Consider the following 144,179-nt stretch of genomic DNA (forward strand, 5'->3'; position numbering starts at 1 on the left):
TGTTATCATATAATCCAGCAATTCTACTTCTGGGTATAAACCTAAAAGAAAGAAAAAAAGCAGGGACTAGAACAAATATTTGTGTATTAATGTTCATAGCAGCATTATTCACAATACCAAAATGGAGAACAAACAACCAAATATCCACTCCTGCATGAATGGGTTAAAAAAAAGACTATAACCTTAAAAAAAGGATGAAATTCTTTTTTTTTTAAATGTTTTTATTTATTTTTAGGAGAGAGAGAGACAGACAGCGTGAGCAGGGGAGGGTCAGAGAGAGAGGGAATCACAGAATGAAACAGGCTCCAGACTCTGAGCTGGCAGTCAGCACAGAGCCCGATGTGGGGCTCGAACCCACGAACCGCGAGATCATGACCTAAGCGAAAGTCGGACGCTTAACCGACTAAGCCACCCAGGTGCCCCAAAAAAGGATGAAATTCTGATAAATGTTACACCACGGATGAACCTTGAGGACACCATGCTGAGTTAAATAAGCCAGACACAAAAGGACACATATTGTATGATTCCATTTATAGGCGGTACACTGAGTGGTCAAATACATAAAAGACAAAAAAATAGAATAGTGGTTGGAAAAGCTGGGAAAGGGAGGAATAGAGAGTTATTGTTTAATGGTTATAAAGTTACAGTTCGCAAAAAAATGAAAAAGTTGTGGAAGTGGATGCTGGTGCTGCTTTCACAACAATGTGAATGTAATTTAATGCCACCGAATTGTATGCCTAAAAATGACTAAAATGGTAAGTTTTATGTTGTGTGTATTTTGCCACAATTTAAAAAAGTTATTTCCTCTGGGGCAGCTGGTTGGCTCAGGCAGGTAAGCATCCAACTTCGGCTCAGGTCATGATCTCACGGGTCCTGAGTTCAAGCCCCCCTGTCAGGTTCTGCGCTGACAGGGTGGGGCCTGCTTGGGTTTCTCTCTCGCTCTCCCTCTGCCTCTCCTCTGTTCTCTCTCTCTCAAGAATAAATGAATAAACATTAAAAAAATAATAAAGTTATTTCCTCAATATGACTTCAACACTAACGAAGGTTAAGAGATAGCTTGTGATCACAAACGTAGGTTGAAATACTTAACATGACATATAGCATATAGCATTGCAAGTAATTAATTCACCGCCTCTTCCTTTTAACTGTACTCCTGTCTCAGGCTGGAAAATAAAGCACTTTCTGTCACTTTTTGGACATAATGTTTATTAATGACTGCTCTGCTTCCAGCACCTTCCAGAGATACCATTAATGCCTCCTTCACTTTATAACCCAAGGTAATGCCAGGGAAGTGGGCTGGTATTTACTCAGCTCCTTCAGTTTAGAATTTTCCCAGAGCAAACAAAACCTTTCAAGAGTTGTTTTCTGTCTCCCATGAGGAAAAACTATCACTGCCAGTGGTGCAGGGAATGGTGAAATCAAAAATTAAAGAGAATTTTGCAATTTGAGTTTTGCATCAAGGTTGGCTTTCCTAATAAAAAAAATTCTGGTACCACCACTTCAAATTGGAGTATTTTAAGATCCTCATGGGATGGTTTTATAGTTCACCATTCATCTGTGACACATCATCATGACAACTCATTTAAAAATATGTTTTCATTCCAATAAAAGAAATGCTTAGTTCTGATTATTTTATTTCTTCCTTTCCCATGTTCTTTTTCTTTCTTTTTCCTTTCTCCTTTCATTTTTTCCTCCTGCAATTCTCTTTAAGTAAAAACACAGTTTGTATAACAAAAAATTACATTGAACTAAACAGAATAACTGTGTTTTGGGGGGCATTGAAATTTTGGATTTTGAAGTGGAGTGGATATCACTTTTGCAAGTCAGATATTTTTAATATAATTACTGTGTTGTACATTTCACTCATAAATGTGTATCAAAACCTTCAGTGTTCAGGGAGATTATACTGTTCCAAACGTGACACTTATGAAATCTAGCTGCTTTTAAAGAACATCTTTTAATGTCATTGTTAAAACTCTACATGACCCACAAAACTGTATGTTACCACAAATATAACAGAAAATTATAATTAACTCTAAAATATGTCAGCCTCTCTGTGGAAGTTTTATGCTGTTGTTGCCTTTTTTTAATGTTTTTGTTTTACTCCCAAGGTTATTTGTTTAGTTGACAGAATTGTGTTTACTAAGAGGATTTTGATTTTGAGAGGCGCCTGGGTGGCTCAGTTGGTTAAGCATCCGACTTTGGCTCAGGTCATGATCTCATGGTTTCTGAGTTTGAACCCCACGTCAGGCTTTGTGCTGACCACTCAGAGCCTGGAACCTGCTTTGAATTCTGTGACTCCCTCTCTCTCTGCCTCTCCCTCACTCCTGCTCTGTCTCTCTATCTCTCAAAAATAAATAAACATTAAAAACATTTTTTAAATTTTAATTTTGATGTGTACCACAAAGAAGTATCTTAGTGTTTCTCTTACTCTCAAAATAAATAAGTAAAACTTAAAAAAAAAGAAGTATCTTAGCTATTTATAATTCTGAATATTTAATGACCTTAATTTTACCCTTCAAAAATAAGTTTATCTTTGGAGATGCCTGGGTGGCTCAGTTGGTTGAGTATCTAACTCTATTTTTTTTTAATGTTTTATTTATTTCTCAGAGAGAGAGGCAGTGCGAGCAGGAGAGGGTCAGAGAGAGAGGGAGATACAGAATCTGAAACAGGCTTCAAGCTCTGAGCATCAACACAGAGCCCGACGCGGGGCTAGAACCCAAGAACCGTGAGATCATGACCTGAGCCAAAGTCAGATGCTTAACTGACTGAGCCACCCAGGCACCCCGAGCATCTAACTCTTGATTTCAGCTCCCATCATGATCCCAGGGTGGTGGAATGAAGACCCACATCAGGCTCCATACTGAATGTGGAGACTCCTTGGGTCTCTCTCTCTCTCTCTCTCTCTCTTTCTCTTTGTCTGTCCATCTGGCCCTCTCACCAACTCACATACTCTCTCTCCCAAATATAAATAAATAAATAATAAAAATAAATATTCTTTTAAATAATCTTCTTAGGAAAGAAAAAGAAATAGCAAAATAAATTCAGTATACAATTTAAAGGAAATAATTTTTATTCTTTTTTAAGAAAATAAAATTTTATATTCTTTCCTAAACTTCCATGTATTACCACTAGAATTATTTAAACCATAAATTTGATGAAAAATTTGACTCACATTATCCTTGATAAGATTCCAATATTAGCTCTTATCACTTATAGAAATCCTAGTCATGTTACCTTTATGTCAATATAAAATTCCTTCGGATCCTCTGGAAAGTTAGCAAAAACTGATCATTTTCCACTTCTGAAACTGTATATTTGCACAAGATATTCCTAATTTGATACCGTGTATAAAATAAAAACAGCATTACAGTGACACTGAGTTCTTTTTAATATACTAAGTTTTTTTTACAAGCTTCGAGAATCTTCTCTTCTCCTACTGTTTACAATGATAATGCTGTACAACAAAGGCTGTGGTTACATCTTGCCTTTTCCCTTTGTTCCTGTTTGGTGAGGGTGGATTTGCGGGGAGGGGCAGTGTCTGGAGGGGATGAGGGTTAATGGTTCTGGGTCCCTTGTGAGGTAATTAGAAAGGTATGGCTCTGCACATCCTGGGATTGAGGAAGAGTTGATCTTTTTCTGATCTCTCCCATCTCAGATGACTTTTGTACTTTTTATCTTTGGGTATAACCATGAGGGCAAATTGATTTGGCAATGTTTAGTATTACCAGGGACACTCTTTAGTAATATTCAAGTAAAGCCAACCATTCTATCCCTTGCTGGACCATCTTAAAAAAAAATGCTCAATTAAAATTCTTTTGCTCTACAAATACCAATTTTCTTTGCTAGAATCTGGGGATGGTGAGAAAATGTGCTTTGTTATGGGGCTACTTAGCTCTGAGTTTTATAATATAAAGATAAAGATAAATTCTACAAGTTCTGGTTCCCTCAACCTCAGCTATCTTATAAATGTGGGTCATTGCATTTATAGGGGGGATGCTGTTAGGAAAACTATTCTAAGTTTATGTCCTATATAAGATAGCTAAGTATGGCATTTTTGTACACATATGCACAAAGAATTAAACTCTGTGGGGAAAAGCAAATGTCTGTTCATTTGATTCCTGACGCTTTTTGTCATTCAGAGCAAGTAATTTCTCTAATTTGTGTCATTATTTTCCCTTATGACAAATCATGATAACTGTATAAAGAGGAGAGACCTCTGGAATTAAAACTCTTTTAAAATAACAACTTTTGAAAAACATGAGCAAGTTAGATAGTTTTCTGAGCTTCAGTTTATCATTAATAAGTTGATACTTACATTGCACAGATAAAATGAGTGGTCTATTACAGTGATTGGTGCAAAGTAGGTTGTCAGTAGGCATTAGTTTTCATTTCATCTGCTCTACATATTTCTAGTGGTCCTGGGAAAACACATAAGAGACTGCTTTGGAGACCTAGAATTAATATTGGATTGATATATCAATATATAATGGAAACTGGGATTCATCTTTATTAATTCATTCACATATGGATATAGTGACTATTTTGGTTGGAAACAAACAACGGAACCAAAATTGGTCAGTGTAGCATTTATGTTGAAACAAATCATGTGGAAGGGTGACTAAGGTGAACAATAATTTGGCTATCTATGGTTTATTCCTATCACTTCATTACATGGTATCTAAAAATACTAATCATTAGTTGTTTGCCACCATTTTGTGTGAGGATCTATCTATAGTATTAAAAATACTCACCAAACTATGTATAATCTGGTAGTCTGGTTGAGAAGATGCATAATAAAAAAGCTAGTGAGACTTCCACTTTTCTGTGCATTTGTATTTTAATTATCTTATCATAGGAGTCTATGCCTTGGGGGAGCATATCGGACATCTGCTGTCAATTCCAGTCACCTTCCAAACCTAGAAAGCAGTTCTTCTAATGGGCATCAGCATGTCCTACTTTAACACACCCTGCTGATTCCCATAGAGCCATGCTACATAAGGTCATCGCTTTAATTGGCCAGGTTTCCATTGCCCCTCTGTCCGACCATATGGCCATCCCACTGACCACTGCCCATGAGTCAGTAAAAATCCAAACATATTGTCTTTTCCCACTGTTCAATTCTTCCATCACTGCTAGAAAAACAGCACACCAAGCTGACCTTTCTTACCTTCTTCAATCAGAGTGGTGGACTTACAAACAAGATGTTGTTGTTCATTCACTTGGGAACTGCCATCCACAAACGAAGCCCATCAGCCCAGTGCTGTTATAGGCATTGCCTAAGGAACAATAGAATCCAGCAGCTCCTCTCACACAGTTCCAGAGTCTATCCTGGAGAAAAGTGGCTTCCTGCCCATGAGTACCTCTCTTGCATTCTCCTCATAGCAAGATTCTGTAAAAATAACTTCCATATTATAATGGAACTTTTCTGGATACTGCCATCACCATTAGAGCGTTTCTCCAACATATCCTACACATGGCTATTTCAGGTTTCAAGATCGCTTCTTATGTTCTTCAGTTATTGGGATAGATTCCATTAATGCCGATACCAAGGTAGTAACTGCCACTCAAATGGAAATTCTGTAATTCAAAGCCCCAGTGGCCATCGCTGGAAGGTGTCATGGATGTTTACTCTAAATTAATGTGGAGGCTCCCTATAAAGCTCTCACACAGAGAATTTGTCAACACCCTTCTTCCAGGTTTTATTCCACACTCTGGACTTGTGCAATCTTACTAATTTTCATTTGGCATGTCCAATAAACGTCATTTGAAGGGCTGGTTTACATGCCTTCTGTTTTATAGTACTAGATGGGGGAAATATTCTTCAATCAGATACAATGTTCATCTCCATATATAACAAGATAAAAGGTAATACAACCACTTTGCACAAAGCCATTTCAACATGTCAGTTCTTCTGCCAACTTTTAACTGAATTCCACCAACCCTTACATTCCTGACTGTGACTTCCTTTAGGACTTCAACAGGTTTTGGTTTTAGAATACGAGGTCAAGGAACTGTTCCCCAGTATGACAGAATATCCATTCCCCTAAGACATGCAAGTAAAGGAGACACAACTTCTTTATATAAAACTTGCTTAAACGTTCTAATTTTCATAACCCTATCAACCAGGCAGTCTAATTGTAGTCCTAGCCAGGGCTTCACCAATGGGCTTAGAGACCACAGTTCTTGGGACTTCTGTGGTCAAGGAGTCTTGGAAGCTTCTCTTCTCCACCTCCTGACCATTTTACCTATTCTTGTGCAAAAGACTTTGAGTCCCCAAGGAGAGGTTGAGCCTGGTGACTCTGGCCATTTTATCAGTCGTTACCTTAATTAGTCTGCCTAGTCACTGCCCTAAGCGATTACTGGTCAAATTTCTCATAGTAATTTCTACCTTCAAACTTTTAACATTTCTTCAAACAGGGATCTGTAAGAGCTGACTTATTTGAGGCCCTGTAATGAAGGGGACAAGAAGGGAGTCATTTTGGCAGCAAGTATTAAACCCTTTGTTTTAACCTCATCAGTGTCTGTTTTATTTATCCCTGATGGCAATGCTTCCTTAACTCCCTAGAACACAATATTTTTTTTTGCCTGGTAAACAATCCCTCTCATACCCGTCAGTATTAAATCTGGTGTTCTTTGTGAAACCTCTCCAGAATTCCTAGATAAAGTTAGTTACCTCCCTCTATGTTTCTAAACACACTGCCCCCCAACTCTGTTTTTCCTTCACATTTAATATCATTAACTGATAATAATCCTGTCCTTCTTATAGGATACAAGAAGTATTAGGGCCGAAACCATGTTTCTTTTATTCTTGTGTTCACAACACATATCATATTGTCTGTCTTATAACATCAGTTCAATTAATGTTTAGTGACATAAAGAGAGAAGAAGAGAAGGAAAAAATAAAATGCAAATAAATGTAAAATATAGAAGGAAGATAGTACCAAAAAATGTTAGTGTAAGTGAATATTGTTAGGTTGTATTGTAAAGAGGTTTCTTGTTTTATCCCTTGTAATACAAAACCCTTAATAGTTAGATATCAGAGGGACAGATTTATACACAGCTGAAGTGATACAACGACTACTTGTTTAAAAAAAAGAAAAAGAAACACTATATATAAATAGCTCCCTTTTTATAATTTTGTTGTTTTTAAGCTTGATCTGAGCAATGTTGCTTGGAGTCAGCTTTCATCTTAATAGATGATGAGAGCATCACATATGTAGGGGCCAAGGGCGAGCAGCCCCACAGGGCACCATTTGGCATATTGATTATTTTGAATTAAAAGATACTTAAGAAACAGCCACTGCAGGAAGAAAAAAGAACATTGACAACCTCTTTGTCCCCAGAAAGCAGAAGATAAATCTCTCCCATCAAAGGAACTATTCTCATACCCACAGATAAAGAGACATCCTTATCACTGAAGATAGGGAATTCAGAGTTGAGAAGCTTGTATTGATAAACCATGGACTTGTACTAATTTACTACTGCAGCTCAAATGATGTTACATTTTTTACTGATCCTAGGTTCCAAACATAAATTACCTTTGCTCTGTCAATTTCTCACAGATTTATTGTTTCTTTGTCTAAAATGTACAGAAACTGCATGCCTTGGACATTTCTTTAGGTCTCAATGTCATTATTGGGTCTCTGTGTACATATAATTAAATTTTGTTTTTTATTGTTTAATCTGTCTCATGTCAGTTCTTAGACTAGCTAGAAGAACCCTGAGAGAATAAGAATAATTTTCTTTCCTACCATGTGATTCTTTTATTAATTATGAGTCCAAACCCTATTTATTTAAGTATGAAAAAATTGAGGAGTTAAGTGACATACCTAAGTTCCTTATTCTTTTTAAAAAAATGTTTATTCATTTAAAAAAATTTCTTTAATGTTCATTTTTTTGAGAGAGAGGGACAGACAGCATGAGCAAGGGAGGGTCAGAGAGAGGGAGACACAGAGTCAGAAGCAGGCTCCAGGCTCTGAGCTAGCTGTCAGGACAGAGCCCGATGTGGGGCTCAAACCCTTGAACCGTGAGATCATGACCTGAGCCGAAGTCGGACGCTTAACCGACTAAGCCACCCAGGCGCCCCTATGTATTCATTTTGAGAGAGAGAGAGAGAGAGAGCAAGCAGGGGAGGTGCAGAGGGAGAGACTGAGAGAGAGAGAGAATCGCAGAGGGAGAGAGTGAGAGAGAGAGAGAGAATCCTAATCCCATGATTTGAGAGTCTCAATTCCATGACCTGAGATCATGACCTGAGCTGAAATCAAGAGTCAGATGCTTAACCTACTAAACCACCCAGGCATCCCACTATGCTCCTTATTCTTAAGATAATTTGATTCTATGCAAAGCTGGGAGACCCCTGACCTCCATCTTCTTTTGAGGTTCCGTCTAGGAAAGATTACAAATTCCTAACTCCCTAACATGAGCTACAAAGACATTTAAAACACGATTGCTTCCAAAGGTTGAATTTACCTCAGTCTGGATGTCAAATTGACATCTGGAGTTGAGGCTTGCAATCTTTAAACAATGTGTGTGTCCTATTTGTTTATTTTCACACTTGTGCAATGCTTTGACAAGAAAGTTTCAGGGAGAAGATTCATATTATAGGAAGAAAGGAGAAATTGAGTGCAAAAAGCCTAGGAGAGAGTGGAAAAAAAATTGTGACAGTAGAAATTTGCTCTACTATTTCTATAGTCTTTATCGTTTTTGTGAGGTTTTTTTTGTTTGTTTGTTTGTTTGTTTGTTTTGTAAATTGTCCTTTGGTTAATTGCCTGAAGTTAAAAAGAAATAAAATAAATATTAAACAAGAAGAAATCTAGACGAGTTGACAATAATTCCAAGCTTTACCTTGGGCTGACAGAAGAGAAAAATGAGAGAGATAGAATTGCATAGAGATCAAGATAAAGATAGAAAGATGGGGGAGTAAAGAAGAGATGGAAGACCAAGATGAGTTAGATCTGACACTCTTTTCCTCTTCTATTGACATTAACCCAACAATTGTATACCATTTGTTTTCCTATGTATATCCATGATGCCCCCTGACTCTAAGGCTATAAGCCTAATGGTGACCCATTCTCCATGATCATAAACTGCTACTCCTTACTTTCATCTGAAACTTCTAGTTCTCTAGATAAACTAAAAACCAATAAGAGATGATGCTTGGTAATAACAACAAGATTTATCAAGCTACTTACATGTAGACAGAAATCTCTTTAAAATAAAAAACTAATAATTACTAATGCAGCATTAGCAATTATTTTTTAAGCTTAAAGAGACTTCTATAATCAGCAGTTATTACTGATCAAATAATTCATGAATTAATTGATGAATATGGTGGGCTGTATGTGCCTTACATCATTCAAAAGCCTGCTTATAAACCACGTGGGCCCCATAGCATTCTCAGCTCCTAGGCAGTGAGAGTAAGGAAGCCATAAATACTGCTTGGCACAGAGGAAGGAAGCCATAAATATTGGTGGAGTGACTAAATTTGGACACAAAGGCTTGAGACTCTGTTGTCACAATCCTGTCATTAAGTAATAAAGAAAAGGAAAAATAGTTGAGGAAAAAGAACTAAGTAGAAAAAAGGGAAAGTCCAGAAAGAAGGCAAATATATATCAAGAAAGTGATATTTTGGAAGAATGCACTGTCTACTCTTGAGCACATATCACTTTCCTATCCCCAGCACTAACTGCCCTGATACATATTGTATCTTCTTAAAATTCAAATAATTATTGAAATTCTTTGAAATTATTGGAATAATTCCAAGTTAATAATTTGATTACTATAAAATGTGATTATTCAGAAATTTAATGGCTAACACTTTTAACAAACTTTTTCAAATTTGCCTCTTATTCTTGATCTCATGAAACTTTATCTTTTGGATATTTAGAATTCCATAAGAAAATACACTGCTATAATTTGCATGAAATGCCTAATTGGTTTAAGTTGCAATAAAATTGTTTTATTATGGGCTTTGGACATTATACTTAGACCTAAGTTAGAGGAGGAAAGCATGGTAGATGAAGGAGAGAAGAAGGGCTTGATTTGTTCTATGAAATAGTAGAGACTATTGAAAGTGGAATAACATGATATTAACTGATTTAAGGTATGACTGCTGATTAAGTTTTGGGGTGATGGGGGTGGGGGGGCAGTCCGGAGCCGATGGCCAAGAAAGAATTCTTGAAGATGTCTTTGGTGCAAAAAGGCGATTTAATGAAAGCACGGGATCAGGACCCATAAGCAGGAAGAGCTCCATTGGGGTCATGATGGGTAACTCATTTTATACCCTCAGGTGGGAGGGGTCATGGATAGAGCAAGTCTCTAAGGAATTTTGAAAGCAATTTTTCTAGGACCTTGAGGGGCTAGCTGTTGCTAGGGAAATGTCATTTATTACTGGTTTTTTTTTTCATTTATTACTGTTTAATCAAACCTCAGTCATGAGATCCTTCAGATGTATATCAGGAGGCCATAAACTTGGAGTAGGATTGTCAGCACATACTTTGAGGCAGTTGAGATAAAGAAAGTAGACTTACAAGATCCTCAAGGTTGGGATAATGTTAAGCTAAGATTCTCTTTTGCCCCTAGCAAAGTATCCTCATGGGGCAACTGGGCTTCTAGAGAGAGCTCACTCTGCTGGTTTCAAGGACTTGTCGATGGGCTATTGGCAGTAAGGGAATTTAATTTTTCATTTACCTTAGTTTTCTACATCACCTTGGCAAGCATGTAAACCCTTTTTTATTTTTTGTTCTTGGGTAGTCAGGAATATCTGAGGAATACCACACATATTCCACGGCAGGGTTGGGAAGCGGGTGTCAGACTGTATTTTGCCCTCAGCTTGCCCCATGCTCTTTCATCAACTGCCATACAAAGAATGAATCAGGAGGTGGAGAGCAAGGATAAAAGTAGAGACCAGGTTTATATCAGTGACAGGCGATGAGATGGTAATGGCTTCTTGTAGGTTTATAGCAGTGGAAATGGAAGAAAATTGATTAAATTGAGAATTATTTTGCAGGGAGGCCAATATGACTTACTGATAGACTGTATGTGGAATGTGAGTAAAAGAACAGAATTTTTGAAAAACATCAGTGGCTTCTTTCTGGAGGAGGAGGCCAGAGTCAGCTGTTGGCAGGGAGGCCAAGGCCCCTACCAGTGTAAACAGAGAGCTGGAGCTCAGGCTCTTCCACAGTGGTTGAGTCACAGCCAGTGAGTGCCCCTCTACCCCCTCCGAGGCAGTAGATCAAGGAGTGAAATATTTAGATAAAAATATTCAGGAAGGCCTAACTGTCAAGCCTATACCTACAATAAAAAAAAAAAATAGTTGAATGATGTTTGGCAACCAGTTCCAATGTGATGATCTTATCATCTGCCCTGCAGAAAGTTAGGGCTTTAAACAGCTTTGTCTTATACAGTTTGGTCACAAGAATGAACTGAGAAAACTCAGTATGTCTATCCTTATTAATTGCTTAGACCTCTTAGACTTGATTGATTGATTGATTGATTGATGTAATTTTTAAGTAGCATTCATGCCCAGCACAGAGCCCAACAGGAGGTTTGAAATCAGGAGAAATCCTGAAGTCAGGACCTGAGCTGAGATCAAGAGAAGGACACTTAACTAAGTCACCCAGGGGCCCTAGACCTCTTAGATATTTTGATAAGGAGCCCTGGGGATATAAAATGAGAAGAGAAAGCTAGAAGATCTTAAGCTGCTTTTTGTACTAATGAATAGGACTCCATCAAGAGAGACCTTGAGAATCAAAAGGAAGGTGCAGAAATGTTAATACCTTGAAATAGTGCTTTTAAAAGCATCTGCAATGAGTCATTGAAATGATTCACAATTGCTTGGCTTCTTTGCCTGATGATTTGCCCCATTCAGAAGCAGATATGAGAGTAAAACTGAAGCAATGGATGCTGATGATGGCAACATTCGAACTAGTCAGAATGAACTACAGAGAGAAAATGTAGCTGTGTCTGAAGAGACCAAATGATAAAGATGTTGCCTTGTGTACATAATTGATGCGATGAATGAAAGACAGTGAAGGATGTTTCTTTGTCTTTTTTCTTTTCTTTTTCCCTTTCAATAAATAGCATCATATATCAGTTAATTGCTTTCGGACAGTCTTAAATGAGTTATCACCAGAAGTCTTGTAAACGGCTTGAGGAATACTACATGGCAATGAGAAACAATGAAATCTGGGCATTTGTAGAAACATGGATGGACCTTGAGGGTGTTATGCTGAGCGAAATAAGTCAGGCAGAGAAGGACAAATATCACATGTTTGCATGTATAGGAGGATTAGGAGGAACTTAACTGAGGACCATGGGGGAGAAGAAGGGGGGAAATGGTGGGGGAAAGGGAGAGAGGCAAACCATGAGAGACTATTGAATGCTGAGAAACAAACTGAGGACTGATGGATGTGGGGGGAGGGGGGAGATGGGCATGGAGGAGGGCACTTGTGGGGATGAGCACTGGGTGTTATATGGAAACCAATTTGACAATAAACTATTTGTAAAATAAAAAAAAAGAAGTCATGTAAACGGCTTGAGTCTCCAACTTCATGAATTACAAGATGTAATTCATGGCAGTGATTTCACTTCACAGCAAGCATAGGCAAATGAGTATGCCTACATTAAGTGCAATCACCTTAAAAAGCACGGTATTTGTTGCTATTGTATGAAACATCTCTGTTTTTGGAGTTGTAGTATAACACTGAAGTTGTCCTCAATAACAGCAAGATTTCACCCTTGAAAAGTAGATTTGTCATTTGCTTTAAGAATGAGAGATAACAAAAGGATATCATGCTATATAAATGTGAAATTATAAAATCTTTAGATTTACTTCACTGAAGAATTTGCTTAATCTCTAAAAAAAAGCAGTGTGACATGTTAAAAGAGAGGAACTCCTTAAGCTTAAAACAGCACCTTTGCTTTCTCCCATGACTGCACCTGCAAACACATGACCTCTCTTGTCCCTATTCTGAATGGGCCCCCGAGCTTTTTTTCCTAGTCACTCAGATAATATGTCCTTTGGTTACTTTTAGTTACATACATTTTAGTAATTAGCTATACAAGTCCAAGCTGGACTCAGACTTGCATAAGGGTGGAAGCCTGCAACGGAAGGGGCTTTGGTGGGAAAGGCGGCTAGATGTCCACTGGAGATTCTTGCTCTCTGGACATACTGGGAGAAATTAGCCCACTGACCCAATAAAAGGAGGGGACATGGAAACTCAGAGCACAGTGAAATGAGTCTTTAATCAACATTCTTGCAAGAGCAGGTGTCTGATGGACAGGCACCCTCGGGAGGTGGGGGGAGTTACAGCAGACATTTTATCTGCAAGCGTGCCATCCCTCCCCTGATTCCTCATTGGCTGAGTACTACAGAGGTTAAAGCCTTACTGGGAAGCGGCCTATGCCCACGTAAGGGAAAAAGTAGTCTGACTGGAACAAATGTACATTTCTTGAGGTGACTGGCGACTTCGGTTCTTTGGCACATGCTCTTACAAAGCTTGCAAAAATTAAGCCCATGAAATGGAGAGGGAAGAAAGAACCAGGAAGTGAAGTATCCAAGGGTTGGGGACTCTATGGTGGGAGAGGGGGGTTCGTACATGTTTCCAATAGATTGTAAACCTATTGTTAACTAGACAGCACAGATTTTATTTGGTACTGCTGAAAACGAATCATCTCACTTCTCACACATGCATTCTTGAGGTGTGGCTGCCCTTCCGGGGACTACATGTCTCCACTCCCCTTACATCTACATAAGGTCACATGACTAAATTCTTAGCAATGGGTGTAGGAACCCAGGCCTACCCTTTAAAATTGTCCTGCATGATCTTCCAATCTCTTTTCTCTTTTGCTGTTTGGATGGTCACACCCAGAATAAGGTTGGAAGCCATTTGAAGGTGGCAAAGGGTCAGTCGGTTTGGGTCCTTGAATTTCTATGAAGATTAAATCCTCTTTTCATGAACTCTACCCATCTGACCCCATCTGGTTTGGCTTTATGTAAGCAAGAAATCAACATGTTTTGAGCACTGAGATTTTTATCTCTGTACTTTCTTCTCTTTCTCCACCAGGTCTTAGTGGAGAGCCTGCCTTGTATTTGAGGATCTCAGCTAGTCTATCTTTCTATCTTTCTTTTTTTCAAATATATTTGTTTTATTTTATTTTAGAGAGAGAAAGAGAGAGAGAGAATGTTAGTAAGGGAGAAGGGCAGAGAGAGAGAATCTCAAGCATGGGTCCCATGACTCTGGGATCATGACCTGAGCCAAAATCAAGAGTTGGATGCTCAACCGACAGAGCCGCCCAGGCTCCCTACTTGTCATTCTTTTAATGTAGCTCAGTGATTCTCCTAGAGTAGTCCTGGACCACCAGCATTAGCATCCCTTGGAGATTTGTTAGAAATGCAAATTCTTAGGCCTCACCTCAGAACTACTGAATCAAATTTTAGGGGTAGGGCCCATCAAGATCTGATATAACAAGCCTGATATACAGGTGATTCTGATGCATTTTCAAAATTAAGAATCACTGAAAAAGCTAATGCCTTTCCCCAGACGTCCAGTTTTGATTTCTCCCTCAGTCTCTGGTTTTTAGTATACCATCCTTTAGGGATTTGATCTATTAAGGTCTTCAGCCCTAGAGCTGATTAAATCAGTCTAAATTGGCTCACAGGACAGTTTCCCTAGAAACATTCATGTTCTTTTGCTTTATAAATCGTGAGAGTGCAGGCTGTTCCAAAGGAGACCCTTCTTATTAGACAGGCAGCCAGCTGGCCAGTCTCGTTTTTGTTTTCTTCTGTGTTTAGTATAGGCCTTTAAGCTCCAGAAATTCCAGAAGACACAGGCCAGGCTCTCTTAAGATTAAATTGAAGGGGAGGGAAGCCAAATCATCCCTTGGTCAGAGAGCAAGCTGAATGTTGTATAACACTTAAGCAACTATTCAAAGAAACCTCTTTCCTTCTTCGACTTCAATGCTTTTGTAATTGTTGTGCCCGATTCGTGAGTCCCCAGAGACCACCAAGGAACTAACATCGATGCAAGTACAAAAGGGTCTTTATTACAAGCTAGAGCAGGGGCTCACCCGCCTACTGGTGTAGTGGTAGCTGGGTGAAGCCCCGAACAATAGTGAGCAGGGATTTTATGGGGTAAGGGACGGGGGTGTTACAGTGCACATGTTGTATGTATAGCATCATCACATAAGCACCAATTACAATTGTACAGTAGCACCCATGGTAACAGCTTTGACCATTCAGTATCTGTAAGGTGTACATTAATTTTGGTAGGACCCAATCATGACTTTTGAGAATCCTTTGAAAATAACCAATTATGAGGTGAGTTCAAAGGGCCCACGTGGGGTTCAGGCAAGTGGTGAGAAATTGGCTAGTTTGTACAGAATAACTGTCTACAGTTGCCAGCCTTGACTCAGACCACAGGAATGGTTTTTTGATTAGCTGATCTGAGGGCAGTCCGAGGATAGCTTTAGCCTTGAACAATCTGAGGCTTTTCCTGGAACTGGGACTGGGGCTACGTGCAGCCCGAGGTTGCTCTTAATGGAGACCTTAATTTCAAAATGACGTTACTTAGGCTCTTCATAACTTTGAGGAAGGTGTTGAGCTAAGAGATAAAAAACAAATTTTTGGTTGCTTTGCAAATCCTTGTGCAAAGTGAGTCATATTATAACATTGTTACAAGAATCGCATATCATTTCTATACAAATTTATCAGTTTGTGTTGGGGGTGGATTCCATGAGGAATTTTATATTTTGAAAAAAAGACAAAGCTAAAAAATGGGAATAAAGAATGACTCAGCTTTCTGCGTGAGAAGTTGGGTAAATAATGAAATAACCAATATGGGGGAAAGTTGGGTATAAAAAATCGATAATTATATCCTCTTATGTTTAATGACATTTACTAGATGTCATTAAAGGATAGGATATAGTTTTCTTTTTTTAATGTTTATTTATTTTTTATTTTTTGAGAGAGAGTCAGCACATGAGTGGAGGAGAGGCAGAGAGAGGGGAACAGAATCTGAAGCAAGCTCCAGGCTCTGAGCTGTCAGCACAGAGCCCAACATGGGGCTCAAACCCACAAACAGTGAGATCATGACCTGAGGTGAAGTCAGATGCTTAACCAGCTGAGCCACCCAGGCCTCCTAGGATCTAGTTTTCTGGTCTTCAAAGATCTCATCAACCGTTACTGAGAAAGATGAGTACTGTGAGGTCTCTAGTCAGCTGAAGACTGAACTTGTAGGCAGTTGGAAAGATAGGTTATAATGAACATGCAGTTGAGAAATATATAGTCCTAGTCCATAAAAAGTAGAAGTCCATTTTGGTCCCATGTATAGTATTTTTTCTGCAGATTCTATTTTAGCATACTGCCTTAGCTCAGGTTCTTTGGCAAACAGAGCCTGAGGCAATAACTTACGTGTCAACTTTATTGTAGAGTGTAGTTCGAGGGAAGCTGGAATGAGGGAGAAAGGAGAATGAGATAGGAAGGAGGGAAAGCACATGTGAATGAGTGCCTCACTGAGCTGGCAGCAGCTTTTGGCAAGTGCAGTTCACTGATCTTGAGTGACATCTACAAAGAGATACTATATGAATCACTGCATCTCAGAATAGCATATCCAAAAGAAAGAAGATTTATCTGCCAACTTTCTTCTTCTTGTCATTTTCTCCCTTAGTTTAAATCTTCAAATATCTTCTGTGTTTTAGCTGTCAGGCTCTCTACATTTGAAGACAGTATTAAGTGCTGGGACACATTGAGCTGTGGCACATTAATATTTGAGCAGAAGTGACCTTTCCTTATCACCATTAAATTATAACTTGTAGAAGATTTCATTCCTCTTTCATACTTTTGCTTCAAGACAAATCCTTAAGCCCACAATTTGTGGACTATGATACTATACTCGATAGCATTAGCTCTCCTTAATTATGCTGTTGTTATTTTTACAGTAATCCCATAAGGATGGTGTTATTATTGTCACCTTTTTGCCTGAAGATGAAATTGAAGGTAATAGAAATTACAATTTTTTTTATTTTTTAAAGTTTATTTATTTATGTAGAGGGAAAGAGAGAGAGAATTCCAAGCAGACTCTGCACTGACAATGCAGAGTCTGATGCGGAGCTCGAACTCAGAAACTGTGAGATCATGACCTGAGCCAAAACCCAGAGCTGGATGCTTGACTGACTCAGCCACCCAGGTTTTCCAAGAATATTTTAAAATATATTTATCTCCCATTTCCTTCTTTAGTCACTATGCTTTACACTTGTCTCCTTACATAAATTAGTACAAAAGCTGGTGGTAGTGGTCACTTATAAAGTAATTCATGCACAATCATAATTAACATTAGAAAATATCAATAAACTGCCCAGTTTATTTGAGGATGTGGGAAATGCCATCATTACACAAGTGTCTGGCCAACTGAACATATTTCATTTGAAAGTTAAGGAAGACACTTCTAACCACCAGCAGTATTTGGATATTCTCTCTCCTCTGGAAATTTGCAGTAAAGTTGAATTTGTATGTATATGTACATATAGACTATACATATATATACTATATATGCATATGTATATATATATATATACATATATAGTGAGACTCTATATATAGTTTAATTACTCTGTGTGTGTGTGTGTGTGTGTGTGTGTATAGACTGTGTGTATATAGAGACATCAGTAAAACTCAGTTCCCAGGACAGATAAAGCAAGTAAGCATTAAAAACTAGTCCAGATTGCTAGCCCCTGTTATTTTGCTTTCTTTGAAACTAGAGAGAAGTAGAAATGGAATGGATCTTAATGCTTACCTATTTCAATTCCTTAATTTTGCAGAAATTAAAACTGAAGTTGTTTTACTTAATTTGGGTGAAACCCTTGTTTTCTTTTTCTTTTTTTGTTTATTTATTTATTTTTAAATTTACATCCAAATTAGTTAGCATAGAGCACAATAATGATATCAGGAGTAGATTCCTGTGATTCATCCCCTATGTATAACACCCAGTGCTTATTCCAAGTGTCCTCCTTAATGCCCCTCACCCATTTAGCCCCTCTGCCCCACCTCAACCCCTCCAGTAAACCTTAATTTGTTCTCTGTATTTAAGAGTCTCTTATGTTTTCTCCTCCTCTCTGTTTTTATATTATTTTTGCTTCCCTTCCCTTACGTTCATCTGTTTTGTATCTTAAATTCCACATACAAGTGAATTAGTTACTAATTTCGCTTAGCATAATACCCTCTAGTTCCATCCATGTAGTTGCAAATTGCAAGATTTCATTCTTTATGATTGCCCAGTGATGCTCCATGGTATATATAAACCACATTTTCTTTATCCATTCATCTGGACATTTGGGTTCGCCATACTTTGTCTATTGTTGATAGCGCTGATATAAACATTGGGGTGCCTGTGCCCCTTTGAAACAGCATACCTGTATCCCTTGGATAAATTCCTAGCAATGTTATTACTGGATCATAGGGTAGTTCTATTTTTAATTTTTTGAGGGATCTCCATACTGTTTTCCAGAGTGGCTGCACCAGTTTGCATTCCCATCAGCAGTGCAAATGAGATCCTCTTTCCCTGCACCCTCATCAAGAAAAATTGTTGTCTGAGTTGTTAATGTCAGCCATTCTGACTGGTGTGAGGTGGTATCTCATTGTGGTTTTAATTTGTATTTCCTTTATGATGAGTGATGTTGAGCATTTTTTCATATGTCTGTTAGCCATCAAAACTCTTATTGTCATAGACATCATTTCACTGCATCCTCACAGTAACTCTCTGAAGTGGTAGTAAATGTTCCACTTAGCTATGAGAGATAGGCTCAGATTGTTCAAGGCCTCCTAACTATTAGGTAGGAGAATCAGGATCCAAATCAAATGCTTTTTCCCTAAGTTCAATATTTTCTCACCAATCATCCTCGCATATTTTGGGGAAATTTTTCTTGTGGAATATAATTGATTTACAAGAATTTTCAATAGAATAGCAGATTTAATGGAAGCAATATCTATCTACTTTTCAGTCTGAGGCAGAGCACACAAGGAAGGAACAGACTGGAATGAGGCAGAGGAGCACAGTGGAGAGCAAACGATGATGGGTTTAGAGCTGAGAGGCAATAAATTGATAACAGGCACACACCTTATTAGAGAGGTCTACCCTGATTATACCATGTCATATAACAATCTTTCCTTCTTCAAACATCAATGTTTTCTGTTTCTTATTGTCACTTGGAATACTACGTAGATTTTTGTTGACCTGTTTAGTGGCAGTTTCACAACAATGGAAAATGGACATAATGCTGTTATTGCAGGTCTGGCATGTGCAAGTCTTCAACAAATATTGAATAAACCAATCATTATTGCAGTTGAACTTTTCATATTGTATTGTTTTAAAATACATCTTTTGTTAATTGTCTATATTTTTGAGTATTTGTTCAGCTTTAATTATTTGTTTGAACGACTTACATATTAAAGGTATCTAACCTTTTTAGTATTTGCAGAGAAAATTTTTTTTCTTACAGTTTTACATATATTTTGTGTTTTGTTTTTGCTCTTGTTTACTTGTTTGTTTTGGGTTTTTCTTAGAAATTATACCTTGAGCTTTCACATGGTCAAATATAATATTCCTCTCTTTTGTGATTTCTTCCATTACCTTTATGCTTATAAACATCTTCTTGATTAAAAATTTTTTAAAAAATTTATTCATTAACTTTGAGAAAGAGAGCAAATAAGGTAGAGGAAGAGAGAGAGGGAAAGAGAGAATCCCAAGCATTCTCTGCACAGAACCCGATACAGAGCTCAAAAGTGAAATCATGACCTGAGCTGAAATCAAGAGTTAGATGCTTAACTGACTGACACATGTTCATTATATGTACATTTATTGTTTCTTAATTTTGACATTTAAATTTTCTCTAGAATGTATTTTAGTGTTTAATATGAGAAGAATGTGACAAGCCTTATTAAAATTATATTTCTTTCTAATATGTTGAATCATAAATCAATTAACATTTTGTTAGGTATTTATTCACCAAGAAACGCTATTTATTTATTTATTTATATATTATTGTATAATTGACATAACATTGTTAGTTTCAGGTATACAACGTAGTGATTTGATAATTGTATGCTGCAAAATGATTACCACAATAAGTTTGTCACCATACATAGTAACACATACTTTTTTCTTGTTGTAAGAACTTTCAAGATCCACTGTCTTAGCTACTTTCAAATAAGCAGTACAATATTATTAACTATAGTAACTATGCATTATATCCTCATGACTTATTCATTTTACAACTAAATTTTGCATCAGTTTTGTCCATCTCTAGCCCTGCCTTAGGCAACCACCAATCTGTGGTTCATTTTTTAAAAACTTATTTTATATTCTACATGTAAGTAAGATACCATGGTATTTATCATTTTTGTCTGTGACTTATTCACTTGGTATAATACCATCAAAGTCCATTCATGTTGTTGCAAATGGTGAGATTTTCTTCTTTTTTATGGCTAAATACTATTGCATTGTTTATATTTACCTTATTTCTTTTAATCCATTCATTCATCAGTGGACATTTAGGTTGTTTCCATACCTTGGTTATTGTAAATAATGCTATAATAAACATAGGGATGCATATATCTTTTCATTAGTGTTTTTATTTTCTCTGGGTAAACACCCAGAAGCAGTATTTCTTTTTAACTTTTGAGGAACCTCCAAACTGTTTGCCATAATGGCTACACCGATCTACATTCTCATCAACAGTGCACGGGAGTTCCCTGTTTTTCACATCCTTGCAAACACTTGTTATTTCTTTTCTTCTTGATAATAGAGTCTAACAGATGTGAGGTTATATCTCATTGTGGTTTTGATTTATATTCCCCTTATGATTAATTATGTTGGGCATCTTTTCATGTACTTATTGGCCATCTCAGAAATATTAAGTGCCACCTGTCTACTAGATAACCACAGAGATATTGAAAAATGTATGCCTTTTTTAAGTTACAGATTAGTGGGTGAAATACTAGTGAAATATACAGGTAACAGTAAAATTATTTGCTGGTAAAGAATATTAAATCTTATCAAATATCTTTCAGAAATATACCTGTAGTTTTCTTTTGACCTATTATATGATGTTAATTGTTTTTTGAATAATAGACCATCTTTATTTTCCTTCTGGTATCAATGCCTCCTTTTCCACTGTTATTATTGTTTAACACCTTCTTTGCTTTGATTTGGTAGTATATTATTTAAGACTTAATATTCATAAGTGAGTTTACTTTTGTGGAGGGAGTTTTGTGTGAGTAAAAGAGACAGAAAATAAACATTATAAATGGCATAGAGGATAAAATAATGTTCATGGAAACTAAAATTGTCAAGTAGTTTAACAAGCTGCATGTGTATTTACATTTAATGTTGTATTTGCATGTGTGTGTATAACAGTGGATAATAGTGATTCAGCACAAACTGATGGGAGACATCATTCTAGGAAGATGGTCAGGGACCTGATCACAGATTTTTATATCATTTTGGGGGAGTTTTTTTTTTTAATGTTTTATTTATTTCTAGGAGAGAGAGAGAGACAGCGTGAGCAGGGGAGGGTCAGAGAGAGAGGGAGTCACAGACTGAAACAGGCTCCAGGCTCTGAGCTGGCAGTCAGCACAGAGCCCGACGCGGGGCTCGAACCCACGAACGGCGAGATCATGACCCAAGCGAAAGTCGGACGCTTAACCGACTAAGCCACCCAGGCGCCCCTGGGGGAGGTTTTTAAAAATAAATGTTTATTTGAGAGAGAGAGAGAGGCAGGAAGAGATGGAGACACAGAATCCGAAGCAGGCTGCAGGCTCTGAGCTGTCAGCACACAGCCCAAGGTGGGGCTCAAACTCACAAACAGGATCATGACCTGATCAAAGTCAGATGTTTTGCTGACTGAGCCACCCAGGCTCCCCTAAGGAGATTTTAATGGTTTTATCAGAGAAGTAATATAATAAGTTGTATGTCTTGGAAAAATCACTTTAGCAGAATTCTGGGGACAAATAAGAAAGGTTCTAGTTATTTAATATTTGAATAGTCTAGATTAGAAAGTATGAATGATGGAACTATTTGTCATTGGGGATGGAGTTAAGGAGATGGAAAAAAGACAATAAGGACATTCAACTGAACATGGGCATCACCGAATATGGAAAATGAATGGCAATGAGAGAGAGGTAACCAGGGTAAACAGAATGTTTTTATTTGCTTACTGCTAACCACTGAGATAAGCAATACAGATGAGTGTTGATAAAGGGAGACAAAGGGCTTGAATCAGAGATGCTTCTGCAACATATAGGTGGAACTGTCCAGTAGGCATTACAAACTTGCATTTCAGGGAGGGATACAAACTTGGAGTCATAAAGCAATTAGCTGAGGTTATGCACATGGTGAAGGCAGCCCTGGTACAATATATATTTTGAGAAGAGATGCAAAAATAGAATGATAGGGAATTGTATATCTAAGATAAAACAGAAATAGAGAATTGGGATAAATAAGGAAAAACAAGAGATTGGTAGCCTGAAAAGCAAAGGGGGTAACAGAGGTTTAAGAAGAAAGGAAGTGATCGGTAATCTTACAGATAGCAGAAATTTATGAATACGAAGGGAATAAATGTCTTGAATTAAAGAAATTGGAAGTCAATTATAAATTTAATTTATACTGTAGAAATCTGTTCATTTCACTTGTTTACCAACGTTTAATCAATAGAAAAATCACAATAAGCCTGATTCAAAGCTGTTATGTTGGTTTGGTAAAATGTAGCCTAATAACCTTTATGATAAAATGTCACATTTACTGTGGATTTTTTTTGATACTCATAAGTGTTCTATTATAAAGATTTCCCTTTGCTGGATATTAAATATAATATCAATCATATATTGGCTTTCTATGAACCAAAAGCTACTTTCACTGGCTATAAACAAACAAGTGGGAGTGTTGTGGTCAAATCTGAGATGGAAAGAAGATTGAGGTTGAAGTCCTTTAGTGATTTCCAAGAAACACACAGAAATCACCCCCAAAGGGGAAGGAAAGAGGTTACCTTTCTTGTGATTATGCCTGATGACCTGAAGCCAAATGCTACATACAGTCCTGCAATCCTAAATTTGATTTACTTAAGGCTGCCACAGATTTTTTTAAAAAAATCTGCATATTATCATGGAAGTAAAGAGACTTGGAAAATGGCACATTTTTTTCTTATTTGTACAGAGGTTTCTTACGGACCCTCAATTACTTTGGTTTTACTTCAGTCAGTGACTTAGAAACACAAGGATTAGTATGCATCTCATTCAAATTTAGACATCTCAAGAAGGAAGGTAAAAGCAGAAGAATGAAAGTAAGCTATGGTTTTCTTTGCCATTGCAGGCCCATTATTTGTAAGCTTGAACATCTTTCAGTTCTATGGCATCCAACCACGATCATTTTCACTATCGTAATGAAGAACAGCTGCAAAGCTGAGCCCGATTTTTCAGTATAATAAGAAAGAAGGTCATTAGATAAAGAAAAGATGTTTTGTTCTTTTTGGTTTCACCAAAACAATATTTCACATGAATTTTCTGTTTTCACACATGAATAATTTTTATTGACTGTAATATTCCATTCTCTAGAAGGAAGTTTATGCAAATGCTGTATTAAAGGAAAAAAAATATGTGACAGAGATTGAATGTGGTCCACAAGCCTAAAATACTTACTATCTTGACCTTTACAAAAAGTTTTTCAGCTTCTGGTGTAAATGGACCATAATGCCTTTAACTAGTTTAATCTTTTTTTTATTATTTAAATTTTTAAGTGTTTATTTCAAAGAGAGAGAGACAAAGACAGAGAGTGAGAGGGGAGGGGCAGAGAGAGAGGGAAACACAGAATCCAAAGCAGGCTCTGAGCTGTCCACACAGAACCCAGTGCAGGGCTCGAACCCGCGGGCTGTGAGATCATAACCTGAGCTGAAGTTGGAAGCTTAACCCACTGAGCCACCCAGGTGCTCCTATCCAGTTCATTCTACATAGATTTAAGCATGTAGGTTGTTTTCAAAAAAATTTTAAGCCATTTTACACAATACTCAATTATTGTACAAACATTTTCACATACATAAGTGATTATAACTATTGAAAAATTTCTCCAAAGTGAAGTTGTCAATCAGATGTGTGCATTTTAAAAATCATCAAATTGCCTTCCTCAGTTTTGCATTAATTTATGTTCCATTAAGAAAGAATAATTTTTTTTTTCATTGACTTTGGATGCTATTAAACTTTAAATACTCATGAATATGACACATTCCCAGAGAGCGAAACTGCACGGGTCATCTCTGATGGCAAGGCCCAGGGGAAAACCTGTGGGAAAGGACTGCAAGGCAGTCAGAACTCCCTGAAGAATTCTTCTTCTCTGCTTAGTCTGTGCCTTTTACTGTCACTTCCACTGTTAGTCTATTCTAGGGTTAATATGAAACCAGAATTGCCTAAAGTTCCCCCTCTTCCTCCAAAATGGAATGTACCTAAATATCATGCCCATCCCCTCAATAGGATGTTGTCTTATGCTTATTGTAGTAACTGGAAAAATTGGGGACAGTCTGGTATGCATGGGGTCTATAAGAGACCTGGAACTCATTTTCCTTGTAGAGGTCTAATTGCCAATAATACTACATATATGCTTTAAGCAGAGACAAAACAAAACATTAGTTTTAGAGGGCTTTCTTGGAAAAGTGTTAGAGAAACATTTGCCTGTGCCCCGGGCCTCAGGCAACTTATGGATTGTTCTGGCCAAAGAATGAGACCTGTAAATGCAGAGACCAAACTCTAGTTGATCTACGTAAAATAATTCCACATGTCCTCTATGATAATTATTGATATTATTCTTTCTTAGTAAGGGGTTGTGAAAGTTTATCATCTATAACTGCTGGTACAAATAAGTCCTGTTCTTGCTTGCCCACTAAACTTAAACAATTAAAGGGCACTTTGCTCTCATGTATTCTGGTTATATGCTTCACTTATTCTTAGATATCCTGCCATACGTAATAAAGAATATGTAGAACTTTATTATGACTACCTGGTTAAATTTTATTGGTTTAAGTGGAAATCATGTACCATGAAATCACTGTTGCCGAGAAAACTTAGAAATGTTAAGTCCCATGACTGCTTTCTAAAAATGTAGATTGTTTAAGCATGATTGATTGGATTTGCTATAAAAATCCTAAACCCTGAAAAATAAATTTGAGCAGTCCACCTGAAGAGGCTGGCTCCATGTCTTCTTCACTGACTCCAACCCTCACTGTCCAGGTCAACCCCGGCTTGCAGAATCTGAACCCCTGCTACACATGAAAAATGGTAACTTTTCATCTTCTACATCTGCAATTAAGTATAAAGCTGAACCTCTTTACATATTAGTGATTGTATTTATTTTGTTATTGCCTGATAAAGCAATCTCTGTTGGATTTTCTTGATTATATTGTTCTGCATTAAGTCTCGGCATATTGTAGAAATTATCCCTTTGATGGTCATATAATTTTATTAGGCATCCCTTGTCCTTTTCTTCCACATCATTTTTTCATTACTGAGTTATGTGATTAGTGTTTGTGATATTGAATGTATCATTCCATTCTTTTGTATTTCTGGGTTTTATTACATAATTGGAGGATTATCTCCATGTCAATATTATTAAAACATTCTTTCATGTTTTCTTTCGGTAAATTTATGATTTCAATTTAGTTTAATTCTTTTAACCATCTGGAGTTTGTTTACATTGGGCTGGGATGAGGTAGGAATTTATGTATACTTTCTTTTCAAATGGGTATTCAGTATTTGCATTGGCTGAATAATCATGGCATGTATATATGCATGCATGTGCATATTTTTATGTGTGTATAAAGATTCTGATTAAAAGAGAAAAGGGTGAGGGAAAAAGATTTTACTATATAATAATTTTCAAAAATTTATATAGAAGAAAAAAGAAACATTTCTTTTTTTTTGAAACATTTCTTTTTTTAATCACATATTATATTCAAGGCATTTTAAATCCAACATCTCATGTAAACTTTATAGTAATCCAATAAGTCAGAACTTACATTACAGAATAGGAAACTAAGACTCAGAGAAACTAAGTAGTTGTCTTAGACTCTCTTGTCTTAGCAAGAGAGTGGGACACAGGATTAAAAAATAAGACACAGAGATGACTAATGTCTGGGAAAAGACAAGATCCCCGAATAAGGGTCCTTGTCCCTTATTTATTAAGATCAGAAGGCTTACAAATGTGATGGACATGCACAAAGAGACAAAGAAACTGTGAACATTAATTTATGGGCATGAGGGAAAGGGTTTTTTTTTGTTGTTGTTGTTGAAGATATGCAGTGTTTGGGGTTTGGGTCAATATGAAACAAAATTCAGGCACCGAGCAGATGGACAGATGGTTGTTAAGGGCAGATAGGAGGCGCCATATCTGTTTATCTTAGCTAGCCTAGGGGATGAGACAGATAGAGCAAGTAACCTCAGGGTTAACAAGACACCTCTTCTTTTGTTAACCGTCTCCACTCCGGGCTGCTTCCCCTGCAGCGCAGTGGTCTATAGTCCAATTTACTTGTTTTGCCTAACTTGGCCTTATTCTCCTATGAAAGCAGCTTTTTTGCTATAGTATTAAATTGGGGGACACTTTTGCCCTGCATGGCTTATCTTGCTTACCTCATATACCTTCATTTTGGGAGCCTTTGCACCTGTTCCTATCTTGGCCCTTTGCCCTTCTCTATCTTTGGAGTTCAGCACCACCCTATTCTCTGGGTGCCTTTGCACTGTCCTATTCTCAGGACGCCAATCATGTTTACCCAACTTGAATGTGAGCATACTATGGTTTTTTATTTCTCTATGCCTTGTTAACCCATTAGCATAAGCCCGGGGGATTCCTAACCCTATCCCCCACAAGTAATCAGCTTCATACCATAAAACTACTAGAGAAAGAGGGAATTATTCTTTAATTGGATGCAATTAGAAGTTCAATGAAGAGTATTATGTTTTCTTCATTTCTATGTTACTCTTATGGGGGCCCTGGGTAGGCTGTTTTAAAATATGCCACAACGGCATGTTGATTATTTTTAATTAAAGTTACTTAAGAAACAGCCAGTGCAAGAAGACCTTAAATTCCTTGCTGTCTTTCTGAAAGACAGAAAATACATCTCCCAAGTAAAGGGTACCATCTCTGTTCCAGGAGATAAAGAGACATCCCTATCACCAGACATAGGGAATTCAGGACCATGAGGGCTGAATACATAAACCTCATTACTTTTGCTAACTTACTACTCCAACCCAAATTCTGTTTAGAATCCCATACTAGTTGAAGCTCCCAGACATAAGTTTTCTTTTTCCTGTTAATTCTTCACAGTTTTATGTTTCTTTGTCTAAAATGTATAACAGCTGCATTATTTGGTCATTTCTATAGGGCTCAATTTGTATTATTAGGCCTCTGTGTGGGTGTAATTTTTATTTTCTCCTGTTAAAATATGTTTCTCATAACAGTTTAATTCTTAGACCAGCTAAAAGAATCTTGAAAAGTAAAGAAAAAATGTACCTCTCCAACAGTCTTAATTTAAATCTTTCTTCCCTCTATATACAATTGATATTGTGAAGGTTACTTGTTGATGTACCAGCTTCTGAGATCTTCACAATGCTAATATTGCTAATCTTGCTAATGGAGGCAGGTTTTTATAATATTTAGGATCATGGGCTCTGGAGTTAGTTAAATCTAGCTTGTGAAAATTTCTAGACTTAGCTTCCTCATCTTTAAAATGTGTTAATAGCAATACCTGCTTATAGGGTTGTTTTTTGGTTAAATTAATAATTTGTAAAAAGACTTTGCCATAGTGACTCCACATAATAAGTGCTTACTCTAAGTGTTAATAATTACTATTAATACATTTGTTATTACTCTTATTATACTTATTATTACTCTCCCTAATTCCATCCCTGAAGATTCTGATCTAATTGTCCTGAGATGAGGCCAATTATCAGTATTTTCAAAAAGGTCCCAGGTGATTTTAATGTGCAGCCAAGACTGAAAAACATGGATGAAAACAACTTTTTGATTCAGTTAGTCTATCTAGTTTAACTGACTGAGCCACCCAGGTACCCCTAGTTAGTCTATCCAGTTATCTAGATACCTAGTTAGTCTGGATAACTAGCTCATATCATTGTCCTAGGTTATGAACAGCTTGGGGATTACAATATTCCAATAATGCTTATTATTGGTCTTGACCACCCTCATCCAGGCCATTGCAGTTGTACTTTCTGTTTTCTAGAGAAAGATATTTCTAGTTACCTTTCACTATAAAATGAATTTTACTTTCGACCTATTTTGATCCAATAAAGATTCAACTAGTCAGGGCCTCTGAAAGATGTAACTCTATAATGTCTGTAATGGTGAAGTTGGTTGGTGTCACAGAAGTTGAATGAACAAGATCTAAATAACCTATTTTTTATTTTTAATTGAGGAGCTATGTTCAGGACAAGAATTATCAAATTAGAATCTACTACCCATGATATATTTGAAAGGTCCATCTTTTGGTCTGATTCACTCCTTAATTTATAAAAGATAAATGACAAACAATTATATAGAGCTTTGATTTTCTGTATGGTGAAAGTTCCCTTGGTACTACAATGGAAAGAAAGTTTTAAGTGTCAATAAAATTTGTGTCTCGGTGCCTGGGTTGCTCAGTCGGTTAAGCGTCTGACTTCAGCTCAGGTCATGATCTCACAGTTTGTGAGTTCAATCGGGCTCTGTGCTGACAGCATGGGGCCTGGAGCCTGCTTCGGAGTCTGTCTCTCCTTCACCCTCTGGCCCTCCCCCACTTGTGCTCTGTCTGTCTCTGTCTCTCAACAATAAATAAATGTAAAAAAATTTTTTTAAAAATTTATGTCAATAAGCTAAAATTAAGCTGAAAGAACTTTCATCATTCTGTTATAAAGATTGGCTGCCATGAAATGCTTGTAAATATTGCCAAATTCCTACAGTGCACATGCCCCCATTTAAATTAGTAATTCCCATAATATTAGGGAAAGATACTGATATAGGTACAGTAGCAAAAATGTCTTGAGTTGGTTATAGTTTTCTACTATTACCATCCTTGTCACCTAATGATAAACTACTAATAATGCTACTTCATTTTTTTTTTTACTGTACTTTGTTGGGTATATTTGGTTAACATAGCAGAATGTATTATTAAATTTTGCATTTTTGGATTATAATTTTCTAATATTAGAACTAAAGACATAAATATATTATGGCTCAAATGTTTTCCAAGTAGATACAGAAATAACATACACAATATTTGTTTGGACTATGATTATTTTTATTGGTACTTTATTTTTTTTTCACAAGAAAGAAGTAGTGGAGAGTTAGTGTGGTAGATTGAATACAGGTTTTTATTGCCACTCCATTCCCAAAACCACAAATATTTGGGTGAAAATATAAAAGGGAGAAAGCATCAAAACTTTTGAATCTGGACACTCATTGGATAAGAGGTAACTGATTTAGCAGAACAGAAAAAACTTGAACATTAATAGCGGAAAAGCTCAGAAGCAGCTGATTCATGATGTAGAACTCCAGAAAGTCTCAGGAAGTGGTAACATCAAGTACTTCTGCAATTACAAGTATGGATAGGAATAGAAAAATGAAAATTGGATGAAAGTCTACTATTTAGAGGAATTCTCCCTTCGTTTCTAATTACCCAAGTAACTACCTTTTCCTCCTCCTAAAAGAAGACCAAAGCTTTATTCTTTGGACTGGTTAAGTCAAGAAGTATTCATGCTTCAGGTATAGCTGAAGGAGAAATGCTATATTAAACACACAAGGACTAAATGGATGCCTGCACATTTGTTTACCTTCCTCTAGTCAGGCTCTGAAATTCTGGGAATGTGGTTTGTGCTTCAGTCAGAGATCTGAAAGATTTCTTTCTGGATAAATTGCACAGCAAAAATAACATATCAATATAAATTAACAGATAACAATGTTCTAATTATATAGCTGATTTCTTGCAAAATTACCTCAATATGCTCTCCTGTCAAGAAGTCCTGCCTATACCAAACTTCTGGTCCAGATTTTAATGTCTTGTTCTTACATGTGCATTGACAATCAGAGTCACCGAGAATTAGATAAAGTCTTCTACTGCTATTTGAGGTCAAAGTGTACATTGGTTAACGAATGGATAAAGAAAATGTGATATATATATGTATATATATATACACACATATATATATACACACACACACACGCAATGGAATATTATTCAGCTGTAAAAAAATGAAATCTTGCCATTTGCAACATGGATGGAGCTAGAAAGTGTAATTAGCTAAGTGAAATAAGTCAGTCAGAGGTGTGCCTAGTGGGCTCAGTCACTTGAGCATCTGACTCTTGATATCAGCTCAAGACATGACTTCATGGTTCATAAGATAGAGCCCCATGTCAAATTGACAGTGCGGAGCCTACTTGAGATTCTCTCTTCCTCTCTCTGCTCCTTCCTTGTGCTCTCTCTTTTTCTATCTCAAAATAAATAAACTTTTTTTTTTAAAAAAAGCAATAAGTCAGTCAAGGACAAATAACATGATTTCACTCATTTGTAGAATTTAAGAAACAAAATAAACAAGCAAAGGGAAAAATAGGAGATACAGACAAAGCAAGAAACAGGCTCTTAATTATAGAGAACAATCTTATGGTTACTACAGGAGAGGGGCTAGGTGATGGGTTAAATATGTGATGGGGATTAAGGAGCACACTTGCCATCATGATCACAAGGTGAAGTAAGGAACTGTTGAATTACTATATTGTACACCTGAAATTAATATAACACTGTATGCTAATTAATTGGAATTAAAATAAAACCTCAATTTAAAAATATATGGAAAAGAAACTCAGAGGTAATAAGGACAATATAAGGATCAGAAAAAAATTTAAACTGTTATCATTATTATCCTTTGAGAGATGAGAGAAGATATAATGAAAAAAGAACAGGCTACTAAATCTCCATCCACAGATAAATGGATAAACACACACACACACACACACACACACACACACACAGATGCCTGGGTGGCTAAGTGGGTTAAGAGCCTGACTTCAGCTCAGGTCATGAGCTCATAGTTTGTGAGTTGGATCCCTGTGTCAGGCTCTGTGCTGACAGCTCAGACCCTGGAGCCTGTTTTAGATAATGTGTCTCCCTCTCTCTCTGCCCTTCCCCCACTCATGCTCTGTCTCTCTCTCTCAAAAATATATAAACATTAACACACACACACACACACACACACACACGCTCAATGGAATATTATTTAGTCTTAAAAAAGGAAATTCTGACAACATGGGCAAACTTCAAGGGCATTACTCACAGTGAAATAGGCCAGATACAGAAAGATAAATATTGCATGATCTCACTGATATGTGATTTCTAAAACAGTCAAACTCACAGAAGTATGGTAGAATGGTGGTTGTGAGAGGCTGAAGGGAAGGGAAAATGAGTAGATGTTGGTCAAGGCATACAAAGTGTCAGTTATGCAAAACTTTGCATATGAATAGCATAATATATCTAATATACAGCATTGTGAATACAGTTACCAATACTATAATGTATACCTGAAATTTACTAAGAAGTAGGTCTTTTATTTTTTAAGTCTATTTCTTTATTTTGAGAGAGACAGAGACAATATGAGCAAGGGAGGAGTAGAGAAAGAGAGTGAGAGAGAAAATGCCAAGCAGGCTCTGCACTGTTAGTGCAGAGTCAGTTGCGGGGCTTGAACTCATGAAAACGTGAGACATGACCTGGGCAGAAACAAAGTCTGATGCTTAATCAATTGAGCCACTCAGGCACCTCTAAGAGAGTAGATCTTAAGTGTTCTCAACACACACACACAAGTGGTTATTATGTGAGGTGATGAATATGTTAATTAGCATGATTGTTGCAATTATTTTACAGTGTATAGTATATCAAAACATTAATTTGTACACCTTTTATTTTTTACTTTTATTTTCTTAATGTTTATTTAGTTTTGAGAGAGAGAGAGAGAAAGAGTGACTGGAGGAGGGTCAGAGAGAGAGACACACACAGAATCTGAAGCAGGCTCCAGGCTCTGAGCTGTCAGCACAGAGCCCAACGCGGGGCTGGAACCCACAAACCATAAGATCATAACCTGAGCTGAAGTTGGATGGTTAACCAAATGAGCCACCCAGGTGCCCCAATTCATACACCTTTTATATATACAATTTTTATTTCTCAGTTTTACCTCAGTAAGTTTGGTGGGAAACACAAGATATTAAGGAAAACATTGAGGGAACAAAAAACATTTTAGAAATTAAAAAAAAATTATAGTAGAACCTTCAAACATGCAATAGGTGCTTTAGAAGATAAAGTTGAAGACAGGAAGTGAAACAACATTGACAGCAAAGGAAATGCAAATAAAAGAAAAAGTAAAGCAAATGAGAAAAGCAATCAAGGGGCTCAATGTTTGAGTATTTGCAAAAAGAAAGAACAGAAAATTGAGAGAAATTTTTCAAAGAAATAATTTTTAAAACTTCCCAGAATTAAAGGGTTGAGTTTGAAATTAAGAAACTCCAGAATGGCTGCTCAGCGATTGGAAACAAAACAAAACAAACCTATATCAGTACCATCATCATGAAATGTGAAAATAAACTACTTTCTATGAAAAGTTAAACTTTTAACATTTTTGAAAGAAAATAGAGTATCTTACAAATTCAGTGAAAAAAGCATTTCTTAAGTAACACAAAAGGAAAAAAGTGAAAAAAAATCAACACATTGTAATGTATCAAAATTTAAATTATTTGTATCAAAGTACACATTTAAACATTGAAAAAGTGAGCCACAAACAAGTAGAAAGTATTTTCAAAGCACATAACTTACTATATAGAATATGTAAAGAACTCCAATAAATTATTAAGGAAAAACATGCCCCCCAATGGTTACCATAAATAGACAATGACAGTAGGCAGTACACTAAGGAGAAGTTGCCAAATGGACAAGTAACATATGGAAATATGGCCACCTTACTAATAATTAAAGGAATAGAAATTTAAACCATAATAGAATATCATATTTGCAAATTTTTAAAAAATGCAATTAACCCATGTGTTTTAAGGATATGGAGAAACTAGAATTCCTATTCTCTGTTGCTGGGAATATGGTAAACTGGTTCTGCTAGTTCGGAGAGTAATTAGGCAATTTCCAGTAAAGTTGAAAATGCAAATTATCTTTTGTCCAGCAATTATAGTCCCAGAGAATGCTGGTGCATGTTTACAAGGACATGTGTGAAAATATTTACTATAACAATGTTTGAAATAGTGAAAAATTGGAGACAATCTAAAGAGTCACAAATAACAGAGTGAATACATAGTGTTGGGGAATCAATTATCCAGTTACTGAATTTCCTGTTTTTATTGCCTGATTTCCTTTTTTCAGATGTTATCAAAGTCAGTTGATGAAAGAGTGTATACTCAATTGAAGATTTTTTCAAAACTTGTGAGATCATCTAAAAGGAGACAATGAAATTTTTACAGTCCATTTGTTCTTAAGTGGAGCCACTTTGTACCACTTTTAAAGGTGAAACATTACCATTAAAGCATGTTTTATATGATTTATGAAGGGCATTTGCAGGAAACCATGCAGCTTTCCCCATATCTCCTGTGCCACATACATGTTTTCTGATTAAATGGGCACAATTTGCATATTTACCCCCATGCAAGCAGGGATTGGCTAAATGGAATAAAAGGCAAATAAAATGCTGCTCCTTGAATTAAAATATTCATTATCAAAATTATATTGTCTTAGGGAAAGCCCATTTTTTTTATATATTCTGTTATTCAAAGCTCACTACAGATGTAAGAGGTAGTAGTCTTTTTTTTTTTTTAGAATTTTAAACACGTTTATTTCTTTTGAGAGACAGAAAGTGTGTATGCAAACAGGGAAGGGCAGAGAGAGAGAGACAGAATCCCAAACAAGCTCCACACAGTCAGTGCAGAGCCCAGCGCAGGGCTCAATCCCACGAGCCATGACATCATAGCCTGAGCCGAAACCAAGAGTCAGACGCTTAACCAACTGAGCCACCCAGCCGCCCGAGGTAATTGTCTTAAATCACTTAATAGACATACTGACATAGCAGATACAGAGTTCACGTAACCCACAGTTTATGAAATCAAATAAATCCCCCTATGCTCTTCCAGTAAGGTTCACAATAACAGAAATAAACTTAATTCCCAATATATCTCAGGTGCTACTCATTTAGCCCAGTGTGTATACATGTGTGTATGTGTTCAGAGTGGATTGTGCAAAGGGGCAAGGGTAGCAAACAGGGTACCCAAATCGAGCTCACACTCCATTTAACAAATCATAAAAAGGAATAGTATGCTATACTAGCAGAGGCTCTGGTATATATGTTTATGTGTGAATGTAGTGTCTAAGGATTAGTAGAAGGCTAGTTGGAACTTTCAACATATGTGCTTAAAATAGCCCAAAGCTCTTTTTCAGGTGCCTTTCTTTCCATGAAATACAGTTGTGAGGGAACAATCAAGTGATGTAGTTGGCACAGTGTGTGTGTGTGTGTGTGAGAGAGAGAGAGAGAGAGAGAGAGAGGTGGCCACATTGGGGTGAACACCGCCAACTTTCTCTTTCATACATTCCCTGCCTTTTATTTTTGGGGACCAAATCCAATGAAGCCTGACCCTATCTGAGATTGTATTGTCAGTTAGTTTCTACACATTTGCCTTTCCCTTCCCTAACTGAGAAAAAGCAGCTAATAGAATAGGAATACTTAAAGGGAAACTTCATCTCTACTTTGGTTTAACTTTGCTCCGCATGGCTACCTCAGTGCCTGCCTTATTTTCATCACCACCAGTCTCAAATGGCAGCTGAACTTACCATTTCAGTTTTAGTTCTGTTATCATTGCCAAGATCAAAATGCCTGAAGTAGGAAGAAGGATTCAGAAGCAGAAGGGAGAAATACATATCTCAGGGCAGATTCTGAGACTGTACTCCTTTGTGAGGTAGACATCTCCACATAAAGATTCAGAATGGATGTTAAATACTGCAAAGCTCATTATCACAATGATGGGGGGTATCTCCATATGGCTTTCCTCTTGTACATGGGGTCTTCATGATTTTCCCAATGTTTCCACTGGCAATAGATTATTCTAGGGACAGAATCAGTGACACCACTAAGGAATACAAGGTTGTGCCATGTGAATGGAATACACAACAAGAGTCACAGAAGCTCAGAAAAAGGAGAGAGAGATTTCTGAAGATTGGAGCCACTACGACAATTACAAGGTAGATTGGTAGGACTTAAATATACATGCAAAAAGGAAATGGTGTTCCATTGCCTTTACAGTATACCAAAGGTGTGCGAGCAGAAGACAGACCTTTGTAAGGTTCCTAAGAATTTTGGGGACTGGCATATCACATAATATTTCTTAATTCTTTATCAAATAAATTTGCTTTCAGTGAGAATCTATTATGTCCTATGAACCAGGCTAGGTTCTTAACATAGCCTATCATATATACTCTTTAGAAAATCTCTGCCAGAAATATATTGCTACCACCTCTTTATAGATAAGGAAAAAGGAGCTCTGAGTTAAGTCACTGGTGAACTGAAGGCCACAAAACTACTTAGTGACAGAGCCAATGTTTGTACTTGTACCTCATGGACCCTTGAGCCCACTCTCCTTAGGAAAAGTAAAACTTTAACCTGTAATAACTCATATCACTGATGACCAACTCTAACTGTAAGGAAGCTAGATTTTTTAAAAATTTTTAATGTTTATTTATTTTTGAGAGAGAGAGAGAGACAGACAGAGTGTGAGTGGGGGAGGGGCAGAGAGAGAGGGAGACATAGAATCTGAAACAGGCTCCAGGCTCTGAGCTGGCAGCATAAAGCCTGATGTGGGGCTCGAACTCACGAACCATGAGATCATGACCTGAGCCGAAGTCAGAAGCTTAACCAGCTAAGCCACCCAGGTGCCCCAGGAAGCTAGTTTAAAATTTTTTCAGGGCGTCTGGGTAGCTCACTTGGTTAAGCATTGGATTTCGGCTCAGGTCATGATCTCTTGGTTCTTGGGTTTGAGGACTGTGTCAGGCCTGAGCTAATTGTGCTGGCAACTCGGAGCCTGGAGACTGCTCAGATTCTGTGTCTCCCTCTCTCTCTGCCCCTTCCCTGATCATGCTCTCTATCTCTTAAAAATGAATTAATGTTAAAAAAATTTTAAATGTTGTTTTTCACAAAAAGCAGAACCAGACAAATAAATACAGTGAATACATTGATGGCTGCCAGAGGGAAAGGTGGTGGGGGTTGGGGGGGGCAGGAAAACTGAGGGAAGAGGCATGGGAGATATAGGCTTCCATTTATTCAATGAGTAAGTCATGGAAATAAAGGCACAGCATAGGGAGTGTAGCCAATGATATTATAATAGCCTTGAATGATGACAGATGCTGTACCTGTGAGCACAGCATGATGCACAGAGAAATAGACTCACTATGTTGTACACCTGCAAATAATGTGACCCTGGGTGTCAACAACATTCAAATCCAAAGAAATTATTAAAATTTTTACTCTGCATAGATTAAAAATAATCACTTGTTTCTAAAAACTTCTTTTGGTCATAATAATCTTTAATATACCGCTAAAAAAAGCAAGTCACAGATATGCAAGGTTATTCAGCAAAGTAGTAATAATGAATACTTCTAAAGAGTGATGGATTACCATTCCATTTGTATTTCAGATAATTCTCTACTGTTATTACTATGTTACTAAATATTTGCCAAGGGGCACTTTTTAATAGTTTCCTCTTTTATTTTAAAAACTATTTCTTGAACACCTTTAAATTTGTTTTTTCCCGTTCAAGTTTGTTTTAATTCTTTTTTGTGACCATTAACAATTAAAGTTGTCTATCATTGTCCTGTTAGGGTTCCTGTCTTAAAAGTTGGACGGCCAGCCTCCTTCCATCAATTTACATACAATGTAGTTTTGTAGTTTTGAATATTCTCGTTACCCTAGTAGCTTTGTTCTGAATGCACTCATTTATCTATAACTCCAATTAAAAAGTGTTATGCCAAATATAAACACACTATTCTTTTTTTTTAACTTTTTATTCATTTATTTTGAGACAGAGAGAGAAGGAAGGGGAGGAGCAGAGAGAGAAGGAAAGAAAGAATCTCAAGCAGGCTCCTTTTGCACCAGCAGCACAGGACCCAAGCCAGGCTTGAGCTCATGACCCATGACATCATGACCTGAGCCAAAACCAAGAGTGGGATGCTCAACAGACTGAGCCATCTGGGTGCCCCTAAACACACTATTCCATGCATGATCTCTCTTATGAGTTATTTGGCAGGCATATTGGACTAAAGCAATGCTGAGAAAAATTTTAAAATCCTAATAATTTATACTCCCATCTACTAATTGTAAAGTTGAGAATAAAATTAAAGGTTACTAAAGGTTTTCCTTTTAGTAAAAGGAATAGCTCTTTTTATTACATAAGGCAGCAAATGTTTTAACTGAGATAAGCAGATGGGAAAAATAAGATATTTTATGCCCAAAAAAGAATGAACATACTTTGATCTTAGCACAGCAATATACATATAGAGAGAACACCAAGTGCCTCTTTTTTCTGTTTGGTTCTGCAAGGTGGTAGTAATGTATTTGGAAAAAACATCCTAAAAGATCTCATCATCTGCTTCAGTACTAAATAAGCCATTATTTAATTCTAAAGAGGAACTTTGTTAATAATTGCTGTTTTCTTATAATGAGGTTTAACAATGTTCATAATAATGGGTTAGGAGGGGTTATGTTTTACCACAATGGTCTATAGAGTGTAACACTATTTAGCTAAGGTAGAGATTTATGTATTTCTTTTTTCTCAGTAACATTCCATGGGATCTCAAACTGATCGCTCAGCCTTTCGTAAATTGCCTTTATGTAGTCTAAGACATATAATACATGTTATAAAATCCCATTATGTTCCATTATTAATTTAATCATACCTTCCAATATGAGATTTAATGAACATAGGAAATTAATCTTTACCTTATTTTTATTACCAAATGCCACCATATTGAAATAAAATGTTCTAATAATTTTCTAGAAATGTATTATCATAACTTACTGAAAGAAAAGATCTCCCATAAAAATTAAAAGGGAAAAGATGAGCTTTATATGTAATACCTTTTTTTTGTGAAAACTGCTAATTTCTCATGCTCTCATTAAAAAATGATCGCTTCCAATATTGCATTGATCTAGACTAGAAAGGCAGCCACATGTTAGGGGGTGGGCTCTGGAGGCAGTCAGCCTTGTTCATATTGCCTTTACCACTACTAGGTGAGAAAACTTGAGCAAGTGACATATTATCTTTGTGCCTCAATTTCCTCATCTGTAAAATGGAATAATATTAATAACCATGAGATGTTAGGGTTATTATTAATAAGTTCATTATTATTAAATAAGTCCATTCATTTAAAAAAGCCAGTGCTTGCAAAATTGTAGGCACCTAGTGATTATTATTATATTTCACTATTTTCTAAATAATTAGTAACACTAGACTAAGCAAGATACTATGAAGAATATAAAGAAGAATATGTAGGAGTGATAGCAATATGTGTAAGACGTTTTCTTTTTATCTCTTGTATTTTTCTAAATTTTTAAAATTTAACTAGTTAATAATTTACTTATAATTTTTAAAATGTTTCCTTATTTTTGAGAAAGAGGGAGACAGAGAATCCAAAGCAGGCTTCACACTGTTAGCACAAAGCCCCAGGCCGATTTCCATCCCACAAACCTTGAGATAATGACCTGAGCCACCCAGGTGTCTCTTTTTATCCCCCTTTTAAAAAACAGAGTAGGCATCCATACCTGAATAAAAGTGACTTTGTGGTATTTTAGAACTTAGTACTTGACTCCAAGAGTCCACTGAGGAATTTCATCTACTAGTGCTGCTGGTAAAACAGACAAACCTCTGGAAAGGCTGTGGAACCAGACAAGCCAGCAAAACTTCCCAGACCCCACTTGCTGCTGCTGGGTAAAAAAATCAGATGACTTTTACACTGGGACAGGCCCTCAGGCCCAAGAAAGAACATGCAGAAGTCCAGTCTTCCTCTAGGAGACTCCAGACACCACTGGAGGGTGGAGGGAATAGGAATTTGGCCCCTCAAGGAAACACTGTGTGGGGGCTGATTTATCCAGCAAAGGCAATCTCTCCTGCAGGGGGAAAACAAAGTGGTGCCAGACAGGCTGCTACCCCAGATAAACAGGATGTGGATGATGCATTTCTCCCCATCAACACCTGGAGTAGAAAGTTGGGAGCTCTAGCCTAGGTCGGTGGTGAGGAGGGTGAGGAGGACAGTTGGAAAAACACAGATAAAAATTTCAAATGGTGTTAAGGGAATTGTGTTCAGCAGAACCATGAATGTCTGGGAATGACACCTTGGAGATCTCTCTAGCAGGTCCAAGTGTGCCCTCAATGCACTGAATGCTAAACCCATATCTAGTCTCCACTCGCCACCCAGTTTCTGTGCCTGTTCCTGAGTGAGCTTGTGAGAGGGAGCCCAGTAAACTGAGCACAAAGAGAAAATAGACCACAGTTGGTGGACAAAGGACAAAGGACCAACTAGAGCTATCGCGCCACCTTCTGGAAACAGATGAGAGGTTTCTAACTGCCAGCTGGGGGAAGTCTAAGAACCAAAGTAGATATAAAATATTAGATTGAAAATATCCCCACAAGAGGAAACAAGAGTGAAGCAGACACATTTTCACAGACAGAGGACGAACAAGCACACAAACCGCTCAGATAAGAATAACACTATAGAAATAACACTTCATCTGCTAAAGGCAAGGGGCGAGGAGTTAAGATGTCTGCTTTGAGTCTCCTGGATGGTGCTAGACCTTATTGGGACAACACAGACAGATAAGAGAATGTACCACAGCTCTTTAGAAGTGACCTTCCACAAACAGCACCCTCTCAATCCACTACACTTACCATCGGTAGATTTTATTCAAACTTATTCCGAAGCTGAAACTAGAAGAGATAGGGAATCCTACTTTAAAAGCTGAGCAGCTCCAGGAAAACTAACAACCACCCACAGGCAACTCTGGCAGGGGCTATCTGGACAATACATAGGGACCCCGTTCTTGCAAGGGCTTACTTTAATGAGAAAATATAACTAAGGATAACTTGAATCTCAGATGGCCCAAATGAGGTTCTTTAGACATGTCTGAATTGGTTTTCTTGAATACACAATTAAAGAAAGCTGGCTATTGAGACTAAGCAACCAGAAACTGGGAATCCTTTTGGTTCAGTCAGTAGAGCCCCCAACTTTTGGGAAAAACTGACACTCACAGGTAGGCACTCTGGGCCTTATCTGGTTTATTTGGTATCTTTGGACAAACCTGGCCATGTTTGACCTAGAAAATGGATGATAACTAATGGATCCCTAAGTTAGAATGCTATCTTGCACTTAGATTTGTTTAATAAAGGAAAAACTTTGGAAATTGGGTCTTTAAGATCCTCTCCACAAATAGTAACAAAACGAAGACTAGATCTTGTCTACATCTTGTTTGTCTTTTATGTGTACATATGTGTTATAAATGTGAGGTATTTTCTCCAGCTCCAGATGGTATTGCTAAAACTAATTTGTAAAGGAGCTCTATTTAATTGGTTTAAAGGCAAGCACTTGTAAAAATAAAAATGGGGATTCTAAAACTCCGAAAAGGATAACCTTGATAAACTGAAATTCAAGGTTGTTGGCCTAATTAAAATAACCATGTCTTTAGCATTATCAACATTAAATATAAAACTTTTGTTTTACCAAGCTTTATGAAAGGTCAAATAAGCTCATATTATTTCTATTGCAATTTATCAGCAAAGATAACTTAAAATAATGGTTTATTTTGTCTGTCTCATAAAGTATTCATGGGTATTGTTAACAGCAGATACTTTGAATAAGTAAAAAAAGTTTATAGGTAAACTTTTCCAAAATCTTTGGTAACCTGAAACATTGAAGTTTTGCTAAGTTAAATAATAAATTGGGTTAAACTCATTGGATATCTAAGCTTTTTCCTAAAAGATAAAACACTGAAACATTATTACTAAACATAGGTTTGTCTGCTTTTGCCTTATTACAGAGACATTGAAGATAAATTTGAGTCTGCTAGTAAACGCGTTTCGTGATTTACTAAAAGATGTACCATGAAAAACATGCTTCTAGGAATATATTCATAAATTTGCCAATATAAAGAATTTTGGTACAATAGATGGTTCAAGTTGGCTGCTACTTAGTTTCCACTGGAGATTAAGATTTCTAAGTATTAAAGTTTTGATAAAGGTGATTGAGAATGCTGGAAATTATAAGGAAAGCAACTCTATACATAGGAAAGCAGAGGTAGAAGAAATGGCTTAAAAATGATACATGTTTTCTATTAAGCCCAACTGATGAGCAAACATAATGGATATACTTGGTCTAGATTTACACTCGATGTAATATTTATAACAAAGATACATGGAAAGTAAAAGAATTCCCATAAGTACAATTTGAAGGAAGCTCTAATTTGAATGATTAGGAAGAATTGGATGGCTAATGGCCATAGAAGGCAGGGGAACTAACTAGAAGTATTAGTTGTAGCATCTTCCCTAAGCTCCCTGAGCAGAGTTAGAATTTCTTTCTCTGGCTTGTATTTACCTTACTCTTCTATTAGAACGCTTAAAACAGTAAGATCCTTGAGATTAACGACTGGGCCTTTATTTGCTTTTTTGTACAATATTTGGTCAGTACAAAGCCAAAAGCAAGCCCATTGAAGTCTTTTTTATATTTGTTTTCTATACCACCGCAAGATTTGTATTCCTATCTCTTCCCACTGGAATTAATGAATTGGCTTGTTAACATATAAATACTTCCAACATAATATTTGTGGAAGGCCTTTTATAAATTGTGCACATTATTCCTTACTTATGTTACTTCAATAGCATGCTAATCTTTCATTCTGGTTTCATTTCTTGTCTTCCTTTTTTCCATGTTGATGGAATGTTATAAGTATTTTTCTCCCGGTGTCTCTTAATTTCTTGTTGCCTCAGATCTTCAGACTGGGGTGAAATAATAAAAGCTTTCTGAATTGGGGTGACTTAATAATTGAATCCTAAATGATCTTTCAACTGTCAGATATTCTACTTGTCTTTCAATTTATAGTTTCTATTCAGTAACCTGGGGCATTTCTATCAAGACCTGTAAAAGAAGATGCTTATAAGAAATGCCAGCAATACCATGTGTTAACCTGCATAAATGGCTCAACTTATTTGAGGATTTAGCTGGTCTTTTTCAAATCCTCTTGCAAACAAAGCCATTTACAATTTTCCTTAATTATAAGATAAACCATTGCGGTTTATCCTAATATTTATTATTTTCTTACCAAGTTAGAAAAATACTTTTGATAATATATAGATATGAAATTATTGATTATGAAGTCCCTTGGAGGGATTTGCTATCTCAGAACAAGAGGAAGTGAAATCCCAGTTTGCTCTGTGCAGTTGTGAAGTATGAGCAGTGCCAATCTGAATGTTTTTGTGGCAAGTTTTCCCACCTCCTCTTTCCTCCAGATGAAGATGGTCTTCCACCCATGAATTGAAAGTCCCATGTCATTCTATTTTGGCTTCAAGTAACCCATGTGTGCAATTCTTTGTGGTATGAATTGCCCCTAACTCATTAAAAACAGACACTCAAAGAAATAGTGAAAGTGTCGTTGTTGCTGTGTTCTTAGTTACCATCATTAATAAAATGGTGTAGAAATGATGGGACTTTCCTTATTTCCTTTTGTACCAGTAATGATTGAAAAGAACCTCTTTTGTTAAGGTACTGTTTAAGTTGTGGACACTGATGTTGCCCAGATTCTCTTTATCAGTGGGTGCACCCATCCCCCAGCTGTCCTGAATGTTCGTTATGTGTGCGTGGTTAGTGGCTCAGTGGCCCTCTTTTCAGAACAACTGCCCTTACCTTGCCCTAGGATGTAATGCACTTCCCAACATTTAGGAGAACTCAGGAGCCAATGATACCTCTATAAAAAGGCCATTTCCCTTGTTTCAAGGTAGGATTAATTTTCACATGCAATTTATGCCTAGAGTGTGCTTGTAGTATGATGAATGAAGTTAGTCTCCAGTAGAAATCAAGTTCTTGCTTATCCCTCCCCTATCCTGTTTTCCTTACTCTCTTCCTGAAAACATTCCCAACAAATCACTTGAATCAGAATTCCCCTTTTTGGCTCCCCTTCTAGGAAACCTGACCCAAGATACTTGTTTTCTCCCTCTAGGTTAACGTTAATCATTTGATGGATTTTTTTTAAAGCTATCATCTCATTGAATGTTAAAACCCATTCTAAAATTTAAAAGAGAGAGAGAAAAAGAGAAATTTGACAATTTAAAAAATTCCCTTTGAGACCATGAAATTCAGATTTAAGCAATTTTATGCAATGTAAACTAGCTACTTCTTGTCATAATCAGACATGGAGTAGAGAAAAGTATTGCCCGCGCCCTAATGGTTTTCCTCTCATTTGAGAAGCAGCATGATGGGAAAAACAATAATTAAAGGACTTGACATCAGGAAACTGGAATCAAATTCCAGTTCCAACTTAAAAGGTACACAAAATCAGGCATGGTACTAAAAATCTCTAATTTCTACTTTTCTGATTACCAAAAGATGGCCTGTTTCCCAATTTGATCATGAGGCTAAAATAGGAAAAATAAGAAAATGCCTGATTCAGAGTAAATTTTCAATGATTTGCTCCCCTTTCAAGGACTCTGGTGAAGCATTTAGTGACTATTATTCATTACCTTATTTATTCAAGTAAAAAAAGTAATCTATGTCCACTATTTGTGTTTTTTAGCTAAGTTTAATAAATATAGACATTGCTGTGGTAGGATTTGCAGTGTACAGAATGGGAAAGGCATCTGTTTATGTAATGATTATACAAATTAACCTGGGCTGCTTTCTGTTTCTTGTCTCTGATTCCTCTTCTACTCTTTCCTCCTCTTTTCTCTGCCTCCTCTGCTTCCATCTTTTTGACTTCTCCCTTTTCATTCATAGTCCAGAATGTCCTGGATAACATGCATAGGAAAGATTAAGGCAAACAGATATCATATGTTCTGGAAAATAAACTATAAGGAATTTTCATGTTTTCTTAGTGACTTGGGAAAAATTTGTGTTTATGCAGTAAAGAAAAAAAATAAGTTAAGAAACTAGTTTGTATTCATTACTTTTTTTTAAAATTAAAAATTTACGATAGAGAACAAACTGAGGGTCGATGGAGGGAGGTGGGTGGGAATTGACCTAGATGGGTGATGGGTATTAAGGAGGCACTTGTGATGAGCACTGGGTGTTGTATATGAGGAATCACTGAATTCTACTTCTGAAACTAATATTGCACTGTATGTTAACTAACTAAAATTTAAAAAATAAAAAAAGTATAGGACTTGATATTCTAGTGACACATTACCAAGTGAAATCAATACACTTAAATTACCTGCTTACTAGGATTATAACTCAATCTACTCATCAGGAATTTTTTTAAAAAAGCATTCATATAAAACATTTAATAAGAAGTGGGTAATGAAATAAAAGTATATTTTCATGTTTCAAGTTATAAATTGTTTAATGGGCAGGGACAGTCTTTAGTTTTTAATAAGAAATGAGTGTTATAAGAGTTGTTCTACAAGTCTGATATTTATATTCAGGAACAATTGAACAATTTTAGCTTGTTGATAACCATCTGTACATATTTATGTCCAAAATATTTCATACTAAAATATTTTAATTCTGTTCATATATTTCATTTGATTGAATTAAAGGAAACACATTTTCTTTGATGTGTGCTTAAAGCAAGCATCAACAAACACTTTGGTGTAGGTATTCCCGTCCAGTTCTGTGTTATACTTATATTGTTATGGCTAAGATTTACGAAGGACATCAGTTTAGTGAATGAGTTTTGATGACCTTCCAACATCATGTTTGCCTTCCTTCTTCCCATCAGGACTCATATCTACTTGTGGACTCTTGTGGTTCTGAGAAATATGACCCCATACCTGGCTCCTGACAAGGAGGAGGGGGGAGATACATAGAGCTTCAGCTAAACTAATTCAGAACACTACTCAAGCCGCTTTATTCCATTGTGATTGAAAAAAGCACATGACCAAAGCTAGCCCAGTTCATATGAACCTCAGAATAAATGCTTACATGCCAGTGTAATGATATTACTTACTTTTCCCTCCTTTGGATGACGTGTTATCTGGATATGTAGTTGGAAAGCTAAGGTCATGGTTGTCACTGTTATAATCACACTTTTCAATTCTTTGTTGAACTGCCTCTAATTTTGCCTCTTTGACTCCATGAAAATTGCCTTTCTCAAAGGCATTATTGGCTCAGTTGTTGATCCTCTTCTCTTATTTGATGTACTGGCAGCTTATCTCTCATCATTAAACCGTTATTTTTTTCCCATGGCTTCTAGTGAAGTACAATTAATTCATACCTCAAAGGCCACTCTTCATTTTTTTTTTCTCAGAACTGTTACTGTTTTAGTACCCCAGGGCTATCTTCAGACATTTCCTCTTTCCTATTCACACTCCTTTCATGATTTCATCAAATCTAAAGTCTTTAAATATCTGTATTTATATGCTGAGGATTCCCAACTTTATACCCCATTCTGGAGCTCTCTTTTGACCTACATATTCAAATACCCAAATATCAACTCAACATCTCTACTTGGTTACCTAAAGGCATACACAGCTTATCCAAAATTTAACTTCTGATCTTTCCAGTGAAACATGGTCATCCTGAAGCTTCTCTATCCCATGATATAGCAATTCCCTAATTCTAGTTGTTCACTTCCAAACCTCATACTCTTGATTCTTCTCTCTCTCTTACTCCCACATTAGATCTATCAGCAAATCTTGAAAAGCCTTCCATTCAAAGTATAGAATCATACACTTTCTTACCATTGCACAGAACCCATTTTGGCCTTAAGTATCCTCATCTCTTGTCCTTAATATTTACAACAGCTTCCTAACTGTCCACATTTAGTCCAACTTCAGAGCAGTAGAAAATTTTGTTAAAACATGAATCAAAATATGTCATTCTTCTCTTGAAACCTGCTGGCTGCTTCCCCAGTAGCTCTTCTAGCACCTTCAGTCTCACTCTGAAAATAAGCCACAGCTCTTACAATAGGCCGGGAGGCCCTATAGGATTTGCTTCCCACCCTTTATTCCCCCGATCCCAATTTCCAGTATTTTCTACCTTGCTCACTCAACTTCGGGCCTTTTACTATGAACTGTATTATATATTTTCCTAATTGATCCTCATAATTGTTTGTCTCCCTCCCCTAGAATATAAGGGCAAGGAGTTTTGTATGTTTATTATAAATTTTTAGCATGGGTAACATTGCCTGACACATAATAAGTGTTAAATAAGTACTTATTGAGTGAATGAAATGATGAGTCCAAAGCAAAGCAAACAAAAAACAACAGAAAATGTCTTATGATTCTTCTTTTTGCTTCATATGTATAGCTTCAGTAGGAAACACCTTTCCTTTGAGCAACCAATGTGTCCTTCCCAATTATTTGAAATTTCTAGGTCTTAAATGGAGTAGAGTCTGACATACTCATTATAATTTAGCAACTATCATTAAGATCAGATGCAGTTTAAAATGTGATATGATTCTTAAAAATAATTTAGAAGAATGGGTGGGCCATAAGTTCATGGACAGACTACTTTGCCAATGCCAAGCTATTCTTTGTAAGAGCTGTGACTATATGTAAATAGTAATTAGATGATATTGCTTCGTTGCTCCTTGGTCCCCATGGCCTCGTGACTATCATTCCTGGGAAGTTTGAGGCAACAGAAAGAACACCCAGACCCATGCCTGCTACATGCTGTTACATTTGATAACATCCACTAGTGAAATTTCTTTCTGTCTTTTGACTAGACAGAGAAACCTTAGTTTCTCACTCACCAACCTACATGGCTGTCTGCCATTAGTCCTGAGCCCTGCCTGTAGTGGTGAGAAGCTGTATCACATTACTCCTCCTTGAGGTACAGATGTTCTTATGCCTTGAAATTTGGCCTAAGGAAACTGGAAGGTGACATTAAGTCTCATATTTTTATTCATTCTGTCTTGCTGTGTAAAACGCCATCCACTGAGGAGTTAAGTACCTTGCTTTTAGTTCCATGTTTGAAACCACAGATTGATTTTGAATAGGATTGCAACATAACCTTCCAGTAAAGCCAATACAGGGAGGGGAACAGAACTGAGAGGACTGCAGAGTAATGAATCTGGTGACTTAAGGACATTGAAAACCTTTGGCTCCAGAAGTATGCCCACTTTTGATTTTTATTTTTAGCCATACAATTAAGAAAATTCCCTGTATAGTTTAGGTCATTTTGGATTGGGTTTTCTTATTTTTGCAACAAAAGAATACTAATATATCTATGCAGTTAATTAGGGAATGCATAAAAGCAAATATTTTGAAATAATAATAATATACTCTAATGAATAAGAATGGATGTTTATAGACTATCAGCTACATATATAGGATTCAGGAGGTGTGCATTAAATACAAGGTATATTCCATATACTGGTGATATTGGTGTCTTTTTTTTTTTAATGTTTTATTTATTTCTAAGAGAGAAAGAGAGAGAGAGAGACAGCGTGAGCAGAGAAGGGTCAGAGAGAGGGAGTCACAGACTGAAACAGGCTCCAGGCCCTGAGTTGGCAGTCAGCACAGAGCCTGACGCGGGGCTCGAACCCACGAACCGCGAGATCATGACCTGAGCAAAAGTCGGATGCTCAACCGATTAAGCCACCCAGGCACCCCAAATATTGGTGTCTTAAAGAGGAAAATAAAACATCACATCCTTCCTATTGTAGATGAATTAGAATAGCCTTGGGGTACTACAGCGAGGGGAAACTTATTCTTACCATGGACTCTTCGAGGGGCTTGCAAATAGTTACATTATCCTACTCTGGGAAAGGAACATGGTTGGAGATAGAATTTATAGCCAATTTAAAAGGTCATAACCTTTCAACTAAATGCTTTAATTTATAGGAAAGAGCATCTGTTGGAAGATTTTTAAGCAGAAGGTAAAACAATAAGTATGCTCTAGGAAGTATGATTTGGTAGCAGTGTGTATGGTGATTGACTTTGACAAGTTAGCAGACTCAAAATTAATAGCTCAGGGAATGGGGTTTAATGATATTTAAGGATGGTATCATATCCTCACAACTTCAATTTTTATTTTATTGTTGTTTCAAGAGTTTATAATAAGCCATCATTTTCAGGGGCTTTCCCTCTAAGTCATCTTTTACTGAAGGTTCATATTCAGAATTGTACATTAGAAAATAATGCTCCTTATGTAGTCTGAGCAGAATGATAATGATATCCAATGTTTGTATAATGTTTTTTTACTGTAATGAAATGTTCAGAAATATTATGTTGTGATATACCAACAAAACTGTGAGGTAATTGGGCAAAAAAATTATTGAAGCTTAGAAAAACTGCAGCTCAGATAGTTAAGTATTGTATGATGTGTGAGTTCAGAGAATGGGAGCAGGTGTGGGTCATCATTCTCTAGAGATTCTTAGATGCTCATTTCTCCCCAATGGCTTCATAATAGGCAGAATGGGTTAACACCTTCTGTATTCCACCAGAGATTGAAATTAATTTAGTGTCTCAGCTACCTCCTGCTCACCTTGATTCAGTGACCCAAGACTACACCAGAACCAAAGTCTTTTTGCTTTCTATTCTTTTTTTCCTTCCTTATTTTTTCCCCTTCCTTCATTTCTTTTCTTTCTTTTTTCTCCCTCCCCTTCCTCTCTTTTCTCTTTCTTTCTTTCCTTCTTTCCTTCTTTCTTTCTTTCTTTCCTTCTTTCTTTCTTTCTTTCTTTCTTTCTTTCTTTCTTTCTTTCTTTCTTTCTTTCTATCTTTCTTTCTCTCTTTCTCTCTTTCTCTCTTTCTCTTTCTTTCTTTCTTTCTTTCTTTCTTGTAGAGTGGGTTGACATCATTTCATTGATCACTTTCTTCTTGACTTTAGCTTATTCTTTATCCTTGCAAACTGTAGTTCAGCCTGAAATTTGGCAAGTCAGCACCCTAACTCATAACTCCAAGTCGCTAAAAAAAAAAAAAAAAAGTTGAATCAAATGACCTACAGTAATGGAATTCTTTGGAAAATAATATAAAATCTGCCCACATTGTAAGGGATGGAGGTCTATACTTTCCATGATGTCAGGATTTCCCAATGCAAATAATCAGCACATATGAGATATAATAGATTCTCAATATAAATATACATATATATTTGAATGAAAGACTAGCACTTGCTTGCCAGACATATAAAAATAGTACTGGATGGGTGCTACATTATAAATATAACTTGATATATATCAATGTCCATGGTTGCCTTTTAATTTCAATGTTGTTCTTCCACCAAATATATTGTAGTATGTTCCTTTACACTAAACTTTTAGATATTTTTACTTTTTCCTCCAATTGTACATGCACCAAACAACCAATATGTCAACTTGTAGTTTTAGAATAATAAACATGTTATTAAAGAGAGCAGAAGAACTTCAGAATCAACTAAATTTTCATGTTTCCAGAAGTTCCTTCCTTGTATTTACTATGTCTCAAAGGGAAGTTGGCTCTTATTCATTCCTCCTCACAGAAATAGAATGGATATTCGATGTTTACCAAAGAGGTGGAGATGACAATTATGCTTTTCTTTATTTTTGATAAAGGTAATGTTCTTTCACATAGAACAGGAAAACATTAAGAATTTCTTTGGCAATACATCCTTCTTGAAATATCTATGTCAGTCTCACAACAAACAATTCACAGCTTCCCAGTAAAGTTGATGCTCCTGGTTGCGGGAATGAGTCATTAAGGGCCACTGCCTTACACTGACCTACCTGTTTAATTAGATCATCTTTCCTTATTAAGTTGCAATTTAATAAATTATAATTACATTCCAATCTTATCTCCAGAAAGTAAATCTAGGTTACCTTCACTGGAGTTTTGGGACTTTCCAAACATTTCAACTGAAATTGTTTTATTTTGGTTTAACAAATTCACTTGGTTTAACAAAGAAATAAAATTATATTATAAATTTCTGACTCAATGAACTGCCTAATTGCTTGCTTGCATAGAAGTTACTGGAAGCATTGATTAGTAGCACCCAGTCAAGGTCAGAATCTTGTGCTAAACAAGTACAGAGAACTAGACATTGATATTTTCCCTCTAATTAGCATTTTCAACCATTTCCAAATATCCAAATATCTACAATAGTGTTTGCAAAGAGTCCCCATGCTTTTATAAGAATTTAATGAAATTCTACTGAACACTTATATGAACAGTGGGCACACACACATAGTTTTATAAAATGAGATCAATCTTGATTTATATATATAAACTATCAAAAAGAAATATTGAGTTTTGCAACATTTTTTAAAAATGTGAATTTGTTTATTACTCTATATGTGAAACCATGGTTCAAGATGTTAAATATAAAAGAAAAAATTTTTAAATAATAAGAATTTCCAAGAGGTTAGCCTCAAGCTTTCAAGATTTTATTTTTCTGTCCCTTGCATTTGTCATGTCAGTCAGCTTATATTGTTCTTCTTCATCATTTTTCAAAGTTAACTTATAGTGATACTATGATTACTTGGAAAAACTTTTCAATATCCCCCAAGCATTGGGTGATTTGTTACTCTCTCCTCACAGCTTTAATTATTCTTTTCTTCCTTCAGATAATCGCACTGAACTATAGAGTTTAAAGATTCATCCCTTGATAGAAAAAAAATAAAAATAGGAGTTAGTAATCTGTCTCCTGTGGCATTCATTTATAATATACTCCATATTATGTTCTTTAATCTTTTCTCATTCTTCTGTTTTTGACACTTTTGGTGGACCTTTACATCTCATTTTCACAAGCTTCAGCATATTCTGGGATTTTGCATATTACTTCACTTACTCCCTAGGAATCTAATGTAGCATCTCGATTTTATTTTTTAATTCTATCAGCTTTAATTTGAAATATACATATTTTCTTTCTTTTTAAAATATACATATTTTCTTTTTAAAAAAAATTAAATTCAAGTTAGTTAACATACAGCGTTATCTTGGTTTCAGGAGTAGAACCCAGTGATTCATCTCTTACATATGACACACAGTGCTCATCCCAACAAATGCCGTCCTTAATGCCCATTTAGCTCATTCCCCACCCACTTCCCTCCATCAAACCTGTTTGCTTTCTGTATTTAAAAGACTGTTATAGTTTGCCTCCCTCTCTGTTTTTATCGTGTTTTTCCTTCCCTTTCCCTATGTTCATCTGTTGAGTGTCTAAAATTCCACATATAAGTGAAATCATAAGATATCTCTCTTCTCTGACTGACTGATTTTGGTTAGTATAATACCTTCAATGTTGCAGTAAATGGCAGGATTTCATTCTTTCATCAAAAAGAATGTGTGTGTGTGTGCGCGCGCGCGCGCGCATACGTGTGTATGTGTGTGTATATCACATTTTCTATATCTGTTCATCAGTTGATGGACTTTGCATCATGACTTTAAGTATTATCTATGCCGTGATGATTCCCAAATTTTTATTTCCATTTTAGACTGAATTCCAGATTCATGTAATCAATTGCCACTTGATACCTTCACCTGTATTTTGCCTCAAACTCAATAACCTGTGCCTTCTTACCATATCATGATAATCTGTTTCCATTCCTTTCTTCTTTCCCTTCCCTTCCCTTCCTTTCCTTTCCTTTCCTTCCCTTCCCTTCCTTTCCTTTCCTTTCCTTTCTTTTCCATTCCTCCTTTCTTTCTTTTCTGTATCTGTTTATTTTGTTTATTTTGTTTAATGTTTATATATTTCTAAGAGAGAGAGACTGAGTGAGCATGAGCACATGTGATCAGGGGAGGGGAAGAGAGAGAGGTGGACAGAAGATCTTAAGGGGGCTCTATGTTGACAGCAGAGCCTGATCTCATGGTGAGATCATGATCTGAACCAGAGTCCCGACACTTAACCGACTAAGCCACCCAGGCACCCCATCTGTGTCTTTTTAAATTAAGGCATAACTTATATACAATATGGTGCACATAATTTTAAGGATATATAGCCCATTTAACTTTTTCATATGTATTTAGCTATGAAGCAGCACTCCAGATGACTCCCTCATGCCTTCGTATATCAGTATGCTTCCAGATCTAGTCTATCTCTTGTTACTTTTTTTTTTTATAATTACAGAACAGGTATTTAAATGAATAGAAATGCAAGTCAGTAGGACTGAGTCACTATGTAATTTTATGAAGTTATAAGAAAATATTCTATGCCTGAATATTATGTAACTACAAGTCTTAAATGTCACATTGTCAAAAAAAATCTTTGAGTATAGACCAAGCAATCTAAGAACTTTATATAAAGAAAATTTTTCTTTTCAAATAAATACATTTGAATCCCAACTGTAAATTAATTTCATTAGATCAGGAAACAGCATTGTGCAATGCTTAAAAGCATTAGTTTTTCATCGGGCTATGTTTGGGTTGAGTTCATGATCTGACCTTAGCTGACTATTTATATCTGGAAAAGGTACTTAACCATCTTATCCCTGTTTACTCTTCTGTGAAATGCAGACAAAGGACTTTTGTAAGGATAAAATACAAAAACGCATATAAAAAAATTCAGCATAGTACTGTAGTATGTTTTCTAATTAACTTTGGTACTCTAAGGGGAAACAGAAGAAATGTAGAACTTATTAAGCATTACTATTATCTCTCTCTCTTTTTATTAATGTTTATTTATTTATTTTTGAGAGAGACAGAAAATTAATAGGGGAGGGAAGAGAGAGAGAAGGAGAGAGACAATCCCAAGCTGACAGCACAGAGCTGGACACGGGGTTCAGTCCCACAAATGGTGAGACTAAGACCTGATCCAAAATCAAGAGCCAGGAGCTTAACTGACTGAGTCACTCAGGTGCCCCTAGTATCTTTTACATGTTTTTTTTTTTTTTAATTTACATCCAAGTTAGTTAGCATATAGTGCAATAATGATTTCAGGAGTACAATCCAGTGATTCATTCCCTACGTATCACACCCAGTCCTCATCCCAGCAAGTGTCTTCTTCAATATCCCTTGTCCATTTAGCCATCTCCCCGCCCACAATCCCTCCAGCAACCTTGTTTGTTCTCTATATTTAAGATTCTCTTATATTTTGTCCTCTTCCCTGTTTTATATTATTTTTGCTTCCCTTTCCTTATTTTCATCTGTTTTGTATCTTAAATTCCACATACAAGTAAAATTTTGTTTCATTTTTTCTCTCTTCAGAGAGTCCTCCTTAAAATTCCTGCAGGGTTGGTTTAGTGGTTATGAACTCTTAGTTTTTGTTTGTCTAGGAAACTGTTTCTCTCTCCTATTTGGAATGACAGCCTTGCTGCATAAGGAATTCTTGGCTGCATATTTTTTCTGCTGTGAACCTGATCTGTTTTCCCTAATAGGTTAAGGACCTTTATTCCCTTGCTGCATTCATAATTCTTCCCTTGTCTGTTTATTTTGTGAATTTGACTGTGATATGCCTTGTTGCCTATTGGTTTTTGTTGAATTTAATGGAAGTTCTGTGTGCTTCCTGAATTTTGATGTCTGTGTCTTTCCCCAGCTTAGGAAAGTTTTCTGCTATGATTTACTCACACAAACCTCCTATCCCTTTTTCTCTCTTTTCATCTTCTGAGACCCCTATGATTCTGATGTGTGTGTGTGTGTGTGTGTGTGTGTGTGTGTGTGTGTGTGTTTAATGAGTCACTGACTTCTCTAATTCTTAAGTGTGCTCTTTTGCCTTAATTTCCCTCTTTTTTTCCTGCTTCATTATTCTCCACAAGTTTGTGTTCTACATTACTGATTCCTGCTTTGCTTCATCCATCCTTGCAGCCGTGGCAACCATTAGTATCTTTTACTTCTAAATATCTTGCATACATTATTGCACTTCATCAAAAACATAAGAAAAAATCATCTCACTTTAAAATAAACAATATCTGGGGCGCCTGGGTGGCTTAGTCGGTTAAGCGTCCGACTTTCGCTTAGGTCATGATCTCGCGGTTCGTGGGTTCGAGGCCCGCGTCGGGCTCTGTGCTGCCTGCCGGCTCAGAGCCTGGAGCCTGATTCAATCTGTGACTCCCTCTCTCTCTGACCCACCCCTGCTCACGCTGTCACTCTCTCTCTCTCCTAGAAATAAATAAAACATTAAAAAAATTAAAAATAAATAAAATAAACAATATCTGATGATTTTTTAAAATTCTATACACAAAGCAAGAGTGCATATTATAATCATATTTCCCAACACTAGGATTTGGTTTTCAGACAATTCCCATTAATTGTTTTCATGTATGTATATGCCTTTATGTGCGTGATTGGTAGAGGTAGTGTTTTCCTCCATAAAGAGCCATAAAGTCTAAACTTTACACCCATTTACTAATGCACAGCCCTAGACTCCAAGACATTTTCTCATGTACTAAAACTTCCCCTAGAACTGCTCTTTTCCTGCTCCTTTTCAGCTTCTTACAGATCTAGAGTGCTAAGAATTCAGTATATGCACACATGTATTTTTATAATGTTGGAAGGACGTCATGAAATTCCTAGTAGTGATTTAAGGATGAATCCTGAAGGATTGTTGATTAAAGGGTGATTGCACATGTAAATTTTGGTATTTTATATTGAGGGTTTAATTAACTTTTTAATTTTTTTGGTAAAAATGTTTAAGGCAATAAATTTTCTTGTTATCACTACTTTAAGCATATTCCATAAATTCTGATAGAAAATATTTTTTATTACATTATTTTATAGATTTTGGTAATTTGTATTTATACATCCCCTGTCACCTGAGATTTGTTTAATAGAGGGTTGTTAAATTTTCATGTAGAAAGGCCTTTTTGAGTTTTGATTTTATTCATAATTTATGGTTTCATTATGTAACAATAAAATACTTTTTATACTTCTATTTTATGGAATTCATTTAAAATTGTTTTTGCTGATATAATGTCCATTTCTTTTTCCTCATTTTAGATCTAAACAATTTTAGAAGAAAATATTTTCAAGGTGAAAATACAAATAAAGGCCTTTATTTCATTTATAAATGCAATTATCAGCACTGACTATAGGTTGTAACTTTTTATTTAATAAAAAACTATATGTTGAATAAATGTGTTAAATACTGTATATACAATACAAACTTTTAAAACCATAAATCATTGTGGAACTGCTAATATTTTCTTTTTCCTACGTGGTTTTCGGCCAGAGGGAATATTGTCTGACTCTTTCTGACTGTTTCTACATTACTGGAAACATCAACGTGATGCATTTTTCAGTGACTTCTACATATTTTGTGTATACATGTATATAGTTTTGCTTCTTTAAGTGTATGGTGTGTAGATTTGCTTTTTAATTTTGTAGGCACTGGCCTATTCTGTTCTTATTCTTCTCTAAGTAATATTTAATTTTACAGATGTAATAAAATTTAACTTTTCAGCTGGGAATTTCCAGTAAAAGATACAATGATTTGACTGTTTTTTTCATTGTCTTTTGAAACTAAAAGATCTAATTTAGTTGAAAATAAGAAATATAATTTGCTTTTATAGACCAAAAATATTGCTATTTTAAATTTTGATTGTACTGTCTAGTAATGATAGAGTCTAGTATTTATTAGCTATGTCTATCCAGTCTAGTTTCTATATGTTATATAAATTTTTAAAAAACAGTTTAATTTTTTAAAAATTTATTTTAATTCTAGTTTGTTAACACACAGTGTTATACTAGTTTTGATGTGCAATAGTGTGATTCAACACTACCATGTAACACCTGGTGCTAATCACAAGTGCACTCCTTAATCCCCATTATCTATTTCACCCATTTCCTCAGCCCCCATCCCAAAACCATCCGTTTAATATTTTTGTTTTGTTTTTTAATTATACTCAGTGGGCTCAGTTTTATGCCTTTCAGAAATTTTTCTTTTAAATAATTGTACTAAATCAGATAAAAATATTTTATATATTTATACATTTTGCATAGTTAACCTCTTTTTGTACTTCCAATATTCTCATCATATGCCTGCATAGTCCATTAATTTCCACAAAATTCATAAGTAAACTTAAAATTTAACACTCATCTTTCACCCTCATTCTCAATGATCTCAGTTTTAGTATGTGGTAGAATGACAATATAGGTAGCTGGAGTCATAACCTGGATATGAAGTTATGAAGCCTAGTACTGCTTCTTAAGCCTCCAAAGACAAAATGATAATTTTATTTATATATTTATTTTTAAGTTTATTTATTTTGAGAGAGAGGGAGAGAACAGGGGAGGGATGGAGAGGGAGGGAGAGAGAAAATCCCAAGAAGTTTCCACACTGTCCACGGAGAGTCCCACGTAAAGCTCAAACACACAAACCAAATCATGAGATCATGACCTAAGCTGAAGTCATGAGTCAGAGTCTTAACCAGCTGAGCCACCCAGGCTTCCCAGAATGATACTTATATAGGTCACCTCTTCTCTCTCTCTCTCTAGTTACGTGCTCCTGCTTGTATTCTTTATGACACTTACGGTGTACGATATATTATTGGCTTGTTGGCCTAGCCACTGATATATTATTTATGGTACAAACAGTTGTTGAGGGCCTCCTATGTGTGAAACACTCTTCTGGGTGCTGGAAATGCAGTTGTGAAATGAACAAAGGAGGCAAGGTCCCACTAGAATGTGAACTCCCTGAAGACAAGGCCTTGAGCTTGGTTGACCAAGCTGACAGGGAGCCTGGTACCAAGGGAGGTATCCCAACCTCAGGAGAAGCTGCTGCTGGGATGAGATGGGAGCCTAAATTCATGGGGGCCTATTGGAAGCTTGGTGACATGGGAGCTGCTTAGGGTTGAAGGAGCCTGCCAGGATTTTGGGGCCATAGGGGCTGCCTGGAACTGTGGATGCCAACATAATCTAGGGTAGATCAACAGATGAGGTTCATGGGGGCCCACTAGGATCTGGGAGTCAAGTAAGCTGCCTGAAGCTTTAGAGATCTACCTGGGGCCTCTGGAGCCAGTAACACTGGTGTGACTTGGGGCCTGGGTTTGCAAGCCTGGAGGGAGTCTCCTAGGGCTACAGGAAGTTTCCTGGTGCTGAGGTGGGCCAGAGGTCTGTGGTGAAGTTAGGTATTCACTATACTCTAATTCCCCCACAATCCACACAGGGCTGCCTAGGTCTGGGGTAGGTGAAGGATCAGGTGAGTGTGAATCTTTTCTTACTTCTGTGTTTCACCCAATTGCTGTATACCTTAGCTAGAATCCTTGGCTCTTGTGAAGGCATTTTTGTGAATCATTCTTTTGGTTGAGGGATGAGTCTAGAAATTCCTGTGCTGCCATTTGCTGACATCACCCTGCAACCAATTCTATGACATTTAAATTTTTTTAATGTTTATTTATTTATTTATTTTGAGAGAGAGAGAGAGAGAGAGAGAGAATCCTAAGCAGGCTCTGTGCTTTCAGCACAGAGACCAACATGAGGCCTGATCTCACGAACTCGTGAGATTATGACCTGAGCCAAGACCAAGAGTGGGATGCTTAATTGACTGAGCCACCCAGGCCCTAACATTATGACATTTTATTTTTAAATGTGTTTTTAATGTTTATTTATTCTTGAGAAAGAGAGAGACAGAGCATGAGTGGGGAGAGGCAGAGAGAGAGAGAGAGAGGGAGACACAATCTGAAGCAGGCTCCAGACTCTGAGCTGTCAGCACAGAGCCTGATACAAGGCTTGAACTCATGAGCCATGAGATCATGACCTGAAGTCGGACGCTCAACCGACTGAGCCACCCAGGCACCCCAACACTATGACATTTTAAATGCTTACCTTTATCATTAAATTTTTACCAAATATCCTCAAGAGAAACAGGATTATTATAGTCATTTTATAAAAGAGGAAGTTTAAGTCTGATCTTGTCACTATAGTTTGCATTTTCTAGTTTTATATAAGTAGAATCACACAGTATGTACACTTCTATATCTTCTTTCACTCAGACTAATTACTTTGAGATTCATCAAAGTTGTTGGCTAATCCAGTTATGTTAATGGGCAGTTGGATCTTTTCTAACTTTTTGCTATTACAAATAAACCTACTATGGATGCTCAAGTACAAGTCCTAAAGAGATCTATGTTTTCTTTTCTCATGGGTAGATAGAAATGGAAAGGCTAGATCATATGGTAGGTATATAGCTTTTTCAGAATCTGCATACATACTTTCTAAAGTAATTGCACCATTTTACATTCCCAAGAAGAACATATGATGGATCCAGGTCCTCTACAACTTCACCAGCACTTTGTATAGTGAGTGTTTTTCATTTTAATCCTGATACTTGGGTAGTAGTCTCTCATAGTGGTTTTAATTTGCATTTTTATAATGATTTATGATGTTGAACATATTTCCATATTTTTATTTGCCATCTGTACATGTTTTTTGGTGAAGTGTTTGTTCACATCTTTGGCCCATTTTTATTGGATTGCCTGTGTTCATTATTACTAAGTTTCGAGAGTCAGCATATGTTCCTGATACAAATCCTTTTTCAGACAGATGCTTTGTAAATAATTTCTTATAGTCTGTGACTTGTATTTTCTTCTCTTATGAGTGTTTTTGAAGAAAAGAATTCTTTCATTTTGATGAAGTCCAATTTATCACCTTGTACTTTTATAGATTGTTTTTGACTTTGTATATAAGAAATATTTCCCTACCCAAAAGTTGCAAATATTTTCTCTTTTATCTCCTAAACATTTTATAATTTCTTTATTTGGGTCTATGATAAATTTTTGTATCAGGTGCAAAGTATGGATCAAACCTTCATTGTTTTAAACATATAGATATCAGTCTTTCCACTACCATATATTGATGACTCTTCTTTCTCCATTGTGTTTCTACTACTGTCAAAAAATCACTGTCTATATACAGCTGATCCTTGAACAACATAAGTTTGAATTGTATGAGTCCATTTATACATGGAGTTTTTGATAAACACATTTACAGTACTGCAGAGTAAAGTACTATACAGAAATTATTTTAATATTTTTTTCTAGCTTACTCTATTGTAAGAACACAGTATATAATATGTATAACATACAAAATATGTGTTAATTGACTATGTTATCATTAAGGCTTCTGGTCCACAGTAGGCCATTAGTAGTTAAGTTTTTGGAGAGTCAAAAGTTATACACAAATTTTTGACTGTGCAGGGGGGTCAGTCTTCTTCACCCCTGTGTTGCTCAAAGGTCAACTGTATATGTAGGTCTGTTTCCTGATTAGTGATTATGTCTCTCATTTCTTCTGTGCATAAGAATATTTTACTCCTTCTTTTCTAATTAGATGTCTTTTTGTCTTATTTGATTTACTGGCCAGAACTAGTATGATGCTTAGTTATGAGAGTGACATCTTTGCCTATTTTCTGATCATAGGGGGGAAAATTCAGTCTTTCACCATTAAATACAGTGTTAGATATACATTTGTTTATAACTTTTCTTTATTAAGTTGAGAAACTTCTTGTTTTGCTGAGAGTTTCATCAAGAATGGATATTAAGTTTTTAAAATCTTTATTCCTTTTTTTTTTAGTTTATTTATTTTGAAAGAGAGAGAGAGAGCAGGAGGGAGAGAGAGAATCCCAAGAAGCTCTACTCTAGCAGTGCAGAGCCTGACATGGGGCCTGAACCCACAAACCATGAGATCATGACCTGAGCCAAAATCAAGAGTCAAAGGCCTAACCAACTTAGCAACCCAGGCACCTCAGCCTCCTTCAATTTTTTAGATTTCTTGTGTATGTTTTCTCACCTCTAAAATGGGCTTACTTCACCATGTTTTTGTCATCAATCTTAAATGAGAATGTACACAAATACTTGTAAATGATAAGTCTCTCTGAAATATTATTACTTTTTTCTCAGAAGGTTATATTTGTTTATGTTGTCAGATAATACTCTCTTTTAACTTATCAACTAAACCTGTAGGGTGATCAAAATATCAAACAATAAGTAAGAACAGACCTGATTCCCATATATTTGTTAAAATTTTATAGGCAAAGATTTTGGAAAGTTTCCACTGTATTATCATTTATCTGGGCTGAGTCTAGCTGGGGTAAATTATGAATACTCAAAAATATTGAGCAAGAATTATTTTTTATTCTAAAATGTGATTACTTTTGTTTAAAGAGGAGGCCATAAAACAAAGGTACATGTCAATCTTTGAATTTATTCTTTATTCAGGTAAAAACTCATGTAGCAGGAAAAACAATGATGTTACAGCCTTCTTTTTTTAGGGGGGCATGCATTTCAAGAAACATGTACTTCTCCATTTTGATCCAAAGATTCAGTGACCAAAAGTCTATGATTATACAACTTTCGAATCAACTTGATTCAATTCATTAAGTTTAAAGTACCAAATTGCTATCAAAGTCTGAAGTTGTCATCATAGACTATGCTGCTTTTGTAAATCACTGTATGAAAGAGATTTCTATAAAGATCCAGGAGAAAGAAATGCATTACTGTGTGGAACCATATTTGTAACTAACATGCCTACAGTCCCCTGTGGTATGTGTTAATTAAATGATGCAGCCCTCATCACTTAGTCCTGCAATGCACACTGGGCATCTCAGTAAATTTTGTTTTCACATAAGCAAGTAGCCTTGCACTTTTCCTTAAGCAATTCGTGTCCACAGCCAGCTGTTGTCTTCAAGGAATCACAGTTACTAAGGAGATCTTCATACTGGCAGCTATTGGCTGTGACAAAAACAAATTAGTTGCTTCATTATCATATCCTTAGTAGCAGCAAAACAATCCACACATTCAAAGTGCATGAGGTGGGTAGGAGGCTGGACAAAACGAGTCAACATCACTTACACAATGATGGGCTTTTCCTTTCTTAAGGGACATATCAGGTGCCTTAGCTGAGCTCACTGAACAATCTATCACTTTTTTATTTTGAACGTGGTGATGTTTCTGAAATGAATTGACCTACATTTCTCCCTTAGTCAAAAGAGTAAAATGAATATAATTAAATCTCTACACCTGCAGTCTAAAGTGGGAGTCACTAGTCACATATAGCTATTGGAATTTAATGTATTCTAAACTAGATAAAATAAAAAATTTAGTCCCTTAATCTTACTAGCCACATTTCAAGGGTTCAAAGTCCACGTGTGACTAGGGACTACTTTTAAGACATATGCTGATAGAGACTATTTCCTTCATTTCATGCTCTTTAACAACACTGTTTTAGACTCCAATGCTTTCTTTCTGGAGAAAGAGATTTCTATGGGAAGATAAAGTTGTAAAACAATGATAATATGCATTCTTTCCTTCTGGTATTTCTTGGATCCTCTCCAGGAGCCAGAAAGTCAACAATTTCAAGCTAAACTCATCATGCTGCTCACAAGGTTGGCAATTCTTGGGTATGGTACCCTCGTACCCCTCCCACAATCTTAGGGAAGGGCTCTCTGACTACTCAGTAATTTAGGCCAGAACTGAATCAGTGTGAATTTCATCTTTCCTACTTCTGATCAGCATTCAACCAGCACAGGTAACAAACCCTAGATACTCTATTCCTTGCTTTCTAGCCCTGTCCAATTCTCTGCATTCATTTTTGTCAGTAATGCAGTAAAGACATCTTTTTTTTTAATCTATAATTTTCAACAGTTTTCTAGCTGGCTTCCATCCAATCATTTCTATATACTATTGCTAGGAAGCTTTTTATAAAATATGGTTCTGACCCTGTCACTCTTTTGTTTAAAACCTTTCAGTTGAGTGTTTATTGATACTAGGATAAATTCCAAACTTCTTAGCAAATAGCATTTCAGCAGAGCTATAAATATGTAACTCTTTTTCTTCTTTAGTTGATTTATAGATTTGACATATCAATATTATTAATTATAGCTATACAATCCAGTCAGTAAGAATGTTAACTAAAGGTGAATGTACCTGAAAAGTAAAAATCTCAACAAATGATATCCATTCAACTCTATTATTCATAATAATTTTAATCCAAGCATCCCAACTATAAAGAGCTAACAGCTATATTTACTACTATTCATTACAACTTTAGAAATCATATATATGACATTATTACTGTCTCCTGTTGCAACAATATTTGTGTAGGTCTATGAGCCAATGCTATATACAGATTTGATTTTGTCATTAAAAATGTGCACTAAACTACTATCAAAACACAAAGAGTAATTAATTAACCACTGTGATTCCAATTATACTATAGAAAAAAGCAGTAATCCATGATGAACTCATTAGTACACAAAAAATATAATATTTGGTTTGCCTGTCTAGATTGAGCTATAGTGTGATCTTATACCCATAGATTTGCATTTTAAAAATGACTTTTGATATAATGATATTAACTTTGATGAAATGAACTATTTACCAGAAATATGTATAGTTAATATTAATGAGTTACATTAGTTACAAAAATACATTGATGGTAGATATTTCATTCTTACATGTGGTAATATTCTTTTCATTGCAAATAATGTGTAGGTTACTAAAAGTGTGTAAAACATTTACATAAACACACATTCTGTTGAGTAACATTTGTCTTTTGCAGAAAGCAATTATTTAAATTGGTTCCTTTTGGAGATTTCTTAACCCATAAAAAGAAAATAAAATATCAACTTTTTATTATAATAACAATGTAATCACTTCAAACTTACTGCATAGTCCATCCTCACAGTTACCAGGGCAACTGGCACAAGGTGTTCCTTGTTGGTAAGGGGTATTCTTTTTACTCACATTGTTACCGCTGAAATTTATAACAAATAACTTTCACTTCACAGTTTAGTTTATACTCCCCAAAGCAGTATAAATCACCAAATATACATGACTATTAAATGTTCTTAGGTATGTTAACAAAACTGAAAAATTTTAATTCCCAGTGAGTAATTTGGGTAACATTCAAATTAAGAAACATACTTGACATACTGACCCATGTCCTTGTCTATAATTTTTCATGCTGAGCAACTAAGTCACATTAATGGGAGTGTAAAGTTTTTAGGGTATATTTCAATGTGGCAACACTCTTTAATCTCCTGCTAAGTGTCAAATTGGCAATCCAGTACACCTCACTGTGAGTGCTAGGGGTTACGGCATATCCCCTTGACAGATGAAAGAGCCCCTGGGGCACAGGCATTGTAGTTTGGAAAAGATATTTAATGTTACTATATCATTTTTTATTTGAAAGATAATAAAATACCAAATTTTACACTATATACACATTTTACTTTTAATGGGGAGTAGTAATATTTAAGTAGTTAGTGGTGTATGTAGGGGGTACAGGAGAGAAAAAGAAGGTTTGTGAATTTCTAGAGGTGGTATGCAAGAGATTTTTAAAGGGAATGTTAATTTTAACAAGTTTTGACAAGCATGAATATTGAGTATAGTCACATTATAGTGACTAACTTATAACTCAACTTATGATCATTACCTATTGTCCATTTAATTCATATGAAATACAAGGGAGTCCAAATATCAATAGTGTCAAGTGGGCCAAAGACACAAGGCCGTGCATTTGAATCTCAGCCCCTGCACACAATATACCTGAATGTGTGTGAGCCCCTGGAAAAATGTGAAATAGGCACAAGCATGCTCTGGAAGTTCTCTCACCCCTGCTTTCCCTCATTATTCACTGCAGCTCTCACTTCAGATGAGTGGCTTCAGATTCTCCTATTACAGCTGGCAATGAATTTGGATGCATCCTCCTAGGAACTTTCAATTCCTTCTACTAAACCATCATAGGTGCTTGAGGAAAAATGACATTGGAAGTCATACTTCTCAAAAGGGAGATCCACATACTTGGGTTATCTACAGTCTCAAAATAAAGCCTGAAGGAAGCTTGATTTTAGGGGTCCCCCTGTCCCCAGTGGCAAGAAATTTCAAACATTTAAAGACACTAAGGTTAACAGATATGTTGAGATTAGATCTTCAGTATATCCACAGCACTTATTCTGGGTAAGTTCAAACATAATCCTTAATGAAAGAACACATTTCCTGCTACATGTCAGGACCTTAAAGGATGGTTCATAATGGAGATTTTGTGCAAACTTCTGAAAGACCAAGAGTAAGGATATTCTTTTCTGAAATCTAAGATACATTAAAGATCTCTTGAAAAGCTTTTGAGAGCCAAAGGACAAATCATCTGTGATGGTAATAATGGAAGTGGCTTTCTAGATAAGCAGGGGTAGGAACATTTTAGCAGAAAGAGCTGAAATCACAGTCAGTCATTCCCCATTTGCCACTCTACTTCCGTCCCTTGCTTCACCATCAAGCTGCCCCCCTGCTAGGGTATGAAGTTAGTGAGAACTAATGATATCAAATCTAGAGAAATGCACACTACCCAGGCTCATGGAATAGCTGTGGGCCCAAGGGAAAGATGACAGAGAAAAGATGTCACTCTGTAATTGAGGAAAGAAGGTTTCAGATTTTACACTTGGAATTGAGAATCTGGTCTCTTCTCTGATAATTGAATATGTCACAACTTAAAAGGCATTTCCAAAGATTTATCCCTTTTGGATAGACCTAGAGGATATTATGCTAACTGAAATAAGTTAGAGAAAGACGGATACCACATGATTTCACTTGTATGTGGATTCTAAAAAACAAATCAAGCAAATAAGCAAAAAGCAGAAACAGACTATAAATACCAGGGGGTGGGGGATGGGTAAATTGGGTAAAGGGGAGTGAGAGGTATGAATTTGCAGTTATGGAATAAAATAAAAGGTACAGCATAGGGACTATATTCAATTGTATTGTAACAGTTATAATAGCATGATGACTGATGATAGCTACACTTGTGAGCATAGCATAAGGTATAGACTTGTCATCATGTTATATACCTAAAACTAATATGACACTGTGGATCAACTATGCATGAATTTAAAAAATGAAACAACTATTTATTCCTTCCATTTACTGAAATGTTTTATATTCCAGTTTGTTTACTCTGTAAGAATTTTAAAATATTAAATAGCACATAGGATTATTGTGTTAAACTCTAAAGTGTATACTTACGCAGGACAATACTGGCAAACATAGTAGTATTTTAGACTTTCTTGATTGGGACAATAGGCAATTCCACATCCAATGCGGAAAGAGGAGTACCAAACAAGCTACAAATCCAAAAAGAATATATGAGTACATTAAAGAAGAGGGAAAATATTGGAAAAAAAAACATGTAAAACTGAAAACATGGTACTATTGTAGTTTGTAGCCAAGTATCTTATGGAAATATACAGTTCAATTATTGAAACAAAGTCACAAATTTTAAAATGGTAAATTTTAATATATATTCACTATTTTATCCAATTTTAATTTAGAAAAAGTATGGAGTGTGTTTCCTTACCAAGAGTTTTGCAAACTATGGGAAAAAAGACAGCTCTAGATGAAGTACCAGCTAATGCGAGGACTATTCTATCTAGTCAGGCTCTTACCCAAATTAAATATTGGACTTGGTCATAATTTAAAATGTATTTAACAATTTTGAGAGAGAGAGAGAGAGAGAGAGAGAGAGAGAGAGAACACACAAGCAGGGAGGGGCAGAGAGAGAGAGAGAGAAAATCCCAATCAGTCTCCATGCTGTCAGCTCAGAGCCCAACACGGGGCTTGATCTCATGAGCCTGAGATTGTGACCTGAGCCTAAATCTAGAGTCAGGCACTTAACTGACTCAGCCACCTGACACCCTATAACTTGGTCATAACTTTAAAATGCTTTCTATATTAGAGCATTTGTGGCAGAAGTGTTTTCATTTGCTCTCTTTACCTGGGTGTAATGTCCAACAACTGAACTGGGACTCTTAGGTCCTACACCATAAACAAAATTATTGCCTTCCTCATACCAGTTTTGGATCGCATTTGACCAGGAAGTAGGGTCACTTGACATATAGAGATTCTCACCACATTTTGTACCTAAAAAGAAACATAATTCATAAAGAAGCAATAAAATATGCAATGGCAAAAGCAATCAATTATATGAACACAAGGGTGTTGCCTTTCAAACATAGTGCCTGTACTTGCTGACTCTTAATACATAGTTAAAGGACTTCCATCCTTATCAGCTATAAAGATGAATAGAAGACAGATCTGTCTAGCATGTGAAGGCTGGGCTCAACATGTACAACTCTGAGTAGGTTGAGAAGATCTTATGATTTAAAAATCCTCTGGATTGCTAAAATTGCATTTGTTTTCATGCTAAATTCTTCACATGTGTAATGTCTTCTATGCTCTCAGCTTTGTACTGTATATTTGCAAAAAGCAGTAAATAACTTTTATTCTTTTTCTCTTCTTGTTCACCCTCATCAGAGATTGTTCACATACTGCACCCTGAGTAAATGTGTATGATTATGATTTTGTGTGAACTTGGAGAAAAAGATCTACAAGCAATTTTAAGAGCTCCAATTAAGACCCAAATGACATCAGCAAGGATGGCAGTGTTCAAAGCTTTTGGATCCTCCCTTAATCAATAAATCAGAATGTCATAAGGCCAAATACTCCTCAAAGGTTTTGGGAAAAAGAGCCTTGCAGAGGGTGACGTCAGGAAGATGGTGGAGTAGGAAGGCCTGGATTCTCCTTCTCCTGACTAGAACACTGATCCAGCACAAATTTCTGAACAAATTGCCATTATGAGAAATCCAAAACTAATCAAAAGGCTTCCATACTCTAGAAGAATACAAGCCCAGACTCACTGAAGCTTGTAGGGAAATTGGGCCATCCTCTTACTAGAATATCTACCCTCAGCACAGTGCTTGCCATAAGATCAGGAAGAAATCCCATATCTCCCAGCTTCTCCCAGAAGAAGGAAAGAATTAGTTCATGTGCCCAGCCCCCTAAAATTTCCCTAAGAAAACTTCCCAGATGGGTGGCTTCTGTCTTGTTAGTCTTGGAGCTCTGGCACTCAGGCACAGGCTAGCCACTTGGAGGAGAATGGAGATGGTGGCTAGGGCTGGTAGATATCACATCTTCTCTCCCTGGCTCAGCACAGAGCAAGCAAATGAAAAATTATAGTTCTCAGCTTCCTCCTTGGGAAGCAAAGTGTTGATTGGTGTGTCCAATGCCTTAATTTCTCCAGGGCTGCCCAAAGAACTGACATCTGTCTTGCTAGTCTTAGAGCTCTGATGTGTTTGGCACAATCACAGTCTTGTCCCCTGGGGGACAATAGAGATGGTGGTTTGGATTGGTAGATGCCACAGTTTCTCTACCTATCTCAGAAACAGAGCCTGTTTCTCACAAAGGTGGGAAAGGGTTGGGCATCCAGTGCCACAGCTTTTCCAGATGCTGCCCAAAGGGCTGACTTCTGACTTGCGTCTCTGAGAAAGTTAACAGACCTTGCATAACAAGATGTGGGGTTCATGAGAATAAAGATTTGCCATAGCTTCTCCTCCAGGTTCAGCATAGAGTGAGGAGATAAAAATTCCAAGCTTCTAGCCTCTTCCTGGATAGGGAAAAGAGTTGGATGGAATGCCCGACGATCTTTTATTTTCAGAGACCTGCCTGAGGAATTGACCATTGATCTTCTCTGACCACAATTTAAATAGACATTTTCCAAAGATGTTCATATGACCAACAGGAATATGAAAATGTGCTCAATGCTGCTAATCATCAGGGAAATGCAAATCAAAATGATGAGATATCATCTTATACCTGTAAGGATGTCTATGATAGGTGGAGAAAGGACATATAGTAGAGAATGAGGAGAAATTGGAATGGTGTACACTTTTGGTGGATATAAAAATGGTATAGCTGCTATGGAAAAAAGTTCTTCAAACTTAGAGGTTCTTCAAAAAATTAAAACTAGAATTACCAACGATCCAGTAAAAGCACTTCTGAGTGCTTATCCAAAATAATTGAAATCAGGTTCTTAAAGAGATATTAGTATTCTCATGTTCATTGCAGCACTATTCACAATAACCAAAATGTGGAAACAACCTAAAATCCATGGGCAGATGAACGTATGAACAAAAACACACATACATACAATGGATGCCACTCATCCTTACAAAAGAAGGAAACTACATTTGGGTGAGACAATATGGATGGATCTTGAAAATGTTAACTGAAATAAGCCAATCACAGACAGATAACTACTACATGATTCCACTTATATGAAGTACCTAAAATAGTCAAATTCATAGATTTGAAGAGTAGAATAGTGGTAGCCGGGAATGGGGGAAAGGAGAAATGGGGAGTTACCAATCAATGGGCATAAAGTTTCAGATAAACAAGATGAATAAGTTTCAGATGAATAAATTCTGCTATGCAACAATGTACCTAGACAACAATATTGTATAGTACATTTAGCTATTTGTTAAGGGTGTAGGTCTCATGTTAAATGTTCTGACCATGATAAAATTAATTAAAAAAGGAAAGAAGTGACTTGTTGCCCAGAAACTTCTCTCTGTCTTCTCAAGGTCTCAATTAATATTTACATTTTGGTAGCTTGAAGTATAATGTCTACATGCTGCTTAAAGAAAGTATAAAATATTTTTGGCTATCTTCTTCAATATGGAAAAAAGAAACTAAGACTCTTAACAGTAGTCTTGCATCATTAAAACCATTTGTTTTCATCATCTACTGAATGCTGTCATTCTCTTCATAATTTCAATAACAGATTAGCATCAATAATATAAATGATAATTGTAATGAAAATATAGGTAAAAATTTATTACTTTCAAGTTGAGTTGCCTAAATGCATTATGTTTGATAATGTAATAAGTATTTTATGTAATATTTATGCATAAAAGTATTTTTTCTTTCATAGTTTTTATAATCCTGGATATCTTATAGTTTTTTATTATAATGTATTATCTATGCATATAGGCCCACAGTCCATACAAAGTAGTTAGCAAAAATTCAAAACTTAATATAGGCAAAGTATTCATCATAATTCTAAAAGCTTAAGAATTTTTAGAATAAAATTCAGGGAAAAACACAATTTAGTATATTTTATAAATATAAAAGAAGAGATATCAAAATGCGAAACAGCTACACAATATCACAAAAAAGGCAGTAGACTAGAAATCAATAAGCCTGGTTATACAACTTCAGAATGTGCTTTTAGGTCATTTCTCCCATGTCCCTAATCTTTAAAGTTAGAGACATGACATGATGACTGTTGACTGTTGACTCATAAGCTGGTTGAGAGGAACAAATGAAGTATTGCTTCAGAAATTACTTGCATAATGTAAAAAATCAAAAGTACTTTGATTTTAAAAAGAGCAGTATAAGCAACATTTATTTACTAGATCTTCTTACAAGGCCCCAGAATGTTCCATTCTATTTGTTATTCCATAATAACAAATTTATTTGATTTATTTAACAGATATTTGCTCATTTACATACTAGTTTTTCGGTCCTCTGCATTGCTGTGTTCTAAAGTGCACTTGTTTGCCCATTTTTGGGCATTTGCTGCTGCTTCTCTGTTCCATTCCTAAATGTCATAGAAAAAAAATACACTTAAAGATTCAACTCCAAAGAAGTGCATGCTTTATAATATGCTTGGTTGGTTGATTTGCACTACTTTAAACTTCTGTAGGTATATTATCTAATTGTCAGTGGTATGAAAGACCTTTTTGTTAGGGGAGTGTGTGTGTGTGTGTGTGCACGTGTGTGTGTGTATCTACTCCAGTACCAATTTCCACATGAAAAGAAGTTCATAAATGAAGTGTCTACTGAGAGAAATACCTAATACAATAATATCTGGCAATTTATGGCAATGATTGTACAGGAACTATAGGCAGGATTTTTAGTAATGGGGCTACTCTAAATACCCAACATGTGAAGTCACTGAATTATATTTCCTTAATAATAAACAGGCCTAGATTATCCCCAATTTCACTCATAGCCCATTACATTCAAATGGGAGATATCTAGCTTTTATGGACTATTCCCTGGAAAGTGGCTGTTATTTACCCTAAATGGCACTGATTTTGAAGGAAAGGGGACTCCTAAGGAGTGCCTGGCTGGTTCAGTTGGTAGACCATATGACTCTTGACCTTGGAGTCCTGAGTTTGAGCCCTACATTGGGTTCGAGCCCCACTTACAAAAAATAAAATATATGAAGGAAAGGGGACTCCATTATTTTAGACTAAAGTGGAGAGTGAACAAAAAGTGTAATGGCTTCACAATTGATGTCTAAAGATTTGGCTTCTAGTTTTTGCCCTTCCCAACTTAATAAGCCCTATAACCTTGACAAATAATTTAACCATTATAAAGGAAAATTAATTTCTACTTTGCTCATAACAAAGCTCAAATTAAATAGCAAAACAGATGCAAAACTTTGAAAGTCACAAAGTTCTTAAGAAATTCCAGTACCAGCTCCCTGGTCTTACCACCACTAGCCTTTATCACTACTTCTTACCATCTTCAGCATGTTGCTCGCAGGTGGAGAGACTGATTTCCTTAATTCATTGTGTTTATTTACAATCTCTTTTTGGATTTGAGTTTGAGTGGTTAACAAAGCAGTAAAGGATGGATCCTAAAAGGAAATAAAATTAAGGTTATCTTTTTTAACATTTGTTAAAATTGCGTATGGGGGGGATAAGTTATTTCGATGGAACAAAGATCACCTTAAAGAGCATTCAGTTCAGGCTCATAGCAGTTGTTAAGCATTGCCAATGGACCTGAGCCAAAGTGGTGACAAATAGAAAAGAAGTAACTTGAAGCTTCGAGAATGAGGATAAATCAATGGCACGAGAACTTAAAATCTCCTCCGACGCCACAGATGCCAATTTCTAGTTTCAAAGGAACTCTTAATGTGCCTTTTCTCCTTTAATGGTCCTTCCCAATCTGTTATCTCTCTGGCCATTTCCTGGTCTTCATTTATAAAATTATCTAAAAGGGAGATATATTTTGCTCTTTTTTTTAAAATATTTTTTAATTTTATTTCTAGGAGAGAGAGAGAGACAGCGTGAGCAGGGGAGGGTCAGAGAGAGAGGGAGACACAGACTCCGAAATAGGCTCCAGGCTCTGAGCTGGCAGTCAGCACAGAGCCCCACGTGGGGCTCGAACCCACAAACCGCGAGATCATGGCCCAAGCGAAAGTCGGACGCTTAACCGACTAAGCCACCCAGGCGCCCCTATTTTGCTCTTTTGAATCACTGTTTTCTAATAAGATTCTTTCCATACCTTCTGCCCCATATGGTTTTCTCCACCTTCTCTATGCTTATTCTAGGCATAAGACTGATAATATTTTATAACCACAAAGGCACACAATAGGAACAGTAAGACATACTCATTCGTATTCAATCAGGCTGCAGCAGGAGGGATAAGGGTGGAGCTCAAGATTCATCTTGGACTTTAAGGGAGTCTTAAAGTCTGCATTACAGAATACCAAGTGAGTTTTGACCCAGTATCAGGATTCTCTGGTCTGATGAGTTCTAGCCCTAGTAGTGTCTGTGGTCCTGGGATGTCCTCTTGTAAGACCAGAGTTAAAGAAAAGCTGAAACAGCAATGACCAGAGTTTCTCACATTCAGAGATTTTCTGACCAAGAGATAGACAGTTTATAGGGACACATACCCTCTAATCATTGAAGAGGATGATTGCTTTTGTTCTTGGGATTATTTAAGCAAAATAGCTTATTCTAATTGTAAGAGCTGAGTTTAACAGTAGGGCTCCCACATACCAAGTCTATGAGCATGAATAGCAAAGCAAAACAAACACTAAGACCTTTAGAAGGTGTACATTTTTTAAATGTAAAAACTAGGTATACTTTTACTGTACAGTAATGATGAAAATCAAACATGGTGATGTATAAAGTTGTGTTAATTTAGGTCCATAAGAAAAATAATTCAAGCATAATATGTAATATTAACTTTTTGGTGGTCACATTAAAATAGTAAAAAGAAGTAGGTAATATTTATTTTATATATTTTTAAATTTTATTCATCATGATAAGTGTACTCTTTAAACGTTTATTTATTTTGAGAGAGAGAGAGAGAGAGAACATGCGAGTAGGGGAAGGACAGAGAGAGAGAGAATTCTAAGCAGGCTCTGCGTTGTCAGCTTTGAGCCCAAAGGGGAGCTCATGACCTGAGCTGAAATCGAGAGTCAGATGCTTAACTAACTGAACCACCCAACTGTCCTAATAAGTGTACTCTTTAATCCCCATCATCTATTTCTCTTATTTCCTCACCCACCTCCCCTCTGGTAACCATCTGTTTGTTCTGTATAGGTAAGAGTCTGTTTCTTGTTTTTATTCTCTCTCTCTCTGCCTCTTGCTCGCTCACTCTTTTTTTCCTTTGTTCATTTGTTTTGTTTCTTAAATCCACGCGAGTGAATCATATGGTATTCATTTGTCTTTCTCTGACTGACTTATTTCACTTAGCATTATACTCCCTAGCTCTATCCTTATTACTGCAAATGGTAAGATTTAATTCTTTTTAATGGCTGAATAAATAAATAAATAAATATGTATATAAGTGAATATATAAATATATATATTTATTTATGCCACATCTTCTTTATCCACTCATCTATAGTGGATACTTGGGCTGCTTTCATAGTTTGGCTATTGTAAATAATGATGCAAAAATATAGGGGTAAATATAGCTTATCTAATTAGTGTTTTCATATTCTATGGGTAAATATCCAGTAAGGAAATTACTGGATAATATGGTAATTCTAAGTTTTTGGAAACCTCCTTCCTGTCTTTGACAGTGACTGCACCAGTTTGTATTCCCACCAACAGTGGGAATATTTTTTCTCAAAAACCTTTCCAACACTTGTTGTTTCTTATGTTTTTTATTTTAGCCATTCTGACAGATGTGATGTAGGGTATTTCAGTGTAATCTTGATTTGCATTTCCCTGGTGATGAGTGATGGTGAACATCTTTTCATGTGTCTGTTGGCCATTGGCAGGTCTTCTTTGGAAAAATGTCTGTTGATGTCTTCTGTCCATTGAAAAAAATTTTTTAATGTTTATTTTATTTTATTTTATTTTATTTTATTTTATTTTAATTTTATTTGAGAGAGAAAGACAGAGTGTGAGTGAGGAAGGGGCAGAGAGAGAAGGAGACACAGAATTAGAAGCAGGCTCCAGGCTCTGAGCTGTTAAGCACAGACCCTGATGCAAGGCTCAAACCCAGGAGCCGTGAGATCATTACCTGATCCGAAGTTGGACACTTTAACTGACTGCGCCATCCAAGCACTCGTCTTCTGTCCAGTTTTAATTGGATTATTTGTTTTGGGGGTGTTGAGTTGTATCAGTTCTTTATATATTTATGAGATATGTCATTTGCAAATGTCTTCTCCCATTCTGTAGGCTGCCTTTTAGTTGCGTTGTTTTCTTCACTGTTCAGAACCTTTTTATTTTGATGTAGTCCCAATGGTTTATTTTTGCTTTTATTTCTTTTGCTTCAGGAGACAAATATAGAAAAATGTCCCTACAGCTGATGTCAGGGGCCTTACGACCTGTGATCTCTTGTAGGACTTTTATGGTTTCAGGTGTCACATTTAGGTCTTTAATCCATTTTGAGTTTATAATTTTGTGTATGGTGAAAGAAAGTGGTCCAGTTTCATTCTTTTTCATGTGGGTGTCCAGTTTTTCCAGCAACAATTGTTGAACAGACTGTCTTTTTCCCATTGTATATCCATTCCTCTTTGTTGAGGATTAATTGGCCATACAATTTATGGGATTATTGCTGGGTTTTCTGTTCTGTTCTGTAGATCTATGTGCCTATTTCTATGGCAATACCATACTGTTTTAATTACTACAGCTTTGCAATACAACTTGAAGTCTGAAATTGTAATACCTCCAGTTTTGTTTTTCCTTTTCAAGATTGCTTGGCTATTCAAGGTCTTTTGTGGTTCCATACAAATTTTAGGTGCTTTGTTCTAGTTTTGTGAAAAATGCTGTGGGTATTTTGATAAGGCTTGCATAAAATCTGTGGATTGCTTTGGGTAATACCGACATTTTAATAATATTTGTTCTTCCAACTCATGAGCATGGAATGTGTTCCATTTATTGGCATCATCTTGAAATTCTTTCATCAGTGTTTTATAGTTTTCAGAGTACAGATCTTTCATGCCTTTGGTTAAGTTTATTCCTAAATATTTTATTGTTTTTGGTGCAATTATAAATGAGATTGTTTTCTTACTTTCACTTTCTGTGCTTCATTTTTAGTGCATAGGAATGCAACATATTTTTGTATATTGATTTTGTATCTGTGACTTTTCTGAATTGACCTATCAGTTCTAGTAGTTTTCTGGTGGAGTCCTTTGTTTCTTTTTATATGTAGTATCTGTTATGTGCAAATAGTGAAAATCTTACTTCTTCCTTACCAATTTGGATGCCTTTTATTTCTTTATGTTGTCTAATTTTTGTGACTAGGGTTTGCACTATCATGTTGAATAAAAGTTGTGATAGAAGGCATTCTTGTCTTATTCGTGACCCAAGGGGAGAAGCTCTCAGTTTTTCACCATTGATTGTGATGTTTCTGTGAGTTTTTCACATAAGGATTTTATTATCTTGTGTTCTCTCTAGATCTACTTTGCAAAGGCTTTTTATCATGAATGAGTGTAGGACTTTGTCAAATGCTTTTTTTGACACCTATTGAAATTATTGTATATTTTTTCCTTTCTCTTATTCACATGATGATTTATGTTGACTGTTTTGCAAATATTGAACCACACTTGCATCCTGGGAATAAATCCTACTTTATTGTGGTTTTTGGTTTTTAATGTATTGACATTATTTTAAATAATACATTTTATTTGTAATGGGTTGACTAATAGTCTACAAAAATTGTATGTCTACGTCCTAATCTTCAGAGTTTTTCAATGTGACCTTATCTGGATAAGTCTTTTTAGATATATTTAAATTTAGGATCTCAAGATTGAATCATCTTGGATTATTCAAGATGAAATTCATTCTTATTATTATTCAAGTAGGTAATAAGTACTGATAAGTATCTGTATGAGAGACATGGAGAGGGGAAGGAAGACAGAGAATAAGTGATATAGGCATAAAGCTTAGTAATCCCAATGATTGGTGGAAGCCACCTGAAGCTAAAAGAAAAACATAGAACAGATTTCCTCCTAGATCCTCTAGAGGGGGTGTGGCCCTGCTGACACCTAGATTTTAGGCTTCTGGTCTCTAGAACTGTGAGAGAATAAATTTCTGTTGTTCTAAGCCACCTAGCTTGCATTTATTTCTTACAACAGCCCTCAGAACCTAATACATTATTTAAATATTTATCTAAAATGTAATTTCATCATGTGTTGAAAATCTAAGTTATTGAATACATTTTCTTCTCCTCCACCTTCTTCTTTTTTTTCTTCTTCCTCCTTCTTCTTTTTTTTCTTCTTCCTCCTTCTTCTTCTTTTCTTCTTCTTCTTCTTCTTCTTCTTCTTCTTCTTCTTCTTCTTCTTCTTCTCCTTCTTCTTCTGTACTAAATCTTTCAAATCTAGTGTGTATTTTATATTTACAGTATATCTTGTTTTGGACAAGCCACATTCTAAGTGTTTGATAGCTGCATGTGACTGGTGGCTACCATACTGGAGAGCTCAGATAATTGTGTGAAGTGATCTGAGCTACCAGTCAGTACTCTGTGATGTCCAGTCTTGCTCCTTCTACTCTCAAAGGACCAAGCCATCCCCAAAAGATGCCTAGATAGCTTTAGAAATACTTTCCAATTTAACATTACCTTTCCTTCTATGGGCAAAGGCGGAAGCAGCACTGCAGCCAGAAACAGCACTACCGGGAATAAAGCCATTGCTGGAAAGTAAGTCAAAGAGAACAAAGTTCTGCATTAAAATATATAGTGCACAGTCTTCTGACTATGAGGAAAAAAACAATATAATGATCTTGGTTAATTTAATGAAACCATAATTCCCAGATTAATAAAAAATGTAACAAGATTTCATTTGGTGCCAGCAGAGTCATAGTATAATCAACTTTGTCACTGATAGGGACAAAAAAATAAATGGAAACATTTGATTGAGGCCCTTGAAACATACCTATAAAGGCTAGGAATATATTATCATGTTTCTGCCCAGCTCTATTGCTGCTAAGTCCATTAAAATTGTGGAAAAAACAGATTTCTTCAGAGTTAATTGATACTGTAATGATTATTCATCCCAATCTTTTGGGAAAGTTTATTTTCAATATGCACCATCTCTCGGTGTTCTACAAAAACAAGAACTGTTTGTTCTTTTATTGATACATGACTTTAATCAAGATTCCAAGATTATTACTATACAGAAATAAATGTACAAACACTTTATTAGCGGTTATTTCTCCAGCAGAGTAATTAGAAATTATTTTGATTTTATTCCTTATACTTGTCCATATCTCAAATTTCCCAGTATAAAAAATAAAAATACAAGTAATATATTGAAAACCTAGCCTGTTCAAATTTTCTGAACTCATGATTTGGTAAAAAAGTTGTTTGAGCACTGAGTAATTTGACAATAAACTATTTGTAAAAAAAAAAAAAAAGACAAAAAAAGACAAAAAAAAAGTTGTTTAATATATTCACTAGCTTTTTAAAAGGCACTCAGTATTGGGTGGCCTATGTATCCTTTCTCAGTATGTCAAAAATATCCTTGGTCCTTTAGCTGAAGCAACAAGCCCACTATGCTTTAAAAAGTACTCATCTTCTGGCCATTAGTCATATGAATTACTCACTTCATAAACTAAGGGAATGCTATATTGATTTCTGTTCTTCATGTGAGATTAGTACTCCCAAAATCTTGAAGAAAAAGAAAACTCTAAGCAATTTATCTGTGGTACTTCTCAGGACTTATTGATGTGTAAACAGTAGACAATCAATACCTGTTCTATGCATTCCCTTCATCCTACACAATGTGTTTATAAAAAGGAGAGGAATTAACATTTATTGACAGTGTAATGCAAACTTTGATGTCTAATTTTACTCTTATGCCTTGGTGAGTATGACTATATTTTACAGATGAAGATATTGAAGATTAGGCTATTTTACCTATGCCAATGGTAAATTCTTAAGTAACTTCAGAAATTAGCCTTCAACCAAGTAAGGTAAAAGCCAATGCACATGGAAAGGAACATTTTTTCACCTAAGAAAAGCAATCATTTTGTAGCACACTGGAGGCACTCATCTCTATTTTAACAATACCTGTATTCATACATAACCATACTTGTTCATAGTAAAATTATCAATCTGGAAGTATATATAATATATACAATTTGCCATATACTACATTTCTTCTAGTAAAGATGGTTCTAGAAAAATTGTTTCAAAGTCATAAACATGAGAATTATCTATATTATCTACTTTAAGCCAAAGTGTAAAGAATTTAAGTTTCAACTTGAGGGGTGCCTAGGTGGCTCAGTCGTTTAAGCATCTGACTTCGGCTCAGGTCATGATCTCATGGTTTGTGAGTTTGAGCCCTGCTTCGGGCTCTGTGCTGACAGCTAGCTCAGAGCCTGGAGGATGTCTTTGGATTCTGTGTCTCCCTCTCTCTCTGACCTTCCTCTGCTCATGCTGTCTCTATCTCTCTCTCAAAAATAAATAAAACATTTTAAAAATTTTAAAAAAGTTTCAACATGATGAAGTGAGTAAAGAGTAAAATTAACTTGATTCTCTTAATAAAAACTTATCCATAAAGTTTTGAAAATCATGGATAAATGTATTAAATATACCAATTTGCCACTGGCAAAACAAAGATGACTAACACATAAAATGTTCACATTAAAATAAATGAGTTTTCACTTACTGTTGGTAAGCAGGATGAAGTATTTGCTTTATCTGCAGAAAGAAGGGAGATGGAGAGGAGGTTTGAGCACAATATATGTTACATCTATTTCTGTTTTAGCAAATTCTGGTTGTGCAAGTAAATCTAGGTCAATAAATTTCTGAAACAGAATTTTTCACACAAGTATCTTCAAATTTCATTGCTACTTGTCTGAAATTGCTTTTGGTATTATTTAGTTTCCATACAGCTTTTAACATGAATTAATAGAGCATGCCTTCCCTCCCTAACCAACCCTCCCCTCTTAGGCACACTAAAATCTGGATGCTGCTATATTATTTTTATAATAACCACTGATGATTGTTTAATCATTGTGAGGCTAACCAGGGTCTTTCATTACGGCTGAACTTCTGTGGCTCAGCTTTCTTTTACTTCCTAGTTACCAACTTTCTACAACTTTTAAGCATAGTCTTTGGAAATTATCAGTTCTGAGAAATCCTATGCTTCAGTGTTCTCTTCTGTAAAATGCAGACTATCTTATCAATAACTTTGCTCTGCAAAGTGCATGGCACAACATACATAAAGCACCTAACATAGTACCTGGCATATAACACTCAGTAAATGAAAGTTATTAATATATTATGATCCTTTACAACGCATGGTAGTTTGCTGAGCTTATAAGAACTTTCCATAAATGCATGCTGTTTAATTGAATTACTAATTTTAGAAGTGTTATAAAATCTCTTCTTACATCTGAGTATCATAGGGAAAACAATCTGCATAATCTAATCAGAGATTCAAATGTTCAAGGCCCAGTTCTACTAGGAATCTTATAACTTTAAGAAAATGTTCTAATATCTGGACTGTTGTATCCTCATCAACTCATTGATAGATGCACACATTAGCCAGGTAATTTTATATAGCTCACTCATTCAATGGGATTATATTAGATAGCCCACCATTCCATAATTCAATAGACTATGATGCCACATATTCCTCCCTGCCACTCTCCTTTACCCTCACTCTCACTTATCTAACCTATATTCATCTTTCTTGCATCAATGAAAGCAATGGCAAAATCCACACTTATACATAGCTGAAAAGTTGGCTACCATTTTTTCCCTTGCTACTTACTAATGGAAAAGTACTGTCCCCTTCCTTGCAGGTGTTTTAAGACTGGGATGACATGGTTCTAAGGCATCTGTAGGAAGACCATGGTGTTCAGTTTCATAATCCTAGAACAGGGGGAAAAAAGACAATATTTCAAATAAAGTTGAAAAGCATAAATAGGTAGTATCACAAACCTAAAGCTTAACTGTGTGTAGTATTACTAATACTTTTAGTATTACTAATACCTTCTGTGTTTAGTATCATTAATATTAGTACTTTGTATTTATTTGATCTTACCATTAAGAATCCTTCTGAGATCTGATTATAGTTTGATATCTTGGTATTTCCTTCAAACAGTACCAAAGAAGTGGACTTTTAATCAAGTTCAATTAACTATTGTTTGACTGACTTCCTTGGAATAACAAGGTTTATTTTCCAGATTCCCAAATCCTTATATACTCTTTAGATGATAATTCCTATAAGTAGTCACCCACATAGCAACCTTTTATTACATGGACTTGGGGTCACATCTACATGTCTTTTCTTGGAAGCCAGTAGATGACATGTAGTCCAGAAGAGTCAATACCCATCATTCTAGTTGCTTGCAATATAGAGTTTCTATTTTTTAACGTTTTCTTAAAAAATTTATTTCTGAGAGAGATAGATAAAGAGAGAGACAGTGTGAGCAGGGGAGGGTCAGAGATAGAGGGAGATACAGAATCTGAAGCAGGCTCTAGATTCTGAGCTAGTCGTCAGCACAGAGCCCAATGTGAGGGCTCGAACCCACGAACGTGTGATCATGACCTGAAGTCGGACGCTTAACTGACTCAGCCACTCAGGCGCCCCAATATGGAGTTTCTCATAACGGGTGTATTCAAAACAGAAATAAGAAACTAAAGTTCTTAATTTGACCTCATGAAATGCCTGATTGACAAATGACTTCAGGCTTCCGCTCTGAATCAGAGCAGTTCATGTAAATGGAGTGATTCATCTTTTAAGAGAGGTAAAGAGTTCCAACTGGATAAGCATCGAGAGGCATGCTGAAAGTCTTTGGGGGATCAGAGACAGGCAACAAAACCGAAAACTCTCCGTCCATCTGCACTGATCAGCCGATGTGCCCACCAGAGTGCCGGGAGAGGCGCGGCCACCAGAAGACCCCTCACCCCACAGATCTTTCTCTCTTGTCTTCACCCCACCTCCCCGGCCCTGGTCACTTCCTTCCCCAGACTGCTCCAATTCTTACCCTGGCTCCAGAGCCCAGATCTTCCTGCAGCGGGGACGGAGCCAGAGAGGGGCTGCTGCTCGCTGCTTGGACAGCGAGAGTAAAATACTCATCCAAGCAGGTGTGAGCCAAGAGCTACGTCACCGGGCTTTGTGCCCTCAGCGCAGTCGTCAGCGTGCTGAATTCCCACAACTGCCTCATCTCTCTCTAATGCCACGCAGGTAAAATCCTGTACACTTTCCCTCGAGGGAGGGAAATGTCTGCCCCCACAATTGAACAGTAGGAAGAAGATGGAGATAATACCAGGGTTCGAAATGCAAAGGAGGTGACTGAAAAAGGAGGTGCTCCTTTTCAGACAAGAATTCCTGAATTAACACAGGTCAGAATTTAAAGAGCAGATTGGTAAAGGCCATAGATGCCTTAAGTTTTCAGTGCAATACCAGTCTGGTACAACAGTGTATTCAGGGTTACATAAAGAGGGCATTTTGCAGGTTTGCTTATAAACAAACCTAGTGTTCAAACTTAGTTTAAACAAATTTAGTTAAACAAACTTAGTGTTCTTTCTCCTCTTCCATTCCAAAACAGTTTTGTAGTGAAGAAATTCAACAACAGGAACAGGAACAAGTCTTAGGAAAATGCCCAGAATCCAAGGCAGGTGGCTTCAAGTGCAGCAGGTATATCTGGCCTTGGTTGAAGAGGTATTGCCTATCTTCATAGGTGACAAATGAGTAATAGATGCACTTTCTTCTATGCTTAGTTATTTTCAAGATTTAAAGGAATGAATTAACTCATCACACAGAGGATACATTTTGTCGAAAGATGATTAACCAAAGATTAACATGCATCACCTGTTAGTTCCCTGTACTCCCTGCAAAGAGGCTTGAAATTTCTCATTCCAACCTTTGAGACTATAGCATACTGCCATGTCTCATAGTGCTGAGTGTCATTTTCCCCAGACAATGTTAAAATTCCAGGTGCCCAATGCACAGACCTTATTTTAGTTCTTTTGTAGTGCTATTTCAGTTCAAGTACCACTAACTAAAAGCTTTAGAATTTAGAAGCCATCCTAACCTCCATTACTCTTATGGTTATGTTCAGTCAAAATTAACTTCTGACAGTTTGCACTTCTGACGGTTTATAAAATTCAGCCCCAGATCTGTCTTTCTCACTATTACATTCATGTTTTCATTGTATCTTGCTTTGATAATTAATTTAACATTTCAATTCCTTATGTCCACATAGTTGCTAGTCACTTATTTATAAATACAATTGCTTAGTCCATTTGGTTTTTTTTATTAGTGCAACATAATTCATTGTTTTCTATAATAGTCTATACTTTACTGTGAATATCCTATTTTTCATTCTGGGAGACAGCATACCTATAATTATTACCTATTCCCATTGATGATGTCAGAATGAGAACAGCCTGAATGTGGTAGTGACAGATATTGTGAGAAAATATGTATTTGAGAAACGGACTGTATCTCTTTGGATTATTGCCAAAAACCTATATGTCCAAAGCCTAACATGATACCAGTTACCTGAGTAATAGTTTGTAAATATTTGTTGAGTAAGTAAATATACTGACTTGCCCTAGATTCTTAAAGAATGCAGAGAAAAAGGCACATCATGTCTTTCCTCTAAGACATACAGTACTAGAGAAAAATACATACACAGGAACATTACCAGGTAGCCTAGTTTAGTGCTAAATAGCTGGAACAGGAAATACCTACAATAATTGGAAATTCTGAGCTGATATCATCTGGATAAAAATTAGATGGTAGAGTGACACTTGAGCTGCTTTGAAAAATGTATATGACTTGATCAGAAAAAAAAAGTTTTGAACATTTGTTTGGAAGGGCAGAAACAGACAAATCAATGCATCACAAGGTGTATATAAGTCAGAATGATAGGCTGTTAAAATGTTGGGGTAACTTTCTATAGAAGTCTAAGAAGATTTGCTTCTTTATGTAACATGGGACAGTATTTTCACTGAGTGTTGGGAAATTTTGTGATCAAATATTCGGAATGGAATATTACTCAGCCATGAAAAAGAAAAATCTTGCCATTTGCAATGGCATGGATGGAGCTAGAGAGTATGATGCTAAGCAAAGTAAACCAGTCAGAGAAAAACAAATACTATATGATTTCACTCATATGTTGAATTTAAGGAAAAAAATGACCAGGGGTGTCTGGGTGGCTCAATTGGTTGCACGTTCAACTTCGGCTCAGGTCATGATCTCACAGTTCATGAGTTCGAGCCCCTCATTGGGCTCTGTGCTGACAGATAGCTCAGAGCCTGGAGACTGTTTTGGATTCTGTGCCTCCTTCTCTCTCTGACCCTCCCCTGATCATGCTGTCTCTCTCTCAGAATAAATAAAACATTTAAAAAAATGTTTAAAAAAAAAAAACAAATGAGCAAAGGTGGGGGGAAGAGAGAGAAGCAAACAAAGAAGCGGGCTCTCAACTATAGGGAATAGACTAATGGTTACCAGAGGGAAGGTCAACAGGGGGATGGGTTAAAGAGGTGATGGGAATGAAGGCGTGCACTTGTGATGAACACTGCGTAAGGTATGTGTAATATATGTCATTATATTATATATCTGAAGCTAATATTTCACTGTGTGTTAACTAACTGGAATTTAAGTAAAATTTTTTTTTAAAAACCTACCCAATAACACTGTGCAGGGTGACTCATGGAATGGAGAAATTGGTGACAGAAAAAATAAGATGGTGACAATTTCCCATATTAATTTTTGAACAGTAGAAATAGGAAAAATGGTTGGTATGTCAAGTGTTTAAAAGAGCAGTGTTGATGATGAATTTGGTATGGAGGGAAAACTCAGAACAGAAGAAAGCTTGTAGGTTTTGGGGCACCGGAAAATACATCTCCACTATTGAAAGGAGCAGTCAAGTGCTTTCAAATATTCAGGTAAAACCAGAAGTTAACAGTGTGTTGAGCTCAAAGGAGTAGTGTTGAAAATGCCTGAGAGCTTGGGGTAGTATCTTGCATGGATTTTGCAGAGAAATCCACTGTAATTCTTATCTTATTCCTTTACATGTAATATGCTCACCTACCCCTCCATCCTGTACACAAATGACATTGCTAAAATTGCTTATTAGTTCTTATACCTATTTTATAGATACCTATGGTTTTCTACAAAAATCACTTTAATTTGCAAATAAGGACAGTTTCTACCTTTCCTTTCTCTTTGTTTTTTTCTTTTAATCACTTATGTTTTTCATCATGGTCTGTGAACTCTTGAATCCCCATCACCTATTTCATCCATTCTTCACACCCACCTTTCCTGGGGTAACCATCAGTTTGTTCTCTGTATGTAAGAGTCTATTTCTTGGTTTGTCTCTCCTTTTTTTCCCTTTATTCATTTCTTTTGTTAAATTCCACATATGAGTGAAAGCATATGTTATATGTCTTTGTCTGACTTATTTTGCTTAGCATTATGCTCTCTAGCTCTATCCCTGTTGCTGCAAATGGCAAGATTTCATTCTTTTTATGACTGAATGATATTCCAGGGAGAGAGAGAGACAGAGAGAGAGTGTGTGTGTATGTATCATTTCTTTATTCATTCATTTATCTTTGGAAAACATGGACTGCTTCCATAGTTTGGTTATTGCAAATAATGGTACAAAAATATAAGGGTGCATATATCTTTTCTAATTAATGTTTTCATATTCTATGGGTAAATATCCAGTAGTGAAATTACTGAGTCATATGGTAATTCTAATTTTAATTTTTTGGAAACCTCCATACTATCCTCCACAGTGGCTGCACCAGTTTGCTGCCCACAACAGTGCACAAGGGTCCCTTTTTTTCCAAAAACCTCTCCAACACTTGTTGTTTCTTGTGTTTTTTGTCTTAGTCTTTCTGACAGTTGTGAAGTGATATCTCACTGTAGTTTCGATTTGCATTTCCCTGATGGTAAGTGATGTTGAACATCTTTTCATGTGTCTGTTGGCCATTGGTGTGTCTTCTTGGGAGAAATGTCTCTGTTCATGTATTCTGTCCATTTTTAATTGGATTATTTGCTTTGGGGGTGTTGAGTTGTATCAGTTCTTTATATATTTTGGATACTAGCTCTTTATGAGATATGTCATTTGCAAATGTCTTCTCCCATTCTGTAGGCTGCCTGTCAGTTTTGTTGTTTTCTTCACTGTTCAGAACTTTTGGTTTTGATGTAGTCCCAGTAGTTTATTTTTGCTTTTATTTCCTTTGCCTCAGGAGACAGATCTGGGAAAATGTCCCTACAGCTGATGTCAGGGGCCTTACGACCTGTGATCTCTTGTAGGACTTTTATGGTTTCAGGTGTCACATTTAGGTCTTTAATCCATTTTGAGTTTATAATTTTGTGTATGGTGAAAGAAAGTGGTCCAGTTTCATTCTTTTTCATGTGGGTGTCCAGTTTTTCCAGCAACAATTGTTGAACAGACTGTCTTTTTCCCATTGTATATCCATTCCTCTTTGTTGAGGATTAATTGGCCATACAATTTATGGGATTATTGCTGGGTTTTCTTTTTTTTTTTTTAATTTTTTTTAATGTTTTACTTATTTCTGAGAGAAAGAGAAAGAGAGAGAGACAGTGTGAGCAGGGAAGGGTCAGAGAGAGAGAGAGAGAGAGAGAGAGAGACAGAATCCGAAACAGCCTCCAGGCTCTGAGCTAGCTGTCAGCACAGAGCCTGTCGTGGGGCTCGAACTCACGAACCATGAAATCATGAAATGAGCCAAAGTTGGATGCACAACTGACTGAGCCACCCAGGTGCCCCTATTGCTGGGTTTTCTGTTCTGTTCTGTTGATCTATGTGCCTATTTCTATGGCAGTACCATACTGTTTTACTACAGTTTTGCGATGTAACTTGAAATCTGAAATTGTGATACCTCCAGTTTTGTTTTTCCTTTTCAAGATTGCTTGGCTATTCAAGGTCTTTTGTGGTTCCATACAAATTTTAGGTGTTTTGTTCCAGTTTTGTGAAAAATGCTGTGGGTATTTTGATAAGGCTTGCATAAAATCTGTGGATTGCTTTGGGTAATACAGACATTTTAATAATATTTGTTCTTCCAACCCATGAGCATGGAATGTGTTTCCATTTATTGGCATCATCTTGAATTTCTTTTATCAGTGTTTTATAGTTTTCAGAGTACAGATCTTTCATGCCTTTGGTTAAGTTTATTCCTAAATATTTTACTGTTTTTGGTGCAGTTGTAAGTGGGATTGTTTTCTCAATTTGACTTTCTGTGCTTCATTATTAGTGCATAGGAATGCAACAGATTTCTGCATATTGATTTTGTATCCTGTGACTATCCTGAATTGACATATCAGTTCTAGTAGTTTTTTGGTGAAGTTTTTTAGGTTGTCTATATATAGTATCTGTCATGTGCAAATAGTGAAATTTTTACTTCTTCCTTACCAATTTGGATGACTTTCATTTCTTTTTGTTGTCTAACTTCTGTGTCTAGGACTTGCATTACCATGTTGAATAAAAGTATTGAGAATGGACATCCTTGTCTTCTTCCTGACCTAAAGGGAAAAGTCCTGAGTTTTTCCCTAAGACCTTTATTTTGTTGAGGTATTTTCCCTCTAGATCTACTTTGCAGAGCTTTTTATAATGAATGGATGTTGTACTTTGTCAAATGCCTTTTCTGCACATATGGAAATGATACCTGCCCTCACTGCTGAAGGAGCTGAGGTCCAGCAAACCACACAGGTTGGGAGATGTGGTGTTGACAGAATTTGTGGTGTCTTCTAGGGGAGGGGAAGGGCACACAATGCTGGGAAGGAGGCAAGCATGACTGGGAAGGGTGCATCCACGGATACATGGGGGGGTGCACACTTGGTGCAAGCAAGTTAGGTAAGAGTGTTCGTGCCTATTTCCCACAGGTCGCCGTTGTTTATGCTGGGGGTCAGGAGAAGGAAATGGCACTTGCCAGGTCCTTTGTTCCTCGAGGGGTCTTCCCATGATTTCTCTCCCTCCAGGTGGCACTCTGAGATGAACAGATCACTCTCCCTCCCATCTGCCACCAGAGTTTTTCAACCTGCTGGTTCTGTGCTGTATCTGAATGGACTGTTTTTTGTGCTGTCTCTTTCAGGGGAAGAACTCAGCTTCCTCTTTCCCTCCAAGCTCTCCTAGAGACAGAGCCCACTGAGTTTTAAAACTCCGTGCTTTAAGTCTTGATTCTGGCTGTAAGAATTCCAAAATTCGGTCCCTTTTGCTCTGAAAGGCAAATGTTACAGGGATTGGTCTTCACGTTTGTGGGCTCCTCAGTGTGAAAGTCTGTTTTTGGCCTTTTTTCATGCCACTGGCTCCCTCCCTCTGTGGATGGCCATGGTCCATTTCACTCCCAAACCGTGTCTTCGCCCTTCTTAATCTTCTTCAACGTGGCCTCTCCCCTACTTTTAGTTGTGGAGTTTGTTCTGCCAGTCTCTGGATCCATTTCTGTTATTGGCACTGATGTGGATGATATCTCGTTGGATTGTGGGACAAGGTGAGCTTGGGGTCCTCCTACCCTGCCATCTTCCCCCAAGGTTACAGGCAGGGAGTCCAGGGAGAGTAAGATTGGAACCTAGGTCTCTGGACATCTACCCAGTGCCCTTTTCTACCCTGTATGCTTTTATTTTCTTCTTCTTATTTTTCTGCCTTGACAATTCACTTACAATATGAACAAAGTGGTGCAAACTGATAGCTTTGCTTTATTCCTGTTAGGGGATTCCAGATTTAAAAAATACTCTAATATTGTTTTCACCTATTGTTTCAATATAAAGAAAGAATTCAGTCATTCACTACGAAGTATAAGTTAGGTGGAAGATTTTGTAAAATATTTCTTATTAAGATGAGAAAGTTACCTTCTATTCCTAATTTTCTGAAAATTGTTTTCATTAAAGGTGTTGAGTTTTGTCAAGTACACGTTTTGCATCTTTTTATGCATTTTTTGCATATCTAAATATATATCTTTATTTCAAAATAGTATGCAACATTCATTGATTTTTGAATGTTGAAACCACATTTTATTCCTGCAATAACTTCACTTTGTCATGATGTATAATCCTTTTTCAGTGTTGCATCTCTGTTCATGAGAAATAGTAGTATGTAGTTTTCTTTTCTTTTGTGATATCTTTGCCTGGCTTTGGCATAAGGTAATGCTAGCCTGAGTTGGGAAATAGCTCTCTTGTTTTCTGTCATGACATAAACAAAAATAATTCTGAAATCGTGCAATACGCGCTCTCTACATGGTATATCTATAATCTAGTGCAATTTAACTTAATCTTTCTTCTAGTCAATAGTCTCTTAACTGGTTTCTTGCTTCCACCCTTATTCTCTTACAATCTGTATCTCATCATCTCACTCTCTTCTTCAATGTACTCTCATGGCTTGCTATCTTATAACAATATCCCAAATCTTTATGTGCCCTAGAGCATACCACGGACTAAGTTTCTGCCCAACTCTCTGACATGCTTTCAGAATTATCTTTACCTTGCTCATTCTGCTTCAGTCATTCTAGTCTTCTTGCCTTTCCTCAAATATGTCAACTTTATTCCTACCTTAACAACTTTATACTCACCATTCTGTGTTTGTTTCGATCAAATTATCCATTATTGTCTCACTTCTATTATGATTCTCATCCTTCCTCAGAGAGGATGTGCCTGACTCTCCTATCAACATTTTCCTAGTCTATCCTCTTTATTCTCTATTCTGTTGTCCATTTTAGTTTGTAGCACTTACCACTTCCAATATTAAGTATTTATTTGCAAATAATTTTCTTCCTCTTTCCCCTATGAAAGTCAGAACTCCATGAAGTTTGGAACTTGGTCTCTCTTGTTAATCCCCCTATTTCAAATACCTAAGTAAATACCAGAAACATTTTTCAAAAAATATTTGTTGAATACAGGAATGAGTTATTATACATTGCAATGGTTATTGTAAAAGAAATACAAGGAGCTATGAGAGACGACAGGTGGGGGGGGTTCTTCAGATTAAATACTCAGAGGAATCTCTTGGGTAAAATGACGTTTAATGTGAAGGAGTTATTCTAGCAAATAATAGAAGGATGACTCTTTCAAACAGAGCTAGTAGCAAACAAAAATGCCCTTAGGTAAGGAAAATCCTGAGGAGCTTGAAAGAATTTGATAAGATAATTGTACTTGGAGCATAAGAAATAAAGGAGAAAGGAATGAAGTGAGATTAGAAAGGAAAGTGTAAAAAAGATAATTCAACTTCTTATAGATCAGGTTAAGAGTATTAATATCCTAAGTATGTAAGAAGTCACTGGAAAAGTTTTGAAAATAGGTAAAGAAGTCTTTCACTTTAGATATTAAGGAATGTGCTGCAAAAATACCATTCGGGGGCATGTGGGTAGCTCAGTCAGTTGAGCATCAGACTTCGGCTCAGGTCATGTTCTCTCGGTTCATGGGTTTGAGCCCCACATTGGGCTCTGTGCTGACACCTCAGAGCCTGGAGCCTGCTTGGGATTCTGTGTCTCCCTCTCTCCCTGCCTCTTCCCTGCTTATTCTGTTTCTTTCTCTCTGAAAAATATATAAGCGTTAACATTTTTTTAAATAGGATTCAGAAACTGCATTGGTGATCTTGAAACTTTCCCTGCTTTCTCTTTACCACATGACTATTCCTGTCCTTGAAATAGTGAATCTAGACAGTGGCTAAGGATATGAGTCTAACTGGACAGTCCAATCATTGGTATTATCTGAAAGGCCCACAAAAAAGATAAAATCAAACAGCAATGGAGTAGAGACACTGGGGGAGGGGTGTCTGGGAAAGAATGACCAGATAATCAAGAGGAGAATTTTCCAAGCATTATGGAGCCAAGAAAACTGTTTTTTTATGCACTTTTTATTTTGGAGTATTTTTAGATTTACAGAAAATTTGCTAAAATAGTGCAGAGAATTCCCACATACTCTTCGCCCAGTTTCAGTTTCCCCTCGTGTTACACCTTGTATAACCTAGTACATTTGTCAAGAGTAAGAAAGAGACATTACTATCAAAAACAATTCAGGCCCTATTCAGATTTCACCACTTTTCCCATTAGTGACCTTTTTGTGTTCCAGGATCTGATCTGAGAGACCACATTCCATTTAGTTCTCACGTTTTCTTAATCTCCTCTGGTCTGTAATGGTTTCTCAGAATTTCCTTATTGCTCATAATTTTTACATGAGCAACAGATAATATAATTATAGATTATATAACTTTTTTTAAAAAAATTTTTTTAATGTTTTATTTATTTCTAGGAGAGAGAGAGAGACAGCGTGAGCAGGGGAGGGTCAGAGAGAGAGGGAGTCACAGACTGAAGCAGGCTCCAGGCTCTGAGCTGGCAGTCAGCACAGAGCCCGACGCGGGGCTCGAACCCACGAACCACGAGATCATGACCTAAGCGAAAGTCGGCCGCTTAACCGACTAAGCCACCCAGGTGCCCCTATATAACTTTTTAATCGTTGAATGAAAGAGATTTCTGTAAAATAAAAAGGAGATTCAAGAGAAAAAGACACCTTATTATTTGGAACCAAGTAAGTTTGTAGCCAACATGCTTACAATATGTTTGCTAATGTCAAATCTAAGTAGATGGTGTGGCCCTTCTCCACTTAGCCCTGCTCAATCTGTATTGGGTATTTAATAAATTTTATTTTCACAATGGCAGGAAGCCTTGCAATTGTCCTTGAGAAGGCTATAGTTACAAGATAGTCTCTTCTTCAAATCATTACAGTTGTTATATTTATTTTCATACTCGCAAACATTGGCTGGAATAAAAACAAAGACATTAGTTAGTTCATTATAATTTTCTTCTATAGCAGCAACACAAGCAATAAATTCAATGCAAGTAGGGAGAAGACAATTGAGCAAACAAGTTGGCATCATTACACGATGATGTGAAAGGACACATTAATCCATCACTTCTTTTAAAATTTGAGCTTTTTGAAATATTTCTAATGAAATGACCTACTTTTCTCCCTCAGTAAACAAAGTAAAATAAATGTAAATGAGTCTCTAAAATTGCACTGTCCAAAATTATACCCTCTAGCCATGTGGTTGTTTATATTTAAACTTAAATTATTTAAAATTAAATAAAATTAAGAAAATACATTTCAGGTTATTAGTGACACTTGTTACATCCCTAGTGCTCCATGTCCAATCTGACTAGGGGCTACTTTACAGGGCTGTGCAAACATTGAACACTTCCATCATCGTAAAAAGTTATAGTAGACACTGTTGCTTTATCTAGACTCTAGAGCCACAAGTTTTTCTTTCAAGAGTAAGAAACCATTATGACAAGATGTGGGTGTAAAAATGGATGTAAAAACTATGGTTATCAGACATTTACTATGATTATCAAACTTTGAAATCCCTTAGTGGCCAGAAACTCAAGTAACTCTCAGACTAAATTCATCATTCTACCTGCAAACTTGGCATTCCTTTGGAGTCCCTCCCCAACTCCTAACTCAGCTCCCCCAAAATCTGAGAAGTGACACTCTTAACTACTAAATAATTCAAGCCAGATACCGGGAATCAATATGAGCTCATTCCTCTCTTCTTTTTATCACCACTCAACAAATGCGAGTAACAAACAGTGGCTATTCCACTTCTTTCCTGTCACTCATTACTGCCCATTTCTCTTCATTCATTTTGTCCTAATGCAGTAAAAACATCCATTTGGTTTTTGAACCCATGTTTTCAACAGTCTTCAAGCTTGCTTTAACCCACTTGTTTCTCCATACTACTGCCAGCTCTTGATAAAACACAATTCTGATTTCATCACTCTTGTGTTTAAAAATCTTTCAATTGGTTGCTCACTACTAACAGGATAAATTCCAAAACCATTAACAAATAGTATTCATCAGAGGTGTATTTTCTTTAATTGCTGTATAGCTTTGATGATATCAATATTCTGAATTGGAGCTATACAATCACTCAGAATGTTACAGTGTAGTCTGACAAATGAAAGGTAAAAATCTCAAGTAAATGGGTCAATTATACTATTCATAATAATTTAATGACATATCTCAACCAAACAAAAATACCAGCTCTTTGTATCTATACTAATAACAACACTGAAAATGAGATACATGACACTAAATGTACTCCTTTTTGTAAAATAGTTTCGAAATTTCTGTGAGCTAATATTGCTATACAAGGATTTGATCAACATTTTAAAAGTATATAAAAATTACACACACAAGTGCAAATGGTTATTAAATTTAACTTGATTATTATAACTATACTATTGGAAAAATGAAGAATTTAGTATAATGAACTCATGTGTGTAAGAAATGTTTGGTGTCTGGACTGAACCATATCTATGGTCTCACACCTTTACATTTGTACATATTTTCTCTTTTAAAAATGCAATAATGAAAATTTGCTACAATTACATTAACCTTGCTATAATTGCATTACATTACAATGAATATTTCCACATAAACATTTTTATATGCCAATATGTAATGAGTCCAACATAAGCATGAATATACATTGATGGTATATTTGTTGTTTGTTTAGGTTACATATGGTTACAGGGTTTCATTACAAATAAACATAGATACTGGGTTGTGTAAAGTTTTTGATTAAACAAACTCTGTTGAATAATTTTTTTGTCTTTTGCATGAGGGCATTGCTTAAGTTGGTTTACATCAGAAGATATCATAATTCTTTTTTATGTTTATTTACTTATTGAAAGAGAGAGAGAGAGAGAGAGAGAAAGGCAGAGAGAGAATCCCAAGCAGGATCCACGCTGTCAGCACAGAGCCCAACATGGGGCTTGACCTGATATCATGACCTGATCCAAAATCAAGAGTCAGATACTTAACTGACTAAGCCACTCAGGTGCCCCAGATTTCCCAATTCTTAAAGAAAAAAAAGTCAGTCCATTTTATTAGCTGTTATAGCAAGTTAATGACTTCAAACTTACTGCATAGTCCATTGTCACAGTGATTAGGGCAGCTGGCACAAGGTTTTCCTTCTAGGTAGGGTGTATTTATCTTGTCACGATAATTACCACTGAAATTTGAAATACCAAATGTCAAACATTTCTCATTTTTCAGTTTAGTTTATGCTACCAGGGTAGCACCTATCACCACATATACCTGAATATATATTCAATCTTTTTAATCATGTCAAATAACTGAAAAACTACAATTCCAAAAATGTACTCAGATACCAATGTAAAGTAAGAAAATAACTCACACATTCACACATTACCTCTTGACCATAAACTCACAGCCTGAGCAACTGAAATGGATAAACGGGGTCTAAAGTTTTTGGAGTATATTTCAACATGGCAACATTCTTTCTCACCCAGAAGACTTGGCCAATTGCTAAAGCAGTGCACCCCAAGGTGCTGGCTAGTGATAAAACATATTTCTTAGAGAGACAACAAGTTCCTGGGAAATAAAGGGTTGCAGTAGGGAAAATGCTTAAAGTTACACATAATTTTATGTTTAAAAAAGAAAATATGATAATTTTTGTAATATGAACTAGAGAAGGCAAAGCCCAGGATAATTTTGTCTTCTAGATGGGGGTGATGATTTTCGAGTGATTTTTGGTGTATTTGGGGGGTAGGGTGATAGGAAGATTTTTGAATGTCTAGAGTTTTTGTGTGTGAGATTTTAATATTTAAAAAAGATAAGGATGCTAGAAAAATGGTTTTATTAACACTAATCACTAAGGTATATTGGTCTTACAGTACCTAGCCGACACCTCTTGGTGAATATTATTCGATTGACCATTATTATCTGACAATACAAGACAGCCAAAATCTTGATTGCTCCAAGTGGGCCAACAACATAAAGCCATGCATCTAAATCTCAGTCCCTACACAGAATATACCTGAATGTGTGTGAGCCCCTGGAAAAATGTGAAATAGGCACAAGTGTGCTCTGGAAGTTCTCTCACCCCTGCTTTCCCTCATTATTCACTGCAGCTCTCACTTCAGATGAGTGGCTTCAGATCCTCCTATTACAGCCAGGCAATGAATTTGGATGCATTCTCCTAGGAACTTTCAATTCCTTCTACTAAACCTTCATAGGTGCTTGCGGAAAAATGACATTGGGAGTCATACTTCTCAAATGGGAGATCCACATACTTGGGTTATCTACAGTCTCAAAATAAAGCCTGAAGGAAGCTTGATTTTAGGGGTCCCCCTGTCCCCAGTGGCAAGAAATTTCAAACATTTAAAGACACTAAGGTTAACAGATATGTTGAGATTAGATCTTCAGTATATCCACAGCACTTATTCTGGGTAAGTTCAAACATAATCCTTAATGAAAGAACACATTTCCTGCTACATGTCAGGACCTTAAAGGATGGTTCATAATGGAGATTTTTGTGCAAACTTCTGAAAGACCAAGAGTAAGGATATTCTTTTCTGAAATCTGAGATACATTAAAGATCTCTTGAAAAGCTTTTGAGAGCCAAAGGACAAATCATCTGTGATGGTAATAATGGAGGTGGCTTTTTAGATAAACAGGGGTAGGAACATTTTAGCAGAAAGAGCTGAAATCACAGTCAGTCATTCCCCATTTGCCACTCCACCTCCGTCCCTTGCTTCACCATCAAGCTGCCCCCCTGCTAGGGTATGAAGTTAGTGAGAACTAATGATATCAAATCTAGAGAAATGCACACTACCCAGGCTCATGGAATAGCTGTGGGCCCAAGGGAAAGATGACTGAGAGAAAAGATGTCACTCTGTAATTGAGGAAAGAAGGTTTCAGGTTTTACACTCAGAACAGAAAACGTGGTCTCTTCTCTGACAAACTGAATGTATCTCAACTTAAAAGTCATTTCCAAAGACCTACTTCTTTCTTTTTACTAAAATATGATTTATATTGTAGTTCATTTAATATACAAAAATTTCAAAACATTGAATTGCAGATGGGATTATTGGCATTCAAGTCTAAAATCTATACTTACGCAGGACAATACTGGCAGACATAGTAGTATTTCAAATAAACCTGACCAGGACAATAGGCCACTCCACATCCAATGCGGTAAGAGGAGTACCAAACAACCTACAAATCCAGAAGGGAACATAGAAGAGAATATGATGGAGGGAAAATATTGAAAAATAGCAGCAATTGTAAACCTGAAAAAAATGTTACCATTATGGTTTGCAGTCATGTGTCTTGTGGAAATATTTTGTTCAATTATTGAAACAAACACACATTTTGAGTACTGAATTTTCATATACATTCATCACTTTATGCATTTATAATGTTGGGAAGGGACAGAGCGTGCTTCCCTATGAAGAGTTCTGCCAGCCAAGGAAGATATGACAGCTTTAGATGAAGTACCAGCCAATTCCAAGGCTACTAGGTGTACTCATGCTCTCATGCAAATTGAACACATGTTGGACATAAGTTAGAGAAGCTTTCTATAATAGAGCACTTGTGGCAGAAGTATCTTCATTTGTTTTTCTTACCTGGGTATAATGTCCAACAACTGCACCGGGAGTCTTTGGTCCCTTACCATGGATAAAATCATTGTATTCATCATACCATGCTTGGATTGCGTCTGACCACGAATCAGGCTGAGATGACATATAGAGATTCTCACCACATCTTGTACCTAAGGATAAACAGATCACAATGAAGCAATAAAGCCTGTAATGGCGAAAGAAAGCAAAGATGTTGCTTTTTAAACTGCCTACACTCGCCTACTCTTAACACATAATAAAACAGCTTGTGTCCTTATCAACTATTAAGCTGAATGGATGGCAAATCTGTCTACCACACTGAGGCTGGCTTGAACATGCAAAACTTTGAATAGGTTGAGGAGATCTTATGTTTCAAAATCCTTCTCCCTTTGGATTGTCAGAGATGCATTCTTTTTCATGTGAAGTTCATCACAAGTGTAATGTTTTCTGTACTCTCAGCTTTGTACTATAAGTATGCAAAGGGTAGTGACTAGTCTTTATTCTTTTTTTGTCTTCTTGCCTATGCTCACCCAGATGTTTTTCATATATTGGACCCTAAATAAATGTTTATGATATGATTTTTGTGTGAACTGGGAAAAAAAAGTTCTACAGACCGTCTTTAAGAGCCCCAGTTAAGAGGCAACTGACATCAGGTGGGATAGCAATTTTCAAAGCCTTTGGATCCTCCCTTAATCAATAAATCAGACTGTCATAAGACCAAATCTTCCTGAGAGAAGTAGGTAACAAGAGCTTTGCAGAGGGTGACATCAGCAAGATGGTGGAGTAGGAAGCCCTGGGTTCTCCTTCCCCCAACAAACATACTGACTCAGCAACAATTCCTGAACACATTGCCCTTGTTAGAAATCCAAAACTAATTGCAGGGCTTCTATACCCTGGGAGAATATGAACCCAGACTCACTGAAGCCTGTAAGGAAATTAGGACACACTCTTGCTAGAATGCCTACCCTCAGCACAGTGCCTGCCAAGAGACCCCATATCTCCCAGCTTCTCCCAGGGGAAGGAAAGAGTTGGCTCATTTGTTCAGCATCCCAACCCTTCCTTAAGGAAACTCCCAGATGATTGGCTTCTCTCTTGCTAGTCTTGGAGCTCTGATTGTCAGGCACAGGCTAGCTATCTGGAGGAGAAAGGAGATGGTGGCTAGGACTGGTAGGTATCATATCTCCTCCCCCTGGCTCAGCACAGAGCAAGCAAATAAAAATTCTTAGCTCTCAGCTGCTTTCTCCTAAGGAAGCAAAGAGTTGATTGGTATGTCCAATGCTATTTCCCCAGGGCTGCCCAAAAAGCTCTCATCTCTCTTGCCAGTCTTAGAGCTCTGATGGCTTTGGCACAGTGCTGCCCCCCTGGGAGGAGAATCCAGACGGTGTTTTGTATTGGTAGAGGCTATGGCTCCTCTTTTCAGCTCAGCACAGAGCAAGCAAACACCACAGCTACCTGGTTCTCCCTGGGCTGGGAAAGAGTTGGTGTGGGTATCCAATGCCACAAATTTTCCAGAGGCTGTCCCAAAGCCTGGCTTCTGACATCCCCCTCTGAGAATACTAACTAGACCTATCATAATCTAGCTGCCTGGGGCCAATGAGGACAGATAGAGGTTTGGGCTGGCAGTAGCCATAGTCTCTTCTGGTTCAGCACAGAGTGAGCAGATACAAAACCCTAGCTCCTAGCCTCTCCCTGGAAAAGCAAAGAGTTGGATGGGATGCCTAAATCTCCATCTTTTCTGGGGGCTGCCTGAGGAACTGACTAAAGATCTTTTCTGAACACAATCAACTTGGATAGATGTTTCTCCAAGGAAGATGTCCAACCAGCCAACGGGTATATAAATGACTTTGGGTAACATGGATATTTTAACAGTATTCCTTCTTCTCAACGGGCCAAAACCCCCAAACTCTTCAGTAAGTGATGTTGAGAAAATTGGACAGTCACATGGAGAACAGTAAATTTGGACACGTAAATTACACTATGCACAAAAATTGCCTCAAAATGAATTAAAGACCTAAAGATATGACCTGAAATAACAAACTCCTCAAAGAAAACATAAGGGAAAAGCTCTTTGACATTGGTCTTTGCAATGATTTCCTGAATGTGACACTAAAAGTACAAACAACAAAGGCAAAAATAAATATTTTTCACTTTATTAAAAGTGGGGCTTTTAATAAAGTGAAAAAGTAACCTATGGAATGAGTGAAAATATTTGCATAGCATATAAATGATAAAGAGTTAGCTTTCAAAGTATGTAAAGAACTCATACAACCTAACAGCAAAAATTAACTCAATTTAAAAATGGGCAGAAGATTTGTTTTTATTTTGTATTCTGTATATTTTTTATTTACCATTTTTCATTTAGCATTTTATTTTATTACTTTTTATTTTATTTTATTATTTTTTTCCAATATAGTTAACATATAGTGTTCTACTAGTTTCAAATGTACAATATAGTGATTCAACAATTCTATACGTCACCCTGTGCTTATCATGGCAAGTTCCCTCCTTAATCCCTGTCAGCTGTTTCACCCATCTCCCATCCTCCTCCCCTCAGTAACCATTAGTTTTTTCTCTATAGTTAAGATTAATTTCTATTGGTTTCTCTCTCTCTCTCTCTCCCTTTACTTATTTGTTTTGTTCCTTAAATTCTACATATGAGTGAAAGCATATAGTGTTTGTCTCTTTCTGACTAATTTTGCTTAGCATCATACTCTTTAGCTCCATGCATGTTGTTGCAAATGACTATAGATAGATAGATAGATAGATAGATAGATAGATAGATAGATGGATAGATAGATAGATAGATACATAGATAGACACTTGGGCTGCTTCCATAACTTGACTATTGTGAATAATACTGCTATAAACAGGGATGCATGTATCCCTTTGAATTAGTGTTTTTGTAGATTTTAAGTAAATACCCAGTAGTGCAATTAATGATTGCAAAGTAGTTCTATTTTTAACTTTTTGAGGAACTTCCACAGTGGTTGCACCAGTTTGCATTCCCACCAACAGTGCACAGGGTTTTCTTTTTCCCACATCCTCTCCAACATTTGTTGTTTCTTGTGTTGTTTTCTTTTTTAATTTTAGCTATTCTGACAGATGTGAGATCATACTTTATTGTGGCTTTGATTTGCATTTCTCTGATGATGAGTGATGTTGAACATCTTTTCATATGTCTGTTGGCCATCTGTATGTCTTCTTTGGAGAAATCTCTGTTTATGTCTTCTGTGCATTTTTTGAGCAGAAGACATGAACAGAGATTTCTCCAAAGAAGGCATACAGATGGCTAACATGTATGTGAAAAGGTGCTCAACATTACTAATCATCAGAAAAATGTAACTCAAAATCACAATGAGATATCACCTTACATTTTCCAGAATGTCTATTTTCAAAAAAACAAAAGAGAGCAAGTGGTGGTGAGGATGTGGAGAAATTGGAATCATAAACACTATTGGTGAGAATGAAAGATAGTGTGGCTGCTATGGGAAACAGTATGAAGTTTCCTCAAAAGGTTGAAAGTAGAACTACAAAATGATCCAGCAGCACCACTTCTGAGTATTAAAAAATTAAAAATCAAGATCTTGAAGAGATATCAGCACACTCATGTTCATTGCAACACTATTTACAATAGCCAGCTTTTGTAGAAAATCTAAATGTTCATGGACAGATGAATGGATGACAGGTAAGAAATATACATACAATGGGATGTCACTCATCTTTGAAAAAGGAAGAAGTCTTGCAACATGTGATTACATGGGTGAACCTTGAGGACATTATGCGAAGTGAAATATAGTCATAGACAGACAACTACTACATGCATATACTACATTTATACAAAGTATGTAAAAGAGTCAAATTTATAGAATCAAAGAGTGCAATAGTAGTGGCTGTGGATAAGGGAAAAGAGAAATGGGAACTTACTAATCAATAAATTTCAGGTAAGCAAGGTGATTAAGTTCTAGATATCTGCTGTACAACATTGTACCTTACGTCAACAGTGTTGTATAGTGTATTTAAAAATTTGGCAAGGATGTAGGTCTTAAGTTAAGTGTTCTTACTACAATAGGATTTTTAAAAAATCATTGTTTCTATAATAAAGTTAATTTAGAAAAAGAATTAATTGCCTTGCAGCCAAGAAACATATGCCTATTATTTTAGCCCTCAGTTAATATTCACATTTTGGTGGCTTGAAATATAAGGTTTACATGCTGCTTAAAGAAAGTGTTAAATATTTTTGGGAATCTTCTTTAATATGCAAGGAAAGAAACTAGGAATCTAGCAGAATTTGATCTTAAGATCATTTGTTTTAAGCTTCTACTGAATATAAATACCTCTCTTCATAATTTTATTATAATGCTGGCATCAATAATACAAATAACAATAGTTCTACTGAAATTACAACGAATTATTCACTACTTTTAGATGAGATCGGGCACATTCAGGGTGGTATGGCCGTAGACTATTCACTATTTTCAAGTTGGGTTTGACTATCATGCTTAATAATGTAAATAAATATTTTATGTAAAGTTTATGCACAGAAGCTTTCTGTCATAGTTTTGGTGATTCTTGAAAGTTTTATAGTTTTTTGCATGTAATATATTATTCTATGCATTATGGGTACACAGTCTATACAAAGTACTTGACTGTTATCAAAAAGTAAAAACTGAATCAATATACACAAAATATTCATCATGATCTTAAAAGTTTAGGTATTACAGCAAAATTCAGGAAAAATTCAGCATAATTCAGTATATTTTATGAATTCAAAATGAGGAGATAGCAAAACACCAAATAGCTACACAATATGACAAAAAAGGGCAGTGGATTGATTAACTTTCCAGTAGATAACACTTCGGATTGTGTTGTAGGGAAGTCATTCCTCCCTTGCCCTTGGCTTCTATTTCTAAAATTGGAGAAATGATGATGTATGACCTGTTGACTAATGAGCTGGTTCAGAGTGATAAATGAAGTATTCCTTCAGAAATTCTTGGCATAATGCAAACAATCAACAAACACAAAATGGTACTTATAATGATCTTTCCCTATACAGACACTTTGATTTTAAAAAGAGCAGTATAAGCAACATTATTTCACTAAATCTTCTTTCAGCATCCCTGAATGTTCCATTCTATTTGATTTTTCCAGTATTATTTTATTTGTTTATTTATTCAACAGATATTTGCTCATTTACGTACTGGTTTTTCGGTCCTCTGGATGGCTGTGTTCTAAAGTGCACTTGTTTGCCCAGTTTTGGGCATTTTCTGCTGCTTTTTTGTTCCATTCCTAAATGTCACAAGAAAAAAAAATGCACTTAAAGATTCAACTCCAATAAAGCATATGCTTTATAGTCTGATTGGTAGATTGATTTGCACTAATTTAAAAGCTTCAATATTATATTCATATTCAATATATATAATTGGCATTGGTATGAAAAGATCTTTTTTATTTGTGTTGTGTGTGTGTTTATCTGCTCTAGTACCAATTTCCACATGAAGAGAAGTTCATAAATGATGTATCTACTGAGAGAAATATCTAACACTGACAATTTATGGTAGGTGAGGAATCACACCTAGGATTTTTAGTAATGGTGCTACTGATCAATATATGAAGTATTTAAATTATACTTCAAATGAAATGGCAAAATAGAAGCAAAATTGTATAAGGACAAGGTACTTAAGAGATGCCCAGTTACCAGCTCCCTGCTCTTATCACCGCTGGTCCACACCACTCACTAGCTTTTATCCCTGCCTCTTACCGTCTTTAGCATGTTGCTGGCAGGTGGCGAGACTGATCTTCTTAGGTCATTGTGTTTATTTATAATCTCTTGTTGGACTCGTATTTGAGTAGTTGACAAATCAGTAAAGGATGGATCCTAAAGAGAAATAAAATTGTGGTTATCAGTTTAACATTTGTTAAAATTGATCCCCCAGCCACTGGAAGGATCCTCCTGGAATCTACCTCTGGTTTGACTTCCAGAAAGCCATACAGCCCTGAAGGGTTGCAAGTTGGCCAACAGAGTGGCTGTCACAAAATACTGTGACCCCGACTCCTACCACCACCCAGGTCTTCTGGTAGAGGATGAGGGGGTGGGTGGGGACAAGGTTGGCTGGGGGCTGCTCCCCTTCCTTACCCCTTTTGAAAAAGTTGAGCAGAGAAGAGCAGCTGAATGGCAGCCAGCAGCAGTTGAAATGGCAGCAATTAGGGTGGGGGTAGGGTTTGGGTGGGGAGGGGAATAGGAAATCCACACGTAGGCCTACACATACACATGCACCCACAGACACAGAGGGAAGGGGTCAGGATGCAGAGGGGGTTCACAGCAGGGTCGTAGGACCCCCATAGCCCCTCCTCATAACAGCTTCTCCTCCCTTTTACCCTTTCTCCCCTTCCCCACTGTAGAAACAGAGTTTATGTATTATGGCCAAACTATTTTGATAAACTCTTTTTTTTAATGTTTATTTATTTTTGAGAGAGAGAGAAACAGACAGAGCATGAGCAGGGGAGGGCTGAGAGAGAAGGAGATACAGATTCTGAAGCAGGCTCCAGGTTCTAAGCTGTCAGCACAAGTCCGAAGGGAGCTTGAACTCACGAACTGCAAGTTCATGACCCAAGCCAAAGTTGGACACTCAACCAACTGAGCCACCCAGGCACCCCGTGGCCAAACTATTTTGAATTTTATTATCCGACCCCCAATGCCCTGCCTTCTCCCTATCTAGGCCCACAGCCCCCATCCTCTTGGCCTCTGGTTCTTTCCCCAGTGCCTGCCCTCCCCTGTTGCTTATGTAGTTGATTCTCTCCTCCTTGGTCTCCCTGACTTGCACCCCAGCCCAGTGGCCTCCTCTCTTTCCTCTATGTGGCAGTTTCATATTTGCTAAGACGAATTTGCTCATGAAACATTTGGTTGTATTCTACTTTTAAAAAATTGCATTTAAGAATGAATAAGTTAATTCAGGGAGCAAAGATCACTTTAGAAAACATTCAGTTCAGGCCAATGGTAGCTGTTAAGTGTTGCCAATGAACCTGAGCCAAAGCTGTGACAAATAGGAAAAAATAGTTTAAAGCTCTGAGAATAGTGATAGAATTCATAGCACAACAAGTCAAAATCTCCTCTGAGGCCGCAAATGTCAATTTCTAGTTTCAAGGGAGCTCTTAATGTGTTTCTTCTAGCCATATGAGTGATAGTATTTATAACCATAAAGGCACACAATAGAAAAATTAGGACACAGTGATTCACATTTGATCAGAGTGCAGCAGGTGGAATGAGAGAGGACCTCAAGATTCATCCTAGACTTTAAGGAAATCCTGACCTGACATGTCCTGTATTTATAAAGGTAATGTAGTTAGAATGTATTTGGAGAAAGAATGTTCAGATTCAAAGTTTATTCAATACTCTAGTAAGGGGCATCTGGGTGGCTCAGTTGGTTAAGCCACCAATGGTTGATTTCAGCCCAGCTCATGATCTCACTGTTTATGGCTTCAAGCCCCACATCTTTGGGCTCAGTGCTGACAATGCAGAGTCTGCTTGAGATTCTCTCTCTTTCCCCCTCCCCCTCCCCTGTTCAAGCTCATGTGTCTGTGCTCTCTCTTTCTCAAAATAAGTAAACTTAAAATTCTTTTAATAAGAAATACTCTAGTAAAATTATTCTTCCTATTATGATATGTATTATGATCTACTTTATTATGATCTGATTTCATGGGGTCACTCAAAAGGTAATTTTGCAATATTAAAAAAAAAGCTTCCAAGGCCATTTAGAAGGGGCCGTTGGTGACTCTGTTCCCTTTTAGTAATAGAATAAAGTATTAAATCAGCTGCTGACATTTTTGGTATATTTTATCATTGTATGTGTGTGTCAGGTGGGGGGTGTCTAGCCTGGAGGTAGAATAGGGTAGGTGAATTGTTCCTACAAGGTTAAGATATTTGATTACCTTATTTAATACATGAATGTTTTATTGTATGAGCATGAGCAAGAGTTTGAAGTCAAAGTCTAAACAGGCAGGGCCCTTTGTTGATTTTCCCTGACATTGGGGTAAGTTATTCTCTCCTCTACCCCAATAATGAGTTCCCTCAGAGCCTTCCAAATAATGCAAGCCTAGGCTTAGTCACATTTATCACCACTATTTATTTATGCATCCATTTCCCCTGCTTGCTTGTATGTTCCTAAGGCAAGAACCAATAGTGAATGCCATTGTACCTACAGATCTGTCACATTCCCACCTACTAACTCCTAAGCTAGAAAGGATGTATATGTGAAATATTAGCAGTGGCCAGTCTCCACTTTACACTAAAATATAAAATCACATCCTTGGATATTTCCTATTGACCCTCAAAAACCCGCCGAACAGAATTTTATTTCAAAACACATAAAAATTTGGCCCCTGAGAAAAAAGTCATTATTTCCTCCTTTTTATTCGATATTGCTTTGTATAGATACAAATCCTACTGAAGAAATGTCTTTGCTGTTTTTTAAATGAGTTTCAAGACAGCTTTAATTAGGTGACAGGAAATAGGAAGAGTGTTGGACATAAAATAGATCTAATATAATGTCTATCTATCAATCCTTAAAATGTTTATTTAGATAGACTATATGACATAAATAAATAATTACAATTTATTTCAGTCACATGGTAACTAAAATGATGGGTGGATTCTCCTAGATATAAAAAAAACCAAAGGGTCAATTCTTTTTTTTTAATGTTTTATTTATTTCTAGGAGAGAGAGAGAGAGAGAGACAGCATGAACAGGGGAGGGTCAGAGAGAGAGGGAGTCACAGACAGAAAAAGGCTCCAGGCTCAGAGCTGGCAGTCAGCAAAGAGCCCGAAGCGGGGCTCAAACCCACAAACCACGAGATCATGACCTAAGCGAAAGTCGGACGCTTAACCAACTAAGCCACCCAGGCGCCCCACAAAGGGTCAATTCTTGATCGAGCTTTGGAAAAGTTTATAAAAGATAGTCTGCATGGGGATTATAAAGGATGATTAGTATTTTCTAGCATTCTTGAGAAGATGTATAAAAAACCCTATGGGGCAGAAGGTATGCAGAGAATCTGATTAGCTAACATTTAGTGGTGCAAAAGAGCAAAATATCTCTCTTTTAAATAATTTCATAAATAAAGACCAGGAGATGGACCAGAGAGTTAACAGGGGATTGGTAAGGACCATGAAAAAAATCTATAGGAAAGAGACTGGGAAGACAGCAAACTTTCTAAATGAAGACCTAGATAATGAATAAATTATCTTCAGATTGAAAATAAGTTATGGTAATATAATGACTGTATTTCTGAATGCCATATGAGTTTTGGCCTATTGTGTGAACTCTTTGATCTGAGAAGCCCTAGCTATTCTTGTATGCTTAAAGTTAATGAAGAATGTGCAAACAGACAGCAGTGGCCAACTTCACATCCAGAATTTTTCTGATCAAAAGGTAGACACATTATATAAGCACCTACACACCAAACACTTAAGGGAATGGTTGATCCTGTTCTTAGGATTATTAAAGAGAAGCAGCATATTAGAAATAATTAGAGGCATTTAAGGGCACCTAGGTGGCTCAGTCTGTTGAGTGTCTGACTTTGGCTCAGGTCATGATCTCACAATTTGTAAGTCCGAGCCCCATGTCGGGCTTTGTGCTGACAGCTCAGAGCCTGGAGCCTGCTCCAATTCTGTGTCTGCCTGCCACTCCCCTGCTCACGCTCTCTCTCTCTCTCTCAAAAATAATAAATTTTTTTCAAAAAATAATTAGAACATCTTATTCTTTGCATACTTATTGTAAGACCATGGAAAAAATCCAAATACTTAATATCATTACTAAAATTTATTTTTAATTTTAAAAATAGGTATAATTATTCTCACAGAGAAACTATGTAAATAAATGTGGCGATGTATGTGAAGAAGTTTTACTAATTTGAGATTATATAATATATAAATATATTGTTAATTTAATGTGGAAATCCCATTGTAATGAATTAAATAAAAGGAAATCAGAAGAGATCTTTGGACAGCTTTTAAACCTTAGATCATTGCTGTCAATAGAATTATAAGTACATTACCAAGCTTAATAAAATTTTTTTAAGTTTATTTATTTATTTTGAGAGAAAGAGACTGAGCGGAGGAGGGCCAACGAGAGAAGGAGATAGGAGAATCCTAAGCAGGCTCTGCACTGTCAGCACAGAGCCCAGTGCAGGGCTTTAACTCATGAACTGTGGTGAGATCATGATTTGAGCTGAAGCCAAGAGTTGGATACTTAACTGGCTGAGTCACCCAGGCACCCCCCAAAAATTTTTTTAAGAGAAAGAGAGAGAAAGAGGGAGAGAGAGGGAGAGAGAGGAAGAATCTTAAGTAGCTTTCCACCCAACGTGGAGCCCAGTGCAGGGCTCGATCTCATGACTGTGAAATGATCTGAGCTGAAATGAAAAGTCAGCCGCTTAACTGACTGAGCCACCTAGATGCCCTGTATCAAACATAATTTTAATTTCTGGGTGGCTACTTTGAAAAAGAAAAAGAAAAGATTAAATTGATATTTATAGTATATTTATTTAAGTAACAGATTCAAAATATTATCCTTTCATTGTGCAATCAATATTAAAATTATTAATGAAATATTTTAACTTTTTTTTATGAAGTCTTGAATTCTCCATATATTTATGCAGATCTCAGTTCCAACCGTCTGTATTTCCAATGTTCAATACCCTCATGTGGCTAGAGGCTACGGCTGGTCATCACAGCCTTAGAATTAATTGTGTTAAGTACTTGAGCAACTGATGAGTACTTTGTGATGTACCAGGCATTGTAGTACTTTTCACTCTTGCAAATTGATTTAATAGCTTGCTATTCCTCAGACTTACTTCAGTTGTTCTGAAAATATTTGTAAGCTTGACCATACCTGTCCATTTGCAGGAAAGAATGGAAGCAACATAACAGCCAGGAACAGCAACTCCAGGAATAAGGCCATTGCTGGGGGAAAAAAAGAAAAGAAAAAAAAAAAAAAAAACAGAAAGGAAATAAAGACCTGCACTGGAATGTTTAGTGCATGAACTTCTGAGAAATATAGGAAAAAACAAAGCAAAACAATGTAATGATTTAGTTATTCCAAATTCATTAATAATACAAGAGAAGATTTGTTACATTATGCTAATAGAATAATAATGGATTCGTTCAGAAGCAGCTCTCCAATAAGGATATAAAGAACAAAAGAAAATACTTGGTTGAAGCCTTTGAAGTGCACCTATATACCACCCAATTTTACCCTAGTTCCACACTCTTGTCTATGTAGCTCCTCTCTTCAGATTCTAGGAATGGCTTCTTCACGTTGCCCATTGAGGAGAAGTAATACCTCCCAACTGTTAGTAAAACTGGGATACCACTGGATTAGTTTTTACTGGTTTCCTTAAATCCTTCTTCATCCGTTATAAATATATCCTCATTAAGATCTCTTCAGATTACTAGTTATCATGTGCCATTTCTTTCCTGTTGTGAATCTGGCTCAGATACTTGACATTACTAGAAACCTAGGTAAATCCCTTGAGAAGTAAGTGCTTGTCTTTAATACTTTCAACTACACCCATGTAGCCAGTGTCCTTATTCATTTCCATTCAAACCTTTCACTATTACAATGTCTTGAATTCCAAAAAAAGCAATATTCTCCTTCTATATCTAGAGACAGAAGGTAGATTTATCACTTTTAAGATTAGATTACCAATCCAATCTGTACTGATACCTTTAATAGATTCACATCTTTTGTCTCACTAATTTAACTTCTTGGAATCATGAGGAAATAATAATATACACTGGAAAAACTTTAGACATACACTTTTATTACATTAATATTTATAAGGATAAAAACATTACAATTTATTACATGCTCAAGGGCAGGGAGATAAAATGTCCAAATAAATTAGAATACATCCTCTTGTTAGAGTATATTAGACATAACAGTTATATCACTGATGGTATTATAACAAAAGCAATGCTTATGCTTCAGAGTTAAAAAATGGTATACGGGAAATTCTTAGCTTCTGTTATGGATGAATGCTTGTGCCCTCCCAACATTCATATGTTGAAACCCTAGTCCCCAATGTGGCTATATTTGTATTTGGGTGTCTAAGGAAGTAGTTAAGATTAAATGAGATCATAAGAATGAACCCTGATCCAATGGGACTCGCGTCCATAGAAGGAGAGACGAGACAACAGAGAGTTCTCTCTCTCTCATTTCTTTCTCATATCCACACAAACAAGAAGATGCTATATGAAACCACAGTGAGAACGTAGCTGTCTGCAAGTCAAGAAGAGAAGTGTCACCAGAAATCAACTATACTGTCACCTCAGTCTCAGACATTGAACCTTCAGAACTGTGAGAAAATAAATTTCTGTTGTTCAAGCTACCCAGCCTGTGGCATTTTGTTATGCAGCCCAGGAAATCTCACACACATTCATGTATTTGGTATTTGAGGGTTAGGTTATTTCTGAGTGAGTTTGAAGGTCCACAAAACGTGGTAATATAAAATCTTCTAGAGCTAAGATCTGCATTCAGGTGCTCATGTGTGAGCAAAGACACTGAGATGTCAGGTTACCTCTGACTCCCATCTAGCATTCGTATCTCAGTGAGCCTTGCTTTTCTCGTGGATATATGACAAAAAGTATGTCATAGGTAATTTGGACCTGTTTTAAGGCAAGAGAAGTAATTTTATTGCATGGTCATATTGACAATCTTGGTAGGTAGGGAGATTCGGGAATGCGTACATTATTACTCTCCTGAAGGACAGTAACAGAAATAGGACCTCATCCCTTCTGCAAAATAATGATCAGACAAAAAGCCAGGCAAAGAACAAATGAGAAATAAAATAGAATGAGTTTATCTTCATGTGGTAAGATATTCTTTCCTGAATTTTCTATAAGTCTGTGTTACTGTAATTACAGTAATTAGGAAAAGAAAAGACCCTTATTATAAAAAGATTATTAACTCTTGGGAAAGCATGTCTGACTTTGTCAAGCATATTAGTTGCTTTTTTTTGCAACCTGGTATAGCTAACAGGTTAGGCATTATGATGATCATTGAAGAGAAGAATGGAGGTATTAAATGACCTCCAGATAACATCATTGCCAGTTAGCATGAAGCTGGGACAGCACCCATGATTTCTTTTAACCTCAATATCCATTTCCCACTAAACTGTATTATACTTTTGGGAGGCCTGGTAAGAATTAAAGCATTCAATGAATTTTCTGCCCTGACAAAAAATAGTCATGCATTACTATAAATCTTCTCATGGCTGTTAAATAGCTGGTAGATTACCAAACACATTTGAAGAGATTAGAAAAAATTTATACAATATTAACAATGAACTCAATCCTCTACTGTTGTTCTTCAAATATAAAGTAATTTTCTTAGGATATGCATCTTGTGTTGAAAATATGCCTCATTATGATAACCTTTATATATGTAAGTTTGTTGAAAGAATGGAGAAGTTTGTTGGCATCCTAATGAAGTATTTTTGTCCATTTAATAACTAAAATAGGAAGGGAGAGAATTGGAATGAAAATCACGAGGTTAGCAGCATATTTCTATAAGAGATCAATGAGGGATACAAATTATACAAGTGTTCCTACAATTTTTTGGAAGTGTAAACTCTTCTATCCCATTAAAATACCACTTATAAAATATCATTTATAGCAGTAAGAAAAGGTTGATTCTGTTTACACTGTAATTATTAGGTAGGACAGAGGGAGAGGTAGGAGAATAAAATAAATATTTTAAGACAGGAAAGAAAAATTAACTTAATTCTGTATAAAGCAAAAACATAAACTTACTGTCCAAAAAAGTCATGATTATTTCTCAGAGATACCTGGCCCCTTAGTGAACCTGAACCTAAACACCTAAACGTGGCACCTGGTATTGTGATAATGGAAAGGGTGCACTATATGTGTTAAGGAGCCTGGGGTTTATTGTCATTAATCTTGTTTTAACTAGTTCTATGAAATTGAAAACCTTTTTCAAGTTGGACTGTCGTGATGTGGGATCACTTCATATGGTTCTTGTTAATAAGGAGATAAGTTAAAGCAAAGGATTCCTGTGCCCTCAGGTGGGGGTGTACCCAGCAGAAATCTCTCAGCTTGCAGGCACTACAATTAATCGGCTGAAGTCTCCAATGAGACTACACCACAGTTTGACCCCTATCTTCAAGCAATCTTGCTTCCCTTCCCTCCCTTAATAGGGAATTGACCCCAAATGTATTCTTTAACATACTGTGTCCCAGATTTTGTTATCATTACCTGAGGAACCCAACCTGGTACCTCATTTATTAAATAATCTTTTTTCCATAACTCTAGTTATGATGGACTCCTTGTTTATACCTCATTATCCTTTGATCATATGCTCTTTATGCCTTTGGTCATGTTAATTCTTCACCTGAATTTTAGCCATATCCTTCAAGAATGTGAACATCTCTGAGTGCTTCTTTCCAAAGAAACACACAGGCTAGCTCCAGAACCACTGATCTTATCTCTGGATAGGAACATTTAAAGCCCACCCAGTCAATTTTTATTTTATTCAATTTTTCTGATGTATGTAAATACTCCAATTTCCCTCAATTTCTTTATACTTGCTTTTCCCTGTAACTACATTGTGAGTAGCAATGGCTAGAGATAGTTCACTGTATTTGGTCAGTGATGGAGCTGCAGACACTTATGAAGTCTCCAGGGGACTAGCTCTGACACTAGTGTCCTTGGGGCATGCACATACCTCTGTCATGGCCTCAGGTGGGCCTCCTAGAAAATCTGAGAGCAAAAGAGGAAAATAGTCCCTTCTCCTTTTTTCTTTCAAGTCAATGGCAATGAGGTATTCCACACTCTAGACATGATAGCATGCTAGATGTTGTTGACAATGGTCAAGGGAAAAAGACAGGATTCCCACCAGCCCTTAGTCTTAGCATGTCGTTAGGGGAGCCCACCATTCTAATGCCCACAGTGTGAGCTGGTTGGACTTTCCCATGTGTGCAAAAGTGAAAGGTAAAGTTTTATTTTCTTTTGCCTCGACCCATTCTGGGACTTTTGGAGAAGGACAAGGAAGAATCTAGCATAGAGCAAGTCTCTGGAAATAAATGTTTCAGATATTTTGTATTCAGATATTCAGATGTATTGTAAGATGCATTTAGCTCCACCTCACCTCTTGTCCCCAGGGGCCTCCCCAAATATCAGGTGCAGATAGGATATGTTTTATTCACAGTTCCATTTGGTAAAGTTACACAGAAAGCATCAGAAAGAATTAGGAAAGTAACTATGTCTTCCTGTTATTTACTTGCATGTAGACAATTTTAAATGGGTCATGTTATATCTCCTCTACTATTTCCTTAGGAACAACTTTAGATTCTTTGTAAATCATTTCCCTTAAAAGAGTTATTTTGCTACATGCAAGTCACGAAGCCTCTCCTTTTATAGTTTTCTGCTCTGCCATCATAATTTTCCCTTTTTCAAGAGGTCAGTAATTTCTCAGAAGTGTGACTAGAGAAAAGTCAAAGAGATTCAAAGATTTACAAATCCAAGTGTTGATGGTTTACTGCTAATTATAGACAGGAGAGGAAATTGTGTCTTTCTAAACCATAAATTTATATATACAATTAAATCACACCATATAGCTTCTTCTCTACACTGGTGTTAGGACCACCACTAAGTCTGAAACACTCCCTTGAAAAAAGATAAGTTGTTTTCTCTAATGATACGATATCACTGCTTACCAATTAATTAAAAACATAAACTTACAAAAAATATACAGGTATATCTTGCCTTAAAAGTCCATTTTATGGAAATAAAGAATTTCAAATTATACACTAAGGATAATTTGCTTAGTTCTTCATAAGAGAATTCATGAAAGGGTTAATTAATTAATTTATTTTTAAAGTTTTTTTTTTTATTTCTGAGAGAGAGAGAGAGACAGCATGAGCAGGGGAGGGTCAGAGAGAGAGGGAGACACAGAATCTGAAACAGGTTCCAGGCTCTGAGCTAGCTGTCAGCACAGAGCCTGATGCGGGGCTCGAACCCACAAACCGTGAGATCATGACCTGAGCTGAAGTCGGACGCTTAGCTGACTGAGACACCTAGGCATACCCATAAAAGGGTTAATTTAAAAAGCAAGCTTTTCAGAGTGTCTGGGTGGCTCAGTAAGTTGAACGTCTGACTCTTGATTTTAGCTCAGGTAATTGTGGAATTGAGCCCTGTGTCGGGCTCCTTGCTGAGCATGGAGCCTGCTTAGGATGTTCTCTCTCTCTCTCTCTCTCTCTCTCTCTCTCAATCTCTCTCTCTGTCTCTCTCTGCACCTCTTCTCCACTGGCACTCTTTCTCTCTCTAAAATGATGTATAGGATCAATTGGTTGAATCAGTAGTTTGTGTCTGACTTTAACTGACTCATGGTTTGTAAGTTTGAGCTCTGCATCAGGCTCTGAGCTGACAGTGCAGAGCCTGCTTGGGATTTTGTCTCCCACGTGCACTGTCCTTTCCCACGTGCACTCTCTCTCTCAAGACAATTTAAAAAACTTAAACTGAATGAAAAAACTTAAAATGAATGAAAGAAAGAAAGAATGAATGAATGAATAAATAAATAAATAAATATAAAAAGTAAGCATTTAGGCTTCTATTCAGGTCAGGCTGTCAAAATAGGTGGGCTTCATATTATCACCCTGACATGAACTCTGGAGGAATGATGGAGGCAAGGAGATAGCAAAAAAATCTGAAAATTAAGCTTCTCATGACTCATAGTCATGATAATTAAGCTTCTCATGACATCATACACTCATAGTATGTATGAGTGTGAAGTAGAGGAATGTATTGTATATTCTGAACAGTGCCTGGCCTGATCATGCGGTGGTAGTAGTGCCTTTTGGTTGCTGCTCTTGCCTCAATATAATTATTGTTTCCCCTTTATTGCAAAATTCTGTAGCAACAGAACAAGCCACCTGTCCTGGTGCCATATGTCAGCAAATAGAGCATCAGGGAAATGTAAGAACCTTCATCAGGTGTGAAGAATTAAAGAAAATAAAGATATGTGGAGTACACTACATTTGCCAGTACAGTCATATCTCCCTCTATTCCTTCCTACTCCCTAGGTTGCATGAGTATAAATTAGTGTGGCTACTTCTTCCCAATGCTGCGTCCTCCTGAAGTGTAACCCCAGAAGTGGCCACAAGTGGAAATAATTCTGGGATTGACTTCTACAACACATAAGGATAATAGTAAATGATTTGCAGGGCCAGCTCATAAGTGAAATGCAAAAATTCTAACAAAATATTAATTCACCAATTTAAAAAATGCACTTAAAACTTTATAATAGTCAAGACATGGAAGCAACCTAAGTGTCCATCATAGATAAATGGATAAGGAAAATGTGGTATATATACATATGTATAATGAAATATTACACAGCCATAGAAAAAGGATAAGATGGGGCCATTTGAGACAACATGGATGGACCTAGATAGTATTAGGCTAAGTAAAATAAGTCAGACTGAGGGACATAGTGATTCTACTCATAAATTGAATCTTTTTTCTTAAAATGTTTACTTTTGAGAGAGAGAGAGAGTGCTAGCAGGGAGGGGCAGAGAGAAAGGGAGACACAGAATCCGAAGCAGGTTTCAGGCTCTGAGCTGTCAGCACATAGGCTGACGCGGGACTCGAACCCACAAACCGTGAGATCATGACCTGGGCTGAAGTCGGATGCTTAACCAACTGAGCTACCCAGGTGCCCCATAAATGGAATCTTAAAAGAAGAAGAAGAAACAAACAAAAAGCAGAATCAGAACTATAAATATAGAGAACAAACTGATGGTTGCCAAAGGGAAGGGGGAGTGCACAGGGGGCAAAATAGATGAAGGGGACAGGGAAATACAGGTGTCTGGTTATGGAATGAGTGAGTCATGGGAATAAAAAGCAGAGCATGAGGAATACGGTCAGTGATACTGTAATAGTGTAATAGTGTAATATAATGAGACACATGGTAGCTTATTCTTGAGGTGAACATAATATAATATATAATCTTGTCAAATCACTAAACTGTACATCTGAGACTAAGATAACATTGTGTATCGACTATACTCAAATAAAAATAAATTTAGAAAAAATCCATGATCAAGTGAGTTTTATATCAGGACTGTAAGCATAATTCAAAATTACAAAAAGAATAACTCAAAATTAGAAAATATATTGGTTAAATTCATAACATTAATGGACTAAAGAAAATCATGTGGCAAAATATATTAAATTCAACCACTACTTTTGGTTAAAAATAAGAGCAAAGAAGATTAGAGATTATTAATTTGATAATGTGAAGATTAGAGATTAGTAATTTGATAATGGCAATATTGCTAAATATATCTAGCAAATATCATAGTTACTGGAGAAACTCTAGGTTCATTCATTTAATATTGAGAACAACAGCAACAAAAAAAGAATGACTAATATCCCTGGTATTGTTCAACATCATATTAGAGAGGAACTTATCAAAGTCATAAGAAAAAAATGTACATATTTGTAAGTCTTGAAAATTAGGAGGTAATATTAGTATTATTTTAAAATGATATAACCATTTATCTAGAGAATACGCCATAATGAAAAGTTTGTAAGCTGTAATAGTCGACCTATGAAAAATACCATTGTGGTAAACTAGCAACACTCAACTAGAAAATAAGATTAAAATGAAAACATACAACTTATAGGACCAAAAATAGAGGCACCTGGGTAGCTCAGTCGGCTAAGCATCCAGCTCTTGATTTCAGCTTAGGCCATGGTCTCACAGTTTGTGAGATCAAGCCCCACATGGGGCTCTTCACTGACAGTGCAAGGCTTGCTTGGAATTCTCTCTGCCCCTCCCCTGCTCATGCTCTCTCTTTCCTCAAAATAAATAAATAAACTTAAAAAAATAGTACAATAAATAGAGCTTATTTACAAAATAACCAAGAATTTAAAAAAATGTTTGGAGACTACTTTAAAACTCTAGTAAAGGATACAAAAGAAGATATGCATGAATTGAGAGATTTTCATTCTCTTATGGTATGTGTTAATATAATAAAGATATCAAGCCTAATTAAATTAATATGAAAAGTCTTCATAATTCTCATAAAAATTATGATTGGCCTATGAATAACTGAATATATTTTTTATAAGAAGAATTAAATTGGTCATCTTTTCATATTAGGCTTCAAACTTGTATTGACAAAATTTCAAAATTGTAGTAAGGAAGAAAAAATGGGCAATGAAGGTGAATAGAAACCTTAAGAGACAGACCAAACAAGGTAGCACAGGAAATAATTAGAGGAAGAACAGATTATCTAGCATATGGCTTTGGGGAAATCTCTATATAGAGAGAATTATAAAAAAGCAAAAAACGACAACAACAACAACACAGATCTTGCTTAAGCATTACCTATAAAGGTGAATGCAGAGGGATTAACTTCAGAAATAGCTAAAATGTTTTACATGAAAGTAAACAGCTTCTGGACCATATCTCTTTGCCTTAAGTGAACTGAATGATTATGCCATTATATGATGACCTGTGTTTTGTGTGAAGCGCTGTCTCACTCTTTACAGGCCCATTAAAACTTCTCTAACAGTCTAGATGGTAGGTGATATTACTCAATACCCTAGTTTACAGATCTGCAGTCTCCAGATCAGAGATTTAATAACGAAATGCCATATGCTTGCATGCAGAAGAACCAGAGGATAAGCCCAGACAGTTTGGCTTCAAAGCTCTTGCTCCTGAAAGGAGGCGATAGAAATGTTTCAAACATTCAGAGCAGAAAAAAATGTCATTGAAAGTATCAACACACATATATATCTTGTGTGCATTATGGGTACAGACACATCTGCATACTAATCACAGCACAGAAAAGTATTTTAGGCAATCTTTTCGAACTTTAGATGTCACATTTAATTTTCATTCTGGTCACTTTCTTTATCTCATCCACTTGTCTGTACTACAGAAAGCAACCTATGACACCACACATTTGCCAAACTTCTAGAAGTCATCTTCTAGGAAACCTGTAAAGCTATCTAAATAATAGTAGTGACCTTGACAGTTCCCCAAAGCAAGTTTTGTTTTTCTTTATTACCTTTTTTCCTTTCCCTTACTTGAATTTACCAAACAGCATCGCTGGAATTACTAGCACTATCTGATTTAGACATTAGTTTAGAGGTCTGACACCCTTGCTCCTAATTTGCCTCTTCCGCTTCCAAATCTGAGCTCAATTCAGGGGTTCCAACTGACCTCGCGATGCATAATTATAGAGTAGTTCCTGCATTTGCAACTTGTCACAGATTTAATTTCCTTTGATGCTCCTCCAGAGGATGAGTCACACAGAAGCAGATGTGGATTTTTCTTTTTAATTGACAAAAGATGCAACACCAGGTCTTCTCTGGAGTATAAACTCCATGGATGGCAGTTTAGCCAGAGAGGGGAACATTAATAAAATATTTTTGCAAATAAAATCTTCCCTCTGAAGGATAAACAACTCCTTGCATGCTGTGATTAGGTATCACTTCTTATTTGCCAGAAAAAGTTCTTTGTGGAAATGGCTCCTTTATATAAAATACACACAGCAAATATTGTGTTTGCTTGTGTAGATTAACTATTGATCAGAAAACTTCTAAAAGTCTTTTGTTTTCTTTTTGATTTGAGGGAATTTCATGAGGGAAATTGTATATTGTGCTGATAATCATTCATGGTAATTTTTTATCTCTAGGTCAGTGCTATAATTTTGTTTTGATAGATTTAAAATTATTAGCAATAGCTTCTGATCCTTACTTTAACAATGTCTATTGATGACATATCCATATATGTGAATACTAGTCAGATTATTAATATGGAAGTATGTGACACATATATCCTGTTTTTTATTTTTCCATGAAAGGAAGTTCTGGTGTAATTGCCAACAATCTGCCAACAATCATAAACATGGAAATTATATTACTTATTTTAGAATGCAAAGTAAAATTTAATTTAAATATTCAATTCGTTAAAAGTCCTTTTGGAATAATAGAGCTACACAGCATTTTCTCAGCCTAAAAAAAGTATAAAAATTAAGCCCATTACTCTCAACAAAAGTTATTAACAGAGTTTTGAAAATCATAGATTCTTTTACAATATATGATTTACCACTGAAAAAGCATCACTGTACTTGCATCATACAATGTTCACCTTAAAATAAATACATTACTTACTGCTGATTCTCAGAGCTGGCTGAAGTATCTGCTTTATCTGTAGGAAGAAGGAAAGCGGAGAGAGAGAGGTTAGAGCAGTATATATACATTACACTTATTTCCTGTTTTTGGCCAATTATGGTTGTGCAAGGGAATCTAAGTCAACAGGTCTGAAACAGGATTTGTCATACCAATAGTTTCAAATTTCATTGCTGATTGTCTAACTGCTGTTTTGGCAATATATTGTGATTCTCCACATGGCTTTTTTTTTTTTTTTTTTTTGAATGACTTCTCTTCAGCTCAGGTGATGTCCTTTGACGTCACCTTTGGTGTGCATTTATTCTCAGTGCCCATTTAGTTCCTAGAAGTGGATTCTCTATAGATCTTGGGTGGAGGTTATTTAATGTTTCCTTATGTCCAGAGATAGGCAGGTGGAAGACCTTACACAGACCTTTTTCTCCTATGGAGCTGGGAAATGCCAAAAGCATTTGCAAAGGCAGATGACTTTCTTCCAGATATTTCCCAGGATGCAGGATGAGTCCATAAACCGACACATTTACTTGCTGGGAGCTTTGATGTGTGCAGTAGTGTGGGAAATGCTTACATAAACTAAATGTAGATGCGTGTTCTTTTGCATGTATTTCTGTAAGTAAACCTAACATTCTTCACTGTGAAGCCTAGGTGATCATTCTTTAGTTTATTGGAGCAGGACTCTATTTGTACAGGATATCTAAAATTAATACTGGATTTACTTTAATTATTTTTAGACTTTTTAATTTGCTTATATTGGAATTTTATCCATTCCCTAGTGGAAAGAATGACCTAAAAACCTTGATTTAAGGAGTGCAGGCAGGGATGGAGGGTGCACCTCACACAGGTTCATTTTACTGTCTTCTAAAGTGAATTTATGCCCGTCAGGCTTGGTCCTGGAAGACAAAGCTATGTCAACATTAAACTAATTTTCCACATGTAGTTTGTAGTTTTCTGATTTGAAAAATTTTAAGGCAGAAAGATTTTACTTCCTTTGTATGAAAATTTTCAGTCCCTTAAAATGGATAATGCAATACATTCTGACTCTAATTGGATACACTTGCTGCTTTTAAAAAATGAGTTTAGTTGTAACTATGCGTGTTGTATGTAGATGCTCTGCGGGTGCTCCCACTTCTTTGCATCTCCTTAGGAGGGTTTGGCTCCAAAACATTTTTTAAATGTCATTCTTGACTTCCTGATTTTCTAGTTCTGGATTTCTTCTTAGCAAATAATATTAAAAGTCCTGACAAAGTATGTGGTGATGTGAGGGGCCCACCTAGAAGGACTATCAGCCAGCGTATCTTTTTTATTTTAATTTTTTAAAGTTTATTTATTTTGAGAGAGAGAAAGAGAATGAGTAGAGAAGAGGCAGAGAGAGAGGGAGACAGAGAATCCCAAGCAGGCTCTGAGCTGTCAGCACAGAGCCTGACACGGGGCTCAAACTTACAAATCCTGAGATCATGACTTAAGCTGAAAACCAAGAGGCAGATGCTTAACTGATGGAGCCACCCAGGGGCCCGAGCCAGCATATGTTAAGCAATGGCTCTGATCCTGTCCTCTGGCTCAGATGGCCAAAGGGAAGGCAGGGCTTTGGACCAGGTGTGTTCATCAGTGTCCAGGCCATACCAGCTCAGGGGTGCAACCCCACCCAGGCATATGGTTTTGAGAAAACCCTTCTTTCCTGCTGCATTCCTGGTGGGGAGTTGGTGGCTTCAGTTACCATGTGCAGCTAACTGGACCATTGGAATCGCTTGCTATTTGTGCCCAGGCTTGTTCACTAAGACTCACAGAGTAACTTGAGATAAACTGTCAGCACGGATGTTTGCTTGTTATACCTTCTATATTAGAAGTAGTTGTAGGCCTTTAAATTCAGGCAAAGTAAGGTGGAGAGTTACTGGAATGTTAAAACAAGGGATTGGCTCAGGGTGACGCATGATAGGAGCATGTCATTGACCATGTTTCCTTCTCCTAGGATTGGTACATTGTGACCTGTGCCTTGGGAATCTATCACCCAAATCTTTTCATAACCTCCCTTTCTCCAAAAGTGGATCCTTCCTTAATGGAAGATTCAGGTAGAATCTGTCCACTTGGCTTTGTTTGTTTGGGGAGAATTGTGATAATTCACAAGATTGTTCCTTTCTTCTCTAGAAACATTTAAAATCCAAGCTTTTGAAACTGTCCTCTTTGTGTTTAAAATGTAGCTAGAACTTTGGCAATAGTCATAAATTTGTGTGCGGAATGACTCATTAAACCCTCTTCACAATCACATAAGGTGAGCACTCCTGTTACCCCATTTTGCAGATGAAAAACAAAGACACACAGAGTTATGGGACTTGTCCAAAGTCACATGGCAGAGTGTGTGGCCCCAGGGATGGCCTTCCTTTGTAACAGCTCCCTGTCTCTGAGTTCTGTCTCCACTTCTCAGTTAGGTCCCCTTCCCACAGTGTTTCAATGGGCAACTCGCTGTGACTATTGGTCGCACTCGGATCCTGACTGCCAACAGGGCGGCCCTGTAGAGGGCAGTGTTCTCTCATTTCCCAGGCTGATGGATTGAAAAATTCTTTGCTCACACTACTCTTGGCCATAACTGGGCCAGGTAAGAGGGCCCAAGTTCATACTGACTAGCCACCCTGGAGAGAGAAGTGGGGGAGGCACACAAACAGATGGGGAATCAATCATCCCTGCCAACACATCTGTTGCCACTGTTAAACCCAGAGTAACCTCCTGCCAGTGGAATCCAACTAGTGACAGGAAAGACACACTTCCTGTGTACAGGATGTCTTCTCAAGATTGTTCAAATTGTGCATGTGGCTTTCAGAATAAAATTACTATTTCAGATTTAGTGCTTGTATATTTATCCTCTAGAGCTATTTTACTGTTATAAATTATCCACGTTTGACAATCAATACTTTCACAATTCTTTTTTTTTTTTAACGGTATTTATTTATTTTTGAGAGAGAGTGGACAGCAACACAGAGGAGGAGAGAGAATCTCAGGCAGGCAGGCTCCTCATTATCAGCACAGAGTCTGACATGGGGCTCGATCGACCCCACGAAACAAGACATCATGACCTGAGGCGAAACAAGGGTCAGACGCTTAACCAACTGAGCCCCCCAGGCGCCCAATACTTTGATAAATCTTAACCAAATTATTCTCTTTGCAACTTGAGACTCTTCACGATTACTTCTGTAATAGTTAAGCAAAGCTTAGTTTTGTGAACTATAGAGAGCTTAAATTTTCCATAGTGACCTGTTGGACCTTATTGTTTTGGAGACTATTTTAAACTTTTATCTTTATAAATGGAAGTACATAGTGCATAACATAATGACAAAAGGCGCCATAACTCATTAGAATTTTTATGTTCCAAGTTTGTCTGGTATTAATTTTTATTTTCTGGTACTATAAAATTCAGTATAACAGTGATGTACATTACATACTAAATTATCATCATTTGATTCTGTTCATCTGTGGAAGGTTTTATTTAATTGTCCCATGGTTATTTCCATATCTCAAAAATGAAGAGAATTGGACTAATAATTTCAGGTTCTCTCTACCTCCAAACTAATGATTCCAAATACTGAGTTTTTGTAAATGAGGAAATAAGAATTAATAAATCACATCCATAGCACTGGCAGGAATTCCTGGGTGGTCATGTTAGCATTTAGATTGCGCAATGTGGCAAATAATTGAGTAATTTCTGTTCATTTTCATGTTTGCAGTGGCCTTATGAGTTATGTGGTAAAAATATACTGGAACTAACTAGAGCCTGCTCAACAGATATATCATTTAATTACAATTAATTAGTAAGTTACATAATTAGATATTACTCCAAACTTTTTTTATAAGACAGCTTGAAACTCAAGGTAGATTATACTACAAAATAAAAAAAACCTGCTAGCCACTCAGCTGCCATGTATCCAGTTAATCCCTAAAATGTATTCTATTTTATGTATATGTGAGGTGAGAGTTCTCAATAAGCTGAATCAGCCACTTGGATAAAATCACCTTGGAATTATTCTCCATGCAACCATTTTCTATGGGTTAATATGTCTATGGGCAAGACCAGATCCAGAAGCACCCAGAGCACATTCTTTTCTCTACTTATGGCATAGGATATTGTTAAGAGCTTGAGATTTATGATCTGATGGCCGGGGGTTACATTCGTATGCCAATGTATATTGAGAGATTGTTTTTCTGTCTGTAAGTTTTCACTGTAAGTTTTCCCATTGCAAAGTGGGAATAGCATTATTATTTTAATTAGCTGTGATAAAATGAGATTACATATGTAAGTTGCCTGCCATGTAGAAAGAATTTCTAAAGTGTTAGTTTCCTCACATTTTATGTGATTTTTTTTCCTCTGTGTCTGGAGAAACCTGTCCCCAATACTTTAAGCTGTGGGATTGTGCTTGAATTTTTTTTTAAATTTTTAATGTTTTATTTATTTTTGAGAGAGAGATAGAGACAGCATGAGCAGGGAAGGGTCAGAGAGAGAGGGAGGCACAGAATCTGAAGCAGGCTCCAAGCTCTGAGCTGTCAGCACAGGGCCCAACGCGGGGCTCGAACCCATGAACTGTGAGATCATGACCTGAGCTGAAGTCAGATGCTTAACCAACTGAGCCACCCAGACACCCCTTGTGCTTGAATTTTTTTGAGAGATGGTTTGATTTACCAAGGTATAAGTAGTTATGTGAGAAATTACCTTAAGAATAGGATAGAAAATGGTATAAAAAGGAAAAATATATTTTTGACTTATAATTAACACTTAATAGATGTCCTCTAAGTACCCCATGATATATAAGGTTTTATGCTTGTCAAATGTTAGCACCCCTATTATTAAGTTAAACAAATGTAAAAACATATGGTGACTTTGGGTCACAAAATACCATAAACATACTGGATTAACAGATTGACTTTAACCTTTTAAAATGGTTCTTTGCAACCACCCTTGTTCCCTCACCTGCCATGAATAGTTTGTCTTTTTCTGTATTTACAGCCACCATTGTCGTTGTTGGTCCTTTATGACGCACCCCTCCCAACTTTATCAGTGAGCGTTTTGTCTTTCATCTTGCTCTTATTTGTGTATCCAAACTTTAAGTTAAAAGGGCAAGTCATTTGCTCCTATGTATATATCTCAAGTCCATTCCAACTGTTTTCTTTTTCCTTTGAGTTTTTAAATAAAATACTCTCATGTGGCAAGAAAAGGAGAGGGTTAGGGGTTGGAATCACCACCTTTTTGGTTTGTGGGTTCCAACTCTTTTAGTGGAACTTGTAATTGATCATCTCAGTGGCCATTGCTATTAAACACTACATCCTGTTTAGAGAATGTTGCCTTTTCATTTTTTTATAAAAAAATTTTAAAGTTTATGTATTAATTTTGAGAAAGAGAACACACGCGAGGGAGAGACAGAGAGAGAGTGAGAATCCCAAGCACTCTCCATGCTGTCAGCACAGAGCCAGACACGGGCCTCGATCTCACAGACCATGAGATTATCACCATGAGCATATACGGGCTCTACATTGTTGAGTGCATACTTTTTAAAATATATATTCATAGGTCATAGCAATCAAACAATGTACAAAAACTTTTGTGATTGTCCTAATTCCATAGTAAACTTTCTGTATAATGGGATTTGAGAAGTGCTCAGAAAAGCCCTGTGGGCCTCTCTAGTCTCTAGTATATTAACTTATTGATGCTTGACATTCCTTTTGTTTGAAATTCCCTTAAGAAAGAGCACAACTGTCTGTCATCCCATTGGGGACAGGACTAGTGGAGCATGGATGTCAAAGATGTATTGAGGGATGACTGGGCCAAATTTTTGGATTTAAATCCATGCTTATTTTTAATTCTGACTAGATAAGTTACTTACTCTTTAATAATATTCCTCATTTCACAAGTTATCACTCTAAGAAAAAAGATGTGTGACAGTAGGCATTTCATAAGATTATGATTTCAAATCAGAAAAGGTAGGTGCCACTGGGCCGTGTTACCTAGTAAGAAATGATTCCTTCAGAGTAAAAATTACAGATAATTAATTTTTTCTCTAAAAGGAGAATGGCAAACCCTATGGGGAGAATGACCTTTTGTCTGCAGGTGATTCTTTTTATTTATTTGAAAATGGGGGAATCCTGACATGATAGTGTTTGTCCTTTCAGCTAATTCTGTCTGAAAGGCCCCACACTTGTCCCCATCTTGGCCTTATCAGATGCAATTAAATCCAAGTCATTCTAAGTGGAATGCTAGGTTAGCATGGAGAACTTTAGCCTGCAATAAGTAATAGTTTTCAGGAGTCTCTTGAACCTTATTTAAAACTCTGAGACTGCCTTAATGCCAATAGAGCGTCCTCCATGATTTCAGTCAAGGACAATCTACATTCTGCTTTTCCCCTGCCTGGATTCTTTGACTCTGATGTATATTACTTCATTACATCCCCTGAGGAAGAGTGGTCATGTTCAGAATGTGCTCGGGTGACCGGACATCTTGTGTTCTTTCCACTGGTCCCAGTCCATTTAGTCATTATTCATTATTCACCTGCATTATTCATGCAGAATAATGAACAATCATAGCCATGTGGGTTTCTATAACAATTACATGAAAATAACTTCAAATATTTCCCCAAGGGGAATTTTGTTTTCTAGCCGATTTCTGCAAGTCAAAAAAAAAAAAAAGTTCATGTAGAATTGCCAGCAGTTCCCAAGTTCTCTATTAAATCTCTTCATCTCTTAGAGCTTCCCCCACTCCATCTTGTCACTCTTTCTATTATCCTTATTTATCTTCTCAAGCTATAAGAAGAGAAAGATTACAATATCCTTGAGGTTTTCTATGAAGCATTATATTGTTGGTCAGGTCATAGTAGTTTTCCCCAGGGACACTCTGGGCTATTTATTCAATTCTAGGTTATTTTGCTCAATATACAAACATATACTTGAGCAATAAAAGCAATATATGAGGGACATCTGGGTGGCTTAGTTGGTTAAGTGTCCAACTCTTGATTTGGGCTCAGGTCATGGTCTCATGGTTCGTGAGATGGAGCCCTGGTTCATGGGATCAAACCCCATGTTGGGCTCCAGGTTGACAGCTTGGAGCCTGCTTGGGATCCTCTCTCTCAGCCTCACTCTTTCTGCCCCTACCCCACGTGTGCATGCTCTCCCTCTTTCTTTCTCTCAAAATAAGTAAATAAGCTTTAAGAAAAAAAACCAATATATGATTTAGTGGGCACCTGTTTTATGTATAATTTATTCTGTCTTCTGTGGAAAGAAAGAGAAGATAAAGTAGACAATTTATTTGGACATATTCATTTAGCATTCCTAATGATATAATAAAAATTAACAAGGGTACGTGATTAAAAAAAAAAAGCTTATGGATTTATGTATCGTTTTATGTTTTTTCTTGCTTTATTTCATCCTAAACATACAGAATCAGAATTACTGGAAGTGGAGCTCAGATTACAGCATTTTGATAAGTCTTACATTTGGGAACTCTTTTAATAGTCATACATATGTGAGGTCACTTGAAAAGTTTTCTAAAGCTGGCTAAAATGACCACCTGATTTGTGCTACTTTGAAGTTGAAAGAGGACACTAATAAAAATTATTGTTGTGGCTAACCTATGTATATCACAGACTTCCCAGACCAGGAAGTATTATTGGTCCAGGAAGAGCTGAATACCAAGGCACATGCTTTGACTATAAAATCCAGGACAGACTAAAAGTTTTGAAATGTAACCTAGACTGTTGTCTTCACATTATCCCTTATCCATTGAGAACAGCAGAGTATCTGTCCAAGTTATTGCTACTACCAGCTCATGTATTACATTTGCAGAACCACTGTTTTAGATGGAGCCTTCATCATTTATCTTCTAGATTATAACTGCTCTTGCTCTCCATGTTTGTCTTTCTTCCATTATTTCTTCCCAACTGATGCCAGAGTAATGATGCATAAATTATCATGCTTGACATTTGTTAATGTTTCTATGTGATTTAAATTTCTTTAAATGTTTTATTTATTTCTGAGAGAGAAAGAGAGAGAGGCCGCATGAGCAGGGGAGGGTCAGAGAGAGAGGGAGACACAGAATCTGAAACAGGCTCCAGGCTCTGAGCTAGCTGTCAGTGCAGAGCCTGACGCGGGGCTCGAACCCACAAACCGCGAGATCATGACCTGAGCCGAAGTCCGACGCTTAACCGACTGAGCCACCCAGGCGCCCCTTTTCTATGTGATTTAAACTATAATAATAAACAGAATAAGCAATAAAATACATACCATAATAACATTGATTTGAACAAGAAATACATACTGGTAAAAGAGCAGTTATTTAGCCAGTGTAAACCAGTGCTTAAAAATACGAGGTAGCAGGGGCACCTGGGTGGCTCAGTCGGGTAAGCATCCGACTTCAGCTCAGGTCATGATCTCGCCTGTCCCCAGTTTGAGTCCCGCATTGGGCTCTGTGCTGACAGCTTAGAGTCTGGAGCCTGCTTCGGATTCTCTGTTTCCCTCTCTCTTTCTACCCCTTCCCTCGCTCATGCTCTTTCTCTCTCAAAAATAAATAAAAATTTTAAAAAACTTAATTAAAAAATAGGTAGCAAATTGCCTCTGCTCTTGAGAGAGCAGGGTAACTCTCAAGTGCTTCTTGCTTCACTGCAGAATCACCTCAGCCTCTGCCTTCACAACCCACATGGACATTCCCGCAATCCAGTGACAAACAAGACTAGGACTAGGGTGGCAGTGTCCTGCTAGACCCAGCTCCCCTGCTATGTCTTGAAAGAGGTCTAATAGGTCAGGACTTGTGTGGTACACTTAGAATGATTTCCTTTCCATGGTATGCAGTTCTTCATGATTTGGCTTCTTCATACCTCATGTGCTCCATGGTCTCCTTCTGCTTTACTGCTCTGAAAAACCACATCTTCTCCCATGTCTTCACAGTTGTGCATCTGCTTTCCTTACTTTCCTTCTTCCTGAAGTCTTACTTATTGTTTGTATTCAGCTTAATTAATATGTATTATTAGGGCACTTGGGTGGCTCAGACGGTTATGGATCCAACTTTGGCTCAGGTCACGGTCTCACGGTTCATGAGTTTGAGCCCCACATTGGGTGAGCTCATGGATCTCTGTTTGGTATTCTCTCTCTCTCTTTTGTCCCTCATGGGATTCTCTCCCTCCCTCTCTCTGTCACCCTCACTCACTCATGTGCTCGCTCTCAAAAAAGTAAATAATAAAATAAAACAAGAATAAAAAACATATATGTACATATATATTTAAATATAATTCACTGTCAAGTTAGCTAACATACAGTGTATACATTGTGCTCTTGGTTTTGGGGGTAGATTCCCATGATTCAGCATATGTTTTTTATGATGGTCTTCCTTAGTTCCTGTAGGCATATTTGAACATGTTTCTTATGCTCACATTTTATTTTGTACACATCTCTCACTCAGTAATTTTTAAATGTGGCTTTTTGTATACATGTTCATTTCCCTTCTAAACAATAATATTCTTGACCCTTGGATTTTTGTATATATTTATCCCCAGTTCTTAGCACTTTTCCTGCATGGAGTATATGTCAACATATATTGACATATAACAAATAAAGAATACATGATAAATTGCTCATTTGAAGGGAGACATACATTTTTTTTAAAGTTGGTTAAGATTAGTCAGTGAGGTGTTCATGAATGCGATACATTTGGAGCTCAACTTTGAAGGAGTAAGGGACATGGTGGCTTGGAGATAGAAGCGGGTGACTCACATTCCCAATGAGGCCAAAAAAAAAAAAAGCAAAACACAGGAAGAGAAATGAGGACAAAGGTGAGTGGAGAATGGTAACACTGGGTTAGTAAATGAATAATAGAGAAGGAAGAGAATTATCACAACACATTGCAAGATCATTTGAGGGGTTTAGAGCCACACTGCTGGAACCAGTAAATCTAAAGCTTTATCTCCTCACAATAGACTTGGGTTTGTAACAATTGGAAGTTTGTTCTTCTGTGGGGCTTGTTTCCAACTCCGTACAATGTCATCATCTGTGTCCCAGAAGGATGCAAATCCGTGTTAGGCATTAACTAATCTTTATGTGCATGTACTTTCCCTGAGCTCATTATATTCTCTCAAAGGTCATCTGATGGCTACTTGGGCCTGCAGGTTCATTGTTCCCTAAGCAAGTGACTCTTTGTCCAGTGTTAATCCCTGCCCAAATTCAGGCCCAAGGAATAAAGAAACCCATTTAGATATTTATGTTGGTTTGCTACACCCGGCACCAGGCCCTTGCTCTTTGGCATGACCTTTTTATGCTACTTTTAATAATCTACTGGTGTTCAAAGATCATCTATGACTCCATAGAATCCAATTGTTATGGCTGTGAAACTGTATTTCTTGCCTCTCATTCAGGAAACAGCTCATCTGACTTTTTTTTAACTTCTAAAAATTTTATATTCTTTTTTTTTGAGAGAGAGTGAGTGCAAGTTGGGGAAGAACAGAGGGAGAGAGAGAGAAAGAATCTCAAGCAGGCTGCACCCCCAGGGAGGAGCCCTTCCTGGGCTGGAGTGAGGAGCTCCATCTCATGATCGTAAGATCATGACCTGAGCTGAAATCCAGAGTCAGATACTTAACCGACTGAGCCACTGAGGTGCCCCTGCCTCATCTGCCTTTAATAGGAAGTTTATAGATTAATTGCAGCTGTCTGTATTATTATTTCTACCTTTCTCAGATTGTTAGTTAGCTCTAGAATACTCATAGAGTGAAAGCAATCCAGCCTTGATTAGGTTAAATACTAGTTGAAATTTTATTATTTCTGTCAAGTTATACAAGATTGTAATGATCTAGGTTAATTTCATTTTAATCCTAAGCACAAACGAAAGTTTTTATGACATTAGGATTCCCGTCTGGGAATAGGAAGCAATTTATAACTATGGAGGTTTACTCATATGAATAATTAGTGCTAATCCCTTTGTGTGGTGTCAGATCACATTATTTACTCAAGTGATACTGTCGTAGGCAAATTTCCATCTTACAAGAGGTAAGGAAACTTCTCTTCTGCCTATTGGACAAGTTTTTAGATATAATTACCACATGCTGTTCTCCAGTTTTCTAAATTTCCCTTTGTCTTGAGTTGGGTCTCCAGCTCTTCTTGATTATTTATGTTTAGTAAAGACTTTCTTTCCTCTGGAGAAAACACTAAAAGCACAAAATATGTGACTATTTTATCTGTAGTTAATTTTTCAGGACTGCTATCATTGATTGCGTGAAAGGAGGGTTCTTCTTTAATTATTTTTAATCTTTAGACCTTTGGGTGAATGTTGCTTGATCTTTGATACTTTTTAAAAAACGTTTATTTATTTATTTTGAGAGAGAGAAAGAGAGAGAGAGACTGAGTAGGAGCAGAGAGAGAGAGAGAGAGAGAGAGGGAGAGAGAGAGAAAGAGAGAGGGAATCCCACACAGACTCAGCGCCTTCACTGTATAGCCCATTGTGGGGCTCTAACTCAGAAACGGTGAGATCATAACCTGAGCCAAAATCAAGGGACTTCATGGGACTAAGCCACTCAGGTGTCCCTATCCTTGACACTTTTCTTCTAAGTTTCCAGTCAGTCCTAAACAGGAATTACTAGAACGGATTTATCTAACGGATCCTGGATTTGTTCTGCAACGACCAGTTACAAAAGAATAAGGCTCTCACTGTGAAATATATCAGAACTTAAGTAAAACCATAATATTTCAGTGATTGAAAGGACATTAACCATCCTTTGATTTATAACCCAGTCCCCTTAGCATGAGTAAACACACAGTTCTTCGCATTCCATTACAGCAACCATAGAATCAATACATTTTCTGCACAAGAACTATTTGATGCAGTGTGGGTTTTGTTAACTCTTCCTAATTTGTTTTACTACAATTATGTTTGCTTTCTCTCTTCACACTGCTTCAGAGTAGATTTTGCTCATGGATTTCACTAACTTGCAATTACCTTTTTAGTACAGAGGTCCCCAACCAGGAGAATAGAGTGTACCAGAAGACATTAGTGCGGTACTTAGTAGAGAGAAGCCTTGACCCATTTCCATGACATGGCTCTGTTTGCAAGGCAATTGGTAGAATTCCTAGTATGAAGCAAAGAACAGTGCTTATATTCTCCTTAGAAACTTAGCACTCAGAAACCTCTTCTTCATGCTCTGGCCTTCCCTGTTGCAGAAATAAGAAGGAAAGCCTTCCTATAGAAATTTCAGTAACATGAGTCTGATCCATTGGTGCTAGCCCTACTGGACCCAATGCTCCCTTTTTATTTGTTTGTTTCTTTGTGGTACAGTACATCTCCATTACTTATTTATTTTACAACTAGATGTTTATACCCTTTATTCCCAGTGCTTCTCTTTTATCACAATTTTTTAAACATCTTCTTTACTATTCTAAAAAAAACAAAAAACAAAAAGCCTTCAGGGAATTATATAACCAGAGCTTCCCCTAGTGTATGTGAAGCCCTGAGAAAATACTTTTTGTGGAATGTTTTTCTTCATTAACCATTTATCTCACCTAAAATCATCATGTAAATACCATTCTCGTGGCCCAATACCATTTGGTCCTGTAAAAAAAATACTCCACTAACCAGTGAAAACAGTCTACTCAACAGAAAGCCCATCTGGAACGAAGGCCTTGCCGCAGAGCCTGAGGCACGCTATAGGTTCAGTTGTGTCGCTTTCAGGGGCATCTAGACCCCTTGTATGGGCCTGAGGGTTGGAAAGCCGTCTACAGAGAGTAACAGGGACTGGGGCCCACACTTCTGGGAGACTTAGATATTTTCAAGGATGTTACTCCAAAGCACAGGAGCACCTCTGAGGCCAAATTTGATGTATCGATGGGGCAGGAGCCCTGTCAGCCCATGTCTAAGAACAGGACCTACACATAATTTTTTGAAATATTGTTATTAGTAATGTCCATGCATAATGTAATAAGAAAACAAAATTAAAGTTATTGATAATAAATTACCTATATTTCAGTAAAACATTTTGGCTCAGGATTGTGCTAGAAGACTTAATGGAATTGTCAGATGATCTCAGCCTCTTGAATACATTTGTAGTTAAAAGAATATGACCATCATAAGTCATTCTGCACAAGAAGTACAGGGAATGAAAGGACACCAGAAAAAATAGGGTTCAGATAATTAGGAACCAAATATATCTGTATTGATCAAAGAAAGAGGTAAATAACCTTAATGAATTTGGAATTACGTGGCAAGACAAATAAAAAGCTGGCAAACTGAAGAAATTTAAAAGGTAAGAATTTCTTATAAGTGAATTCACATTACTTATAAATATGTTGTTAAAATAACTCTGTGCTATGATATGAGCCTCAGGGGGCCACTGGGTGTTGAAGCAAAAGTTCTAAGGCTCTTCCAGGGTCTAGAATGGACTAGAGTCTGCAGTGTCATTTAGGAAGGGGGCTCAAGCCAGCCCACTGTGTGGGCCCCACTGTTTTGGGTTGCAGCCCAACCCACTACATATAGAGTGGAATTGATGAAGGATCACAATAATTTTTTCTCTTATTTTGAAATCCCAGGACATACCCAGGCACACTCTCAGTTTCTAGTGTTTACGGGGTGCTTGGATTGATTAAGTATCCAACTCTTGATATTGATTCAGGTGGTAATCTCGGGGTCCTGAGATCGAGCCCTACCTGAGCTCTGCACTAAGCATGGAGCCTACATGGAATTCTCTCTCTCCCTCTCTCTCTCTCTCCTTCCTCTGCTCATGTGCTCTCTCTCTTTCAAATAAATAAATAAACTTAAAAAAAAACTTGGAAACCAGATTCTTGAAGAGACATAGAACACTTTAAAAAAAAAATAAACAGTAATTCAGGAGGCTACAGAGAATTTGTGAGACTCATTGCTTGAGATGGTATCCAAATAAGGTGGAGTATGACCTTGACTCTACCAAGACTGCCTGTGTTGTATTATTAGAAAGTTGACACAGGCTAATGATTTTAAAGTAGGAGTAGTGTGGGGCAAAGGTACAAATATCTCGCAATTTTGTTGTTCAGTTTGGTCCTGTGTAGACAGTAGAATCAGAGATTCAGTTGAGGAATGCCTAATTCACAGCCTACTAAATCATTTCATATTTTGCTTTTAAACCTTGAGCTTTCCTTAAAGCTGTTTAAGTAGTGGGGCACCTGGGTGGCCCAGTCAGTTAAACATTCAACTTCAGCTCAGGTCACGAGCTCACAGCTCATAAGTTTGTTTGTGTGTGTGTGTGTTTTTAATATTTTATTTATTTTTGAGAGAGAGAGAGAGACAGCATGAGCAGGGGAGGATCAGAGAAAGAGGGAGGCACAGAATCTGAAACAGGCTCCAACCTCTGAGCTAGCTGTCAACACAAATCCCGATGCGGGGCTCGAACCCACGAACCGCGATATCATGACCTGAGCCGAAGTCGGACGCTCAACCGACTGAGCCACCCAGGCGCCCCTCACAACTCATAAGTTTAAGCCCTGTGTCAGGCCTTGTGCTAACAGCTGAGAGCCTAGAGCCTGCTTCAGATTCTAAGTCTCCCTCTCTCTGCCCCTCTCCACCCCTCAGTCTCTCTCTCTCTCTCAAAAATAAACAAACATTTAAAATTTAAAAAAGGTGTTTAATTAGTAGCATGTCATTAGTATATAGTACTCATTGCACATTCTAAAGAAAATATGCATTATTTTTGAAATCAGAAAAAAGGGTGCTATTTGCATGATTTGTTTTTAACCAAATGAAAATACCTTAAGAATTACTGGTAGAACACACACACAAAAAAATCAAGATATTTTTGTCCTCAGGATATGATTTTCTTCATGATATTAATTATTCTGCTTTGGGGCAAGTATAATTTCCAATTATTAAAAATTCTGTGAGGAGGGGTGCCTGGGTGGCTCAGTCAGTTAAATGTCCGTCTTTGACTCAGGTCACGACCTCACAGTCCATGGGTTCGAGACCCGTGTGGGGTTCTGTGCTGACAGCTCAGAGCCTAGAGCCTGTTTCAGATTCTGCGACTCCTTCTCTCTCTGCCCCTCCCCCACTCATGCTCTGTCTCTTTTTTTCTGTCTCAAAAATAAACTATAAAAAAAGAGAGAAAATTCTGTGAGGAAATAAATGAAATAAAAGGCTATATATAAATCTAAAGATCTAGACAAATAATTGACTGATTTGATTCTCTATAGAAGGGAAATATTTCCTAGTCTCATTCTTGTTGTTGAGAATGTCCTTCAGCCTGGAAGTGTTCTGATTCTTTGAACCATAATCATTAATCATTGACAAGGTATGTACAACAATGTTTGCATATTCTTGCAAAAATACACTTTTTTATATTTTTCTGGCATTTCTCATGTGTTTAGTGAATCTGGATGAATTTTGCAGTTATTTTGGGACTTTCCAAGTTTGACATAGCATTACTTTTCTAGATTATTTTGTCTCTGCTTCAATGAAACAAGGAAAGTACACACACCTATAATTTTAAGTAAACTTCATTTCTACAGACAATAATTTTAAGTAAGCTACATCTCTACAGACAATAATTTTAAATAAGCTACAGAAATATTGGCTCAAACTACAGAATTAACATTATACTACCTAGTGCATTGCAGCCTTGGTTATATAATGCAAGTCATACAGAAAGAAGGAAACGAGGTATAAATGGCATTTCCTAGTTTAGTAAAAACCTTGTTTTCAGTTGCAATACTGTGGTCCTGTAAAAGAATCATTGTACCAGTACTTACACAGCGTGGTTGATTCAGGAAGGAACACAGTTTTCTTCAGTTAGTTCCACAAGACTATATTGCTGGAAAATAGGCTATCTCCATACCTAAAAAATGAAATGAAATAAAACCAACATCAATGACTTTATACATATGTCATTACAAATACTGTCATTATAGTATAATGAATACTGACTTTATACATACTGTCACTGTATTGTAAGGGATATGCATGTATCAAGAGTTTAGAATATAAACTAAGAAGCAATTGCTTTTATTATTTTAAGCTACTGCAAGAGTAGGTTCTGAAACACCTGATGCCTCCAGGATGTTCACAACCCAAATATTGACACAGTAGCAGTAAGTGCTCCAACTTCCTTGTTAGTCATACCATCCAAGTTTCCCAGGTATTTGTTACATTGTTCCCACTGACACCTTTGTCTTTAGTATGTTGTGACGACCCTTCAGAACAATGTGACACTTAAAATATAGCCTTAGAGAAAAACAGTACACAAAACTATAATGATTAATAAATGATTAATATAGCTCTAAGAAAATAACACATTGTAATGTCTCTCTGGGAAAGCGGCTGATTTATGACACAGGAGTTGAGCTGATGGGAACACCCGGCCCTTCAGTGTGGACCGCCACCCACTTCCTCAGAAGCCACTGGATCTGATAAGACTCATTGATTATGCCTGATCAACCATAAGGTACATGCCTAAGGAAGTTCTGTTTTTCTCATGAGATCACTCTCTGAACACTAGAACAATCTTGATGTCTTTTTTTGATTGATTATTGCTTCTCCAATAAATATGGGAATGTGGAGTTGTCTCTCTGAGCTGTCGTCTCCTGCTCCCTTTCTCTTCCAGCTGACTTTGTGCCTCATTCTCCTCCATAAGCCATTAAGGAAGGCAGCCATATCTCATTATATTTAATGAAGTTTGACTCACCTTCTCAGTTTGACTTTTTTCCCTGAGTGGGGCAATGGGTAAGCATGGATTTTTGTGCAGAATATCTTCGGCAAAATAAAACCTCTAGATCACATCCTTTCAATTTTTTTCTGTCTTGTTGGCAAGATTTTCCGCTAAGTCACACCTTCAGCTTTGAAATTCTTAGTCCTCTTAATCCTGTAATCAAGCCTCTATTAGTTCTAATGTTCTTTCCAACCTAGGAAATTTCAATCATCATAAAGGCCTCAAAACCACAGGTCACACTCCTCAGGGACAGCTAGTTATGTACACTGGGTATTTTAGCACTCCCAAAAAAATTAAGAAGCAATACTTTATTTCAGTTTTTAGGGAAGAATTCTAATTTCTTAGAATTAGAAAGGTCCAGAAGACCTTTGCTTTCTCCTCTAAGAAGAATTATACCTTTTCTCTGATTTAGACTTTTAGGCCAGTTCTACCCACAGTACTTCTTCCTATCCTTTGGGATATTATATTATAAGCATATTTTGGGGGAGGAACACAATGTTCTCTTTAACTGTTCTATAGATTGTCACTCCCCTCACTAAACACTAAGTCTAAGACTACTCTGTTTGCCAAATACTTTTATCCTCTGCCATTCCATAATCATTTATGCATCTAAATCCTCAAAGCTAAGTAAGTGGTTTGTTAACATTCACTGCTACCTATGTGGATATAATCACATGTGGGAAATAGACATAGATCAGTTTGGGCCATTTATAATGGTGTTTTCCCAACTTCAGTGAATGTAATAGGAATACAAGAACAGTTTTGAGAGAAATGTAGGCCCAGGTAGTTTTATGGGAATCCTTCAAGGCCATGTGTGGACTCTTTCCTAAAAATGATCTTACTGAGAATGTGCCTATAGTTTCTTGCTAATTTTGTGTCGACTGAAACTTAGTGCTGATTTTCCTTTCTGAAGTTTCTATTTACCATGTGTGCTTCCCCTTACAAAAGCAAAGTATGTCTTGCACATCTTGAATGGTGAGTTTGCCTCAAGATATAGAACCTCTAAGGACTCAGTGAAAGGGCAATCTGAATGCTAGGTATCGGGGAAAGCCTTCCTTGATTAAGGCACCAAAACCCTGGGTGAGTGGTTAAATCCATCCGTGCAATATGCATATTCTGTTGACAGCGAGCCATGGGGTTAGAAACAGATATTTAGGCTCAGTTGTGGTGCCCTGGATTCTGAGATATTGTGGAATGGAGGCAATGGGAAAGATGACAATTTTCAAACCAACTTTGGTGACCTCTATCTTTCTTCCTTCTTCTTTGTTATTGCCAATGATTGCATTGCTGCTTCAGGTGAGTCCTCTAAGAACAATGAAAATTTTGGTAAAAAATATTGAAGTCTAGGTGAAAAAATACAGCAAGTTTCTTACTTGTATCTACTCATCTACATGGTACTATTAGAATTAAATACAAAACTTTATTTTAAAAAGCCTGCTGTGAATTATTGATTTGCAATGAATTTGTCCCTTCTCCATTTTTACCACTTTTAGGGGGAAGAGTTTTGTGGTTTCTCATTCATTGGTGCCTCTCTTGAATGTTTGACATTATTTCAACACAGAGGAGGTGGAAAGTTTTATATTTGTATATTTGATTAAAAGAATGATGTGAAGATAAAGTTTTATCATTTCTTGAGTATTTACATTCAAGTACTAATAAACACTATAAAATTGTAAAAAAAATCTACATTTTTCAAAGTATAATTGATACTCAATGTTACATTAGTTTCAGGTAATTCTATATTAAAATCCCTGCAAACAGGTTTCTTGCTCACACTTATGTTAGGTCATGTCAAAAAATTTTTAATCTAACCTTAGGTTAGGCCTGGTCTGTGAATATTTTTTTAACAAAAACACATTTTTCACAGACAGTGGAAGCCTCCATTCTCAAAAAATTGTAAATGTAACAGCAATCTTTGGGCACCTATGGCTTCGGAGCATTAAGCATCCAACTTCGGCTCAGGTCATGATCTCACAGTTCATGGGTTTGAGCCCCACATTGGGCTCTGTGCTGACAGCTAGCTCAGAGCCTGAGGCTATTTCAGATTCTGTGTCTCCCTCTCTCTCTCTGACCCTCCCCTGCTCACACTGTTTCTCTCAGAAATAAATAAAAAAATTAAAAAAAATTTAAATGTAACAGCAATCTCAAAAAGTAATTTTTTGTTCCTGGAATGAAAAAGAATAAAAGCTTTCTTTCAATGGAATCATATAAACCAAAATTATTATCAAAACTAATAGCAAGATATTGGAAAACCAAGTTATGTATATATATGTACATATATATACATATGAATATGGCTTTTTATGTTGTATTTTTTATTGAAGTATAGTTGACATACTATGTTACAGTAGCTTCAAGAATATAGCTTCTTAATTTTTTCTCTCAATGTCTCTGAAATGCTTTCTGAATCATTGTTTTAGCCTGACTGAATTACAAAAAGATCCCATGTGATGGTGCTCCCTACTGGTTAGAGCATAGACTACAAAGAGTCTCGAATACTCAACCCTGAACTAGATGCTCAGTCTCTCTCTGCTTAAAGTTTTTTATTCATAAAATGGGGTAACTTTACCTTGTAGTACAGTTCTAAGGATTAAATGACTTACCATTAGCAAAGTGCTTAGTCCAGCTGTTAAAGTTCTCAATAAATTAAATTAGTTGGTTCACTTAATAAGAACTTGTTGAGCTCCCACAGCGTGTCAGGCATGGTGTTATGTGTTGCAGATGCCCAAACGAATAAGGTGTAGTCCCTTCTTCAAAAAATTATATGGAGGAGAGGGGGCAAGATGGCGGAGAAGTAGGGAACTCTGTACATTGCACCCACCCCCATGTCTCACACGGAGAAGGCCTGAAGCCATAGGAACCCTTACAGAATCCAGGAGTTTGGGAGGAAAAGGAGACAGAGTCCGCTGAGAAAACCTTACAGCGTGAGTGTGAACTGGGGAAGATAAAATCGGGCCGGGACCAGAGACACAGAGGGATGGGGGAGGAGGATACCCCTCTGCTGGGAGTCTAGAGGGGAAAGGGAGTGGCCAAAACTGCTCAAGACACTGTCCCTGTCACTGGAGAAGAGAAAAACCTCCTCTCGGGACACAGAGGGACCCGGTTTCCTGCTGTCCAGCTGACCCTAGGCAGACACACTCGTCCGAGGTGACCCCAGGGGAAACTGCTCCCCGTTCACCAGCTTGACCTGGAGGGGACTCAGCGGCCGCACCTTTGTGCTTCTGGCTCTGCTGGATCCCTAGAGGGGAAGGAAAAGGCTTAAAATCGTGAGATTTGCCCCTGAGTTTGCGTTTCGGGAGACAGGACACAGAGGGACCTGGTTTCCTGCTGTCCAGCTGACCCTAGGAGGGACGTGCTCGTCCCAGGCGACCCCTGGATGAAACTGCTTCTCGCTCGCCAACCTGACCTGGAGGAGAGGGGAGAAGCGGCTTCTGGCTCAATCCCCAGGGGTAGGCAAACGGCTTGGGACTGCCCTGAGGGGATCGCCTGCGAGTTTGTGTTTCTGGCAATTTCAGTGGGGCGTGCGGACTGGGATCTGGAATCAAAGCCTGGCCTGGGATATAGAGCACAGCCCACCTTGGCTGCGCCCCTGCCACAGGGAGTTTACACACCCAAAAAAGTGAGTTGCAGCGCTTGGTTCAAGAAGGGACTGCAGCGCCGCCACTCTCCTCCCCACAACCGCCAAGGCAGAGCTCCCACGGGACACACTGAACCAAACCATGTCCATCCCTGCCAGAGAGCTGCCCTCTTCCTTTTTCTTTTTCTTTTTCTTTTTTTTCAAATTTATATATATATATATTTATATTTAATTTATTATTATTATTTTTTTTAATAAATATTTTTATTTATTTCTAGGAGAGAGAGAGAGACAGTGTGAGCAGGGGAGGGTCAGAGAGAGAGGGAGACACAGACTCCGAAATAGGCTCCAGGCTCTGAGCTGGCAGTCAGCACAGAGCCCGACGCGGGGCTCGAACCCACAAACCGCGAGATCATGACCCAAGCGAAAGTCGGACGCTTAACCGACTAAGCCACCCAGGCGCCCCTATTATTATTATTTTTTACCGGAGCCAGGGCAAGACCAACATGAAAGAACTGCCCTGATTAATTCTGGTCACTGGCTTGCTTAAACAGTCACATTTAATCCATTCTCTAGATGTAAATTCTACACCTACCTACTTTTGCATCTCTTTCTCTCTGGACTAATCAGACTATATAGCTTCTCTGGATAACACCATCGTCATTTCTTTCGCCCCTTCTCCAACCATATTCCACTCTTTCATTCTTTGAAAAAAGCTTCTTATTCCTTCTGTCTGCTCATTTCATTTCCAATTTCACCTCATCCACCCTGTCATTTCTCTCTTGCTCTTCAACCAGCACTGCATACACCTGGCTATTTATTTGTAGCTGGGAAATCTGGTTTTATGCTATAACCTGTTCTTTGTCTATTGGGTTTCTTCTTTTTTCCCTTTCTTCTATTCTTGTTTTTTTCTTTTTTATGTATTTTCATTTCTTATTATTCGCCTTCCCTCCTCCCTCTTTTCTCTTTTCTTTTTCATTTTCCCTTTCAGTTTTCATGTTTGTTGGATTTGCCTGTGCATTTGTGTGCCTTTGTTCCCTGTGTGTTTGTCTGTTTTCTTCCCCAGGGCTACCTCAAGAAACAAGCCAGAGTACACATGGTGAAGAGTCCCAAATGTCACTACGGGTAGGAAAATAAAATAACCAAGGTCTCCACAAGAGACACCAAGAGACACCATTCAAAGAACACTTTCTGAACGGATAGGCCCTGGACAGTCAAAGAGTCCTCTTGGGTAAAGTAGTGCTCAGAGGTGCGGAGAACATAAGAAGCTTTTAAAACTAACAAGAGATAGAAAGTTAACCAAAACGGCAAAATGAAAGAGCTCTCCCCCAAAGAAATTCCAGGAAGAATTGACAGCTAAAAAACTGCTCAAAACAGATAGAAGCAAAATAACTGAACAAGAATTTAGAACAATAATCATAAAATTAATCACTGGGCTTGAAAAAAGCATGGAGGACATCAGAGAAACTATGGCTACAAACACTATGGAGCTTAAAAATAGTTATGATGAATTTTAAAATGCGATAAATGAGTAACATAATAAACTGGAGGCGTTCAATGCACGGATTGAAAAGGCAGAAAGGAGAATAAGTGATTTAGAAGACACAACTATAGAAAAAGAAGAAACTGAGAAAAAAGGAGATAAACTGATCCAGGAACATGAAAGAAGAGTTCAAGAGCTCAGCGATACAATCAAAGGGAACAATATCAATATCAGAGGAATCACAGAAGAAGAAGGGAGAAGGAAAGGTGCTGACGGAGTCCTGGAACAAATTATAGCAAAGAACTTCCCCAACCTGGGGAGGGAAGTAGACATTGAAATTCAAGAGGCACAGAGAACTCCCCTCAGACGTAACTTGAATCGATCTTCTGCACAACATATCGTAGTGAAAATGGCAAAATATAAGGACAAAGAGAGAATTTTGAAAGCAGCTAGGGAGAAAAGGCCCCTAACATACAAAGGGGAACCTATCAGAGTGGTGACAGACCTACCTACTGAAACTTGGCAGGTCAGAAAGGAATGGCAGGAGATATTCAATGTGATGAACAGAAAAAATATGCAGCCAAGAATAGAAGGAGAGATAAAAGTCATTCCAAATAAACAAAAATTGAAGGAATTTGTCACCACTAAACAGGCTCTACAAGAAATTCTGAGGGGGACTCTCTGAGGGAAATGTTGCAAAGAATGCAAGATGCCAGAGACACACCACAAGCATGAATCCCACAAACGACACAATGACTCTAAACCCATATATTTCAACAATAACACTGAATGTAAATGGACTAAATGCCCCAATCAAAAGACATAGGGTAGCAGAATGGATAAAAAACCAAAATCCATCTATTTGCAGTCTACAAGAAACTCATTTTATTTTTTTTTTAATTTTTTAATGTTTTATTTATTTCTGAGAGAGAGAGAGAGAGTGCGCACGAGCAGGGGAGGGTCAGAGAGAGAGACACAGGATCTGAAACAGGCTCCAGGCTCTGAGCTGTCAACACAGAGCCCGACGCGGGGCTTGAACCCACAAACCATGAGATCATGACCTGAGCCGAAGTCGGACGCTTAACCGACTGAGCCACCCAGGCGCCCCTATAAGAAACTCATCTTAAACAGGAGGACACCCTCATATTGAAAGTAAGGGGATGGAGAAATATCTATCATCCTACAGGAAGTAAAAAAAAAAAAAAGCTGGAGTAGCTATACTTATATCAGACAAACTGGACTTTAAGGTAATTATATAATAATTAAAGGTCCCATCCATCAGGAAGAGCTAACAATTATAAATGTCCACTCACCAAATATGGGAGCACCTAAATACATAAAACAATTAATCATAAACAGAAACAGTCTTATTGATAAGAACGTGTTAATAGCAGGGGACTTTAATACTCCACTTACAGCAGTGGACAGATCAACTAGACAGAAAATCAATAAAGACACAATGAGCTTAAATGACACATTGGACCAGATGGATTTGACAGATATATTTAGAACTCTACATCCTGAGGCTATGGGAATTCACATTCTTCTCAAGTGTGCATGGCACATTCTCCAAGATAGATCATATACGGGGACATCAAGCAGCCCTCAATAAATATAAAAGAATTGAGATCATACGATGAACACTTTCAGATCACAATGCTATGAAACTCGAAATCAATCACAGGAAGAAGTCTGGAAAAACCCCAAAAACATGAGGGCTAAATAACACCCTACTAAAGAACAAATGGGCCAATCAGGCAATTAGAGAAGAAATTAAAACATATATGGAAACAAATGAAAATGAAAATACAACAATCCAAACTCTATGGGATTCGGTGAAAGCAATCCTAAGAGGAAAGTACATTGCACTCCAGGCCTATTTCAAGAAATTAGAAAAGCACAATGCAAAATCTAACAGTGTACCTAAAACAACTAGAGAGAGAGCAACAAGAGCACCCCAAACCCAGTAGAAGAAAAGAGGTAATAAAAATCCCGGCAGAAATAAACAGTATCGAAACCAAAGAAACAGTTGAACAGATCAATGAAACCAAGAGTTGGTTTTTTGAAAAAGTAAACAAAATTGACAAACCTCTAGCCAGGCTTCTCAAAAAGGAAAGAGAGAGCACTCAAATAGACAAAAATCATGAATGAAAATGGACTAATTACAACCAACCCCTCAGAAATATGAGCAATTATCAGGGAATACTATGAAAAGCTATATGCCAACAAACTGGACAACTTAGAAGAAATGGACAAATTCCTAAACACATACTCACTACCAAAATTCACACAGGAAGAGATAGAAAACCTGAACAAACCCATAACAAGTGAGGAAATCGAATTAGTTATCAAAAATCTCCCAACAAATAAGAGCCCTGGGCCAGATGGCGTCCCTGGGGAATTCTACCAGACATTTAAAACAGAGTTAATACCCATTTTTCTCAAACTGTTCCAAAAAATAGAAATCGAAAGAAAACTCCCGGACTCATTTTGTGAAGCCAGCATCACTTTGATTCCCAAGCCAGACAGAGATCCATCAAAAAAAGAGAACTATAGGCCAATATCCTTGATGAAAACGGATGCAAAAATCCTCAACAAGATACTTGCAAATCGAATTCAATAGCACAGAAAAAGAATTATCCACCAAGATCAAGTGGGATTCATTCCTGGGTTACAGGGCTGGTTTGACATTCACAAATCAATCAATGTGATACATCACATCAACAAAAGAAAAGATAAAAACCATATGATCCTGTCAATAGATGCAGAAAAAGCATTTGACAAAATACAGCATCCCTTCTTAATAAAGACCTTCGAGAAAGTCAGGATAGAAGGAACTTACTTAAACATCATCAAAGCCATCTATGAGAAGTCTTCAGCTAACATCGTCCTCAACTGGGAAAAACTGAGAGCTTTCCCCCTGAGATCAGGAACACGACAGGGATGTCCACTCTCACCACTGTTGTTTCACATAGTGCTGGAAGTCCTAGCATCAGCCATCAGACAACAAAAGGAAATCCAAGGCATCAGAATTGGCAAAGAGGAAGTCAAACTTTCACTTTTTGCAGATGACATGATAGTTTACATAGAAAACCCGGCAGACTCCACCAGAAGCCTATTAGAACTGATCCAAGAATTCAGCCAAGTTGCAGGGTACAAAATCAATGTATAGAAATCGGTTACATTTTTATACACCAACAATGAAGCAACAGAAAGAGAAATCAAGAAACTGATCCCATTCACAACTGCACAAAAAAACCATAAAATACCTAGGAATAAATCTAACCAAGGATATAAGAGATCTGTATGATGAAAACTATAGAAGACTTATAAAGGAAATTGAAGAAGACCCAAAGAAATGGACAAACATTCCATGCTCATGGGTTGGAAGAATAAATACAGATAAAGTGTCATTAGTACCCAAAGCAGTCTACAAATTCAATGCAATCCCAATCAAAATTGTACCAGCATACTTCTCAAAACTAGAAGAAACTATCCTAAAATAAAATTTGTATGGAACCACAAAAGACCCCGAATAGCCAAAGTAATACTGAAAAATAAAACCAAAACGGGAGGTATCACCATCCCAGACTTTAGCCTCTACTACAAAGCTGTCATCATCAAGACAGTATGGTATTGGCACAAAAACAGACACATTGGCCAATGGAACAGAATTGAGAACTCAGAAGTGGACCCAAAAGTATACAGCCAACTGATCTTTGACAAAGCAGGAAAGAGTATCCAATGGAAAAAAGAGCCTCTTTAACAGATGGTGCTGGGAGAACTGGACAGCAACATGCAGAAGAATAAAACTAGTACATTTTCTCACACCATACACAAAAATAAACTCAAAATGGGTAAAGGACCTAAACGTGAGACAAGTAACCATCAAAACCCTAGAGGAGAAAGCAGGAAGCAACCTCCTTGACCTTGACCGCAGCGATTTCTAACTTGACACATCCCCAAAAGCAAGGGAATCAAGAGCAAAAATAAACTATGGGGACTCATCAAGATTAAAATTTTCTGCACGGCAAAGGAAACAACCCACAAAACTAATAGGCAACCAACGGAATGGGAAAAGATAGTTGCAAATGACATATCAGATAAAGGGTTAATATCCAGAATCTATAAGGAACTCACAAATTGCACACCCGAAAAACAAACAACCCAGTAAAGAAATGGGCAGAAGATATGAACAGACACTTCTCCAAAGAGGACATCCAGATGGCCAACAGACACATGAAACGATGCTGAGTCCCTCCTCATCAGGGAAACACAAATGAAAACCACACTGAGATACCACCTCACGCCATCAGAGTGGCTAAAATGAGCAAATCAGAGAACTCTAGATGCTGGTGAGGATGTGTAGAAACGGGCACCCTCCTACACTGTTGGTGGGAATGTAAACTCGTATAGCCCCTCCTGAAAACAGTGTGGAGGTTCCTCAGGAAACTAACAATAGAGCTCCGCTAGGACCCAGCAATAGCACTGCTAGGAATTTACCCAGGGGATACAGAAATGCTGACGCATAGGAGCACATGTACCCCAATGTTCATAGCAGCACTCTCAACAATAGCTAAAACATGGAAAGAGCCTAAGTGTCCATCAATGGACGAATGGATCAAGAAGATGTGGTTTATCTATACGATGGAATACTACATGGCAATGAGAAAGAATGAAATCTGGCCATGTGTAGCAACATGGATGGACCTTGAGGGTGTTATGCTGAGTGAAATAAGAGAGGCAGAGCAGCTTCCATATATTTGCACATATAGGAGGATAAGGAGGAACTTAATGGAGGATTGTTAGGGAGAAGAAGGGGGGTAATAGTGGGAGAGAGGGAGGGAGGCAAACCATGAGAGACTCTTGAATGCTGAGAACAAACTGAGGGCCAATGGGTGTGGGCGGGGGGTGATGGGCATGGAGGAGGGCACTTATGGGGATGAGCACTGGGTGCTGTATGGAAACCAACTTGACAATAAACTGTTTTAAAAAGTTATATGAAATACATGCAAACCCAGATAAAAATAGAGTAATGTTCTCCACTAAACGAGAGTAGTCTTTGCTCTTCCTTCTCTACAGAATAATGGAAATATACTATACTTTTAAGGTATAATGTAAAAGACAAAAACAAAACAAAAGACTGTATGTCAAAACTTATAGTAGTGATTTATTGGCCCATTTCATCACTAGGGAACAGGTTGTGTTAAAACCTTTACAGTCCAAGCAGGTGTTAAATTCTGTCCAGATACCAACGAGAGTATACTTCAGTGTATTTCAGAACATAGCTAACCCAAACTTTGACAAGGATATTGCAAGACTACAGGTGAGCAAAGGGCTTGATGCATTTTGTGGGACTGGACTGAATTTATTTAATATATATGGTTTTCTTGAAATACTTTTTACCAATGGAACTTTGATCTTATGAAAATGTTCTTAACCCTAAAGGTGGTTATGTAGGTGAAGCATCATCCTACTGTTAATAATATAAGTGTTTACATAATTAGTACTTTTGTCAAACACTGGCAAGCACTTTAGAAAGACTATCTCCTATAGTCTTCACACACACACACACACACACACACACACACACTGATATGTCCTAATATCCTTTCCATTTTGTAGACAAGTAATTAAGGATGCATGTATCTTCCCTTGGTTAAAGTTTGCAGAACATTTATTATCAATTTCCTGTGACTTTCAAAAATGACTTCTCACTGGTTGCATAGAAATTCAACTTTCTGTTTTTTCTCTAATAATTGATTATCCTGTATCCTGACTAGCTTGCTTTCTTTTCTGTAGCATGTTATGTTAACTGGAATATTGACTTTCTATTGACAGAAAAAGAAACTTCCTGGTGGTGAGAATGAAGTTCCTGCCCTGCAGCACTGTGGATTTGGTTACATTTCTGCTCCTCTCATTGTGCAGTTTGTGTTTGAATATCATGTGTGATACCTTTGTTTATAGAATGCAACATCACAAACAAAAAATGTTCTGTGTGCTATGTCATAAATACTGAGCTCGGTCCTGGATAGAGCATTGAGTAAGATGTAATCTCTGACCTTCAAGATCTGGAGGAGCTTGATTTGTAAGCAAAGAATTCCAATAATATAAAAGAGTAAAAAAAGAGGTTTGCATGAAGAAGAAAACACTCTAGAGGTGAGTCATTCATATGATTATGTGGATTGGGGGATGTTAGAGGAAGATAGGGGTAACATCTAGACCTGTCCAGTTAAGTCCACTTTATTGTCAATTGTAGATAAATTTTCTTAATTGAAAAAGTTATCAATGTACCAATTTAAACTGTATGAATGTATACAATGCAAACAGCCTCTGTCTTACCTTTTTTTTTTTTTTTTTGCCCAGGCAACAAAATCACAGCTTTAAAGAAACAAACAAAAACAAACCAAACCCTTAAATGTGTAGGTATATTCTGAACTATCAATTTTCTCCCATAGACACCAATTTTAGATTTATATATTTTTTAATGTTTTTTAAAAATTTATTTCTGAGAGAGAGAGAGTGTGTGAGCAGGAGAGGGTCAGAAAGAGAGGGAGACACAGAATCCGAAACAGGTTCCAGGCTCTGAGCTGGCTGTCAGCACAGAGCCCGAAGCAGGGCTCAAACCCACCAACCGTGAGATAATGACCCGAGTGAAGTCGTATATTTAACTGATTGAGCCACCCAGATGCCCCATGGATTTACCTTCTTTTTATCTAAGTGACTCTAATAAGACA

At 36.9% G+C, this 144,179-nt stretch overlaps 2 protein-coding genes, 1 long non-coding RNA gene and 1 pseudogene across 7 annotated transcripts; 2 read left to right on the forward strand and 2 right to left on the reverse strand.

Annotated features, from left to right (window-relative positions):
• Positions 1-10,652: 10,652 nt before the first annotated feature.
• Positions 10,653-11,984, forward strand: LOC120224638 (annotated as a pseudogene).
• A 31,899-nt stretch (positions 11,985-43,883) lies between these two features.
• Positions 43,884-80,201, reverse strand: CRISP2 (cysteine rich secretory protein 2). Of its 5 annotated transcripts, none has more exons than XM_039222914.1 (10): positions 80,104-80,201; positions 78,885-78,985; positions 77,775-77,806; positions 75,725-75,802; positions 70,440-70,556; positions 69,422-69,509; positions 65,847-65,992; positions 65,099-65,196; positions 62,746-62,834; positions 43,884-44,087 (listed from the first exon to the last, which is right to left on the reverse strand). In XM_039222914.1, exons 4-10 carry the CDS (start codon positions 75,791-75,793, stop codon positions 44,071-44,073), a joined length of 624 nt encoding a protein of 207 aa, XP_039078845.1. In that variant the 5' UTR covers positions 75,794-75,802; positions 77,775-77,806; positions 78,885-78,985; positions 80,104-80,201; the 3' UTR covers positions 43,884-44,070. The 5 variants fall into 5 exon arrangements, with proteins under 5 accessions (XP_039078845.1, XP_039078844.1, XP_039078841.1 ...); XM_039222913.1 differs by lacking the exon at positions 43,884-44,087 and adding an exon at positions 49,035-49,148; XM_039222910.1 differs by lacking the exon at positions 43,884-44,087 and adding an exon at positions 60,265-60,811 and having other exon boundaries at positions 80,104-80,197.
• Positions 80,202-80,290: 89 nt separating this feature from the next.
• Positions 80,291-105,497, forward strand: LOC120224646. Its single transcript, XR_005526624.1, has 2 exons — positions 80,291-80,461; positions 105,402-105,497. It is a non-coding gene; the product is annotated as an uncharacterized LOC120224646 (long non-coding RNA).
• Positions 89,653-105,907, reverse strand: LOC120224645 (cysteine-rich secretory protein 3-like). The gene is made up of 8 exons (XM_039222915.1): positions 105,874-105,907; positions 105,388-105,461; positions 100,266-100,382; positions 99,706-99,793; positions 94,514-94,659; positions 94,006-94,103; positions 92,006-92,094; positions 89,653-89,840 (listed from the first exon to the last, which is right to left on the reverse strand). Exons 1-8 carry the CDS (start codon positions 105,905-105,907, stop codon positions 89,713-89,715), a joined length of 774 nt encoding a protein of 257 aa, XP_039078846.1. The 3' UTR covers positions 89,653-89,712.
• Positions 105,908-144,179: the final 38,272 nt, after the last annotated feature.

The sequence above is a fragment of the Hyaena hyaena genome, unplaced genomic scaffold (assembly GCF_003009895.1).
Source record: "Hyaena hyaena isolate Hyena2069 unplaced genomic scaffold, ASM300989v1 scaffold_1224, whole genome shotgun sequence".
Lineage (NCBI taxonomy): Eukaryota > Metazoa > Chordata > Mammalia > Carnivora > Hyaenidae > Hyaena > Hyaena hyaena.

Coding starts and splice junctions, on each gene's coding strand:
- CRISP2 (XM_039222911.1), bottom strand. CDS start 75,793: ATGGCTTTATTCCCGGTAGTGCTGTTTCTGGCTGCAGTGCTGCTTCCG. Junction 70,557..75,724: donor CTTTGCCCATAGAAGGAAAG/GTAATGTTAAAT, acceptor ATTTCCTTTTAG/GATCCATCCTTTACTGCTTT. Junction 69,510..70,439: donor CGAGCAACATGCTGAAGATG/GTAAGAAGTAGT, acceptor TATGACATTTAG/GAATGGAACAGAGAAGCAGC.
- LOC120224645 (XM_039222915.1), bottom strand. CDS start 105,907: ATGAAGAAGGATTTAAGGAAACCAGTAAAAACTA. Junction 94,660..99,705: donor TCCAGAGGACCGAAAAACCA/GTACGTAAATGA, acceptor GTTTATCCTTAG/GTACAAGATGTGGTGAGAAT. Junction 89,841..92,005: donor CTGTGACAATGGACTATGCA/GTAAGTTTGAAG, acceptor TTTTTATTCCAG/CCAATGTTTGCGAGTATGAA.